The sequence below is a fragment of the Coptis chinensis genome, chromosome 3, assembly GCF_015680905.1.
Source record: "Coptis chinensis isolate HL-2020 chromosome 3, ASM1568090v1, whole genome shotgun sequence".
NCBI classification, from domain to species: Eukaryota; Viridiplantae; Streptophyta; class Magnoliopsida; order Ranunculales; family Ranunculaceae; genus Coptis; species Coptis chinensis.
Window position 1 is genome coordinate 94244503 of NC_141458.1, and position 144179 is coordinate 94388681.

At 36.5% G+C, this 144179-nt stretch overlaps 4 protein-coding genes, 6 long non-coding RNA genes and 1 pseudogene across 14 annotated transcripts in view; 3 read left to right on the plus strand and 8 right to left on the minus strand.

The window, feature by feature from the left end:
- Positions 1-14982: 14982 nt before the first annotated feature.
- On the minus strand, positions 14983-18784 carry LOC147511768 (uncharacterized). Its single transcript, XR_015219494.1, has 5 exons — positions 18086-18784; positions 17643-17791; positions 16346-16641; positions 15892-16232; positions 14983-15716 (listed from the first exon to the last, which is right to left on the minus strand). It is a non-coding gene; the product is annotated as an uncharacterized LOC147511768 (long non-coding RNA).
- A 9528-nt stretch (positions 18785-28312) lies between these two features.
- On the plus strand, positions 28313-28649 carry LOC147511769 (uncharacterized). The gene is made up of 2 exons (XR_015217068.1): positions 28313-28343; positions 28429-28649. It is a non-coding gene; the product is annotated as an uncharacterized LOC147511769 (long non-coding RNA).
- A 2143-nt stretch (positions 28650-30792) lies between these two features.
- On the minus strand, positions 30793-31538 carry LOC147511770 (uncharacterized). Its single transcript, XR_015217069.1, has 3 exons — positions 31351-31538; positions 30916-30973; positions 30793-30808 (listed from the first exon to the last, which is right to left on the minus strand). It is a non-coding gene; the product is annotated as an uncharacterized LOC147511770 (long non-coding RNA).
- Positions 31539-42232: 10694 nt separating this feature from the next.
- On the minus strand, positions 42233-50822 carry LOC147511771 (Pectin lyase-like superfamily protein). The gene is made up of 5 exons (XM_086603428.1): positions 50198-50822; positions 49226-49415; positions 48586-48792; positions 46376-46611; positions 42233-42519 (listed from the first exon to the last, which is right to left on the minus strand). The coding sequence occupies exons 1-5, from the start codon at positions 50566-50568 to the stop codon at positions 42372-42374; spliced, it is 1152 nt and encodes a 383-aa protein (XP_086459554.1). The 5' UTR covers positions 50569-50822; the 3' UTR covers positions 42233-42371.
- A 22614-nt stretch (positions 50823-73436) lies between these two features.
- On the minus strand, positions 73437-74719 carry LOC147511772 (uncharacterized). The gene is made up of 2 exons (XR_015217070.1): positions 74115-74719; positions 73437-73698 (listed from the first exon to the last, which is right to left on the minus strand). It is a non-coding gene; the product is annotated as an uncharacterized LOC147511772 (long non-coding RNA).
- A 2761-nt stretch (positions 74720-77480) lies between these two features.
- LOC147511773 (uncharacterized) lies at positions 77481-80186 on the minus strand. Its single transcript, XR_015217071.1, has 3 exons — positions 79853-80186; positions 78324-78391; positions 77481-78084 (listed from the first exon to the last, which is right to left on the minus strand). It is a non-coding gene; the product is annotated as an uncharacterized LOC147511773 (long non-coding RNA).
- A 6151-nt stretch (positions 80187-86337) lies between these two features.
- LOC147511774 (uncharacterized) lies at positions 86338-88189 on the minus strand (annotated as a pseudogene).
- LOC147511775 (Peptidase M28 family protein) lies at positions 87900-96542 on the plus strand. 2 transcript variants are annotated; one of them, XM_086603430.1, is made up of 12 exons: positions 87900-89085; positions 91151-91218; positions 91985-92066; positions 92185-92277; positions 92395-92547; positions 92892-92960; positions 93126-93213; positions 93784-93867; positions 94338-94426; positions 95628-95744; positions 95819-95962; positions 96266-96542. In XM_086603430.1, the coding sequence occupies exons 1-12, from the start codon at positions 88639-88641 to the stop codon at positions 96446-96448; spliced, it is 1617 nt and encodes a 538-aa protein (XP_086459556.1). In that variant the 5' UTR covers positions 87900-88638; the 3' UTR covers positions 96449-96542. The 2 variants fall into 2 exon arrangements, with proteins under 2 accessions (XP_086459556.1, XP_086459555.1); XM_086603429.1 differs by having other exon boundaries at positions 87906-89085; positions 95819-95949.
- A 4016-nt stretch (positions 96543-100558) lies between these two features.
- LOC147511776 (arginine--tRNA ligase, cytoplasmic-like) lies at positions 100559-113314 on the plus strand. 3 transcript variants are annotated; one of them, XM_086603432.1, is made up of 18 exons: positions 100559-100788; positions 100871-100936; positions 101013-101146; positions 101229-101304; positions 101390-101491; positions 101584-101799; positions 102147-102227; positions 103981-104064; positions 104285-104389; positions 105883-106061; positions 107774-107858; positions 108231-108423; positions 108604-108673; positions 109660-109729; positions 110838-110927; positions 111011-111079; positions 111234-111332; positions 112996-113314. In XM_086603432.1, the coding sequence occupies exons 2-18, from the start codon at positions 100934-100936 to the stop codon at positions 113104-113106; spliced, it is 1767 nt and encodes a 588-aa protein (XP_086459558.1). In that variant the 5' UTR covers positions 100559-100788; positions 100871-100933; the 3' UTR covers positions 113107-113314. The 3 variants fall into 3 exon arrangements, with proteins under 3 accessions (XP_086459558.1, XP_086459557.1, XP_086459560.1); XM_086603431.1 differs by having other exon boundaries at positions 100564-100788; positions 100875-100936; XM_086603434.1 differs by lacking the exon at positions 101013-101146 and having other exon boundaries at positions 100643-100788.
- Positions 113315-116536: 3222 nt separating this feature from the next.
- LOC147511777 (uncharacterized) lies at positions 116537-117457 on the minus strand. The gene is made up of 2 exons (XM_086599420.1): positions 117032-117457; positions 116537-116940 (listed from the first exon to the last, which is right to left on the minus strand). Exons 1-2 carry the CDS (start codon positions 117340-117342, stop codon positions 116649-116651), a joined length of 603 nt encoding a protein of 200 aa, XP_086455546.1. The 5' UTR covers positions 117343-117457; the 3' UTR covers positions 116537-116648.
- A 23655-nt stretch (positions 117458-141112) lies between these two features.
- LOC147511778 (uncharacterized) overlaps positions 141113-144179 on the minus strand; it is a 4467-nt gene continuing 1400 nt past the window's right edge. The window contains exons 1-3 of one of the 2 annotated variants that reach the window (XR_015219496.1): positions 143754-144179; positions 142873-142998; positions 141113-141710 (exon numbers count right to left, since the gene is read on the minus strand). The exon at positions 143754-144179 is cut by the window's right edge and continues 1400 nt beyond it. This is a non-coding gene — a long non-coding RNA (uncharacterized LOC147511778). Of the gene's footprint in view, positions 142108-142872; positions 142999-143753 lie in introns of both variants that reach the window. The other variant, XR_015219495.1, reaches the window with a different exon arrangement.

The window sequence follows — 144179 nt, forward strand, 5'->3', positions numbered from 1 at the left end:
ACAAAAACAAACAAGTACAAACTGCACGCTACAAGATCAAACGAGTACTAATTAACTGAAATACTATGAAACTGATATTTCATTCTAAGCTCAAAGTTGGACAGATGATAAAAATAAGATCGATGAACATACATAAAGACAATAGATGTTAACAACATCAAAGTCACAAAAACAAGAATAAAACATTTTTCAATCTTTCATCTCTTATAAATCCAATCAACTGAACCAGCTACAACTCCCCACTTAATAATTCACCCCCAACAGAAACAAACCCTTAGCAAAACAAATAGATTTCATAAGAAAGATGCATCACCCAATATACTAATTAAATAAATAAAAAATAATAATGAAGAAACAAACCTGTTAAATTGAAGCTAGTTCTGGCCAATGATAACCTTAACTCAACGGCGGTATAAAACATTAAAGAATAATAGAAACAACAGAATGCTTAGTTAATTGTTTTTAGAGAGAGAGAATTACAACGTCGAAACCCTAGAACTGTTAATAGAGAATTTGAGGGAAATAATTTGAATGAAATAGAGAGTACCTGACACATGCAACGTAGATCGCTTTCGCTCAGATAATTCCTTTAAAGATCGTTCTTTTTCTCCAGATCTTCCTAAATTTTTCTCTTTTCCTCTCAACTAAGGTGGTGGATTTCTGAGATTTAAACTAATATAATCGAAAATCTCCAGTTAATTGGGAGAGAGACAGAGAATGAAATGGGGTTAGTGGGAAAGAGAGAGAATGAGAAACCATTGTTTACCTTTGTCTGGGGAGAGCGAAAGAATAAAAATGGTGGAGCAGAAAAAAGAGACTCGAGAGAAGAACGAGATGCGTATGTGACCAAAAAGCGGTCGCTTCAATTTTTCTTTTTTCATTTTTTGTTTTTTGGATATATTTCTATTGTTTTGAAATATTACTCACGGTTATAAACGTTAGACAATGCCAAACTAACCGTGACCAGGTTATTTAATTTTAATTCTCGATATTTCCTAACGATTTCTTCCATAAGTAACAAATATAGCCGTGACACACTATATAACGGATATATCCGTTACTAACTGAAATTTTGGTCTGTTAGAAAATGACTGTTCTGGTGTAGTGCTTAAGTGGCGATTCATTGAATGATTTCCTAATTAGGAAGAACTCCTTGATATTGCTCTCGGTAATACATTGAATGACTACCCAAACTTACATAAAAAGAAAGAAGATATTAATAGTATAAACATATAACCAACCTTAAGTAGAAATAAGTGTTAATGATGTTTCATCCAAGAGGGCATTAACACTCACTTGATTGCCTAATTGTAATCTACTTGTGAGAACAACCATAAAGCTGAAGGTCGTGGATCAAAGGTATCGGTGGATTCAAATCTCTTGAATTCCCTTTTATATAATAAATAACTAGTTTAGTTAAGTTAAGTTTATCTTAGCATTAGTAATTCACAATCTCTACAACCATTGTTTTTAATCCCTCAAACCCTCTTTCCAATCCTATCCTTATTCACAATACAATTTAAAAGTGGAACGATATCTTACTCATCCTTTTCTCATTGAGGGATAATTAGGTTTTGATCTTGCGTAGTTTGGTCAACGACATCCATCATCCATCATCATCCATAATCTCATCCCACATACCATTCTCGACCATAAAAACAACGCTTGTCATTCAACGGAGGAGAAGTGAAAGTATCATTTAGTTGGTTGGGGAACAATTTGCTTACCCAAGGGGAACAGAGGGTTGGAGTTTCGCGATTTGGTACTAATGAATTAGGCACTACTAGGGCGTTGTATTTGGAGGTATATATGAATGAGGAAACTTTCCTATGGAGGCAAGTGATAGTGGCAAAATATGGGAATGATGAACATTCTTGGTGGTCGGGACCGACTGTTCAAACTCATGGATGTAGCTTATGGAAAGGTGTGTTGAACACACTCTCCGACTTCAAATGCATGATCAAATTCAAAGTTGGAAATGGATGCAAATGTTTCTTTTGGACCGATACGTTGGGCTGGCAATAAACCGTTGTTAGAATAATTTCCTCTTATTTATCAAGCCACAACCAACACGAGAGGGAAAATTTTGCTCACATAAAGAACAATCAAGTGGTCTGGATCGGAATTTATTTCTAAGAAGAGGTTGCAATGATTGGGATGTCCAAGAGTATGTAGACATGGTGACTTTTCTTGATTCGGTGAGGCTCTCAAACCAAGCAGGCAAATGTATATGGTGTCACGAGAAAGAAAGTTTGTTTACAGTGAAGTCTTTTTATAAGGTACTATCAACACATCATTAAAATTTGAATGGCATGTCATAGACTCTCTTATTGGGTTAGTGTGGAAGATTACTATCTCCTTAAAAGTAAATTTCTTCTTTTGGGAGGCTATTCATGGGCATTCATTAATTGTCGATGCACTCATCCATAGGGGTACTTATGTTTCTCCTATATGCTCAATGTGTAATATGCTTGAGGAGAATATAGTGCATCTTTTTCTGCACTACCCTTTTGCATTGGAGGTTTGTACTCTAATGATGAAGCCGATTTAGGAGGCATTTTTGGTGCTGGCTTAGGTGGTCTCTCTACATGACTTGCTCTCAACTTGGAAAAGAATAAGGGGCAACAATTTTGGCACTTGCTTCCATACGTGGTGATTTGGGTGTTATGGAAGACAAGGAATAACCACGTTTTCAAGAGCAAACCTCTTTCCATGTTGAAAAGGATCCTCGAGGTTAAAGGTTTTCCATGGTATTAGATGTCATTCGATATGTGTAGGAGAAACTTGTTAAGTTGTAGACCCTATTGAGTTTTGCTCCAAGTGACCTTCTAACAGTATCCATTGCTAGGTCGGTAGTGTGTTGCCAAACTAAATCTCTCCTCTGGTCATTTGTTTATCAAGATCGATATCCCGTGGGATATGCCGAAGCTCACCGAAACTTATTGAAACCAAACCTAATTTCTCTTGTTTTTCCTCCTCTTTTCTATTGTATACTTATATAAAGGAAATAGAGTTAGGGCTGAGATAACTTTTTGAGAGATTCATTTCAAGGGAATTGTGGGAGCTCTATTGAGCTAGGGTTTTAGTGAGGTTGCTTGTTCTTGATTCTAGTTAACTCTTGTAAACTCTCCAATCTTTATTATAAAGAAAACTCAACTCTTGTGTGACCTTAAATCTTTGTGTCATTTTGCTATTGATACTTTCATACTATCCAATCTTTACTTTCATACTTATTGTTATTGATTGTTTGTGGATAAAATAGTGGTCTTTATTGTTATATTGAGTTTATTGTGATAACTACTAAAATTTTGGGTGGGTGATTTTATTGGTATGATCTCCAAATAAGTCATTTGGGATAGAGAGCAGGGACGGAGTCAGGATTTTAAGTTAGGGGGTGCAAGATTATGTGCACACCCAACCCCAACCCCAAAAAACAAAAGCATACATTTTTTTTTTTTTTTTTTAATTTTTTTTATGAGAAGGTCTAAACAATAAAGATTAACAAAATTATGCATTTATTTCAATTCACAAAACTAGAGTATGTTGACTACTAAGAATTTAATATGGACTGATGAAGTTAACTACTTAAGCACTTAAATCATTAATTGATAATATATATATATATACTCCTACTATCATGTAGAGAAAACTACAAAAAATTAACATTGAAAGTAAAAAATTGTATTGTTTTTTTTTTAAAGTGAAAATTTTATTGATAATGATAACAAATTTTACAAATAATTAGGACAAACATGTAATAAGTTGCGCCACAAGTCCTTTCTGAATTTGTTTTTTGTTTTTTTTTTGTTGAGGTCTAACGCTTGTTTAAGAATTGAGAGGACGCTTGTTTAAGAATTGAGAGTGAAAGAAAGTAGGGAGAGCTTATGAGTTTGTTATAGGTGATTAGAATTATACAAACTGACCGGTTGGGCTTTGGGCCTTTGACTATTTATTTTTGTCTCATTAACCCATCGTTATTCAAAAACACATTTGTCCATTTTTAATGGTTTTGGACTCAAAATAAATGATAAATGATAATTTTGTAAAAGCAGAAAGAGAAGTAAAAAAAAAAATTGGTTTATTAAGATATTTTTTATTAGTCTTTTTTTCATACTATTTTTTTTGTTGATTATATTCTCGAAAATTTTGGGGGTGCAGTAGTGGAAGTTTGCTAAAATAATTGGGAGGTGCGAGTCCTTATAGTTTGCAGTTTTTTCTATGCAATTAGTTATGAGGTAGTAGAACTTTTCTAATCCCAGGGTGTGCGGCCGACCTACACGCACTCCTCTATATATATTCATCTATGATAGAGAGTAACTAGGTTGAGATAATACTTTCTAGTGGATTCTCTCAAAAAAACTATCACTTTAGGCTAAGTCCAGTGGTTTGGTGTAGCAAAACACCAAACCACAATAGCACAGTGGATACCGTTAGTGGGATAGCGAAATCAAACCCAATGGTTTATTTTTTCACTCGCCAGTATCACTGGCGTGAAGCCCAAAATATTTAATATAATATCAACTTTTGTTACCCGCCATCAACAGTGGCAGCCAAGAAAAAAAAAAAAACCAAATTTTTTTGTACGCCACTCCCACAGGCGTGTAGCTAATTATCTCCCCATTTTACCCTTCCAAAAAAAACACCCAAAAAAAAAAAAATCACTCTCACTCTCACTGTTCAACACCACCGCGCAAGAAAAATAGAAGTCCATAAATTGGCGCCGAATTTTGGATTTTTCATCGCCACTTCCCAACAAAATGGCTGGAAAGAAAGAGGGAGGCAAAAAAACTGCAGCAGGTAATTCTACAAGCTTGTTTATAGTACTCTTATACTTTACACTGTTGTAAATGTGAATCAAGAAATCCCTTTGTTTTGATTTATAGTTGTTTTTGTGATTGCACACCAATTGTTTGTTCAATTTCCTTCAAAGCATGTTTTTATAATTAGAATAGACACTAGCATGTTTCCTTCAAAACATGTTACCACTCTGAAAGTAAAACATGTAGAAGAGAATAGACAGTAGCAAAATAAAATGTAAATTTTGCTTATTTAAAATTTAAACTAATTTTCATATCACAAGAATAGTGCAAAAATCTCATGCTATTTAAGGGAGTGCATATACATTCTCTTGCAACATTGTACATATAAATGCGTGAAACTTGGGCCAACTTAAAATGAGTGAGTGAGTGAGTGAGTGCAGCTATGCCAATAATCACACCCCCTAGAGGTCAGAAGTATCAGTTCATTACATTGTTTATGACCTTAGTAAAGGTGGATGTCAACTCCAAACAATCAAATCAGTCATGCATGATCAAGCTAAAGAGAACGCCCGAACACATTATTCTCTTTTATTTCTCTGAAATATGCATATATCTAAGTGTTATAGTATGTACAATCTGTCACACCCCGAATTTCGACAGAATTCGGAAAAAACATTATTTGTCCCCGACTCTTCGATCTCCGAGGTGTGACGCACTCTCAACTCCCAAAAACCCATAAACAGTTTAAATATGCGGATAATAAAACCAATAAAAATTTTAACTTAAACAAAAGTCTTCTTCATGACAAAGATTCACAAATAAGATTAGGTTACAACTCTCCTTTCAATAACTCTTTAATAAAATTTACAAATGAAAATACAAATAACCTTATCTCAAGTGAAAATTTATATCACCTCAAGGGAAAACAAAACTTATCCTGAGATGCAACGCTAACGCAAACCACAAGCAGCAACCGATCTTCTTCAACACTAAACCTGTCAAGACTTATCAACTATGTTCATTTAATGAACACACCCGATAAGCAAACATGCAAATCGGTCAGCATTATAAACAATGCTGGTATGAGTAGCCCTAAAATACAACATATAATTATACATATATATACACAATCCATACGGCAGTTAGTTCCTCCACCGAGGCGCCTTAACTTTCAACGACTAATACAACATCCTTAAGTACAATAATCTAGGCAGGTAGTTCCTCCACTGAGGCGCCTTAAGTTCCCACTAACCCCACCACAAACTATACGCATCATAAATAAGGCATGTAGTTCCTCCATCGAGGCGCCTTAGGTTCTAACTAAACAAATAACCAACCAAGCATATTGCCATCATCTATCTAAAGATACATCATTACCCAACACATTACCATAATTAGATTATTTCAGACTTTCTTTGCGTGTCCCTAAAATCACGTCGTATCTATGTCTTACCTAGTTTCAACCACAATCGCCAACCCAACGCCGAACATGTACATCCACATGCCTCCCTTACATAATGAGCCACTCCGTGCGTAACCACCAAATGCCGCGACACCGTAAATCCTCACACGGAAGCCAAATCTATGTAAGCATCGCCACTATTCGGCATAAAATAAATTTGCGCATCATCGTTCCATTTTGCTTGAACGGAATAATCAAACCACTATTATTCGCTCGCCAGAGGGGGCCATTCAAATTTCTTGAAATGCCGGAAGGGCGCCGAAGGCCATTCAGATTAATCGCCCGGAAACGGGCGGGTCACCAAGGCCATTCAGATTAACCTCAACGCCGGGAAGGGCCAATCACATGAGTTGTGGTAGTCAGGTTCTAGGATTTTCGTTATGTAATTTATTCAGGTGTCATACATTAATGACTCATAAACATTTCTACTATATCACGTGTAGGTCAATTACCTTATTGCACTAAGCCATAATATCTAGAAACATCTCAATTATATCTCATAGTCACTTTCATTCTTTCACGTGCCAATATATTATTGCACTACACCACACTCCCGTGGGCAAATATTCACCAATACTATACTAGCATCTCAAATATAAAATAATGGAGTGTATATACATTTCTCCAAGATATTGCATTAATATAAATATCCCAGCATATTATCTCATGTCACAATGCTTCAACGTATCACATACATTTTTGTTATAACGTATTAGGAATATAATGTCTCCTAACATCTCAATATCGTCACGTGTCAAAAATACACAACATCAAGGTCAAATCTTTCTTAGATAATGACCACCAAATTATACAAGCTTCCACAAAGATTTTATTACTATATGTGTCCATATAATATACACATAAAACGTAGCACAAATAAACAGTCCACAGTCCACAATCAAAGCCCAATATATATATGCTTTACACACTACTCACGTCAAATCTAAATTAGATAATGACAAACCAAGTTATATAATATCGACAACATTTTATTTCTATATTTATCCAAATAGTCCAATATGTGAAAAAAACTAGAAAAGTCAACATTCACAGTCAACGGTCAAAGTCAAACGGTCAAATGTCAAAGTCAACAGTCGACGGTCAAAGTCAAAGTCAACACATCATGGTCAAAGTCAACACATCATGGTCAAAGACAAAGTCAACCCATCATGGTCAAAGTCAAAGTCCAATATCAACAGTCAAAGTCAACCCATCATGGTCAAAATCAAAGTCAACCCATCATGGTCAAAGTCAACACATCATGGTCAAAATCAAAGTCAACCCATCATGGTCAAAGTCAACACATCATGGTCAACGTCAAAATCAACACATCATGGTTGAAGTCAAACTGTCATTGTCAAAGTCAAACCATCGTTTCCGTGTTCGACAGGTTCAGGGTCATAGCCATGGTTCATGGCTAAGGTCAAAGGTGCATGGCTCATGGGCTCATGACCAAGGTAATGGTTCGGACCCAACTGGCCAAGCCCAAACCTTAGAACCCGAAAGTCTAAACATGTAAAGACCCATAAAGATCTATTTTAAGTCCAATGGACTGGTCCCAAGCTATATTAGAAAACTGGCCCAAAACAGTTAAGTGGTTCGGTCCAAAAATCTTTAAATTGAACTGGTCCACAAATAAGAGAAAACCGGCCCAATCAAAACAAAATAGAACTGGTCCAAGCTTTAAATGAACTGGTCCCAAAACTTAATAAAAATCGGGCCCAAACAAAACTAAAAGATTTCGGCCCAAGCTAACAAATGAAATTAGACCGGCCCAAAAACTGAAACCGACCCAGGCCCAAGCCCAAGCCGTCAACAGTGCTTCTCCTTCCCCAATTCTCCTCCACCACCACCAAAATCCGGCCACCACAATTCCAATCGACCACCCAAACCAACCAATCGGTTTTAACCCTTGCAAAAACCCCTACAACATTAGTTAAAGCAAAAACCCCAACTCATACAATCCAAACCTCACCAAACTAGATCTGAAATTCAATCCCGCCGCCATTAATGGCTTCTCCAAGCTTTCACAACCCCTATTCGACCGCCCTCCATCCACATTCCAACATACCAACATACCAACATACATCAACAATTCAAAAACACAATCAAAACAGTTGGAACTACAAGAAAATCGCCCCACCCCAGTGTAGCAGTAATGGCGTTCAGTGCCATTTAAAGCCTTCTCAAGCTTTGGCAGCACCTCTAATCTCCATCTCGACCACAGTATTCCATCCCCCACTAACCTCCAACAATACAAACCCACAACAACATAAAAACGAGTTCAAAACAGCCATAGACAGGACGCCATTGATGCTCTGTCGAAGCTTCGACAATTTTTCCCAATTTTAACCAAGTTCGACAGTTTAAAAACAAATCCGAAATCACTAGAGTTATACCAACTCGACAACACGACGTCGAATCAAAACAAATATAATGAACAGTAAAACATAAATATTAAACAAGATACGATATCAAAAACTATAAATCCGTGAAATAGCCAAATAGCTACTCACTTTGAATTAAAACCCGATTTAATCCTCCAGAAGTCCGAACCGTCAAGGCCCACCTCTCCAAAGAAACCACTCTCTCTCTCTGCCGCCATTTTTAATATATTTTATTCTCCAGGAACCCTATTTTCTAGAAAAATGTGTTTATATACTTGGGTCCGAAACCCAAGCCCAACACAGACTCGGGCCCAGAAAACCAGGCCCACGTATCCCGAGTCCAATCCGACGAATTTTGAAAATAAATAATTTAATAAATTAATTAAATAGAAAAATACGTATTTAAAAAATACGGGCGTTACACAATCAGTCATCTTTATGTGATAGCCGAAATGTTCAACTCTTATATTGTCCGAGGTATTTTTACCTTTGTATTGGATGAAAGACCATATGGTTCAATGGCGACGATCAAATCTTCAAATGTCAATTGTATATTTGTGTGGGGTGACCTATTAAAAATTTCAGTGAATTATGTCTGTGATTATGATTTATGATGTGAGCCTTTTTTTTTTGTTATCTTGTTGTAATGAATATAATTGATTTTGACCCTTTACCAAATTGTTGAAACTAATGAAACCATCAATGCTAACATTACGGTTGCATTATAACACCCCCAATAAAAACGGCACACGTTTTTTGATTAAGAATTTTGGAGTCTTGAGAAATGGTGATCTGGTTTTGCTTTTATTCCTAATTGCGACGTTCAGTTGTTCATCTGTGAACATTTCCATGTGATATGAAATTATGAACCTAGATCTCAACAGTTTTGAACTAGTATTTTGCATATTTGCAAGTGTAGGTGTTTGAGTGTTTCCACCCACTAAAGAAAGGGTGCAAATTTAGCGAACTTCAAATTACCAGGTTTTTGCGTCTCTTTTAAGTAAAATTTCAAGATAACAACACCTTGGAAGTTGGAACATCTGTATCTACACTGAAATCTTTACAGTGTGAACCTGAATGTCGCGTAAGCAAAATGGAAGGGAGAAACAAAATAGTTCTATAGATTATATGCAACTTAGTTACTACTCTACTTTTCTAGTGAAACCTAGGGGGAGGGAGGTTCGACTAAATTACGCTTTCTCAGGTTTCATTTCTCTTGTATTGGTATTGAATTAACTCCCTCTGTTTTTATCATTGTTACGTCGCAACCTTTGGTTAGAGTATCTTCTTCTCTGCAAATACCATTCATACTGTCCTTTAGGCCATATATTGTTCAATTTCGGAGATAGCACATTTTATGGTTAGAATACACTGGGGGGAGTGAATTCTTTAGGCCATATAGTTGCGTGTAGGGTGTTAGCCAATCTAGCCATATTCTAAAGATATGGGCAAAGAGGGTGTTAGGCCTTTATATATTCAAGTTTTCGAACTTGCTACAATCCGCGTCTCTTATTTGAATCTATCTTGAACCAGTTGCTGCATCATAGAAAGAATTCTGGCAATGGTTATTCTAGTGGACAAAAATGAAGGTGATGAGATTGACAAAGTCCTCCTCATTGCTACTCTATACAAGAGAGTGCGTGTTATGATTAGCTATTTTAGGAGAGATATAAGGCCGGCCTTTTAAAATTTGTTGAATTTCAATTGTTATTTATCAATATTTCACTTTGATGTTGTTCTCTCAATTATGCTTTTATAATTTCACTTTCTTATCGTAGACAATTCTGCTTTTATAATTTGGTTAGATTTTCGTTAATTTATAATGATGTGTTATAAAACCATGGCAGGTTTCAATTGATGTGCTATAAGTTTTTGTGGGACAATTTAGTCAATAGTAACTTCCCTGCAAGCCAGTTCTTCAAGCACTTTGACTTGGATTCTCAATACATATTACCCAAAGAAATCCAAGAGCGAGCTGCTCCTTCATTCAAAGCCAAGGTTAGAAACACATTGTCTAAGTCTCAACGCAATACGTCCACTTGATTTGGTAAATGATGTGTTATTATCTTTTGAAGGATAACTGGAGTTTTTCTAGGTTAAGGAGACTACGATTATGTGTTGATATACGTAGAATACTATAGTGTGGTCTAGTTTTGTGTCATACCATCAGTAGAAAGAAAATGCGACACTTAATTTTATTTGTCGTAATGCCATATCATCTAGTTTTGTGCCATATCATAACTCACACTTAATTTTATTTGTCGTAATGCAAGACCAATTTATTTAGTTTCATATTATAAATTATGTTTGATTTTGGTGTTAATTTATTTCTCACCAGTTACAATGTCCGGCATTTTACACAAATTCAGAGGTAAGGGTACAAAGTAAAAAAAGTCAGGGACACCAAATACCCCAAATCTACAAAATGTACGTGTAGGGACTTCTTATTATGAGTTTGATTCTAGTTCTTATCACCGTGTTGTTGTAGAGGAAAGTACACACATATCCTTTACTCTTCGTGAAGGTGGTGAAACGAAGGAAAAAGTTGGTAAGAAAGGGACTTTGGCCCCTGTTATGGAATGGTTGAGCCAAGTGAACTTTGGAGAATTTCAATTGATGCTTCAGAATGTTGGTTTTGACGTCTTTGCTCAAATTGACATTGAAAAGTCCGATAAACAGTTAGTTGAAGCAATTGTAGAGAGATGGTGGGACTTTACCCATACATTTCATTTTCCATGTGGCGAGATAGGCTTTACACCACTTGATTTCTCAATGCTTACGGGGTTGCGTGTTGGAGAAGGAAAGATTGTAGCTTTTGATTCAAAATATGAATTATTTGATGAGGCTGTCAAATATTTACCTTTTTTAACGGAGGATGATATTTATAGTGGCAGCATCAAACTGAGTCATTTAGAGATGTATACAGCTTATGCAGTGCAAGATGGTGTTAATGAAAGAGAAATAGGGTTTCGTGCTTTCATGTTGTATGTTATTGAAAATGTATTGTTAGTAAATTCCCACAGCAAGGTTCACTTGGGATATCTAGCTAGTCTTATTCGCATAGATGAGATCGGTAGTTATGAATGGGGAGGAGCTGCATATACGCATCTGATCACATCTTTGGACTTAGTATGTCGTTTTGGCATTGGCAATGGTAGTAAAGTTGTGGTGGGGATGTGGCAAGTCATTGAGATAATTAAAGCTAATTATTTTTTAAATAGATTTGATTAGTTAGTTATGTGCTAATATATTTGTTTTTGTTCAGTACTGGTATTATTCATATTTTCGAAATGGCATGCATGTTCGGATACTTGAAGTGCCCGACCAATTTCCTGCTATAAATAATTGGGGTCCAACTTACCGTCATAAGGTTGCGGATGAAGCCCATTGTAATCTAAGTCTAGCGCGACAGCAGATTTGTTGTCATGCACAGTGAAAACAAATGATATGATGTTGGTTATCTATCTTTCTTCACTGATTAGAAGTGTGGTTGCTCTCCACAACCTAATCAACAACAAGGTAATGCATGTTTCTTTACTAACTTTAATCATGTGTTCTTTATTATTCATTTTCTATGTAGCTGATAATTGTGATGGTTGGTTCATCATAGATGCTTAACAAAGAACACGAGAAGGCTGAAGATGCGAAACCAAGCATTGTCCAGCTGCCTCAGGGAGTTAAAAAGGGTTCAAATTTGTTGGAAAGTTTTGTGCTATGACTTGAAATCTCAAGTTTCTGATGACAGAGTGAAATGAATGCTTGTCCATGAGTTCTCGCTTTTGAGAATTTTGTATTCTAAGAATGGGATGTAGTAGTCTCTCTAACTGAAATCAAAATGTTTCCATATATATTCTGACATTTAAGAGTGTTAGTTTAGTCCACAGTTAATGCAGTTCAGTTGCTTAACTTATTTGTTGAAATTGCTTCCATTTGGTTGCCTTTGAAAAGTTATTTTATTTGATAATGTATTTGTGCACTCGTGATTCTATTGAAGTAGAAGTTTTAGATCTGTTTGCAATGTGCATTGTTTACAGAACTAGCCATTTGGCCCGGCCTATGGCCGGACTTGCTACATAGATAGCTAATGACTCAAAAGCCTAAAGTCCACTTGAATAAATAATATATGTATATTGATAGCTAATGATTCATTGTATACTTTGTTTGAAGGGTTTATGTTTTTCTATTTTTTTTTAAAGGGATTGCAAGTTCTCTAACTTTGATCTAGTAAGTATAATGCGTACATTTTTTTCTGGCTAATGCATCAGCAGTAGCGAAAGACAAATCGATGTCAATTTCAAATCTAGATGAGAGTCCTACCTTAGCTTTCTTAGCTGCTTGACGAAGTATTTGGACAGATAACTTGCCGATTGTAGCATCAATTAGCACTCCACAAATAAAAATCAATATAATTACACTTCACAGTCAGAGTAGCAATTAAGACGCATTCGAAAACGTCAAGCCAACATTGCACTTGGTGAGGTCTCGATTGGCAGTATCAAAGGAGACATCAATATATACCAAGCACAAAAATAGTAAAAGTGTAAAACCGTTGCCTTCATTCCAAGGCCTAGACTAAGTTACGACAAATTATGGTAGAAACATATTTTTTGACGTACCACAACTAATTTAAGCCGATTAATCATAATCTCTCAGATAGTTCAATCGATGAGAATTTAACTAAGTACTTGACAATACTATACTAAAAACAAACAATGTATATTTTATCATTAGAGTAAACAATTTAGAACCTAACAATGCAAAGATCTAAGTTTTATAACAATACTACTACTTGATTGAGTATTCAAGAAGAATACATGCCTTAAAATCATATGTTTATTTTTTTTAATGATCCCACAAAAGATACGCTTATCAATTGTCACGGGGATGAGATGGGAAGATGAAGTGTTGTTTGGGTTTTGGAAAGAGGTGCGGTGGGTTTTAGATAGTGTTTTGTTTGCTGTGAATTCTCAAAAAATAAAATAAATAAATAAAAAATAAAATGATAATAATAATAATCTCTGTTAGATGTTGTTTCCTGTTTTTTTTTTGCCGATTCATTGTTTCATTTTTTTTATCCTGATTCTCGTGGGTAGTTAAAATTTTATTTCTCCTATTTTCTCGTGACTAATTTTGGGTACTTAAAAGTGCCTCATCTATTTCTTTCGTAAAAAGTCCTTTACCACCTATATCTGCAGGGGGCTGATCTAAGATTTTGTCACCAGTTGTTTTCATTATTACAATATCAATGGTAAAGAGTTTTGAGTGAGAATCCGACCCAAACCCACTCTATTTCCAGCCCTAGTGATCATTGGAGATAATCAAAGTCTGATGCATGGAAGCTCAAGCTCTTGCTGGAAGATCAGATAGCTTGGGCTAGCAACTGGAGAATCACTTAAAAGGAAATTGTTAGTCATTTTCAAAGTTGTATCGCTCTCCGTTTCATGTTTCAAGTTTCAAATTAGTTAAACCATATAAGTAGCGGCCAAAAGTCCCAAAACAGATGTACACATTTCTGATAAGGGTAAGACGGCACTCAACATGTAAACATATAGAATCCTACATTGTCAGAAAGTAATAAATTAATTTCCAACTTGAGAGCTTCTATGACGGTGACAACTGAGGACAAAGGGATATTTAAACCAAATTTGGAGCAGTCTAACACACACATCTATTCCTCTATGACAGTCAGAACGATACATTAGTCATAGCAGCCAAGCCGTATACAGCTTGTTATGAATTATGATTGGGCTGTGCCATGCACCTTAAGATACGCCGAAAGAGTGGTCTTTCTTACCAAGTATTACTGTCTGCAAATTAGATAGTTTGTCAATAACAACAACTAACCAAAAAAGGGAAATAGAAGTAAAGAGATTCAGTATGGGAGCAAGTACTCCCAGACAGGCGAGCTGGGGCATAACAAACATTGCTAGCTATTGAAGATTTTTTTGCCACCAAAAACATCAAATAGTCACTATGTGATTTATTCAAAATAAAAAGCAGAAAATCCCAACATCATACTTAAAAACTTAGAATTCTCCTAGACACTCTATCATGACATGAATGTATCTTATTAGGGAGCACTTTTTGACTGTCTCTTTATATTGTACCTAGGTACTATGAAACCCTGAGTCATGTCAAGTTACAGGCCAAAATAATCACACCTCTGCAAAGTTAAACATCATAGTAAGAGGGATGGGCTGAGCATGAGTAGCTCTATCGTCTACGTCATCCCAAGTGTTCTATCCTAAAACCTTATGCACCACAACACAATCTTGACCATTTGATGCTCTTAGTAGTAAATCTTTAGCGATATTTGCTTCACCTTTATATCATAAAGATCCATGTATCCAGCATAAGATTTTAACAGTCTTGGTACTTCCAATTTGGCGCACCAATACCTTTGATAAAAATGATAGCAAAAAATAAGTTGGATTCTACAATGATCTTACCACTGTAGTCCATCTCTAATAAATGCCCAGACTTCATACAATGAGACTCTGTAGTGCAAAAGGACTTTTAAATTTTGGAATGTAAGGAATTTCTTTTTCCTGCCTCTCCTGTGAACCAAGAATGGCCTGTGAGTTATGACTGTCTGTTTAGGTCATTGACTCTAGCTCTTGGAAGTCGGAATGCAGAGCATAAGTCTCTTCAACAAATCAATACCATATAGCCGCTGATCCCTAAAATTGCCATGTCAATTATGTTGTAGCTTCGGGCGTGTACTTTCGATTTATCGAGCGTGAGCCCTCAACCACATTGCCAACAATCTTCCCTTGGTGTCAATACCAAGATAGTTTGTCAAGACTTTCTTCATTCCAAATCGCATGATGAGGAAGCTTGGAGCTATTGAGGAATGAGCCAAAAGGCGGTCAGGAGTGAAGCTTGGGTTAGTGAAACTTGCTCCACATTGAGTGCCCGAGGCAGAACCGGATATGGAGTTGAAACCCTATTGTGAGCAATCACACCGACGGTAGAAGCCGATACAAATTGATCGTAATGCTTGGTCAAGTCATCCACATAAAGCACATCATCAATCCGGGTAACAATGTTAGAGGCCAGGCTCTCCAAAACTCTAGAGTAGCTCTCGAGAATAGATTTTCCAACATCCTGGAAGAACAACTCAATAAAATCAGTTGAATCGACACTAATGCAGAAATTATCTTGGACGTAATTATTGAACTTTTTGACAGACGCCTTTTTATGCTCAACCCAAGTATAACCAGTTCCATGTTCTAGTGCAAGATGTTGTGATTAAACAGCACATAAAAGAGAGGACATAAACCTTGTTAAATTGGATCTTGCTCGTATCTAAAGCTGTATGTAGGAGACCAGGGAATCGCTGCTTCAAGCAAAGCAAGAGGCTTTCTCGCTCTATCGCCAGCGCCTCCCTCTTATCTACATCGACCATCATTTCCTTGACCATCCCCCGTGATGATTTTGAGCTGGAGCGGTTCATATTCGGTTTGCTCTTTGACGCCATACATACATTGAGGCTTCAACACGGTTAGCAATCTCTAAAACCGGTGTTCGAGGACAAAGCACGGCAATCAAGAAGACATTCAGGGAGAACCGATCGGATGTTATATAGCGGTGCATGACATCACCTAAACTTGCTCTTCCATTCTCAAACCAAATAAGCAAAAAGACATTCCCTTGTCGGTTCCTATTTTTTTCCTCAATAATGTAAAACAAGAAACTCAAGAATCTATTACTATATTTGTGCCACATAGTTATACCTTAGGAAGAGAATCCAAGTAGGATTCAGGCACTTCCATATCACTCAAAACAATGGTGTTGATAGCCATGGCGGCTTTAAGGATTTGATTTGTAGGCAGATCAGCGGAAAATTTTCCTTTGTCCTAACTTACCACAATCTGTCTGGGTGACTCGAAAAACTGTCACCCATGCTTCATTTTAGAGAACTCTCATTTTCCCGAATATTGCAGGTCCCATGTTGCTTGATTGTCTTGCTTTCAATCTCAAACTTACAATCATCCATAGCATGCCTTAATAGAATCCAAATGAGAATATCCTATTATATGCACACAAAGAGAACTAAAGATCATTATATTTATCATCAGATTCTCTTAGCATGCACAAACTTGTGTAATAGTAATTTCATAAGCGTAAATATAGTATCATCGTCCAAATAGATTAAAGCTTCGAACGACCTCACAATGAAATAGAACAGAACCGCCAAAATTCATTATAAAAATATGAAAAAGAAGATTATGAATTTGGACAGGCTTACACCTAAAATAGGTTTTTAATTCAATTTTGAAGTTACACGTATAAGCGGAGACACAGTAAGAGCAAACCACGAAAGTAGGATATGAATAAATCACAATCAACACAATGCCAAAACTACAAAACAAATTGTTCATGGGCATCAATATTTCATAAACAAAAAATCATTAACATTTTTAAAAAAAAAATTAAAAACTAATAAACAAAAAATAAAAATTGAAGCCACTTGGCTGCTACTACGACTGCCATTATCCTTTGGTCTTTGGCACGTCCATATCTTTACGATTCTAGCTCCATTGATGAATCAAAACTTAGACGAACACATTTCTATGCAGAAAATAAGGTAGAACAATACCAAGTCTGTTTGGTTTGTATACTGAACATCGTACGACATATTGATAATCAGCACATCCAAGGCGGTTGACATCTTTGATAGCTTTCATGATGTGTCAATTTCAATTCAGTTTCACAATTTATGAAGTCAACATCTTAATGCCTAACCACACCAAATCATTTAAATTCGATAGGCAACCATATAGTGGCTATAGATGACATCAAACCCTACTCCTTAATGCACATGGCTAAAACAGAAACCTCATTACCAATTTCCTAATACTTGGATTGGAATATCTCTTAATGAATCATGTATAACTCCATCACTAAAATTTAAAATCAAAGTAATCAGTTTTTATGCTTCACGATTTTTCTACAAAATTAAAGTGGTTTCCTATCACACACATTGAACTCAATTATACATGCCACCATAAACTCAATATCAAAACATACCATGAGAAATTGCTTTAAGTTTCCGCCACATGCCACATGCCACGTTCTGTAGATAACCCAAGAAGCGATTAACCTCAACACCAATTGAGACACCTATATTGGCAAATAACTCCTCTGGCAAACGAACGCGAGGCACTTTTGATGGGGTCCTATTTCAACAAAAAAGTATATCTATATAACCACTGGACTTTTCATAATTATTTCATTCCAATAATGGGAAATGTAATCATACATTTACTTGAGTGTTTACTAACCCTGATGCATTTGACCAAGCGAATTGAGCAAGCATACCAATAAGCAATGCAAAGAAAACCATAGTCAAGAGATGGTAATTAAGCCATTCAAATATCACCCAGACGGGCACGTGGTTTCACTATATGGATCAAATCCATCCTTCTTTCGAATAAAAAATAATAACTGTTCGCCAGAGATGGAAATCATACCTTTGATCATGTCAATTTTATCAGAATTGCTTAATGCTTTTGACATCTTGGCGGCATCTTCATCAAATGGTATATTGGTAGTCACCGTCTTGGAAACTGAAGAGCTTCAAATGGCTGTTTAGAAATAGAAATCTTGAAGATGTGGATCCAATTTCTCTGTGCTATCCAGCTCGACATCAATAAGTGCTGAAGACAAATTACTGGCCTTCCCTCCAGGTTGATCCTCATTTCCATCAGTCCTCACTTTAGTGTCAGGTTGCAAAGAGCATGGTGACGTGCTATTATCTGAATCTTGAAGAAAACGACTTCACACTATCTACTTGATGTTAAAACATTTGGTGCCTAAATTGGGATGCAACTGGATCTTAATAAATTCTACTAAAGATTTATGTACACCTGATTAACTTCCAATCTAGCTCCCAATTTCGACAGCAGACTCCAAGTGAATTTTTGTCGGCCAAATTATATATTTAGCAACTAATACATAAATAATCTGTCACCGTTCATGTGTTCTAGTCATGATCATGCGTGATGGGACTTAGACATTTGGTCTCCAGTTTCTTTCTATTAAAGAAAGGCTTCACAATCCATGCAACCGTCCATATGAATTAGAAAAATGTCCGCACTTTCATAATTAATAAAATGTGAGTATCACGTACTTCATCGAGTATCGGTATCATTTCTGATGCAATCGCAATACTATAGAAGTATCAATAATCATAGCTTTGATAAACATATACATAGTGTGAGTTTCATTACATCCCTCCTCGTTCATCAACAATATTCTTGCAGTTCACATCCCTTCATTGTCTTCTATTGTTCCTCGGTGTTAAATTACCTTGGACTCAGATTCATGGCCTATACATGAAATTGAGTTTCTTTTCGATAATAGCCAGCTCTGACTTTTAATCGCAATACTATAGAAGTATCAATAATCATAGCTTTGATAAACATATACATAGTGTGAGTTTCATTACTGTCCCTCCGGGTTCATCAACAATATTCTTGCAGTTCACATCCCTTCGTTGTCTTCTATTGTTCCTCGGTGTTAAATTACCTTGGACTCGATTCATGGCCTATACATGAAATTGAGTTTCTTTTCGTAGTAGCTAAGTTAGTATATACTTGAACCTTCGTGTACATTCAGATCAATAATACCATGCCGGTATCCACAAATATCGGTTAGTAAATCAATCTTTATAATCAAGTAAAGCAAAAGTAGTGCTGAAATGAGTAGATATATAAATCTCTTTCTAGCATGATGAAGGAGAAGTCAAAATCTATGTTATCAAAGACCAAAAATATTTCTGTGATGAGATTGTATTCATCGCCAAAATCTAATACATTGTTTACATCCATTGAATTCAAATGTGAATGAAAATGTGTTGATGGATATTTACATTGTTTGTGGAATCAAGCTCATCGGCTGTGTCGTTGTATTCAAATGTGAATTCAAATGAATTCCAATGTGAAATAAAAAATTTCACTTTTGAAACCAAATTGGTTAATTATTCAACTTCCGAAACCGAATTCTAAACCCAATTTCACTTCCAAAACTGAACTCATTAATTATTCTACTTCCGACAACGAATTCTAAACCCAATTTCTTGGTCATTGTTTTTGATTTCTTCGATTTTGATGTTTTGATTTATGGAGAACTTCTTGTGTTCTTGACATTGGTGGGGCTTGATATCCGATAAGACAAAATCTTCTTTGCAGTAGAGGGCTGCCGAATAAGGAGTACCAGGAATAAGCATCAATTTCCAAAAGTAAGATCCACCATCACCTTGAAAGCTACAAAGATATCAAAGGCTACAACATACTCAAGAAAGAAATAAATATACAACTTTCATTTAGAACTTTCTTTCATAAAGATTGCACTTTCTTCACTCATAACAAAGCGCTTCTGCATCTTCTAAGGAAATTGAGAATGATGATTCCTCGTAGTAAGTTTAGTTAGCATTCCATCAGTTTATGCTTTTTGGCTACACGCTGAATCTCCCCCGTTTTTTTTTCTTTGCCACACTCTGTATTGGTTGCTTCCTCCAGTTGAGAGAAGAACGTAACTAAAGGCTTGGAATATCTTTTAAATCAGCTGAATGTGATGGCATAAGCTAAGTATAAGAGAGAGGGTTTGAAGAGATGATTTTTTTTTTTGAAGAGGTGGTAGTGTTTTGTAGAATTGAAAAAAAAAACATGGAAAGAGGTTTTTATCTATTTTGGGTGACGAACAATTGAAATAGCCAAAAAATGGCGTAGAATTTCTTTTTTTATAAAAAATCTGATGTGTCAGTCTCAGAGAAAAAAGGGGTGCTGACGTGGGTCACTGGGAGCATTCTCAACTACTCAGTATTAATAGTCTTTGATGAGATGCTTGAAGCCTTTAACACGTGATTTTGCCCAATGTATGGTATGTTCAAATCATAGAGGAGATTTCTTTTGCTTGTAACCTGGAAAAAGAAAGGTGGCTTAAAAAGAAGAGATTAATTGCCTTTCCTCTAGAACTTACATATATGATGGGGTAATGTACAACACCCATATGGTTCATACTAACTGCCGAAAATGTTTCAAGAACTGTCATTGTATTCTCCAATAAAGACTAATAAAAGTGCACTTTTTTTATAAAGGAAATGTGCGCTCTGGCTGTATCAATTAAAAAAAGGTTTAATTATTACCCATTTGGCTTCGTCTAGCAATATTGTGTTGTGGTAAAATCAGTAATCAAGCATTAGCTATTATATTCATGTGTTGCAACTAAAATACATGTGGTCTTCTGGCCCCTGTCACAAATCAAAACACCTTGACCTTTTCCAACCCCCAAGGATGTCCCAAAAGCTTTTAAGTTACTTTAATATGGTACGAACAATTTCCTTCTCCTCTAGTAATTCTATTATTAAAACAGGAGCGAAAGCTTCCAGACCACTTCTAGACAAAGTTGGAAAAATCCCAGCTACATATCTAGAGACGCACTAAGTTGGTATAAGCAAGTTATTTATGGGTATCCCAGCATTCTCTGACTTCTTTCCAAGCACTCGTAGTTCGAAGTTTGGAACAGTCCCACTACACTAGGCAAAATATCCTTAATTTCTTAAGCTGCTGCTTGTATTTCTTAAGTACAAACTAGTGTTGTTCATGTTTACTTATTCTTTGTTATAAAAAAAAAAAAAAATATATATATATATATAATCCTTATATATATATATATATATACCGGTTTGTCTAGGGTGCCACTCTTATAGTGACACTCTTATCTCACTCTTCTCTTGAACCGTCCGATCTCGCCCTCAAGATCTGAAGATCTAAACCACTGATAAAACCGATATTTCAATATTTTGCGGTATTTCAAAATAAAAAAAAAATCAAAATCACAAAAATCACGAAATTGGGTTCTCTCTCTCTCTCTCTCGGCTTCTTCTTCTCCAGTTTGAACCAAGCTTCTGGATTAAGGTATTTTAAACAACATTTAATTCGTTTGATTTGTTATTTAATTAGCTTGGATTCGTTTGAAATAAACCTAGTAAACTTTATTCTTGGATGTTGTTTATATTGTTGTTTAAAACGCGAAATTGGGTATGAACTAACCTAGTAAACTTTATTCTTGGATGTTGTTTATATTGTTGTTTAAAATGCGAAATTGGGTATGAACTTAGACAAGTAAACAAGTTTAAAACGCTTGGTTCAACTGTTTATGAACTTAGACAAGTAAACAAGTATGAATTGGGTATGAAATTGTTTATATTGTTGTTTAAAAACGCGAAACTTGGAAGTAAACAAGTTTACGTATTGAAGTAAACTTTGTCGATTTCAATGGAGTTCGGTGAACTCTGTCCGAGCTTTCAACTCTCGCCGTATTCTTCATGCCGTGATTCGTCGAGTTTTGAACTCTGTCGGAGTTCGATGAACTCTATCGAGTTTTGAACTCTGTCGTATTCTTCATGCCGTGATTCGTCAGAGTTTTAAACTCGTCGAAGCTTTCAACTCTGTCGAGTTTTGAACTCGTCATTATTCTTCAAGTCGTGATTCATCCGAGTTTTGAACTCGCCGAGCTTTCAACTCTGTCGAAGTTTTGAACTCTGTCGTATTCTTCATGTCGTGATCGCCGAGTTTTGAACTCTGTCGAGCTTTGAACTCGCCTGCATTTCTTCATGCCATATTCTATCAGAGTTTTGAACTCTGTCGTATTCTTTATGCCGTATTCTGTCAGAGTTTTGAACTCTGTCAGAGTTCGGTGAAGTAGCATATTCGGTGAACTCTGCCAGAGTTCGGTGAAGTAGCATATTCGGTGAACTCTATCAGAATTTTGAACTATGTCAGAGTTCGGTGATAATCTATGATATCAATACTGCTAGTCTTGCTACTAATCTATGATATCAATACTGCTTAGAAATATGTACTCATTCACGCTTTCATTATAAGTTATCATTTTAACCAAAACTTAACTCACTCACTCTCTCTCTCTCTTTCTCTCTGTCCCTACCTGCCTAAGCTTATGGTTTATTCATATTCCTTTTACTCTGATATGTACAAGTTTGGTATGGCAATAGCACCGTTTTGGGTCCTACTCCTAGACTTGATCACATCAGTTAGGATCTCAAATGTTGAGCTGCACATGTTTTCTTTATCGCCTTCCGAATGAAAGAATGATTTTAGTGATGATCCGTGGTTTTATATAATAGATCACCGAGCAACACATGGTTTCCTCCTTCAAAGATGCTATTGCATCCGCTCATTTTATGTGGTGTCGATATAAAACACCGATGGTTTTGTAAACTCACATAGTGTGGGCTATGGAGGGGGTACTAAGGAATTATTATGGGCATGTAATGCCTAGCTTACACAGGTTCTAGAGGAATGATCTCGGTCATTTTCCAAGAACTGAAGGCAATAGAAGCGGTATGAATAAGTTGTGGCATCTAAACGTGGAAGTTGCTTCGATTTCCTATGCAAATTCTCAACTTCTAGTTGAAGTTGAAGCCATTCGACAACTTAGAGGTGTTTATAGCGGAGACAAGTAATGTCATCTCCCTCAATTTGCTTGTTTAAAACTCCAATATGTTCTTCTATACCGTGGGGTGTTTATAGCCAATCTCTAAATGCCATTTCTATTGGTTGTGAATAAAATTATCAATCCCATGCCAATTTTCAACGACACACCCGCTAGGCTAGAAATATAGAAGGTAGTGACTAACTACTACTTGCATGATCTGCTAGAGGTTTTACTCATCGATGATCCATTAAGAGTTTAACACTATTGACAAAATTGCTTTTGTAACATTGAAAACTCGGTGAAGTAGCATATTCGGTGAACTCTGTCAGAGTTTTGAATTCTGTCAGAGTTCGGTGAACTCTGTCAGAGTTCGGTGAATTAGCATATTCGGTAAACTCTGTCAGAGTTCGGTGAACTCTATCAGAGTTTTGAACTCTTTCAGAGTTTTGAACTCTGTCAGAGTTCGGTGACAAACACATATTCGGTGAACTCTGTCAGAGTTCGGTGAAGTAGCATATTCGGTGAACTCTATCAGAGTTTTGATGTTTAAGTTATTAACACTGTTTATGTACATTGTGATTTTTTACTGTTTAAGTTATTTATATTTTTAATTTTTTCGATTTATAGAAATGGAGACAGAGACATCAATGTTATGTTTATCCAAGTTCAAAATAAATAAATTATTAAATCAAGCAATGAAGTTATGAACTTATTGTCTCTCCTATTGATATCACTAGATTTTTATTTGAGGCCATATCGACTGGAGTACTGCTTGCTTGATTCAAAATAAATATATAGCTCTGTTTCAGGTAACTGTTCTATCTTTCTATCTTTTTTTTTTTTTTATATATAATGTTATGTTTGATTCAATTCCTTTGAATTCTAGACACCCATTTTGTACTTTCCCTGTTCATATCACCCATTCTGTTGATATCACCCATTCTTAAAATGAAGTTAAGAATGCATGAAAACCAAAATAAAGCTGAACCTAGCTAGTGGTCATCCATCTAACACAAGTTTCACAAGATTTCAAGTATAACAAAATTTATATTTTCGCAAGTATAGCGGATATATATAGATACGTTCCGTAAGATCCACATTCATCCCCATAATCCCTTTGAGTGCCCATAGTCTCCATTAAGTTATAAGGCTTTCATGTTGCACTTTCCCCTGGGGAACTTTGTTAGTAGTGTTCCAAATACACTTCACAAGAAAGGATGTAATGTGACCGAGGGGTTTGTCACAACCCAAGTAACATCTAATTTCTTATTATTAAGAAAAATATAATAAACAATGATATCGCGGAGCTTCAATTGACTCTTACTTTTGCTCTCACTTATCCTCAAGTTCAACTAGTTATGTTTCTTGGTGGTTGAACTCTATGAAAGTCGTTAATGATTGGAATATGGAAGATGCCAAGATGGTATATTTTATTATAGAATCCATGTCATCCAATCTGTTCTTTTATTACAAGAAAAATATATAATATAAGTACAGATAATTCTTATAGAATTCATGTTAATAGTAATCGACACACCTATCGAGTCAAAACAAGGTAAGTAATAAGTTTTTGCTATGACGATCTCCACGAGACCACGGTGTGTAGATCATCCTCGCCAAAAAGTCATGAGCAACTCTATCTTTGTTGAGCTTCATATAAGTGTTCCTTTGATTTATTAGCTTACACATCCTTTGGAACAACATCAATAGCAAAACAAGACATACTCATGTATATTGATAAAATTTACCCAAAAATAATAAAAATAAAAATAATGTATCTTGATAAATCAATTTAGTTTTTGAGTTAGAGACTTAAGATCGAGTATCGGCGACAGTTGTTCCCTTTGATGTTGGTCTTTCTTCGTTCCTCCACTCGTGAGATTATGGCCCTTTCATTTTCCCCATCGAGCTTCAACTCTTATATTGTCTTTCTCTTATGCCGCGTCGACTATTTTCGTTTTACAAATGTGCTTCTTTTTTCGATGTTCATTATCTCCATGGCGGCTTTAAAGTTTTACATGAGTCGTTCTCGCAAAGTTTTCCTAGTCGATTTCGCATGCTTGAATTAGATTGGGTTTTTTTTGTTAGTGTGTGGAGGGGGGATTTAATAGAGGAGTATAGTTTGCCTAGTTAGCATGCACACCTTAGATATAGATTGGCATGCACACCGCCTTATTTCGTTCTTTGTTTTTTCACGTTGGTATTGCAACAATTTGAATTAGTTGAATGTCTTATTTTTAACTCCTATTTATTTTGTAGCAATGCCTCGAACAAAGAATGTGAATGTGAAGAATGCAGCAAAAAGTGTTTTTACGGGTGCTAAGAAGTTGTTAGGTGGGGGGGGAGTAGTAGTTCGGGTCGCGATGAGGAGCCTGAGAAAAAGAGAGGAAGGAGAACAACCACTTCGACATCAGTTCATAGAGGGGATCGGAAAGCGGATGATCCCAGTAATGTTGTAAGTGGTGTAGAGTTAGGAAATCAAAAGAGAAGAAAGGGAACAGTTCTAAGTGATGTAGATGTAGATGTAGATGTAGATGTAGATTTAGATTTAGATTTAGATGTAGATGTAGATGATGATGACGTAAATATGGATCATGGGAAGAGTGTAGTTCTAAGTCATGCTAATAGTGAAGAAGAGGGTGTTGATGATGCAGAAGAGGAGAGGAGGACGAGGAGGAAGAGGGACGGAGGAGGAGGAGGAGGAGGATGACGAGGAAGTCCATGTACACATACCTCCGAGTGAATATTGTGAGAAAGTCTAACAATGACTTGGAGTTCAAGAGAGGTGTTTATGGAGGTGGCCCTTGTGTGTCACATCTGTTGTATGACTATCAAAGATTACCATGTGGCTCGCGATGTTTGGGAGGGGTAGGTAATATTATCATATAGTGTCTATTAGTATTTAAATTTTTATATTACGAAACTTGTGCATACATTAATACTAAGTTTTTGTTGTTTTAGGCGGAGCGAGGGGTGTTGAAGTGCCATGGGCACCTAAACAAGTTGGTACAATGGGATATCATCGGAGAGTGTTCAGACTGTTCTACTTTTCACGTGGAGCTTCAAAGGACCGGCTTATGTGCTCTGGTCTTAGGTGTATACAGGCATCAGGATCCTGTGTTGGTCTCTGCGTTTGTGGAGAGGTGGCATCCAGAGACCAACACGTTTCATATGCCGTGGGGCGAGATGACAATCACGTTGGACGATGTTTCCCAACTCTTAGGAGTTCCGATCAGAGGCAAAGCAGTGACTGGGGACACTGATTTGACCTTGGAACAGACAAAAAGACTCCTCCACAAAAATCTTGGCATACCCATGGATAAGATAGATCTTGGAGATGAAATCCAATAAGTTCACTTCCAAAGTTAGGATGGATTTCTTGATGAAGCGATTTCTTTGGGAAGGTAACAGATGAAGATTTACGTGATGAAAATGGGGTTGTTGTGAAGAAGGCGTCAACCCAAAAAGAGGTGCAGTTTGCTGTGAGAGCTTATCTGTTATTTTTCTTTGGATGTACCGCCTTCACCGACACGCATGGAACTGCAGTTCCCGTTTGTTATCTGAGACTGCTTTCGAAATTTGTCGAGATCAGAGACTACGCGTGGGGTGCAGCCTTACTGGCTTACTTGTACAGGGGTCTTGGGACTGCCATAAGTGCCAAGGTGAAGGGTGTTTCAGGCTATTTCACTCTCCTACAGGTATTAGTTTTTTTGTTTTTCTTTTTAATGTCAATTTTATCTATCTATTACGATATTAACTCGGTGTCTATATTAATGTAGCCATGGATTTATGAGTACTTCCCAGTGTTCAGGCCATACCCAAATGAGGACTATCATTTGAGCATGTCCCGTGCTCATAGGTACTCAGTTACAGTCTTTTTATGCTAGCACAATAGCTGCATTGAAGCATACCCGAGCCACCATTGATAATATGACTTGTACCGATGTAAGCATTTTTGTATGTAAATAGTTTTATTTATTAATTGATATTATTAGTATGTGGTTAATGATTAATTTCCTCGATCATATGCTATTTGACAAGTTGAATGGTATCCCTATGTTGAAGTCCGAGCTACACGGCCGGTGGATGAAATAGCATTTTTCGAGGGATTTATATGCTTTCTTGATAATGTCGAAGCGATTACAATGTTCTTGAGGGTTGTCGTCGGTTAGGTCATATGCGGTTTGTACCCTCGGATCCCCCAAAAACCAAAGACCTCGACGAAACTACTTCGGGACGGTATGATATGAAATTTAATATTGCGTCTTCCCTTTCGAGTAATTAGCGTAATCACTTGATTCAACTTGAACAACGAGGACCCATTCCGTCTTATCCATGGGAGTGTGTTAGTAGATACATGAGTTGGTACGAAAACAATAGTCATATTCGAATGATAAACCCGATCATCTTAGTCACTACTCCCTACGAGTCTTCCATATCATAATCGGTGAGTTAATATCTTACAACGTTAATTTTGTTTTTGTTTTGTTTTGGTATTTTATAAATGTAAATGTATATACTAATGTGGTTTTTCGTTTTAATTTTGACAAAGACCACGTCGTCGATGAAATTTCTCGCTTGCTCAATCAAGACCTACAATTGGGTGGGGCTGTGATTCCGCATTTATGCAATGCAGAATGAGTTCATGGAGGCATACAATTTGACCCGGTGCAAGTTCATTGGCGGACGATATCGTGAAGGAGCATAGGATTTAGGTATGTTGAGTTTGGTTAGTTTAGGGTTTAGTGGTTAGTTTGGTTAGTTTACCTCCTTTTATCTTGTGTTGGGACGAGTATTGGAAATGGAAATGGTTTGTTTGTGTTAGTTGAGATGATGCGGGGAGTGTTTATTGGCATTTGAGATGATGCGGGTTTTGCTTTACTTTTCAATTTGTGTTAGTTGAGATGATGCGGGGAGTGTTTATTGGCATTTGAGATGATGCGGCTTTTGCTTTACTTTTCAGTTTGTGTTAGTTGAGATGATGCGGGGAGTGTTTATTGGCATTTGAGATGATGCGGGTTTTCCTTTACTTTTCAGTTTGTGTTAGTTGAGATGATGCGGGGAGTGTTTATTGGCATTTGTCTTTCTTTGTTCTTTTGAGAGTTGATCATGACTTAAGTTCAAGAGTTTTCCAATCAATGAGGTTTCTAGATTTGGTGTTGGATTTGACATATGTGGTAGTATTTATACTGATTTATGTGTTTTTATTGGGGGGTAATTAGGCAAATGGTGGTGGCAGAAGATGGTGAACATGAGGAAGCAAGTGGAGAGGTTAGTTTTTCTGTCAGACCTTAATAAAGCAGTTTGATTTAACTTTATTTGACTGATCTGTTTATTCAATTTTTTTGTTTTGCAGGAAGGAGATAAAGAACAAAGAGTTAGATATACAACTAAAGTCAGAAAGTTAGATTGGAAATCTCTTTGTAGTCAAAAAATGTTATGTTAGGACTCTTTTGTAAGTGCAAGTTGTTGATATGTAGCAACTTAGCTTTATGTTCAGTAATTCAGACAATGTATTTCACATGGTGTCACATTGTTGAAATATGAAATGATAGTGATCTTGCTTTGGACTTGTCATTCTTTTCATGTTCACCTAAGATCCTAGGGTTTTTTGGTGCAAGATCTAGTAAAACGGCATACCAAAGAATGGCCTTTGGTTATGTTTCTGCTATTAGCAGGCATTGATTTTAATAGGACGTCTGCTGTCAGTGGAGTAAACAGTTATACTACTTACCAGGGCTGTGCGTATGTGCTTTGCTTAGATCTCAGTTTATATCCATTCAATGGCTCTTCTTGTGCTCTCCGACAACTTGCATTTTAATTTGTCACGCGAAAGTATCTCTATTAATAATCTAATGCAGAACACAAAAATCCCAATGTTATCAACAAAATGCCAATGTTATTTGCCAAAACACAAAAATCTAATGCGATGCGCAATGTTTTTGCCAAAACACAAAAGATTTGTTTTTTGCCTCTTGAGCGGTGTGGTCACACCGCTTTTAGGACTAAGTCCAACGGTGTGGCCATATCGTTTGGATTTGAACTTGCAAAAAATGGCGTTCTGTTTGGACTTTGTCCCAAACGGCATGGCCATGCCGTTTGGGACTAAGTCCAAACGGTGTGCCATGCCGTTTGGGACAAAGTCAAACGGACATGCGCCATTTTTTTTGCAAGTTCAAAGTCAAACGATATGGCCATACCGTTTGGACTTAGTCCCAAAACGGTAATGGGCCATGCCGTTTGGAACTAAGTCCAAACGGTGTGGCCATATCCTTTGGATTTGAACTTGGATAAAAAAAATGGTGTGTCTATTTGGACTTTGTCCCAAAACGGCATGGCCACACCGTTTGGCCTTAGTCCCAAACGGCATGGCCACACCGTTTGGTACTAAAGCCAAACGGTGGCCATGCCGTTTGGGACAAAGTCCAAACAGACACACCGCTTTTTATCCAAGTTCAAATCCAAAGGATATGGCCACACCATTTGGACTTAGTTCCAAATGGCATGGCCACATCGTTTGGGACTAAGTCCAAACGGTGTGGTCATATTGTTTGGACTTTGAACTTGCAAAAAAAATGGCGTGTCTGTTTGGACTTAGTCCCAAACGGCATGGCCATACCGTTTGGCCTTAGTACCAAACGGTGTGTCCATGCCGTTTGGAACTAAGTCCAAACGGTGTGGCCATATCCTTTGGATTTGAACTTGGATAAAAAAAATGGTGTGTCTGTTTGGCCTTAGTCCCAAACGGCATGGCCACTTACCCAGCCAAACGGTGTGGCCATGCCGTTTGGGGACAAAGTCCAAACAGACACACCGTTTTTTTATCCAAGTTCAAATCAAAGGATATGGCCACACCGTTTGACTTTAGTTCCAAACGGCATGGCCACACCGTTTGGGACTAAGTCCAAAATGGTGTGGCCATATCGTTTGGACTTTGAACTTGCAAAAAATGGCGTGTCTGTTTGGACTTAGTCCCAAACGGCATGGCCATACCGCTTGGCCTTAGTACCAAATGGTGTGGCCACACCGTTTGGGACTAAGTCCAAAACAGACGCCATTTTTTTATCCAAGTTCAAATCCAAACGATATGGCGCATACCGTTGGACTTAGTCCCAAAACGCATGGCCACACCGTTTGGGACTAAGTCCAAACGGTGCGCCATATCGTTTGGATTTGAACTTGCATAAAAATGGCGTGTCTTTTTTTGCCCTTGCCACACCCGGTCAAGAGGCAAATAAAAGTTTTTGATGTTTTTGGCAATTTATCAATTTTGTTTGTTTGTGTTGATGTTGATTGATGATCATATGAGTTGAGGTAAATTTGTTGTTGACAAACGCGTTGGCATTATCTTGGTGGTATAGTATGCGCATCAATACATCATATCAACTTACGGAACAAAATTGCAAGTGGCGCTAACAACAACAATAACATTTATAATAAGCACATCAAAATGCTTTATGCAATCCCAAATATTATTGTTAGATATTAAACATTTAAGCACATCGAAATGAATTAGCAACAAGTATAGCCTGCCTGCACCTAGCTTTGGCTTGTTCAAGCCTTTCACTCCAAGTTTCAGCTCTTTTCAACTTCTCCACCTTCTTTCAACACTTCTGCTTCTTCTCTCGCTCTTTCCACGACAATTTCTCCCGTTGTAGCTAATAACTCAATTTTGTCGCACTTTCTTCGAATGGTGGATAGTCAAGGTAGCAGTGATATTGTGGCATCTTGTGGAACTGTAGCAGTCAGAAACATAACCGCAGAGAATGATGAAAAGACTGAATATCGACTGATGCAAAGTCGAGGGGCTAGAAACGAAAAGATGAGTAGGTAGTATTTTTACCTAAAGCAAAGCTTTGCCTCCAGATTCTCCATTTCTCCTTGAGCCATACTTCTCTTTTCTACAACATCAATGAGATTAGAACTCAGTCTAATTAAACTCCCCAAATGTAACCTAAACCAAAGAATATTGAACTTTGAAAATAAAAAGGAGAAAAGAAGTTATCAAAAAGCACCGGTCTATCATTATGATGTTTTTCCTATCTAGAGCCTAGCGAGGACAACATTAGATACTATCTAATGGACATAATGATGCAATAGAACACAACCCTCGACACAGTTCAACTTAACAACACTTGATAAAACTCTAACAAGGCTGCCATATCTAAACCACTCTTAACAAGTCCAGACATCAATGAAGTCCATGACGCGCAGATAAAATATCATTAGAACTAGTGAACATTTAGAATCAAAGAGTTTTGAATAAAGCTATACTTACAATCGACAGATTACGTATTATTTTTCTCCGGACAATTTCTCGAGTCATGGTTAGCAATCTGTCCACATCTGTGACACTTTCTTCCTGAATTGTTTAGGGCTATCTCTTTGGGGGATTTCCATCTATCCGCTTTCTTCTTCCCCCTCCCTTTTGTTTGAGAAATGTTGGGATTCAAAATCAATAGCTGAAATAAAAACCGAATTAAAATAAATATTTATATCAAATCAAACACCGAATTAAACACTAAATTTATATCAAATTAAACATTTAAATAAAAAAAAACGTGATGTATTAACCGAATGTATCGAAGGCTCTCGAATCGAGGCTCTGCAAACTCGTCTCCTTTGTAGGAAGTCTCATTAAACTTTGAAATTTCAATAGCCATTTCACCAATCTTTTCAATAAAATATGAATAACCCTCAAAAGTATCGGACGATCGTAGTAAGCCACTTGAGAAGCAACCTTGATAGAATGAGCCACTCTCAAAGGTTCATTTGAAACATTCCCACCACAAATCCAATTATCAAACTCCGCTCTATAAGTGTTAGCCTTTTGCATCCACCGTCAATCTAAAATGGTTTGGAATCTCTTCAATCTCAGTAAGCGCAAAACCTTTAAGATATGACCACAAAGCAAACCCATAAACTGAAAGTACTTGCATTCGCGATCTCCCTCTAAGGTTCCTCTATCGAAACTCACTCTCCAAACATAATTCTTCAAATGGGTCTCTCCATTTCACCATGTAGCTTCGGTTCCATACACATCAATCTGTTCCCCATCAATTTTGTACTCCATCTTTGCCTTTTCTAGTTGCTCTTTAAATTTATTGAATATTGAGATCGTTATAGACCTTCGCGGCATGCATAAGGAGGAAAGCATCGTTAGGCACAATCAAGTGAACTATGCTTTCGGTCGCGGTAATCAGAATCTCTTTCTTTCCTAGCAAGCAAAGCCAAAGAATTCTCATTACCATGTACAAACTGCATAAAGCGTGAGTCGTCCGATTGACAAACCGGTCATAATGAGCATTCATCGATTCACTTCGACCCGGTCGTGTGCATACCAAAAAAAAGGTGCCAATTGAAATAACAAGGAACTCATTTCTCCCGCATTGAATATATCTCTGTCAACCAAGGATTTTTGGACAACTCATACTTCTCAATGATTTTACACCATCTTCTCTCAAAATCAACAATCCTATCTTAAAAAGAAATAGTGTTCTTCAACTCGATTTACCAATGTCTCAAATTTGGTAAATGACATCTTCTCTTGAAATTTCTGCATAATATGTCAAAGAGCGATGCGATGGCGAGTACTAGGAAACACTTTGGCAATGGCTGCGATCATCGCTCTATCCGGTCGATGATGATTGCGGTTGGCGCCGACCACCCATGGCTGCAAGCCGCCTTAAATAGCCATATGAATGTATCTTCAGTATCATCAAGCAACAATGCGCACCAAACTGAATCGGTGATAATGATGGTTGACTCTAGTAAAAGGGGCAAAAGGCATGGAATATGCATTGGTGCGATATGTGGTATCAAAAGACACAACATTCGAAATAGTCATCGCGGCATCGAGACCTCCCATGAACCGAGAAAAAGTTCACCGCGCATCCCATTTTCATCTAAATCAATAGCGTAGTAGAACTGGGGATCCTCGGCACTCTTCTGCATAAAATATTGCAGCACGGCAGTTGCATCACCTTCTTTAGGCATCTTTCTGGTCAAACCATAATAATGGTTCCAACAATCTTTTTGTGTAAACCCAACTTCCTCTCCATGGCAAACAGATGCCACTTTCCCAACAAATAAACTGTTATCACTAAATATCTCGGTCAAGCACTTCGCTGCTTTAGGCATATGTTTGTTAGTTTTCATGCAAATTCTCTTCGATGGGGTCACCAGACCGTGACTATGGTCATTATGAGAAACGCTGACCTCATATATCTCTTCATGCATTCTTTTTTTAATAATGAATTCTAGCTTGGCAACCACACGGATAGTTGATGTATTTCTTGATCGGACTTCATCTCTCTTGTTAACCCCTTCACGTGAGCAAACCAAGAAACAACCACTAACCAAATCCACCTGATTTTGTTGCTTGGAAGTCGTCCGAACACGAGTCTCAAATCCCTCTTGTTGACCATACTCTTTGTAATAAGTCTTTGCCTCGTCAACACTTGTAAAAGTCATTCCTATATAAGGAGCAGCTAATGTTTGCGTGCCTTGAGCGAGGGGGCTTTAGTAGACGAAGACCCAACTACGTCTTCTTCGATATTGATTGATGTCTCTGTCTCCATTTCTATAAATCGAAAAAATTAAAAATATAAATAACTTAAACAGTCAAAAATCCCAATGTACATAAACAGTGTAAATAACTTAAACATCAAAACTCTGATAGAGTTCACCGAACTCTGACAGAGTTCAAAACTCTGATAGAGTTCACCGAACTCTGACAGAGTTAACCGAATATGCTACTTCACCGAACTCTGATAGAGTTCAAAACTCTGACAGAGTTCACCGAATATGCTAGTTCACCGAACTCTGAAAGAGTTCAAAACTCTGATCGAGTTCACCGAACTCTGATAGAGTTCACCGAATATGCTACTTCACCGAACTCTGAAAGAGTTCAAAACTCTGATAGAGTTCACCGAACTCTGACAGAGTTAACTGAATATGCTACTTCACCGAACTCTGACAAAGTTCAAAACTCTGAAAGAGTTCAAAACTCTGACAGAGTTCACCGAATACTACTTCACCGAATTCTGACAGAGTTCACCGAATATGCTAGTTCACCAAACTCTGACAGAGTTCAAAACTCGAAAGAGTTCAAAACTCGATAGAGTTCACCGAACTCCTCGACGAGTTAACCGAATATGCTACTTTCACCGAACTTCGGCCAGAGTTCAAAACTCTCGACATAGTTCACGAATATGCTAGTTCACCAACTCGGCTGAGTTCACCAAATATGCTAGTTCACGAACTCGACAGAGTTCAAAACTCGAAAGAGTTCACCGAACTTCGACAATGAGTTCAAAACTCGAAAGAGTTCACCGAACTCCGACAGAGTTAACCAATATGCTACTTCACCCGAACTTCGACGAGTTCACCGAATATGCTAGTTCACGAACTCGACGAGTTCACCTAACTCTCGGCAAATTCACCGAATATGCTAGTTCACCAACTCGGACGAGTTCAAAACTCGGCGAATCACGGCATGAAGAATCTGACGAGTTCAAAACTTTGACGTAATCACGGCATGAAGAAAACGACAAAGTTCACGAACTCGAAAGAGTTCAAAACTCGATAGAGTTCACCGACCTCGGCGAGTTCATCGAATATGCTAGTTCACGAACTCGACGAGTTCACGAAATTGTCGCCGCCTTTTAAGCGAGGGTATCAATCATAACTATAATCATATCAACCTAAATTAAATAAAAATTCAAGTTTTTATGGTATAATGACAATCCAAGTGTCAATTAAAACGTTCAAATAGGCAAACACCATAACTAAAAGTGCACTATAGTAATTACATATCTATCAATTCTATCCACAAAGATAGTCAAAAGAAGTTTAAATTTGAATTGATGCAACCGGTAGTTGAATTACCTTAAGATTTGAAGAGAAGAAGAAGTTTGAAAAGTAAACCCCTATAGAGAGAGAGAAGAGAGAGAGAGGAGAGAGAGAGAGAGAGAGAGAGAGAGAGAGAGAGAGAGAGAGAGAGAGAGAGAGAGAGAGAGAGAGAGAGAGAGAGAGAGAGAGAGAGAGAGAGAGAGAGAGAGAGAGAGAGCCCACCTTGATTTTTGTTTTTTTTTGAAATACCGCAAAAATATTGAAATATCGGTTTTATCGATGGTTTAGATCTTCAGATCTTGAGGGCTTAGATCAGACGGTTCAAGAGAAGAGTGAGATAAGAGTGGCACCCTAGACAAACCATATATATATATATATATATATATATATATATATATATATATATATATATATATATATATATATATATATATATATATATATATATATTCTTTTCAAAAACTAGCACAAAGGAAAACAACATATTACTTGAATGGAGCAGGCACTTGAAATGCACGACATAAAAATACTACCATTCCCATAAACGCACTAGTAAACGTACACAAGTAAACGCACGAGTAAACGTATACTGGAAACATATAAGAAATGCACGACATAAAAACATCTTAATTCTGATCACGCCATTCCCATAAATGGTTAATCAGACGCTGCTCTAATTCCACATGCTCATGCGTATTATGCACATATGCCACGCGTTGCAAGACTCTACGAAATTCAGCAGAATTGGGGTTTCGGTCGGGAACAATTTCTGCTATATTAGGATTTTCAAAGTAATCATGGTTAATAATAGGTTCAGAGTCTCCATAAACGTAAGCGTTCAAATAGTTATGTCGTTCTTCCTCAACAATCATGTTATGCAAAATAATGCACGCCGACATAACATCATGGAGCACATCTTTGTCCCACAAGCGAGCTTTGCCTCTAACAATTGCAAAACGAGATTGAATAACCCCAAATACTCGTTCAACGTCTTTTCAATAAGATTCTTGCATCAGCGTAAAAAATTTATCTCTTCTTGATTTAGGATTCCTTTTCGCCTTCACTAGTGTAGACAATTGAGGATATATATCGTCAGTTAAGTAATAACCGACAGTATAGTCCTTACCCATGAGAGAATAGTTTGCCGGAGGGGTTAAACCTAATGTTAGTTTGTGAAATAGATTAGAGCGCCACAAAACATTAACTTCATTATTAGTACCTGGTAAACCGAAGTAAGCATGCCATATCCACATGTCGAAAGAAGCAACTGCCTCGAGTACAAGAGTTGCTGATCCATGTTGTCCAGTATACTGTCATACCCATTCTATTGGACATACTTGCCACGTCCAATGCATACAGTCTAGACTGCCAAACATGCCAAGAAAACCTCTTAACTCAGCAACATGAAGCAATCTGGCAATGTCTTCTTCATTTGGAGATCTCAGATATTGTGCACCAAATCTCTCCACCACATGTTTGCAAAACATTTTAACAAAGGAGAGTGTTGTTGACTGCGCAATACGAAAATACTAGATCTATTGAATCAGCTGGGCTTCCGTTTGCTAGTATTTGCAACACACACATTATTTTGCCACGTGACGACAAACCGGGTTTATTGGCTGCATCATATTTCTTCATCCAGAAATCACTATGTTCCTTAAGACCACTCCTAATCCTCGAGAATAGGTGACTGCTCATTCTGTTGCGCTTCCGAAATAAAACTTCATCATATGTGGGATTGACACCGAAATAATCGGCCTTTAAGAGAGCATTTCCCGTTGCCCTATTACAGTTCCTATAAGCGCGTCTTGGGACATACCCAATACGGAGAGTTGGTTGATTAGAGTTTTCAATGATATGAGCTGCTGTAACAAGATTCATTTGAATTATGAAAGTGCATTTCTTTGTCACACTTGTTGTTCATGCATGAAATGTCTTTCAATACGTCGTCTTCTCTGGGAATCATAATCATAATCATTATCACTATCAGAATTCATTTTGCTAGTAAATAAATTATGGAATAAAAATTGAAAATATTAAAAATTGTGTGAGATATCAAATTGGTTTAATTTCTTACGGAGAGTTATGTTATATATGCTGGTGGAGGGCTAGGAGAGTACACATGCAGCATGCGTACTCTAGATAGATTCTATGCATTTCTTACACAATTCTTTATCTTGCACACACCCCAATAAATAGATTCCATGCATGCATGATTTATTTCAATCTTGCCCACAATTCTTTATCTTGCACACACCCCAATAATTTCTTACATAATTCATTAATTACAATCTTGCCCACAACCCAATGACCCTAATCAATAGTGTACAGACCACAAGAAAGTAAAATCCAATAATTCAATCTGACCCTATAAAAAGACTGTCTTTTCCTCTCTCAAAGGCACATTCCCGCCAACATCAGTAATATTTTATTTTTGTATTATCAATAATACTGTCTTCATCTCTCTCTCTTTCAGTAACAATGTCAAGCAGGGGATCATCATTTAGCATTGATGAAGACACAGTATTATGCCAAGCATGGTTGGATAATTCAATTGATCCAATTACCGGAACAAATCAATCATGCAACATATTGTGGGATAAAATTAAAGAACAATTTGAGAATCGAGGATGATACGGGGGTTTCAAGGCACGAACTATGAGAAGTGTTACAAGTCGTTGGCAACTTATAAATAAAGCAATTACTTTATTTCGTGGATGTTTGAATCAAGCCGAGGATATGAACAGATCAGGAACTAACGAAATGGACATTGTAAGATATATATATATATATATATATATATATATCAGGGGATCATCATTTAGCATTGATGAAGACACAGTATTATGCCAAGCATGGTTGGATAATTCAATTGATCCAATTACCGGAACAAATCAATCATGCAACATATTGTGGGATAAAATTAAAGAACAATTTGAGAATCAGAGGATGATACGGGGTTTTACAGAGGCACGAACTATGAGAAGTGTTACAAGTCGTTGGCAACTTATAAATAAAGCAATTACTTTATTTCGTGGATGTTTGAATCAAGCCGAGGATATGAACAGATCAGGAACTAACGAAATGGACATTGTAAGATATATATATATAATTGATATTATATATATATATATATATCAATTATTTAGCTAGAATATAATTGATTAAACTCAAACTAATATTTTTTTTTTCTTTTACAGATGGAGCAAGCAAAGAAGTTGTATGTCACCAGGTCTTCAGATAATAAACCCTTCAAATTTGATCATGCGTGGTTTATTTTGAAAGACTACGAAAAATGGACGCGCCATTCAATTCCAACTACACCTGGTTTCTCTAAAACTAATTTTCATAACGAGTCTCCAGCTCCATTAAACGAACAAGATGGCATGGGGGGGAACACCGATTCTGAAATGCAAAGACACGGTTCATCAAAAGACCGGATTGTAGAAGAGACAAATCAAAACAAAAAAAAAGTTGGCAAATCAAAACGAAACTTCTCTCAAAGAATTAACGCAACAATCTCAACGGGCGATGGAGGCCATTGAGGCAAAAGAATCGCCGTGGGAAAAAATTCTATGAAACTGAAGCGTCTAATTCTTCAAGGATAAAAAAAAAAAAAAAAAAAATCGTGAGACATTGGCATGGGAAAAGGAGATCATGAGCACAAATACATTGACTATGACACCTCAAGGAAAAGAATGGTACAAAAACGCAAAGAAACAAATTTTGAAAGATCAAACTCTTCGCAATGTACAGATTACTTCAAGAAATTTGCACTTTGAAGAATACGGAGAAAGCGATTGATTAATTTGATTAAGAATTTTAAATGTTTCGTACGTATTTGATGCATTTTTAATGTATTTCCTTTTAATTTGTTGTTTATTTTTTATTTTCAATAAATCAATAAATGTTTTATTGAAATAATTAATTAAGTTGTTGCAAATCGGAATAAATTTAATCTTAAAATTGAAATTATAACAAAAAAATACAACTAAATAAAAAAAAATGGTAGGATAGAATGGTAATTGCATAAATTAAATTATTAAAAAAAACAAAAAAATAGGAATCAATTCTAACCGCTATTGGGAGTGGCGGGTGAAAATAATAATTGAATTCTAACCACCATTGGGAGTGGCGTGTAGGTTATTAATTGAATTAAATCAAATTTCTAACCGCCACTGGCTATGGCGTGCAGAGTTATTTGGATTTTTTTTGCTGGCCGCCACTGGCTATGGTGTACAGAGCATATACTATAGCGTTAAAATTGACTGCATAAATGTAAAAATTTATAAAAATAGCGTTGGCGGTATACGTTTTAACGTATCATTGGATTACATTTTCTGTGAAATTTGGTGTTTTGCCGCAACATTTGACTTAGCATTAGGGACTTGTGTTGAAGCGGTTGAATGTGTCGGGGATTAGTATTTTAAGGCTCTCAATGACATTACATGTCATGTGGGGTTTTGTTTCTTTGTGTGTGTCTATAAGTCCTTTGGTGAGGATCTTGCTGACCTTTGTATTCATTTGATTTACACTTGTACCTTTTATGTGCTGTTGCACATTTTCATTAATAAATATTACTTATCAAAAAAAAAAAAAAAAACAACTACCATCCAAACATTTTACCAAGAAGTATAACATTTTTATTATGATGGGATTAATAAGTGGCTTACTCGTACGTTCTGTTTACATCAATTTTATGTGCTGTTACTGGCTTAGGGAACTGAAATCTCCTGTTTGTTGTATGATTGGTGTTATGGAATTGTTTGAGGAAACTTAGGGTGGAAGCCATTGTTGTTCACTTTTAAGTTTTAATAATAGAGTTTCATGACAATGTTCGTGTGTCTCATAGAAAGTCCAAAATGTCGGTGTCCTTCCCATTTCTTGAGAGATGGCTTACAAGCCCCGCACTTTTATAACGGTATTGGTATCACCTCGAGCCAAAAATGTCTGTACAAAGTATAAACCAAACCAATTCAAGTGCACAAATATATTAATATCGGTATTTTTAGTACCTATTAGCACTTGGACAGAGCGAAACGTAGGCCGTGTAGCCTTTCTCTTTTATAATCATCACCAAAGCTTTTTCATGAGTCCATTTTTGCTGCAATTTCGGTAATGGTTAGTTTGCTTCCCGCCCAATAGAGGCATGACACGTGTCCAAGCTAACTAAACAAAAAGTGTTTAAAAACAAATGCAAATTCCGTCCCTAAAACCCCAAAGTTTCAATTTTAATTACCCGTGTAAAACATACACGTGGCAGAGTCGATGACCCAAAACAAGGAACCGGTCTAAGTGGTTTTCAATTACCGTCTGTACAAGAAACCAATTAGCTTTGAAATGTAGGCAGGCATGAAAGAAGAAAACATTGTTGTTGTTGGAGATTGTTGTCTTTTTTTAAATTTTCTTTAAAAAGAATGATAATGAAGGGAGAAGACTATCTAGAAGAGAAGAAAACGTGGTGGTAAGCTTTTCTTTTGGTTTCTATCACATGACAGGTTGGCTAGATGAAGCAAGTGGGAGTTTTATAAAAGTTTTCCCTACAGTGTTTTATTTTGTACGGGACAGGGGAAGGAGAAGGAGAGGGCATAATAGGAAGAAAACAAACTCAGAACGGTTCCAATTTTTTAAACACTTTTTGTTTAGTTAGCTTGGACACGTGTCATTTCTCTATTGGGCGGGAAGCAAACTAACCATTACCGAAATTGCAGCAAAAATGGACTCCTTTTTCATGCTCGATTGATCTGTGTGCTGACAACTGGTTGCAGTGTATAAACATGGTACCCGTGAGGAAATTAGCTTAATGCAGATTCGCAATATGAAATCGAATGCGGTAGTAGAAGTAACAAAGTCGGATGGAGCTTACATATGTTGCTGTCCACCATAAGCGAAATAGATCTTAGGTTGAGATTTAACCCACAGTTGTTAATTAATAACACATTCAAAGCTCAAGGTTCCAGAGAATGGGACTTTATGTATCTTTATAAGGTTTGCAATCGTCATCATAGATTAAAAAAGGACTTGCCATAAAATTATGTTATTTTTCGAAACCTTAAGTAAGTTTAGTATCACTTTGAATAAGGTTACCGAGGGTTTGTTTAAGAGGTGCATTGGTTTGAATTTTGAAATGAGTGTTTTAGTTGAGAGAAGTACTCGAGTGTAGGATTCAACGTTATTAAGGTCAGATTCGCATTAATTTCTTCACAAATGAAGCTTCTTTAATCCAATTTTCGATGGTTATTTGGATCAAAGATTCAAACCTAGTCTTCTGCTTGACCATCTTGGAATATGCCTTTTGGTGTTTGGTGTTGAGACTTGAGACTATAGTACAAAATATCAGTATATGAATATTTATCAATTTCTGATTTATGGATATGTATCGTGGATATATCTCTCTATTTGGGGATATTTGACATTGTTTCACATACAAATATCGTGGATATATTCAAAATATCGACAAATATCATAGATATTATGGATATTTCTTAATATATCATGATACATTATTTATATTTATTTGAAATATGATAGTAAATATTAAATAAAATTATTACATATACAAAATATCGTCAAATATATCTAAATATCACAAATATCAAAAATATCGTTGAAATATCACCGATATTTACAATCGTATATATCTCTAAACATATCGAGATATTTATATATCTTTTTCTAAAATCTGAATAAATATCGACAAATATCATGATATATCGAGATATTTTGTACTTATGCTTGAGAAAACTAACTACGTAAAAGCTGAAGATAACATAACATTTTAGAAGCCCAATACATGGAAAGTTAACAAAGACTCCTTTGCATGAAGCCAAGAGGGCGGGTGTGTTTGGTGATTATGAATGAATGATTAGCTCAAGATACCTTTTCAAGTCTTTGTATGCCCCCACCTAGCTATTTCTAAAATGCCTCCCTAGCGATTTCTAAAAGAAAGAGAATAAGTCTTTGTATGCACCGTATCTCTTTCAAAGTTTAAATTTCAAATTCTTGACTGGGTTTAGGACTTCAGGCTTTGGTGCTTAATTTTGTTTCAAAGATTTTTGAATTGGTTGAAAATCCTAAATGCTGAATAATCAATATTTCACTCGAAATAACACTATTTATTCAAAAAATATACATTGAAATTCTAGAAAAGATTGCTCAAAATTTTACAGAACTATTTTGCCAAATTTCAAAAAATATATCCTATAGTCTCTAAAAGAAAATATAATGTGCTTGAATGTTTGACTACCGAGCAATAAAAAATAAAAAGGTAAAACGCATTTTGAAGAAAGAGAAAGTGCACTGAAATCTGTTTGCTAAAGTTTATAACTTTCTTGAAACAAATAGGAAAAAAGAAGAATTCGGATGACCTTTCATTACCACGACTTTACATGATTCATAAATTAATGTGATGAGAGCCCTTGTAACCTGATGAGAACTCTTATAACCCTATAATTTTATCCATTCTAACCCATCTATAAAATTTAATGAGATAAAAGGCTTGGCCTCTTCATCAGTTAATTCTCTCGACCACGAAACTCTCCCAGCAAAATTTGCTCCTGGTCCAGTGCATTTGTATTGTCCGTAAAATACAGTCCTACAATGTAAAGAACAATAATTAGCAAAAGTTATTTACAGTACTGCATTTAATTTGCACTGAAGATGAGAAACGAAATATTACCATAGCAAACACTTTCAAAATCCCAAAGCAAAGTAATACACCCCCATATCGTTGGGAATCACAAAGACTATCCAACAATCTTCAAGTGAATTTAGGGTGAGTTTGTTAAATTTTAACTCATAGAATGAAAATAAAATAAAATGGGTGGTCTACTATGGAATGAAATGTAATAGAAAGGAAATAATTTTAAATGGTATATGTTTGATAAACTGGAGAAAGAAAAATAAAAATTGGAAAAAAAAAAAAAATCATGTTTGTTTGCAAAAGCTATGGAAAGGAATAATTGTATTATTGGGTGTCCTATGGAAAGAAATTTAAGTCCCTAACTATCTATTTCCTTTCTTTTCAACAAAATTTTTAGAAATTAGTTAAGGACACAAAACTTTTTCCATTTTCATGATTTTGTTTCCATATGAAAAAACCTATTTTCTTTTTATGGATAAACAAACGCCTTCAAAATTATAGAGAAAGTGGACCACTCTTATTTTCCTTCCCTTTCTATAGTGTTTCCATCATAACAAACACACTCTTAATTAATTTATCTCATTCGAAATCTCGTGTTCCAAATCAGAGATCCATATGTTGTTGATGCACTCCCACGATAATGACGCCAGGGAGTTGTTAAATGTAATCCCGTTTAAATGTGCTATTGCCCCGAAGATATATTTAGATAACGTGGTTTCTAACAGGGCCAAAATATCCATATCCGATATATCTCACCGATATATCTCGTAAATTGGTACACCGACGATATGGTTTTTCCGGTTTTTTCGATATATGGGGATTTCGATATCCACCCCCTTTTTTCCTCCATATATCGAATTTCGATATGAAAGTTTATATCGTTAATCGATAATAATCGATATATATCAGAAATTGTTAATAATTTAATATTGAAATTTCCGTTATAAATATATCGTGCTATCTGAGATATATATATCGGGTGAGATATCCGATATTTTAGTTTTAGACCCCGGAAGATATCCGATTTAGATAACGTGGGCCTTGGTTTCTAACACAGTGCCACTATTGTGCTAAACTTGTTTCCAAGGAAATGATTTCCATGAGTGGTGATGACTGATGTGGACATGTGGCCATCCATCGGATGCAACTTGGGCATGGCTTAACAGAACAAAATTGCAGAAACTTGGGCCTATTTAGGTTTGTCGGATCAGCTACTCAGCTGCTTTTAAATTTGGGTCAAGGCTTTTTGGTAATATTTAGGTTGAACCAATGGATTTGAGCTCTTTTCGGGTTTTCCCTATGTGAGCGTCCCTCTTTTCGTTTTTTTTTTTTTTTAATGATTTGATGATTTGCTTTTGTAGCCTACTTTAAAATTTCTCTTAGGAATTCAAGTCTTTCATTTGGAATTAACCATAAAACTTATTAAAAAAACAAAGAAAAAATAAAGAGAAAATTTGTCCAAACCTCCCACTTTTGTCACCATTTTTTAAATAAACCTCCCATATTTGTGGGTATTTAATCACATCTTTTTCAAGTGTAAATATAAAAAGCTCGTACCCACCAATTAATGGTCATACCATTATTGTCCACCCTAGATGCACCGTAGCAACCCATCTTTCTTCTCCAATTCATTCTTGGGAACAGAGCCATATCTCTCTCAAATTCCGGCCAATGAAATAGAACCAACCAATTAAACAAAATCAAAGCCCACAACACCATCTATCATTCCTATTCCCGCACCACTGATCACCATTGATCACCCCTCATATTTCTCAATTCCAATTCTTGATTTATTTAAATTTAGTGAAGGCTTCAAAGACCCATTCTAACACCGAGTTACTGAATCAAGGGCTTTAAGCTGAACGTCAATTCCTCTTACTTTCCCCATTTACTGTTTTCCTATCGTGTGGATATTTTATCCTTTGTCATGCATGTTTAGTATATTACTTTTGAGAGTGTTTAATCTGTTGAAGCCTATATGGTTTTAGTGAAATAGTGAATGCACGCATTTTCCTTGTCATGTATGTTTTATGCGGATGATAATTTTATCATCGTGAATAGAGATATAAGAGGCCGGTCTGAGAAAGGCAGCTGAGGTGCTCCAAAAATACCAATTGTCATCAGAGTCGTGTACCAGCAAAGGCTAAAGCAAATATTCATTGGTGGAAGTAGTGTTACTAGGCATAGTGGTATACAACCAGAACTTTGAATTCCTATTGGTTCCTTGCTTAAAAAATATACTAGGTTCTTTTAAGTCGAGGTATATTTATGAGTTGGTATTGGTAGAAATTGCATTCTTGATATGATCAAGGCCATTGTCAACTCGTCTCAAAAAAGGGGAAAAAAACCCATAGAAGTCGAGAGGAAAAATATGACAGTAATGGCGGCTGGTTTGGTTTGAGTTGAAAGGAAAAATAAAAAAGAATTGATTTTGACTTGCCACGTGGCTAATTCGTAATCATTGATTTTAAACCCATCTTAGGGTCAGCAACTTAAGTGTCACATATATATGTCTCTTGAGGAATAATTTTGGTATTAGGTGAAATACTAACGGAATTTTGATGGAAATCAGAAAAATGGGAGTAAATTGTGAAATTTACAAATGTGGAGAGTTTATTAAAAAATGGTGACAAAAGTGGGGGTTTGGACAAATTTCCCCAAAAACAAAAGAACAATCTTGGGTAGATTCAAGCTGGAATAGATAATGATCCAATGTTAATTTCGGATGGGCTATGTCTTACTAACTTGGGCTGAAGCTGGCCTATAGTGGCCCAGTAACTCCTTGGGGATGGGTTGTGTCCGAGTGGACGATGGTTATAGAAATTGCAGTCCTCATGTTAGTATGTTACTGAAAGTTTTGAAACTGAAATGACGGAATTTTAAAATTCTGAACGAAAGTTTTGTGTTCAATTACTCTGAATTTAAACATTAACAAATAGCAACCCGACGGCGCGACCACTTCATTTTGGTAATTCTCAAAATAAGTCGCACCAAATTGACGTGTTGCCCAAGACATCTTAAGCCTTGAAATCCTTGATTTAATACTTAAGCTTTTTATTTAAGCAAACTCGGGGATTTCATAGGACCTTGGACGCTATATAATTAGTTGGGGTGTCGAGGCACCAAATTGCACATCATCTTACAATCTGCATACATTTTAAAGGTAATGCGCAGGTATTTCCAGAACCATCACTGATCCAAGGTTTGGGCTATGATACGTGATGTTATTTCATAGTGTCAACCTCACCGAAAATGAACTTGAATAACAAAATTATTAAAGATGAAATGGCATGGACAGATTTGCTAGATGTCCGAAATCCACCACCGGAAAGTTTGAACTAGTGAGGCTCTCAGAGTCTCAGACAATATGTACCAAGTTACCATTCCATGCTTTAGATTAAAGACTTCTGTACCGTCGTGCACGAATGACAGCTTAAGTACATATGCACTTACTCCTCTTAGACGGTACTTCATGCACGTACTGTTTCTCCCTTCTGATGGCACACGCATGAGTAACCAAAATGTTTTTATAAAAGTTTGAGGACCAAAATGGTCCAGATTTTGGTGGGCAAACACAAACTGGCTTTCCAGTTTTGACGCTGTGGGCCGAATAGGCCTCCTTTTGTAAAGCTTAAGCCAGCCTACTTCTTTTTGTAAAGCGTATTTTTGGACAATACCCAGTTAGCCAAAAAAACAAGTATTTTTGGGCAACATAGAAACGGTAGAACTTTTACTGATGGGTTGGGTTTCACTGAGAAAGAAACGTAAAAATAAATCAATGTCAAAGAATGGGATGAAGAAAACTTACATTTCCCTGTTAGGATCTCCCCAATTGTACCAGCCAGTGGGAAGTATGATATTATCCATGTAAGTATATGCAAAGACAACCCTGGAAAAGGTTCCCCAAGCTCTACCAAGGTAAAGAGCTCCTGAACCTGTGACTTTACAGTACACAAATGAGAACCCTGTATCGTCTAGAAGGGTTGCTCTCCCTTGGGCCGTGAGGGCCCCAAGATTTTGGGCTATTGCGTGCACATGACATCCCTGTATACAAAGACATGGAGCAATGTTTCATCAGTGCAATTTCTATGATATCATTTCTGGTTGATATGAACCAGATTTTGATTTCGGTCAACTAGTATTACCCTCCACTAGATGAGCCAATTAGAATTTCCCTCCTAATAGATGGGAAATTAGAGTCTTTCCCCCCTAAAAACACTGAAAAAAACACACGGTCAATTTGATTTTTTTTTTTTATTTGTATTGGGGGAGACCCTAATTTCCCAAGGGGGAATTGACAATGTTGTTTGTAATTTATTCGACCTAGTGTTTGGTTCACAGAACAAGATTCCTGGAAAATAGATTTTGTTCACCATGGCGCATGGCGAGCTAGATCTTCCTAATATTGACTCTCTCCCTCCTAAATAGTAAATAAATATACGGAACACTGACTCTATTTCTTTATTTGGTATAATCTTCTGGGCCATGAACCAAACACACAAATATGTTAAAGGGTTAACTAGTATTACCCTAATAGATGAGCCAATTAGGATTTTCCCAACTAGATGGAAAAGTTAGGGTCTCTCCCCTGAATACACACAAAACAAAAGTCAATTTGGGTTGACCGTGTTTTTTTTTTGTGTGTACTCAGGGGGGAAATCCTAATTGGCTCATCTAATAAGGGGATAATACTAGTTAACTCTATGTTAAATCTTTCTCCAATCTTCCTTGAACCAAACACGCCAGCTATGTTGAATTGTACATTGCAAAGACTTCGCTGATATTCTTATAAGAGAACTATATATGACAATGTCGATCGATTATTTCTATATATTCCCGAGTTTGTAAAGACGACATCATTAGCTGCATTTGGTTATTGAACAAGTGTACACAAAACTTTGCCCCTTAGGAGTGTCCTGCAAGTAAGGATCATGGCTGTGCTTAATCCTGAAAGGTATCGATCGAAATTCTATCATAGTAACTTCAAATGCCATTCATAATCTGTTGTTCATTTTAGATCACAAAAGCTTTAAGGTATTTGTAGCTAATTTGATAGACAGTTACCAAAAAACAGCTAATTTGATAGAAATTTTAGGGGAAACGGGGAACTGAACATACTCGTAAACCACCCTAGTTTTGGTACAAATCCTATAGCACATTATTTTTGAAACCATTAGCCATGCTAATAACAAGCATGTTGCTGAGGATGGTTTGTTGTTATGACTTAGGATTTGGAAATGAAACATCAGTTCCAAAATGTTGCGCTTGTTTACTACTTTACTGTTAATTGCTATAGACTATAGTTATAGACTTATAGTTAATTAAGGGCTTGTCAGTTGTGGTTTGCCAAGAGTCCAAGACCCCACTCAATGGACAGCTGAACAACTTTCAGCTGGCAGAGCTAGATCACGAACTCATCCTATTTTGAACAATATAAAATTGCTAATCAAAAAGAATGTTAGGTACTAAGCTAGTAACTACTAATTTTTTAAGTGTTTTTCATAAGGGGTGGCTAGATTGAATAATACTAAAAGAAGGTTCAAACGATTAAAGCCAAATGTATTGCATAAAGTAGAAGAGATTAAGAGAATATGTAACGCTTAAGTGAGTGTTGCAATCATTGGCTGTTCTTGTGTTTTTTAAGAATCTAATTATTCATTTACTATCGACCAATCAGATTAATACCAGTTTTAATCCATTCGTCATTCGCAGCAAGAAGGATATGGACGCTCGAAGTAATCTTTTACTCTTTTATGATCTGTCTGACCATTTGGTTTTATAGGGATTAGTGATTATTCCGAATCACCTCGCCAATGCCAAAAGCATGTAATGGTCATAATATTAAACCTCACAAGGTAGATTACAAGCCATAGCTTATGGAATCCTGATGCCCAGTTTTTTACTTAAAAAAGGGGAGCATGAAACATATGAAGAAAGAAGCGATCTCAACTTGCCAATAAAACAAACAATTCTGCCCATATGGAAACAAAGATAAAGTTCACAAGATGGGAATGTTACCTCATAAAGTGAGAGTGCGTTCCCAAAGATGAAGTCCACTGAGCCTTCAATATAGCATTCTTTATAATAATGCCTACCTAAATGATCGTATAGTGTATCCTGTGCACCCAAGAACCTACAACCCAAAAAGGCTGCCGTATCTCCTGATATTCTAAATGCCACTGCTTGTACTCCAACTTCCCCCCGTTTTGGTAGAGGTGTTGTGTTCTGCAAAATATGAAGTTGCAATCACAACACACACGCACACATATATATATTCAACTGGAGTAAATGACAGAACTAAGTACATTTTTTTTTATGCCCGAGCGATTTCTTAGTTTACAGCCTTGCAACACTATGAAGGGACATGAACCCCGGTTCAGGATACATGGCTCATAGTTTAGAGGGTAAGCGCCACACCCGTCAAAGGAGACTCGAATTTGGAACTTTCTCTAGAGTGTGGCGTAATCTAAACTAGTTGAATTAGGCGTTGGTTCATTCTACTTCCTAGAGACAATTCAACTGAATTATTTGGTATCTATAGTTTTGTGCAATTATATATGGACTCTAAAAAGATCATAGGATGAGGCAAAGACAAAAAGGGTAGTGTAGGTAGAGATAGCAAGAAACGAATGAGAATAGGATTTTGTTCAATTATTACCTTGAAAGTGATGTTCTTGGCTATGAAAAAAAGGGAATTCACAGCAAATGTTGCTGAATTAAAGGTGCCAATATGCTGCCCTCTAGCGCCAATAGTCTTTGCAGTATCTCCCCACTGTACTATGGTTTTATCAGCACCAGCTCCTTCTATGGTTATAAATGATTTTAAAGGTGGGATATTCACCTTTTCTCTGCGAAAAAAAGTACACAAAAAGGATCTATAAACTGGGTTCAATTCCAACTAAATACAAGACAAAAGAATAAGCTCAACTAGGAAAAAAGATAGGACACTGCGTGTATTAAGTCCAAATTTAGCTCTCATGGCAATATTTGATCAGAAACAATAGACAGTATGTCAGACAAAAATGATTTCATTTTTCAATAGAAACTCACTGTTTCATAATAACAAAATTACCTAAATTTTTTGCAACATGCAGCGTACTTTGTCGTTTTTACAATTAATGTTGCAACCTATTTTGAATTTATTCTAAAAATGAACGAATTTTCGATTTTGTTACTTTTCGTCAAAATCAAGTGTAAAATTGACGTTACCGTTTAACATCACCTAATTCTTTGAGGGCAATAATGACTTTCTGCTCACACATGCTTAGTTGGGTAAGGGAATGCCACACATCACCCAACTGATTGTTTTTCCAATTTTGCACTTGATTTGCGGAAATCGAACAGGTTGCATCAACTGTCAAAAAATCGAAAGTTCGTTCATTTTTAGTATGAATCCAAAGTAGGTCGCATTAATTGTAAAAAACAAAAAAGTACGTTGCATGTTGCATGTTGCATTTTAAAGTAATTTTGCCTTTGGGAATTATTAGAATAAGACCAAACAGGAAAACTTGTTTGTAGCCAGGACTATGATCAGAAGTTTATGAGGCCCATGTGACAGAACCAGAAAACAAAGAAAAAACAAGCAAAATTCAATAAAACTATTGCCTCCCTTGTGTATATACGTACTTACGTGTAAACTCCTGCTTTCACTTTGATTACAACTCTCACAAGATTAAGGAATGGAAGAGAATCAATAGCAGATTGAATTGTTGTAAAATCTCCAGCAGCAGAGTTCTTAGCGACAATAAGAGTATATGAAGGGAAGAGCTTATTAATAACTACAGAAAAAAGGGAATGTCTAAGACTACCAACAAAATCGACCCACTTCATAAAATGTTGCTCTGATAATTGGGCATGTGTCACATTGATCGATAAACGCTTCCCTGACGACGACGACGACAACTTCTTTGGTCGGATTCCTTTAGTGTGGCATAGAATTTGGCCTGAATTTAAAAGTAAAAGAAGGAATATAAGACACAGAGTATGTCTTAAATTTGACATAGTTTAGGTGAAAGAATGAGTGAAATGGAAAGAGAGAATTTTGAAGTGGTCTGTAAATAGACCTTTTATTTATAAGTTCGTTGTCGAGTAGGAAAGACAGAGAAAGTGGTCACGGGGTGTTCTACTGATTTTAAAGAAGAGAGAGGGATCACAAGCAAACAATATAAACCACATACAGTTCTTATGGTCTTGCACCTTTTTCATTTTGAAAAGTTTGTAGTTTGTAGTTTGCAGTTTTTGTTCTTGTTGGTGCCCGTGAACGTGGCTCTATGTTGGTGCGTGAAACTGAACGTGTTCTTAAAGAGTGTGGATAACGTAGTTAAGGAGCTGGGTAGCTACTAGCTAGTTGATTCCAGCTCCCATTTGCAACACGCCAACACATGCATAGTGTCGAGCGTAACAATCTTTTGTAGATATCAAAATTTGGCCCAAAGTCAAAAACTGACTGAAGCCCAATGTGCTTTTCCATGGCAACCAAATTCCTACCTGTAGCCCAAAAGAATGAAGCTCGGGCCTGATGAGGCCTTCCCCGACCCAGTTAGCAACCCTTCTGTACTTTGATAGTTTGATGGACATTCCATTGCTGGTAGACACACTGAAACCTCATGTGCGATTCATCTCTAGTGTCACGTCCCGATGGCTGATACAAACCGTGGACCGAATTAGGTGTTCTAAGAGTATCATCAACGCAATACATTGCAGATTTCTAATGTGACAGATATAAACACAAATTTGGCAAATTCGGTCTCTGACGTGTTTCTGAAAATTTAACAATGATAATGAATTAATTGGGACGAGACAAGTTTCACAAAAAAAAATATTTTTTTACAGTGTAAGATATCATTTTAAACATGCAAAAAAATAGAACGGCATAATTTTTCCTGTCCATAAAAATAGAAATTTGAAAAAGTGTGTTGAAACTTTAGATAAGAGCATTCTCAATGTAAGTAACTTTTTTTTACCTCCACGTAGGACTATGAGCATTCTTTGCTACCTTTGTGGTGAAAAATAGTGAAAAACAAGAAAAAGTTGTCTAATGCAGAGGTGATTTTAAATCTTGGACAGAATATTTGATTTCGTCTGAATATAAAAATCAAAAAAATACACCGGACGGAATGAAACATCCTGTCTGAAGGTAAAAAAAAAACCCAAAAAGGTCGAAAAAACAAGCAAGACGGAATGAAACATTCCGTCCGAAAATTTTAAAAAAAAACACACGGGACGGAATAAAACATTCCGTACGAAACTCACAACTCAGTGAAAATCTCAGTAGCAAGTGCTACCCTTGTTGTGACTTAGTTACAAGTCACCAACTTTGTCACTCTTGTATTGGGCAAGGATTTTTTGGTATTCAAAGTGAAAACTCTCAATTTCCTCTCATAGTGACTTGTATTGGAGCATTCCCAATGCAAGCGAGAGTTTTTCACCTCCACGTAGGCTTAATTTCCCTTGTTTCCTACCATTTTGGTGAAAAGCAAGGTGAGGCTGTCTAATGCAAATGTGAGTTTGAATTTCGGATGGAATGTTTGATTCCGTCTGAATGTAAAAATCGGAAAAATACGCCGGACGGAATGAAACATCCCGTCTAAAGTTTAAAAAAAAAACCGAAAAAACACGCGAGATTAGGAAAAAAAAAACCAAAAAAAAAAAAAAAAAAAACACACGAGACGGAATAAAACATCCCGTCCGAAGTTCACAACTCAGCTATTTTCTCGGTAGCAACTATTACTCTCGTTTTCACTTAGTCACAACTGACCGACTTTGTCACCATTACATTGGGCAATGGTTTTTTTCCCAAAATACGGTGAAAATTGTCAATTTCCCTCCATAGTGACTGTGATTGGGAATGCTCTAACATTAACACTTTTTCACCTCTTCAAATGCGGATGCGTCCACATTTTGTTTTAACGGACATCATTTAGGTCACGGTTTGTGAGTAGCCCGAAAGCTTGAAGGCCTAGCTTGATGAGGCCTTCCTGGCCCAATTACTAATTTCCAACTAGCTTTTAAGCCCGGCCTATGGCCGGGCTTGCTACATTGATAGTTAAGGATTCAAATGTCCAAACTCCACTTGAATAAATAATATGTGTACATTGATAGTTAATGATTTAATAACCCAAAGTCTTCTTGAATAAATAATTATTTATATTGGATTTTGAATTAAAAGCCCAAATCCCATTAGATCGAGTTATTAATTTTGATTTGGGCATTCTTCTTTTGTTCATTTGTTTTTGTCTGCTTGAGCCCAATTAAACTATAATTATCTCTTATATATCGACATAAAAAATGAACTTACATGTTTGTTTGTTTGTTTATTCCACGTGTAACTGACACTCACTAAGCTCTAAATATTGAGTACATCTTTGATAACTTCATTGTCCTCAGTTTTTAAGTGTTCCAACTCCTCCAATGAGTATTTGCATGACGACACAAACTTAAAATCGTAGCTTGGACTTAAGCTTCCTTCTTGAAGAACCTCAGGATTAGATGTAGAGTGAGAAATGTGAGCACAACCGTTGTTAGGAAATCTCTCTCTAAATGAGTCATCTTGAACTATCTTTTTCTACCTTTTTTTTCTAACAAAGTCACCCTGTATACGCAGTCAAAAGTCAAAATTAGTATTTTCTCCTTCGTAGCTCTTGCAACCAAACAAATAAATGCTTAGTTCACTTGTTGTTGCCAAAACAATATCCAAAATTGATTTTGTTGCATACTTGCACTATTCACAAAATTAAATTAAAGTCATTTCTGATGGGGTTGTTCATCCCTAGAAAATAGCATAGAAGAAGAATTTGATTCAGGCTGTGTTTTGAAATATGGTGTGTCCATGTTACATTGATTAAAAGAATTAAAGTAATACATCCAAAACGAAAATCAACAAATTATTTTCCCAAACTCAAACCAATAGGCATTAACTATAAGTCTAATTAAAATTGACTGCATGTAAGTTCTATCCAATTTATAGGTTATAGGTTCGATTCATTGAACGGGTGCTGTTTTTATGCACCTTGTGAATAATTTTTAAAAATAAAGCAGAAAATAATTAGTATATAACTTTATTTATAGAAAATGTGAATTGGGTAGCAGGTTCCACTATTAATTAAAATGAAAATTAGAAAAATAAAATAAAATAAATGGGTTGTTGTCAAATATTCTAAGAAAATAGTTTCAACATTTAAAAATTGAGTTTAATGACTTTTCCAATTTGTGTGTGTGTGTGTGTGTGTGTGTGTGTGTGTGGAAAAGATAGAGACATAGATCTATGAAAAATCCTGTGCAAAAAACTCGTATATACAAACAAAGCACATTTTTAATTTGTTTGTGGATGCATGAGTAAAGTATTTTGATTATGGATGCATTTATAGTTATTACTATTTCTTTAATCTCAAATTGCCTGTGTTCTGCTTAAATTGGTGTCATCTTGGTTGAGAATAGTGTTCTATATTGAAAATTTAATAGTGTCATACTTGATTAAATTCATGATTGATTAATCTTTGACAGTGCGTCTCAGTAGCAAGAGGAAAAATCAGTATAATTGATTCGTTACAGTTTTACTTGGGAAAAGCATACACATTATATTACATTTGAGATATATTTCTACAAACAACAAATGATCTATGTACAATGACCAAAATGGATAATACATGTACATAATATTATTCAGTTCAACCAAATTTCTACAATCCCAATGTACTGAAACACTTCTTTGCAAAATACTTCCCTACAAACTGTTCAAGCATGGATTAAGATGGCTCATTCCTCATTTTTAAAATTTCCTTGAACATGATGCCCGCATACCTTTCCTTACCGACAACGACTCCAATGATCTATGCTTCTCAAGTATCATAGTATTAGTATTCCTTTCAAACTATTTGGTCACCATTGTTGCGCACGCCTATATACAATCAAACTTGCTAGCATTTCTTTTATCCCTGTTATAATCAAACTACAATATATATTCACAATTAGAATAAACACAATAAGCAATGAGATGAATGCGTGAAAGAAAAATGTAAAAAGAAATATCATGTTGGAATAAATCAAAATAACAATCAGATTGTTTAAAGATCGTGCAACTATGCGTCTGACAACGGGATTATTTACATTAGTTCTCAAACACATGTTGGTTTCAAACAAACTTGAGAAAATATTAAAACACGATGGTTTGTGTCTCAAAGAGCCTCACCAATATATAGTTTGTGGTAACTTCTCGGCATTCTCACTATTTGATATAATGCACTCAAGTTTCTTGTTGTGCTTAGTGTTTGTCTCCACCATAACCATGAACTACACTTTCAAATAGAAATGAAACTTCGCAATATTTATTCATCTCCACAGCAATACAATGAAACGTACAAATTTAGAACACCAAGTCACCGAAGTCGCGTGTCAAAATACAAAAGTTAAAGCAATCAAGTTATGAATGTGAAACTTTAATAGTAAAAAAGCACTCTGAGTTTGACTTTTTCTTTAACTATCTATCTATCTATAAGATGAGTTGATCTTCATATACTATTATCAAGAAATCAAGTTCTACATAAGAATAGACATGTTATATAGCATCGTCCATTGGTCTTCATCTATTATCGCCCTTTACATGAGTCAAGATTAGTGTGCACGTTCATATACATTCATTCCGCTTAGACTAAGACAACCCAACCATTCACATATTAAATTTCAAGTAACATATAGCAGCAAGGCAGTAACAATGTAGTAATTTGAAAAAAAAATTATAATAATCCGCAATGCATAACGAAAGCAGGAATGCATACAGTTCAACCATCTCAAGCTTATATATATATATATATATATATATATATAATATATATATATATATATATATATATATATATATAAACAACTTCGGAACCTAACATTGCAAAGATCAAATTTTTACAAAAACATTATATGTAATGGATTGAGTACTCGTGGAGAAAAAAAAATAGTCATGAAGAAGAAGGCAAAAAAAGGCATAACATTATAGGTTGATGAAGAAGAGCTGAGGTTTGGTTACACAGCTTGCCAGAAAAATCAGACCACAAATAAATATACACCTCTTGAACTTTTGAGAATTTTAATTTTCGTAAGAGAGTTTGAACAAACAAAGACTTTATGTTTGAATTTTGTAGACAACCAAATTTTTGGTATAAAAATGAGTTGTTGGAAAGTTATAGACCCATAAGAATGGAGCCCTAACGAAAATGGGCACTTGTCGAACGTTGCATTGCAACGCTTCAACTAGAAGGTGCACATAGTTTTGTGCAATGAGTTGTATTGTGATAGTAGTTATTGTAGTTCATAAAGAAAAACAAACGTACTAAACTCTAAGATAGTATAAAAAGAAATATCTAAAGGCAGCCCTATATATCTTCAACTATGGTTGTTGAATTCATTGCCCTAAACATCAATATGCAACCTTGCTCCACACTTCTCAATCTTCCCCTTGAAGTGAATTGAATCTTCCTACATCACCAAAATGTTATACACAATATGCTATCGATTCTCCATAAAACCAAAATGCTATACACAATATGCTATCGATTCATATTAGTAAGGGATTCATACCATGCAACTATTAGAAACTACGAATATACAATTATATACCTAAAGTACGTGACTTTTCTGAAAAATTTCGACAGTCTCCTCTATATTTTCGACATTTCATAAATATAAAACCTGTCATAACCTAAAATTTTTAAAAAATATAGCTACTTAACCGTCTCGACAAATGCCAAAGCAGTTAAATAACTGGTTTAAAAAATGAGATCACTGCAACATTAGGACTTAGTACATCAAATAACTTGAATGTCTCGACTAATGCTAGATCATCCAAGCACCTCATACAAATATACTTCTCATTGATTAACCCAGCTACTTAATCGTCTCGACGAATGCCAGAGCAGTTAAATAACTGGTTTAAAAAATAAGATCACTGCAACATTATAACTTAGTACAACAAAGAACTTGAATGTCTCGATTAATGCTAGACCATCCAAACACCTCATACAAAGCCATTATCGAAAAGACAAATTAAATATATACTTTCGAGTCCCACAGCTATCAAAAGGTTTACATCATTAACAAATTCGAATGAAGACATACCTCTTTCGACTCAAATTTTTCCAAAAAACTTGAACCGTACCAAACTTTTAATCAAATAACCCCATCTCCATGAGCCACAAAGTCAAAAGTTAAAACTAACCTGACACGGCTAACAAAATATACTATGGCAAACAGTAAAATTCAAATGTACGAAAAAAATGATGTTAACCTATAGTTCAGGTTAGTTCTTCGAGATTTGATAAACATGCTACTCATTGAACTCACTGTTTCGCGACAATACCATCCCTGTATATAAACAAAATCTGAATAGCTTATTGAATCTTACAAAAACAATATTAGCATTCATCATGTACAAATCTCAGATTAATTAAAAGGCTACTCAAAAAAATATCAAGTCATGTCTATTTCGTGTAAACAACACATAGGTGGTTTCCATGTAGTTCATATACACTTCAATAAGTTTTAAAAAAAAACCCCTTTGAATGGGTGTTGAAAGCCTAGAAAGACTTCTCTATCAAGAACCTAACTTTTTAGAATTCATCACATGGTTTTCGTCCAGTAATGACAGAATGTGTGACTTCATTTAGAAAAGTTGTGCGACTCCCCAAAGGTAATTAGCTTGGGGATCCTTTTAAGAGGAACTTCAGTTGGGCCTTTTATTCACTATGGTATATGTAGAAGGGTCATTAATAGAACTAAAAGTCTTAATGCTGCAACTTTGATTAGTTCCATGTAGAACAATGTTAGCATGTGGGTCTTGCACTCTAGATATGAGACTCAGTGTGTTAATGATGACCCAATTTGGCATTTGTGTGTTTCAATTTTCAGATTCAGGTCTTGATTTATCTCAAACCCCAATTTTTTATGCCTTGCCCAATTAGACAGCATAAAACAAGAGTACTCCGGGTATAAGAATTTTTGAACAACTAAAAGAACCTTGGGATTAAGAGTTCTATAAACCTCAACAGTGTAATCCAAGTAATTATTTCACATGCCTAGACAGTCCCAAAAAACGTCCCACCAACAATTCACATATGCTCACAAAAACTGAAATACTCGCACGAAAGTAATCCAATGTAATTTTTATCATGGACTAAGTTTGTTTTATCAATACTTTATCTAATCATATAATTATAATGTTTTTCAATTTCAATCCATCAGTTATTTCCATAACCACAGGGGTCCACTTTCATGAACTTAGATTCTTAAATTCTGAAAAAATAAATAAAATAAATGAATAAAAGTAAAAAGTAAAAAACAACGTAGCATACATGTTGGTATGTAGAAAAAAGAAGTTGGGAAACAAAAAAAGCAGTTTCCTCTCTTCAGTAGTTTTAATGCACAGATTTAAGTTGGAAAAATACTCCAAATAGGTCATGTTTAGATATAGAATTCCATATTAGTGGTGATGCTAGGAGAGTTGTGACATTGTTCTAATGAGAGAAAACCCAAGAAGAAGAAAAATTTAGAAGATAGTAGGCTAGAATAATAGGGTTAGAGTCATTGTATTGAGATTGTTCTCTACCCAGAATTACATACTTATACTAAATTAAAATATGATAATAGAAACTACTAGATATGAATGTCTACACTTATAGAAACGTGGGGCTTTCCATATTAGACATATTCTAATACTCCCCCTCAAGCTGTAATGCCGCAAACTTGTAAATTGCAGCTTGAATGGCAGAAAGAAAAGATAAGAATACAGCTCCCCCTTTCACATAGAACTGTCTTTAGTTGAAGAACTCAAACAACTGTTGAAACGTTCTGGAAGTGAAACTATCGGTTTAGGCAATGACAAACAATAACACTGATTTGATGTGAGCTTCTTGGCTGCTACTACCAATATCACTATTGAAGTCTTGCACAACATAAATTGCAAACAATAACAATGATTTAATGTGAGCTTCTTAGCTGCTACTACCAATATCACTGTTGAAGTCTTGCACAACATAAATTGCAAACAATAACAGTGATTTGATGTTAGCTTCTTGGCTGCTACTATCAATATCATTGTTAAAGTCTTGCACAATACTGTTCTGGGTACTCCTGAATACTGAAACATGAGTGTAGTTTAGGATTGACTGCTACCTGCAAAGAAGTGAGTTCGCCAAGACATGATGGAATATGGAGAAAAATGGAGACATGAGTACTTTTCCACATACGTCTCCATATTCTCCTTGGCTTATATACTACTCAATGTCCTCATATCTCCATATTCTCCCCCTCAAGTTGGAATATACAAGACGGAGTTGGAACATACAAAAGCTTGTCTATTCCGACTTGAACTGAGCACCGAGCACTGCTGCGGCATAAAAGGAATAAAAAAAAATGATAAGCCCATACATGATGAGGATAACAATAAAACACGAACTGGATAACCCTAAATATGATGAGGATAACAAAAAAAAAATGCGGACAGAATAACCCCAAACATGATGAGGATTACAAAACCAGATCACAACACCCAACAAACCTATAATCAAACTTCATATAAAAACAAGCTGATAATATGTAACTGTCAGCAAGAATAATTCCTCGTGAGATAGAGGTCATGTGCCCCTATAATACTTCAAACAAACAACTTGATCATGTTCTAGAAACTGAGACAGAAGACGACATCAGTATCAACTGCGCGGAAGCTAGAAACCCAAACATCCATAACGGCATACAAATGATACTACCCCTCCAATCCTAGATGAGAGTGTAAACTACCTTCCAAAGGCTTGATACTTCAAAAAATCTCGGAACCTGATGTGTGGAGGCTAGAGCACGTGCGCGCCTTCATCAAGGCATATTGGAGCACGCGGGCGCCCTTTACTCTTCCAACTTCCATTACTTAGGGCGCGTGCTCCCCTTGGGCCTGCCTATACTTGAGCGTGCGTGCACCCTCTTCTCTGAATAAAAAACGACGAATAGTATTGAAACCAACCTTTGGCGTGCGCGCCTAGCAAAAGGCTTAGACTAAGCGCGTCCGTGCCTCATCCAATACTAACTTCAGAGACTCCGGGATACAAAGAGGTTGTGCCCCTCTTATCAATACTAAGACAGAGAGATTGCGAAAGTGAAACAATACTAAAAAAACCAATACTGAGAAACTTCGATTGGATCTCTCTCCTAACATTCTTCAAACAAACTTTAAACACCATCAGAATCTTGAAAACTTACGGTGAACAATGTGGTGAATAGTACCGCCAGTGAACAGTGAAAGATTGAAACTTCAATTGAGATATAAGACCTTCTTCTTGTGAGAAAGCTTGAAACTTAACTTGAATACTAAAAAATTGAAAAAGAATTGATTTTTTTCTTCTTCTTGTATACTAATTTTAGGAGATACCTATCCTAGCATTCCACTAAACTTATATTTTGAACCTAATGCTCCGATACCATATAGAATTCTATATTAGTGGTGATGCTAGGAGAGTTGTGATATTGTTCTAATGAGAGAAAAACCAAGAAGAAGAAGAATTTAGAAGAGAGTAGGCTATAATAATAGGATTAGAGTCATTGTATTGAGATTGTTCTCTACCCAGAGTTACATATTTATACTAAACTAAAACATGATAATAGAAACTATTAGATATGAATGTCCACACTTATAGAAATGTGGGACTTTCCATATTGGACATATTCTAATACTGACATATTCTAATATTAGACATTTGCTAAAAAGTAATAGTTGAAATGGCAGTTAGTTATGGCATGAGAATTCATGATAAAACTTTCACTCAATATGAAACAATAACTGCATTACCTGAAGCTTTTCACTGGTGAAGTCAGCTTCCTCCAAAGGTTGATTTGCATCTGTGCATTAGGTACTTACATGTTGCTGTGCAAATAAAGCAGCCCTAAAAATCCAAGTATTCCATCAGTTTGTTGCTATCAATTTGATCCTTTTCACTGAGCATCAACAGTAGTAGTCTAGTGGAGGTGAACATACCCATTAAAGCATCTTTGTGGTAGCAAGGACTTCTATTTGCTGGGGAAGACACCATAATGCCTCGAACTTAATTTATTGGAAGTCTACTGGTTAGAACCCAATATCTCAGAGTTGTAATGGGTTGAACACAATGCCCAAGTTTATTGTGTTTGGAGTGAATGCTTAACAAATATAAGTTTAATTAATTGATATAAATTTAGAATTTAGTTGTTTGTATCCATAGTTTCGTTAATATCGATCAATTCTTCTAATTTAGTGACCTTATCAAACCAAAAGGAAAAAAAAAAACAATGAATCAAAAAGAAGAAGGAAAAGAAGTAATACAACACCTATAGAGAAGATAAAACTATAGCATTCATTACCATGAGATATCAAGAGAGACATAAAACTACAACATAAAATTGATAATTAAAACAAAAAATATGATAGATTAGAAAGAAAACCAAAATTTTATTTAATGAAGTACCTGAAAATTGAAGATATCAATAGATGTTTGCTTCAAAAGCCTCTGTTAGTCGTCCTCTGCTTCAATTTTTCTCAACCATTTTGGCACTCATTCATTATTCATACCAGATAGAACTGGCACTTGCGGATGTCACTCCCATTGGCACTAATGTAATCATTGAATGCCCTGTAGTGCAAGCTGCAAGCATCAATCCAGAAGTTGTTAATGCAATCCAGATTCTAGAAGCACTTCCCATGGTGGGTGCAGTAGTGGCAGCATCCACAATCATAGTCTCAGTTTGAATGGTGTGAGGACCTATTATATCATAGACAAATTGATTGTTCAATACCTAGTGAGTTTTATGCTAAAAAGAGTACAAATGTCAACAAGAAGCAAGAAAGAAAGCATGTATAGATAGGATAAATAGACTATTGCTTACCGCGGTACAACAATACAAATATGCTTTATTTATCGCAGTATCAGGTAATATGTTTATGTGTAGATTCTTATTTGTACACGTGATCTTATATTCTCCCATTATACATAAAGGAAGCAAACAAATTGGCCACTTATATTTTTTGTAGAATGAAGGAGATAAATTTGGTGTCAGCTTATACTAAGAACCCACATCATATACCAACATTACATTACTAGGTATATGAGAATACCTATTGCATATCAAACTTTATAAGATATCATCCACTATTAATGTATTTAGATTCACTCTGAATCATTATCTATGTATAACATGTGCTCAACAGAGTTGTAATGTGCTGATATGCAACTCTGGTTGCATCAGCTAACACTGGATAATGATGGTATTCAACTACAATGGATATGGAAACCTATACTGTGACATTAGTTTCTCACTTTCAGCGCTCTTTTAACAACCAATTCTATTTAATTATAAGGCTATTAACATTACATTACATATATTGAGGCTAAGCTATGTTGTAATCACTCGTTCACCCGTCTAAAGAACGATAAATACATACAGATTAACTCTTTTAGAATGACTATATAAAAAATTGATGTATCTATATCAAAGTTTTGAGTACTCCTTTGGACGTGCAATGTTCAAGCCAGCTTTTCAAGCTCAACCTGCCATACTTAAATAGAACAACCTATCTAATTATCAACAATTATCAAATTACCAAATAGGACAATTTTATGCTATTCCCTTAAGTTTATGGATTTACATCATGGAATACCATAGGTACACATACACAACATTATTTTCAGAAAATCAGAAAATTGCCTTTCAATTTTTTTACATTGATCATGAGTGAAAAGGTTTCAAGTCATAGTTTCCCTCGCCATCAACGTGCATGTAAATGTAATTGACCATCTGCTGAAAGATTTAATCAAGTAGTGAACAGAAGGAATGAAACAACTTCATGCATTCAACTAATAGCTTAGGCTCGGTATTATTTTAACATATGAAATTTAAAAATTATAAAAGAACCAAAATATATATTCTCCACTAAAAACTGCATAGTTCAAAAAGGCACCCTAACCTAGATACAAAAATTTCATTATTGTCGTCCAAATATGTAACAGAGAAGCTAATCTTGTCCAAAGTCTGAAGAATGTCTTCGTATTCAATTAAGAGCATTATCTATAGTTCTAGCTAGCTATGCAATATATGAATTATTGTTCACTCACATCAGAAGCATTGGAGATTCGCACCTTCAATGCGTTCCATTCGAGAAACTTCGGCTTGGAATTCAAACTTCTTTGCGCTTCCTCGAAATTGACTCTGCTCACCATCAATATATAGTTTAGGTGGTTTCGAAGGTCTCATTATCACGTACTCCAATGACCGACCCTGAAAAGCTAACTTTATTCTTCTAAAGGATTAAAATAGTAATAGTAGACAACAGTTAACAATAAACCCTTGACTTCCATGTACTAATAGTCATAGTTTTCTAGTGTGTTGTCCTTTACTGCAAAAGTTTCTATTGGGGTTAATTAAGGTTTCTTATGATAACACCACACTAAGTAGCTTAAGAAAAAGAATAATAATAATAATATAAGAATTACAAAAGTTTGCATACCCTACCATTTGGAGTAACCATAGGATTAGTGCTAAACTTTTTAAACTGTAAGTGTAAGCACTCCATTATATTTGGCGCTAGACATACTTACTACAACCAAACCCACACTTGGTTTAACGAAATGGATGAAAAGAGGCATGTGTAGTGGTAGGATCTAGGAGGGGACAGATCAGTGGTGAGGTGAACCGGGGGCAACATATACCGCGAAGGAGGGGTGCACAGAATCGGTTTGCAAACCTTAAGCTAGGGTACGGATACCCTACACGTGGAAGATAGAGGGCCGCGAGATGGGGAGACAGGTGGATGGTTAAGATGATAGAGGATAATAGTATAAAGTGAAAGAGGAGGAGAGAGAGTAGGAGGACTTTTCATTATTCGAAGAGGCTATACCTAGAGTTATAGGAGAGGGCGAGTAGAGTAGTAAGTGAGATCTAACATTTGGCGCCGTCTATGGGGAAAGATACAAGCAACATAGAAATGGCACCAAAGAAAGTAGCGGGTAAACCGAAGAAGGTGAGGGTTCAGGAGCCGATGTCGGAAGCAGTGATAGAGGAAGGGGAAGAACGGGAAGAGGGGCGAGCAGCAACAGAGGAAGTGCGACTGATGAGAGAAGAGATTGAGAGGCTGAGAGAGGAGAACGAGGGGCTGAGAAGAGAAAAAGAGAGGGCGGAGGAAGAGGTTGGGGGAGAACTAAATGAAGGGTCTGAGGATGAGAGATCTGAGGACGAGGAGGGGCCCGAACCGAATCTTATGGAAAACCCAGTGGTTGGATTAACAATGAAGCAAGTCCAAGAGATGATAAACAACGACCGGGCGGCGAATCTTCAACAAACGAAGAACCAGACCAGCGCGGCCAGTCAGGTGGTGGCTGGGTTGAACCGCAATCCGCTGGTTGATGCGATATGGACTTCGGAGGTGCCTAAACGGTTTAATCAACCAAGGTTTGAGAGATATGATGGAACAGGAGTCCCAGCATATCACATCCATCATTTTAGGCAACAGATGCCACTCTGGCAAGAGCTGCGGTATGACGGGTTGCAGTGTATGATGTTCCCGGCCAGCTTGAAAGGGGGAGCGTCGGACTGGTATTATCGATTGCCTTCGAAGAGTATCACCAATTTTCAGGAGTTGGAGTAGGCATTTATAGATCATTTTATACATCAGAAGAGGAGGGTTGTGGACATCGCGACCTTATTCAATGCGAGGCAAAGGTTTGCCGAATCAGTCAGGGAATACCTGTGCCGCTTCAAGGCCGAAACCTTGAAGGTGGAAGAATTTGGATGAAAGGACGGCAGTGATAGCATTTGAAAGAGGTCTGCGGCCTGGGACAGGGGTCCATCAATCTATCACGAAGAATGAGATTGCGACCTTGCATGAGTTATATCCGCGGGAAGAGAAGTATATTATATACGAAGACACGATGCAGAAGGATTCTAAGAGGGTAGCAAAAACAGTGTCATCGGTAGAAAAAGAGGGGGATCTCAGAAAGACAGAGTCGGTGGACATAGGTAATGAACGATATCGCGGACAGCCGTCGCGTCCGGAAAGGGGTAGAGAGATAGCGCGAAGAGAACAGAGGGAAAGGAAGCCATACCGCGAGCTAGAGCATACACCTTTAAACAGGTCTTTGAGCGAGATATTGCCGTTGATCAAGAACATGCAGGGGTACGAGGGACCACAAACAGTACCTACAGAGATGCCAGCCAAGCCATACTGTGCGTACCACCAGGTACGCAATCATGAGACTAATGATTGTTATGCATTAAAGTGGTTGGTCCAGAGGTTGATTGAAAAGGGAATGATGAGAGAATTTATAGCGGAGGCCCCGAATGTGGAGTAGGTGCCAGCTCCAGGGAGGATATTGGGGACAATTAATGTTATTTTTAGTGGAGAAGTTCTAAGCCATAACGCCCACAGAGATAAGGTCAGAAGGACAGCGAGTATACAGTAGGTTAATGAGGCGGCCAGAGGACCGCGGTATAGTGCAGGGACAATAGACGGTGAAGATAGGATCATATTTTCTAGTGCAGACCTCCAAGCCGTCGACACTCCCCACGAAGATGCATTGGTCATTACTGTAGCGATGGGCAATTACATGGTCAAAAGGGTACTGATTGATTGTGGCAATGCAGTGGACCTAGCTGTTCAAGGGAGCTCTAGAAGAAATGAGGATTAACCCGGGGCAACTGAGGCCGCCGCGGTCCAGTTTGTATGGGTTTAATGGGAGTGTCACGGAGCCTATGGGAGAGCTTTTATTACCAGTGACAACAGGGCATGTAACTATGTTCTCAAGGTTTATGGTGGTCGATTCCAACTCCCAATACAACACTATCTTAGGGAGGAGGTGGATCCACGAAATAAAAGTGGTGTCTTCGACCTATTACCAAGTTATTCGATTCTCCACCTCAATGGGAATGTATGAAGTCCACGGAGATCAGGTGGCCTCGAAGAACAGTCATCAGGATATAGTTAAAAGAATGGTATGCGGACCCGGAGGAGAATCATTGAACCCCAGGAAACGGCAGGCATAGCAATTACAGTGCGGGGCCGTGGAGGGGGAGGAGGAGGTTGTTATGGGGCCAAAGACTTTGGATGAGATCGAGGTAGTGAATCTGGGGGTAGGCGAAGAGGAGAAATTTACGTCAATAGGGTCAAACTTGACGGATGAGTGGAAGAGTAAGCTGATACAGTGTCTGTCGGAGAATAGGGATGTGTTCGCATGGGGGATAGAAGATATCACTGGGCTAGACCCCGATTTCGCGTGTCACCGGCTGTACATGAGGGAGGTTGCGAAACCAGTTAGACAAAAGATGAGGGGTGTGAGACCCAAGTACGCGGAAGGAACCGGCAGGAGGTTGCAGGTTTGAAGGGCGGAGCGGAATCATAAGGGAGGTGGAATTCACAGACTGGCTCTCTAATATAGTCGCGGTCCCAAAGAAAAATGGCAAGGTTCGTATGTGTATTGACTTTACGGATGTAAACTTGGAGTGTCCGAAAGATAGTTATCCTATGCCGCGTGTAGATGAGTTGGTGGACAGAACTGCGGGGTTCAAAATGTTTTCTTTCATGGATGCAACCATGGGATACAATCAGGTTGCGATGTATGGATCGGATCAGGAAAAGACGTCTTTCATGGTGGAAGGGGGAACCTACTGCTATACGAGAATGCCATTTGGGTTGAAAAATGCAGGAGCCACTTTCCAACGGTTAGGGGAGAAAATGTTCGTGAACAAAATTCGAAAGGGAATTAAGATATACATAGACAATATGGTGGAGAAAAGTATGACAGAGGAAAAGCACTTAGAAGGGTTGAGGGAGACATTCAGGATACTGCGGGGGCACAATTTGAAACTCAATCCAAAGAAATGCACATTCGGAGTCACCACTGGAAAATTTCTCGGGTATATTGTGACGCAGCGGGGAATAGAGGCTAATCCCGAGCAGATAAGGTCATTGGTGGAGATGTCGTCACCTCAAACGGTGAAAGAAGTGCAGCGATTGGCAGGAAGAGTCGCGACCCTAAACAGATTCATATCAAAATCATCCGATAAATGCAGGCCGCTGTATAGGTTGCTGAGAAACACCACAGACTTTGCATGGACAACAGAGTGCGAAACAGCGTTTCAAGAGCTAAAAAGATACCTCGGAGAAGCACCTCTGTTGTTGCGGCCCGAGATAAGAGAAAAACTGTATTTGTACTTGGGGGTCACGGAGTATGCAATCAGCTCAGTCCTCGTTCGAGTAGTAGAGAAAGCAGAAAGGCCGGTGTACTTCCAGAGTAAAACCTTGTTAGATGCGGAGACTAGATACAGCTGGGTGGAGAAGTATGTGATGGCTTTAATATTCTCAGCCTTGAAGTTTAAACCATATTTTGAAGCTCATGCAATGATCATGGTGACGAATTTGCCCCTCAAACAAGCTCTGAAAGCTGAAAAATCAAGGAGAATGTTGAACTAGGCCGTGATGTTGAGTTCATATGAGATCCAATATCAAGTCAAGACGGCAGAGAAAGCTCAGGCAGTGGCGGAGTTCTTGGCAGAATTTCCAACGGAGGATCCTACGTAGGGGGAGGAGATAGTTGTGGAACCTGAACGAGAAGAGGAACAGGAACAGGACCGCTTGAACCCGTGGGACGAGAGGAATGGTTGGAGGGTATTAGCGGATGGATCGGCGACAGATGCAGGCAGCGGAATGGGTGTTGTGCTGGTTACTCCGGAAAACAATAGGATAGAACAAACGATGAAGTTGGGATTCGCGGCTTCCAATAATGAGTCAGAACATGAAGCGGTGATTGCGAGCCTGCGGATGGCTGAGGATCTGGGAGTGAAAGAGCTCACCGTATACTCAGACTCGAATCTGGTGGTGTGTCAGGCTAACGGTGGGTTTGCAGCAAGATGCCCTCGGATGGCGAAATATTTGGAAGTCTTACGTAGATGGGCGATGAAGTTCACATATATCAGATTCGTACATTTGAACCGCGGAGAGAACCGCCACGCAGATGTTCTTGCCAGGGTCGGAGGAGAGGATTATCAAAGTGAAAAAATTAGAAAGACCGAGTATCGAGGAAACTCCAGAAATACTGAATGCCGCAGAAGAGGATGAAGGATGGATGGAGCCTATCAAACAATTCTTGTCTGGGTATGAGGTGATTGACAAGAAAGAGAGGAGGAGACTGGAGCAGGCGACTCAAAGGTATACATTGATAGGAGGGGAATTGTACAGGAAGAATTTCAACGGCCTTTGCTGAAGTGTCTAGGGCCGAGGTTGGCGCAAGAGGTGCTAGCTGAGTTACACGGGGGAGATTGCGGAAGCCATTCGGCAGGTAGAACAACGGCCTATCGGCTATTGATGCAAGGATACTTTTGGCCTCACATGAAGAGGGATGCAGTAGAGTTTGCCAAAAAATGTGATAAATGCCAGAGGTTTTCTCAGTTGATTTTTGCCCCAGCTGAGCCGCTGTACAATATGTCCAGTCCATGGTCGTTCGCGATGTGGGCCCTCGATATAGTGGGACCACTGCCCATGGCCAGGGGTAAAAAGAGATTCATGTTGGTCGCTACCGACTATTTTACAAAATGGATTGAGGTCGTGCCGCTGCAGCAGGTAAAAGAGACGCAAGTGGTCAAATTCTTGTGGGAGAACATAATATGTCGGTTCGGGCTGCCCTATGCTATTATCGTGGACAACGGAACCCAATTCACAGGCTCAAAAGTGAGGGAGTTTTTACAAGCATATCAAATGAAGCAGGGGTTCGCGGCCCCATACAACCCCAAGGGCAATGGACAGGCTGAGTTTTCCAACAAAACCATACTTAACAACCTCAAGAGGAAGTTGGAGGATAAAAAGGGGGCGTGGGCCGACGAATTAAACCATGTATTGTGGGCTTATCGAACGACACCACGGACAACCACTAGGGAGACTCCCTTTTCTTTGGCCTATGGCATAGAGGCTGTGATACCATCAGAAATGGTGGCGGCTACCACACGAACCCGAGCTGTGGAGGATGGGTCAAACTAGGGCATTCTGGCTAGGGATATGAATTTGGCCGAAGAAAGAAGGGGTACCATGCACATAAGGCTAGAGGAGTATCATCGCCGCATCCAAAGGCAATACAACAAGAGGGTGAAAGTGAGAAGATTCAAAGTAGGAGACCTGGTGCTTCGCAGAGTGACCCCCAGCACCAGGAAAGCAAGTGAGGGGAAATTGGGTCGGAGTTTGGAAGGACCCTATGCCGTGGTAGACGTGGGAGGAGCAGGCACATACAAGTTACAAACCCTGGAGGGAAGATTAGTGGAGAGACCATGGAACGTGAGATTGTTGAAAAAGTTTCACCAGTGAATGTAATATGAAGCTATCATCAACTACATGAGCTATTTGTAAATATATAATACCATAGCACTTTTAAGTGGACAGTGTTGCTTTATGTTTTGATCAAGTAAGTTAGGATCGCGAAAGGGGTGAGCCCTTCGCTGACGTATGGTCCAAAATGAGATGAGGGCAAGTTGAGTTGCCTCTTTGCGAGAGAGAGTTTCAAATCTCCATAAAAAGCAAGATGAGTTGCCCCTCCTCAGACATGAGGTTTGCGGCGAACTAAGGGCAAGACGGGTTGCCCCCTTTTCGTGGACAGAGGGTTTAAGGTGAGCAGAGAGGGCGGTGGGCAAGAGTAGTTGCCCGGAAGGAAAAATAATCATGTGACCTAGATAAAAAAGTGCTAGTCAAGGGAGAAAGACGAGTCATCAACTAAGAGTAAAAGAGGCCGGACTTGGCAAAACATGCCATTGGAAACAGAGAATACAATGTAGCAAAACGAAAACAAATTACAAGAGTCATAAAAGTCAAACATCTTCAAAAATTACAGGATCATAAAAGTTAAACGCCTTTAGCAATTACAAAGATCCGCAACATCATTAATTGCGCGATCCGCTGCCGCATCAATGACCCTCGCCACTAGGACAGGAAGACTGTTGGATTCCAGAGCATCAGTAGGGGGTTCGGGAACCAAGGCAGCATTCGCAGACTTCGTCCATGGGGCGGGGTGTTCGTGAAGAAGTCCGCCCCTTTTGATAAAGGCGGTCATGTTCCTCCTTGATCTTTTTGACCACCCTTTTGTCCGCCTGGGACTTGAAGCACTCTTGAAGGTTATCCATGTCCAGCTCATGTTGTGTTAAAAGAGCGGCGGTGGCTTCCTTATGCTGATGAGAGAGGGCGGCCAGGGCTTCGGAGTGTTGCTGAAGAAGGGTCTCTCGCTGATTACTTAAGCGGTGTTGACTTTGTCAATGTAAGCTTGATGAGAAGCCTCGGCCCCCCTGAGCTCATCCTGAGCCTTAACCTTATCCAAGGCTGCGGCCTCCAGATCTAGTTTGAGTTGGTCGCAGGTCTCCTTCAGAGCCCCCAGGCAAAGGACTTCGGCCTCTAGGGATTCCACTTTGGACCGGGCGCCGAACAGTCCGCGGATCATATATGAGATGTCCAAGCTCACCTGAGAAAGAGAAAGGGGTTAACACCCCCTGGGTGGATGATAAAAATAGAGAGAGGAACAGAATTAAAGTGCACCTTCTCCCAGCCGGTGTAGAATGAGGTCCGATGCTGGTCAAAGGAACCTCCTCCGCGTATGCCATGTCCTTGGGAAAATGGGACCCATAGAATAAGGAGGAGGTGATAGCTAGATTGTCCAAAGCCGAGTCCTGGATGTTGACAGTGCGGCTGCGGACTTTGAATGTAGGGCAAAATCAGGCGGGGGATCAGTGGCCTCCTTTCCTGGCCGCTGTGTATGGTGAGTCGGAGCAACGGGAGGGGGAGCTGTGACTCTGTGACTGTTGAGATAGGTGCATCAATAGCTGTGGTCTGTGGACGCTTGAGAAGCAGCCCGGGAGGAGGAGCTGCGGGGGCAAAAGTAGCGACTTCCATCACTACGTCATCATCTGAGTCACTGTCAAACAGCTTTCTCTTAGAGGCATTCATATCGGAGCAGGGGGAGGCCGCAGTGGGGGAGTGGTATTGATCTTCCCAAGTGGCTAGAGACTGGTAAGAACGAGAGGATTGGCGGATAGATGGCAAGTGAACAGAGTGATGCGGGCGGGGGCAAGGCTTTTGAGTGGGGGCCTTTGGGCTGGAGGGGAAGCTCGAGGTTTGCGTTCCTTTGGAGGGGGAGGTCGATAAAAGGGGTCGTTATAGGCACCGATGGTTTGCAACTGAGGGTCAGACAGTAGAGGGGTGCAAGTGTTCGGGTCAACTCCCAGGATCGTAGCTGAGAAGTGCCTAGGTCGCAGAGCCTCTGAAATATGGTGGAGTACACACTGGCATAATGGCTAGACTTCGAGTCTGGATTCCAACCTACACAGAGAAAGGGGATCAAAGTGTTAGAGTCTTATAGTGAGCAACACATGCAAAGGGAAAGGGGCTAGGGGAACTCACCACTGGGCAGAAAGGCGAGATGAGCGAGAGTCAAGGCAAGGGGTAGATCCGCGGACAGAAAGTTTCCGGAGACATACAACGGGTAGTGGTGCCACATCTTGTCCGAAGAAGTGACGTGTAGGACAAATGACAGTTTCTTGGGGCGGACACAGAAAGAATGGTAACCGACGCTAACATACTTGGTGCTTCTTTTTATATAGTAATGAGCAACCATGTCGTGGCAAGTTATTTTGGGCACCCAGACTTGTTATAATGGTTCGCGGCACACATAATGCGCCAAAAATTACCAATACCCTGGCAGGGAGGGATGTTAAAATGGTTGCATATTGTGACATCCAAAAGAGTTAGGGGAAGACGGAGGCCGGCGACAATCTGCCCTACCGTGACTACTAGACACCCCGGCTTATGGGGGACTAAGTGTGGAAAATGGGTGAGGTCAGGCACGTGCTCTAGGACAACATCCGCGGGGATGCCGTAGGCCGCCTTGATCGCCTCTAAATTAGGTCTACGACTGCGAGGCGACGGTGGGGGGAGAGCTAATTGTTGTCCTGAAGTGGATGGGGCCTCTGAAGGTCTGAGGGAAGGGGAGAGCCCACCGTGTTGGAGGTAGAGGAAGAAGAATTGTCGGAATCGGCGTCCGACATTGGAAAAAGAATCCAAGCTAGAGAAGAAGACGAACAGTTTACGAAAGGGGGAGTGGAATGATAACCACTCTATAGAAGAAAACAACGTATGAGAGTGAGAGTGGGAGAAAGAAACAAGCCTGAGAATGCTAAGAGGAGTAATCTAGTGTTAGGAGGCGAGCGGTAAAGCAAACACCAGGATCACAACTACCAACCAGTGAAGCGAAAATACGAGAGGATGTAGAAGAAGAGCAAAATGCGAGAAGAAGAGTCTGAATGGGAGAGAGAGGAATTTAAGTGGGCTTTTATAAGGGGAAAGGTAAAACCGTAATTGGAAGGGTAAAACTGTAATCGAGGAGGCACCCACAAGGACCATCCAAAAAGTGACACGTGGGTGCACGGAACTCGAAGAGACACTGACACATTGCGCGTGCTGAACACGCAAGACTCAAGGGCACAGTGACGGGGATAGATCGCGGCTGTCGAAGAGAGGGAGTGCAAGGACTCTCGACCCCCCGACCTATGGCGGATCGCGGCCTCGAGAGGGGGCATCTATAGTGGTAGGATCTGGGAGGTGACAGATCAGTGGTGAGGTGAACCCGGGGCAACATATACCGCGAAGGAGGGGTGCACATAATCGGTCCGCAAACCCTAAGCTAGGGTACGGATACCCTACACGTGGAAGATAGAGGGCCGCGAGATGGGGAGACAGGTGGATGGTTAAGATGATAGAGGATAATAGTATAAAGTAAAAGAGGAGGAGAGAGAGTAGGATGACTTTTCATTATTCGAGAGGTGGATGGGGAGACAGATCAGTTGTAGGAGAGGGCGAGTAGAGTAGTAAGTGAGATCTAACAGCATGCATGAACTCGATGAGTACCCAAAACAAAGTATTTAACACTAAATCGAGTGCACTAAATAAAGAAACTTTAAAGGTTCTCTTGGTAAGAATTACATGAACTACTTGATCGCCAATGGTTACCTTATTAACTACGTACCAATGCTATATCAAGGCAATATAGAAAGATTCAGAAGAAGTGACTCTTGAGTTTGACGAATGGTCACACTTAGGATTCTTTCAATGTATGTATCTATATAATTTAGTTATATATGAGCTAGTTAATCAATTGAAACCAAAGGTCAAAACAGAAAATATGCTTCATGAATCGTATATTGGTTTAATGTAGCACATGACTTTTCTTATGCGTATATCGATTAAACCAATCAATCTGGTCTTATATATGTTTCATTTTGTGCAAAGTAATGACTTGTTAACACCAACAAATATTGCAATATACAAATATTTAGACCAAAATAGAACCAAAAGGATATTTAAGAATTATTATACCAACAATTTTTGTGATGTTTAGACCAAAAGCGAAAATGGATGTTATAACTTTATGTTTAAAATAACACTACACCATAACAGCTTTTTTGTGACGCCTATTTGGCGTCACAAATAATTTTTGTGACGCCTATTTGGCGTCAGAAATTTGGCGTCTCAATTGGTGTCACAAAAATTTGTGACGGTATTTTGGCGCCAAGTAATTTTGTGATCAGATTTTGGCATCACAAATTTGTGACAACATTTTCACATTTGTGATGGCATTTTGGCGTCACTTTTTTTGTGACGGCGTTTTGGCGTTACAAATTTGTGACAGCATTTTAGATTTGTGACAGCGTTTTGGTGTCAGTAAATGTGTTTTAGTTTTAAAAAAAATAATTATTATTATTTTGCTATATGATCAATCATTTTGCACTGTAGTACTGTCCAAGAGACAACTTATTTTAAAAACAATCCAATTAATCCACAAAATACACAAGTATACCTTCAACAATTAAAATTTTACTATAACTCAAAATTGCCAAATAATCCATTTCACATTTCAGAAATAGTCTACAAAGTACATAAAGATGAACAGTCACGATTTACTCTATATCTCTCAAAATTATTATCAGATAATTTTCACACTTCTGCAATATACAACTACAAGGTACATCTTCTTCGAAAGTATCCAAGGTCTAGCATAAATGAAGCTGCACCTTCAAAGCTCCCATCAAATGAAAAGAACTAACTCTTAACTTGCCCTTCAAAAAGAAAGAAGAAAACGAAGAAAACTTTATTAATGAACTAATAAAAACAAGAAAATATATATCTCACCTAAGTATATATATTGAATATGACAATTGCTAACCAAGGACAAGACATAAGATATGCTGAAAACTTAATAAACTCTTGCGGCCAGTAAAATGATGTTTAGAGAAGCAAATGCACTTTTACATTTAGTGTTACCAATATACAAAACTTTATTTACACACTTCCCTTCTTTTGACATCTATGGATCACTCATTCGAATGACATGAATCCATATAGTCAAAATCTATTAGCAGTAATAGAAAGGATACACACAGAACAAATAAACAATAGAGAAAAAAGAATAGCATAAACCTAAACTAGCAAAACACAAAGAAACCTAAACTAGCGGAGACACAAAGAAACTTACAGTTTCTTGATGTTTAGCATTCTTTCTCCAATGTATGAAGGGATTGGGCCAGTAATTGAGCAGCTTCTTAGAACCATGCGCAAAAAGGTAAAGCTTAGTCCTTTACGAGACTAATAGTAAGATTACACAAGAAGTATATATCCACAACTCAACTTACAGTGCAGATCGATTTTCCCATTCCTTGGAATAAAATCTAATTAAACAAATGCCTAAATGCGTTTCTGAAAATGGAATATGTCCTTAGGATGTCTAACTGGGAACTAATTCTAAACGGAATGCAATAGTATGTAATGAAACTTATGAGGACAATTGAAATTCACAACCGATTGAGCTGTACACATTGAACTCCATCAACCGATTGACCTGTACACATTGAACTCCATCAACCCTCAAATTTGTAGTTTTCATGTCTTGAGATAGTCACTTCACTCTACACCAGACCAAAGCCACTCTACATAACATTGGTCTTAACACATACAATTGATACAAGTTCATCAACCCATTGCTACTTCGACTCTCTCGAAAGTCGAAACCCACAAACACAAAGACAAAAACAGCCCATCAACCTTGCATTGAAGAAATAAACAAAATCCAAAATGCATACTTGTTTTTAAACGGACAATTTGTAGTTAAAAAATCTCTTTAAAAACAATACCGACACAAATCTCTTAAAGATAACGAACCGTGGACGAGAGAGAGAGAGAGAGAGAGAGAGAGAGAGTTACTTGTTGTTTGAGGCTAGGGCTGGTGATTGCGTTGGTATTCTCAGGTATTGAGAGAGAAGAAGTCGATAAAGCTTGGAACTAATTTAGGAGAGAGATTTAACACTTGATGCACAACCTAGCACGTGCATCTTTTAAAACGCCTAGATGTCGTCACAAAGCTTTTCAGTATATACCAAAAAAAAAAAAGTAACTGTTTGATTTTTTCTAACGGTTTTTATCAATTGGTGACGCTAAACAGCTGTCAAAACGTTCCTGACGCCCATCTGCCATCACAAATGAAAAAAAGTTTGCGTCACAAATATGTTGTTATGGTGTAGTGTAAAATCATGGTAAGCATCTCGTAAAGATGGTACAAGAACCACTCGAGTAGCATAACCCATATATTCAACTCAAAATTATAGAATGCAAAACGTCTTCCATATGAGAGTCTAAAAAATTGTAAGACTTTGTACCCTTCTTAGAATATCTGAGTGAAAAATGTCATCAAAGCTTCTTTCAATCGTTCCTTTCTTAATCTTAGGATGTTCGAATCAACGGGGCCCCAAATGCCAAAAAGTATGAGAGCCTAAGAGCTGAAATATCTATAAATCCCACAGGAAGACTCAAATTTTAGCAAATTGGAAAGAGTTTGTTTCTTAGCCTAAGAGTTGAAACACTAAAAAGAAGTGAATTTGTATTTGGTTGAGTGTGAGAGTGAGTAAGGCAAGCGCTTCAGGCACACTAAAGTAAAAAAGAGGTAACTAGAACAAAAAATGAAGGTAGGCAGTGTTTCGGTGTGTGTGTGTGTGTGTGTGTGTGTGTTGGGAGAGAGAAAGGTGAGAGAAATAAAGAATACACACCAGTAATAAGTGTCACCGTGCGCATAACGTAGTTGCTTCGTTTGTAAGGTTTGAGCTTCATATTCCAATTCTAAGATATATACCTTATCTTTCGCTCCTTGAATGAAGCCGTTGATTGCCGATTAGCCAAAATCCCGACAATCGGTTTAAGAATAGTGTTAACATCATCATAACTTAGCATTCCCTTTAGTCTATACCAAATGCTACATAACTAAAAATTGGAAGAAAGACTACCTTTTGGCATCATTTGTGCATTTGTCGACAAAAAATGCACCATGAAAGCCGAATGGGTAATGGGTCAAGCCAAAAGTATTAGATTATGGCAAGATGAGTGGGCGTGGAGTAGCTCTAGCCGATGCAATTCAAGGCATAACCGGAAGGTTTTAATGTGAAGCTCTCGATCTTAATGAATCAAAAACTTGCACCCCATAATAGCAGGCCTTAATCGCCCGAAAACTTATCCGTAATGTAGTGCCAAAGGATGATAGGGTCGTCGAACAAAGGATCAAAAACTTCCTACTACTAAGTTGCACTAAAAATGACTCTTAATACATATATTTTCATGAATTACTAACCTTTCTATTTCAATCAACCAACGCCATACAGTTTTAGTAGTTTACACACAAAATCCAAAGAAAAACTTGTTTCAAATCATGTCTCGCTTTGGTCCGATTCATAGAACATTAATAAAAATCACATTATGGAAAAAGTGCCTCTTTTCACGTAACATCAATGAAAATCACATTATGGTACAAGTGCCTGGTTCTTGTGGTACCCGGCCCTTCCATTCATTGGTACATGTTCGATTCGGGACGGTTTTGTATGTGAAGTCGATGTATCAAAGCCCATATTGCTTATGCAAATGAGAGAACACGAGATTAGAGAAGGGTTTCAGAGTAAGAATTGCAAGAAATTGACTATAATAATGAAATTCAATGTAGACCAAAATCCACTAAGAAGAACACACGAAAAATGACTCCCTACATATTTGCCTCAAGTGTAAATAGAAATACAAGGAATTTACTGAAGTAAAGCATACCCCTTTTCCTCATCCGTGCGCTCCAAGCATTATTTCTATTTGAGCGATCAAGGGTGCCAACTGCATGTTTGCACATGCAGAATAAATGAGCTCCTCAAGTGTTTATGAGTGGTCGTGGAACTTATAATTCACAAGGACAAGTAGTAAAACCTACATATTGTTTCAAGCAGAAAAACAAGGCAGCAATTCACAAGAACAAGTAGAACAAATGTATAAGACTACCCTCTTAACTGTTCTAACTAAAAAAAAAAAAGCTTTTACATGAGGATATATATGACTAAGACAAGGAAATAACTTACAGAGTTGTTTTGTTTCTTCTTCTACAAAATTCAGGTATAAAGTTTTTGCTAGAATGTGGGAGTATATATATATAATCAAAGAATAAATTCAGTAGGAATCATGACTTTGCCATTTTCAGCATGAACTTAGGTAAGTTAAAGCTATTTTGCAACAAAGAAATGGAAGGGATGGAACTATCTAGGAAATTATGCATCCCGATCCTTGATACTTTCGGATTCGATATCGAAAGCTACCTTACTAAACATATGAAGAACAAAGCTACTTGGCTAGGCTAGTCAGAATGAATTACAAAGTCTGATTTTTACAACAAAAACCCAAAAATGACTCACTCGGGTTCTTAAGTAACTAATTAAAGAGAATGGAGTGGTGGACTTATAAACAACTCGTGGGTTTGCATGGACTACTCGTCCACTAGCAAAAGTTAACACATGCATGCGGTTCAATTTGCATTGAACAAGTAAGCATAACCCAATATATTGAGATCGACAAACTTATCTAACTTGGTATAAAATGAAGATGAATGTACTAAATCCAAAAATGGAGGGAAAGAAGGTACTAATCCATGTTGTCTTTGAAATTCATTGTTGAATCAATATAATTACACTGTGTGTGTTGTTCCATACCAACTTACCCTTGACTAGATACCTGGTGGAAATCAGAACTTAAAACAAGTAATTGACGTAAACATGAAAACAAAAGAATCAAAACCATATATTGAAAGATACTTATCTTGTTGATGGTTGCTCTATAGGAAATAGCTAGGAAAATGAATGTCCCATAACATAAGAGGAGAGAAAAGATTACCTGATTGAGGCGTAAGCTATAAGAGAAATTCTCTTATTTTGTCATTTAGTTCTAGTTCTAACTTTCTTTTTCAAAACTAACATGATAAGTCCTCAACTTATCATTATCTGTTTCTAAAAGGATAGAGATCAAAAGACTTAAGCTGCTATTCACCAGGCCTAGTATCTAGTTGGTCATGGCCCATAACATATCAAGGTACGTACACACCCTCCACACAGTTGTAACAAACTAGAAGAAACATGAGTCGCAGTATCAAAGAAGCACTGCAAGATTCAAAATCTAAATCATCAGTTCTTTCAACATTGGTTCACTACTTGAGACAAATTGAAATCTTAATGTCTAACGCGACGGTAATTAGTAACAATCAATAAAATCCAATGAACAAAAGCAAAAAACCAAACTTAAACTTGACCACCCTAGTTGCAAGTACATAACTTTGTGCAAGCATGTATTTGTAAAAATAAAATAAATAAAATAAAAAGGAAGCAAGAGTAAAACCAACCTTGCAGCAGCTTTAGTTGAGATCAGCAGGCCGGTCATCTACTAGATGAAACGTCATGTCCCTTTAACCTGGAGCCCCACATTACAAGAGGATTCTCATTAGCAACTCAACCAACCTCCACTCCAGACTGCCAACAAGACAACAATAGCAGACCTGCCATGCCTAGCTACTTGATAAGATATATTGGCACAACATAAACTCAACCCAAAAAAAATAAAAAGAAAGGTCATGAAATATACTCAACAAGGGACATTATGGTTCTCAGTTCTCAATATATCCTTTTTTCACAAACTTTTCCTTACAAAAAAATGTGGGTTTCACATTAACTCATTGGACTTTACAATTTGTCAATTATAAACACCTACAAAATAGTACTTACCAACCAAAACACACACACACTCACTTAAAATACTAATGTCACATCAAATACTAGCTACACTTCTATTTTAACTCAATTTTATTACTAGCCCTTCAACTAAAATTGAGTTTGGGCCTAAACCATCCAACCAGCCGGGTTTAGTTATAGGGCTAATGGGTTTAGTTAAAATATAATTGAACCGTCTACCGTGTCCTATTTTCCATTGAGTGCACAACCTGTTTCCAACTCCAAGAGCAGGTACATGGCCGACCTAGGGCCCACTTACTAAGGAAGTAGACAAAATACTGTGCATAAACGATCCCCACCAAATTATATCGCTCTAGGAAGTGGCACAAAGTGTGCAATGAGTTCTACTACAAAAATTTAGTCTAAACTTGGAATCCAACTATAGTAGAACTCCCTGTTTTGATGCATAAACAAGAACGTGTGTGCTTAATTTAACTTCCATTATTAGATCATGTCAAACCTTGCTGGAAGGGAAATCATGTAAAATAGTAGCATATTCACTGTTTCATTCAAAGAGGGGTTATGTTCATGCTACAAGATTCAGAAGTAAGTACAACAACATACTTAAACTTTGTAGATTAGAAGGCGCAACACCTCCTTGAGGGAACAATTTAAATGCGTATCATTTCGTTTAAAGATTTATCTGGCAGTACTCTAGTAAGAAAAATTATATATACACTAACTGATACATATAAAGCTGATCTTACTAAAATGAATCAGATCACCAATCAAACAAAAAAGAGGAATATACATATGGACCCAATATGAACCCAAGTGTCCGAAGGTAAATTATCGGTGGCTGAACCTATGAAGTATGTATGGTGCATAGTGATTCTCTACATTTACATTTGACAAGTGCTAAAATACTTACTAAAGGAACAGAGCAGCTGCAATTCTATAGTAGTGCAAAAAACTGACAAGTCTAACTTTCAATAATAGTAGTGCAGTAAGTCTAACTTGGAGACCAACTATTATAAACAAACTCATTCAAGAAAATTATAAACCCTAGAAAACGTAATCAAGAATTTCAAACCCAAAACCCAAAATTGCGGAAAAAAAAATGAATCTTTATAGAAACTAACCCTAAAAGATCGGAAAGATGGTACCTTTGTTTAAGATGAAGAATTTGAGATGAACAACCTACCTCATTTAATTCACTTTCATCGAAATTTGGGGAAGATGAACGAAAAGGGAGTGGAATTCGAATAGATTGAGAAAAGTGGAGAAGAGATTTATGCAGGAAGGGGTTTCTCTCTGCTATGTTGAGAAGAAAAAGAGTTGAGGTCGAAAAGAAATCGCAAAGATCGGAAGTTGACTCCTCATCCTGTGGCACATGCCAAACACGTGCCTCTGGATCTTAATAAGTGATCCCTCTTTGCCGCCACTATGTTTTCAATAAATTTTATAAATAAAATAAAACTAATTTTTCGACTTATTGTGACACCAAACAACAATACTGACGGCAATTTGACGTCACAAATTTTCTGACGCCTATTTGGCGTCACAAATTGGGAAAAGCCCCTGTCACAAAAAAACTTTTATGTTGTAGTGTAAGGAGATTAGAGAGGGAGAGAATTTTACCTATGAACCAATGTTTTTTGTTTCTTAGATCAGCAAAGAACCTTCCTTTAAACCTTATTCCAAAATATAACGATAACACCGCTAGCTATATAGCAATTTCCTTACAACACATGTGCTATTCGAGATCGCAAGATACAGGTAATGCATCCGATTCGATTTGGATAGAAAAGATTCAGAAGAAGGAGACATGAGAAGGAAAGAAGAATTGTGGTGAAAGGGTTTTTTCTTTCTCGTTTTTCTCTTAGCTAACAGTGGCTAGTAACCATTTCTATTTTGTTGGTGAATTGACAAAAGGTTATTTTGTTAAAATTTCCACCTTTTTATTGTTTATCAAACTTTTTTTTTTTTTTTTTTTTGGTAAAGGTCGGGGTGGGGTTTTGAGTTTTGATGAAAGGTTTATTTCTCTTTTTATTTTATTTCGGATTGTTACGCGAACAGTTCTCAAAACTGGGCGTGAGTTTGTTTTTTTTTTGTCAAATCATTGTAAAAGTTGAGATGTCCATATAAGAGAAAAAAGGGGGCTGACAACCTAAATAGGAAGATTACAACTCCGAGACATTCCCATAGGAAAAAAAAATTATAGTCATTTATGCGGCTATCAATGGATGATGGAAAAACCAGCTAGCTCGGATGCTAAGAAACATCGTAAGAGAAGCAGACCTGACGAACGGTTATATCAGACCCAGAAAAAGAGATCGGGGATTGTTGTGAAGCCATGTCCAACAAACATCTATGACCAATTTTCATAACAGGTAGGGAGAGAACTAACATATATGAATTGCCAGTAAGCATTGAGGGAGTCAAAATCTTTACCAAGGTATGCCCATAAGCTTTCGAACACTTCATTGCCAGGCAATATTTTATGAAATCAATTTTTTGTTTAGATACATAGGATTCTTATTTTCCTCAATACTTAAAGTACAGTATCTATGAGACATATCCCCAAATACATAACAATATTCCAACTTCCTGAGCTTATTGAGTTTCATAGAAGAGCAATTAGGCAGACTTGACGAATTTTTTTAATTATATTCTTTAACAAACTATAAATTCTATATAATATATAGCGTGATAGAGAAAAAAAAACTACTATAGTACAATATTTGAAGTTGGAATTAGATAGATCAAAACATAAACGAACATAAAAACTTTCAAACCTAAAATCCTACGCTCATTCTAGATAAATCTCTTCAAAAAGATAGTTTATTTTTTTAATAATAAAGTAAGCACCGATATAGAAAACAGCGAAAAAGAGTTATCAAGAATTACCCAAGTCATATTCTCAAAATCCCATGTCCTTAATTGCTTTCATAGTTAGTTCAGATTAACTAACTAAATTTCCCCCTTCTCCAACCAAGTCCATTACTTCCCCCCCTGAAAACAAATGATGTGCAATTGATGAATTCTGAAATTGAATTCAATCAGAGATTTAAAAATATGAAATTCATAGAAGAGTGTACCTAGTGGGAATGGATGATTGAAATCGAGATTGAACTGAGAACCAATAGTTGAAGCGATAGAGAAATAACATATCCACATATCTCCCTTAAGAAATCTGAGTTTTTTTTATGTAGGAGTAGCCATAGGTTATTTGAACTCATTAATCTCTTCAAGCGAAAGGAACAACCCTGAATTTCAGAAAAGGAATTTATTAAATTTGAAGAAAAATGAGAAGTGCACGAATGGTGTTTTGTTTTTTTTTGTTTTGTTTTTTTTTCCTGGTTCAAGCTAGTTGGTTTTGGAGAAAAAAGGTCAAGAGAGGGTTGGGTGAGTTGACTGATTATCAATCTGTGTGGATAGCTTTTTAGCTTATGTTGGGGGTGTTTTGTTTTTATATTTTTCTATAGCCGAACAATTGAAAAGAGAGAATGGAGCTAGGTTTTTCTTTTCTTTTTTGGTATAGGTTGGGGTGGGGTTTTGAGTTTTGATGAAAGTTTTTTATATTTTTGTCTTTTATTTGATTGTTACACGAACAGTTCTCAAAACTGGGCATGAATTTATTTTTTATCTGCCGAATCATTCTAAAAGATGAGGTGTCCACCTTAGAGAAAAAAAGGGGCTGAGGTGGCTTCATGGGAGCATTGGGGGAGAGAGTGTGAAAGCAAAGTACCTTTGACATATACAGATCTCGGCTTTCTTGTATGGCCCTTAAACTTCTTAGTTCAAAGCTACATTAAACAATCTTGGTTAATACTCAGAATTATAACACCCCACTAACACAATATATACACCAAGTGATCACAACCATCTGTTCATAGTTTCTACCAAAGGTTTAAATATAACAAATTTACTTATCAAGTGATGCTGCGAATCTACTTCGTTAAGTACATAGATAAGAAGTTAAGAACATGTATTTGAGATAGTATACGTTAAATCTCATCGCTCCAGGACAAACCTTACTTCCCTATATGATCACCATATGATCCGTTTATTTGAAGAATGACAGACTTAAAAATTCGGGTAAGAGTATGTATTGCAAGAAATCAAATAACAGACATTACCCACAAAACAAACTAACCAAAAAGAAACATGCAAGACTTTAAAGAAATGAAGAACAACATCGAGTTGTTAGTACTTGTGACAAGAGGGAAAAAGAAAAACGAATGAAAATCAAATATAGGAACGACATATATTAGTCTAATAAACCAAGCAATGAAGCACAAAAGTGTTCAAAGGCGCCAACGCAGTAAGAAGTCAAATTAAAATGCAAAATGAACATACAATAAAGCAATTTATCAATATAACTCTATGTGTACCTGAGAACTATGGTTATTTCTTGCATAGCTTCATCTACTTGGGTGTCTTTTCCACTGAATATCATCAGGTCAATCTTCAAGCATGCATCACATTCTCAAATGGTTGGTCTTGAGTAAATGAAGGTGCTATTGTCTGATGATCATGCCTAAGCTGTCGAGTCTTCAAATTAATGCCTTCTCAGGGCATGGGAGGACCTATCATACACATGGACCACCAGAGTTTGAATAAGAACTCTGGGACAAAGCAAGAGCCTATGAGGCCCCACACAATTGTGACTTCCTACGGTTCCTCCATGGCTACAAATGAATCCAAGGACTGGTTCAATATTATCTCGATTAATAAGGATTTCAGATTAATTAGCAACAATAAAAATGATAAGAAACAAACAATTTGCATGGGTTCACGGGAAAATTTATTCAAGATGCTCTACTACTTGAGTATCCCCTATATTCTCGATGAAGATTACTCCTTCAGAGAGCAGGATGATTATCTTTACCCAACTCATAATAGAAATACTTAAAGAAACTCCTTGTATGTTTGGTACGCGAAATACTTATGGAATAATTTAAACAAAAAATATATAAGATCAAATATGTTGAAACCAAGAAATCTGTCAGAGGATGGTTTCTTGATTTCAAAAAGAGGATAACACTTTAACTCTACCAAATTTCCAATATCTCTATATTTCATAGCTCGTATGATAAAAACAACATGTTGCAGACCAAAGAGACAAACCAATTATTTTAGAATTCTTATCTTTGTGGCAAACTGGAACATACCCAAGGCTAAAGTCAGCAGAGGACTGAAAAATTTACCCTCTATCTAAAATCTTGACATGTTCATGAGGTTAGCAAGAGTTAAATGTCTCTACATACTTAGAAATAAGGATTTTGGACTTGTCATTGGCTTTACCAAGACAAATGATGGTGGTAAAAACAGCCCTTCTTGAGCATTTATAAATATAAGTAAACAATAGGCAGAATGACATCCACAAAATATCAAAAAAAAAAATACACAAAATTCATGCACAAATTAAAAATGACACACAAACATAATACCTAACGGCGTTACGTTGACCACAAAGTTTAGGAGGGAGTTTACAATCATTAACAACGTCAATAATAGATGACAAACGATCAGCAAGCTTCTTTTTAGACTCGTTAATTTCTTGCCTTTGTATGTAATAATTTATTTGTGTTTTAATGACAAAGAAAAATTGAGAGGGTTTAAAAAAAATAGAATTGATTGGGTGGGATTTTGACGAAGAGTCTTTTGCTTTTTTTTTTTGGGTTGGTAGGTTTAAGGAAGGGTTTTGTTTGAGAATGGAAGTGAACTTGGGAGGTTTTGCTCAGAGAGATTTTTTTTAGTAAAAGGTCGGGGTGGGGTTTTGAGTTTTGACGAAGATTTTTTCTTTTCTATTAAAGTTGTTACGCGAACAGTTCCCAAAATTGGGCGTGAGTCTATCTTTTTTATGCCGAACTTTTATAAAAAACTGAGGTGTTCACCTCAAAAAAAAAGAGGGCTGACGTGGGTTACTGGGAGCATTCAAAGAACTCCCATTTGTTCCTAATATAATAATCTGTTGTAGATTGGAAAAACATTTATGGTTTTTGGAGGTGGACTCCGTAATCTTTATGACTGGTATATCCTAAAACAGGCATATTGTAGAGCATCTACACATATTAACCACTCTTATTTAATTTTCGATAAAATCGATTATCTTAAACTTAAACATTATACCAAGATTATTATTGTATTTCAGGAGATACTTCTTCTACACCCTCATCTAACAATATTACAACCATTGCTTATACTGGGGGAGTAATTAAGACACCGTAAGTGGATTATCTACTGAATATGTCGTTTGAGCTCGTTTAATTTAGAATTGCCAATGTCAGAATCATGTTTTCTTATGATTTTCCAATTGCCTTTCTTTTTCATAATTGAAGCAAATTGTATCTATTGATATGGGTAAAGTTCTAATGCTCGATCGATATCCAATAACGATGATGTATGCAATAGTAGTTAGGGTATCAATTACTGAGAAATCTCACTTCCTGAAATCTTGGAGATGATAGAAGAGGATGTGAATAAGTATAAAGGACCAAAAACATTATCAAAATTCAGACATATGACAATAATCACAATATCTTTCAACTAATTGATGCTAAAGGTAGAGACAACTAAAGAAACTAATTAATGTTAGAAAGAGACAACTAAAGGAAGACTAACCAAATAAATAATGCATATATATTATATATCCTACCTCTTACTGGAAGCAAGTGAGAACTATTTGTAGGCCGCTTCAAACTACCTAGTCACTTAGTTCTCTTTTCATCGTCTTTCTCCACACGTATGGAAGCTACCTTCTTCTCCATAGCAGCTACTTCCATTCTCATCTTCTTAGTTTTAACGTCCATTGCTTTTGTTAATGTACTCTATACCTTCTTGGCTAACATCTGTAACACCATGAGTTGCAAGATATAGTTAGGACGTACAGTGAAGTTATAACTTAAAATGAGTAGGGTGAATGATAATATTGTCTTTAAGGCTTTGGTCTTTTTTGTGCTCGGATCGGATTTTCTCAAAGCAATCACCTCTTTTTGCAGCATGTTATACAACAATCAGGCACCTGACTACCTTATCCTCACTTTGAAGACCTTATAAAATCAATTGTCTTTGTGTCATTTAATCAGTAGGCGTCAACATCAACTTAATAATGTCATATAAGAGCACACAACATAACAAACAACTTGTTCATAAGAAGGTTTCTTCAAAGCTAAGAACTCACCTATCAGTGACTCTTCATGAGCTATTTAAAGTCTAACTTATTTAGATATACACAATTCTTCAAATCCATCTAATCTAGATTGTGTATGTGATTTCCTATCAGGCTTCTAGGTAATCATACCATATCACAAACTTGCATTTCTTTTAGTTACACTACATCCTCAACTTAACCTTCCTGTAATCTTTTTGTAAGTCTGGGGGTTCCCATGTAAGAGAAAACTGAAGCATTTCCCTTACTAGTTGACACCTAGTTTTTCCTTTTCCCTAACATTAGTTATTCATGTGGGTCTCACTTTCGCATTATAGAGCGTTGCAACTTAAAATTCTCTTGCTAATGCTAATATTATAAAAGAAAACATCGCAATTCAACAACCAAAACCATAATAGCTTGGCTTGTTATCAATCCTAATTACCCTCTTTAGCACTAAGTTTATCACTAAATAGATATGGAAGCAATGCTATAAAACTCAATCTATACTCTACAATGAAGCAAGTATGATACTAAAAGACTTACCTGGCCATACGACATTCGAGATATATCTTTGAAAACCTTCGACATTTTTCTGCATTATGCCCTAACGTTTTAAGACAACTTACATGCTCTTTCTTCTCCTAAACACCAAATTAAACAAAAACAAACATGAGTTTTAAGCAATACAAATTTCAAAGACAGAAACACAATAAGGGGAATATTAACCAAGTCACATTCATGCATGTGGTCTAATGGGAATACTCCTTTTTCAGGTGGAACTGGTCTAAAAACTCTGTTCCCACCAAATGCACCACCTATATATCATTCCAACAAATATGAAAACTTGAAAATATGAAAAATGAATGAATAAAAGAGTGGGGAGTTTTTTTTTTTTTTAGTACTCATTTTTTGTAGAATTTGTAAGTGAGGATGAAAGGATGAAGAGCCAAATGGGTAAAATAAACGGGTCGAGGCCAAAGTTCATAGTACTATACTTCATGCAGTATTTTTACCCTTTCTCTAATTTTCTCTAGTTGCATACTTGCATCACACACCATTGGACATTAATCCATGAAAAATATTGCAATTGGAAAATTATGTCTTGCCTTCTTCTTTCTACAAAAAAAAAAAATCAAAGTTTTTTGTTCTTCTCACCCTTTTTTGCAAATACCCAACAATAAAAAGAATCGCCCATTAATCTTTGATTGAATCGATTCCAAAACCACCAAAACACAAAATGAACAAATAAATTACTGGAAAAAAAAAAAAAAAGACTCGCAATGTTGAAGCAGAAGCGATGGCGAGTTGAATTGATGATTCTCAACAAATTGCTTTATCTTTACTGAATTTGAATTGTTGATAAAATTGTGTAAATAAATCAAATATAGAGCAAGGGTTGCTTGGCGGATAGAAATATGACGATAAAACTTCTTATTTTTCTCTTTGATGAGATTTTGTCAATTTCAATAATAGAGTTTTGGGTTGAAAGCAGTATTGTGGTTTTTTAAATCGTGGGATTATTTCTATTTTTGTCAATTTCAAATGAGGGGTTTTGTTTCTATTTTTGAGTTATTATTTTGAAAGGATCTTTGGCAAATAAATCGAAGTAGCATCTCTAAGATAAGATATAGGGAAAGTTTTTGGTTTTCTGTTCCTATTGTCGAGAGTTTATTTTTTTTTTTTTTCTCTGGTAACAATCGAACAATTGAATAGAGGAGAAAATGGCATAGATTTACTTTTTTTTCCAGCCGAACTTTTGTGAAATCCAACATGTCCAGTTTAGAGTAAAAAGGGGGCTGACGTGAGCATTCACCATTACTCAGTATTAATGGTCTTTGATGAGCCGGTGTACTGTGTACATCCACTGCTAGCGTACCATGCCTGAGCCTGAGCCTGAGTGCCTGACCTATATAGTATATACTATGTATTGCACTAGTGTATGCATGTGCTATACGGCACTGTTTCAAAACACAGCCCATCCAACCCAATTTAAATTCCAGCCCAGACCGCCAACAAAAGCCCAACCCATACACTGTTGTTGCTTCTTGATCCACTACTGTTGTTGCCACTCCCCCTACTATTTTTGGGATTTGGGGTGGGGGTGGGGCATAAAAATTGTTAAATCATCAGTGCCTATCTATCTTCTTTGTACAAAATACAATAGTTTATGAACTTGAAATGAGGTGAGCTATAATAAATATTGCAACGCTTCGTTGATATTAGCACCATGATGAGCTCATCCATCAGTCACCCCCTCCTAAAACCTCCCCAAATTATCACTCTCAGACCCTCAAAAACACTTTTAACAACACCCAAGAATTCATCCACGTTCAAACCCATCAGCATCACTACAACTATACTCATAGCCACCTTTCTTCCCATCTTCCTCCTCATAATCACCACTTCCTCACCTTCACCCACCACTTTCCACTCTCTCTTTATATCACCCTCATTCACAAGCAACTCAACAATCTCTCACCACCTTTACACCCTCACACGCAAACCACACGTGGCAGGCACCCAAGCTAACGCTGATGTAGCTTCGTACGTTCTCAACACCCTCACCTCGTACTCCTTCCAAGCACGAATCACATCTTACCACGTGTTACTCACGTACCCAATCTCACGTTCCTTAAAATTAACACGTCCACACCCGGACCCACCAAACAATCTTTGATCTTCGCCAAGAGATTTATTCAGGTGATCCTTATGCAGACGTGGCCGACCAAGTCCTTCCTACTTTCCATGCTTACGCTAAATCCGGAACAGCAGTAGGACACGTGGTGTACGTAAACTACGGACGCGTGGAAGATTACAATACGTTGAAAACAATGGGAGTCAACGTGTCGGGTACTATAGCATTAGCTCGGTACGGTCAGATATACCGTGGTGACATAGTACGTAATGCGTATGAAGCGGGTGCGGTTGGTGCAGTAGTGTATACTGATAAAAAAGATTTTGGTGGTAATAAGGAGTTTCCTAATGACAAGTGGATGCCATCTAGTGGTGTACAAGTGGGCTCTGTTTTTTGTGGGGCCGGTGATCCGACGACTCCTGGTTGGGCAAGTAGTGGTGACTGTGAAAGGTTGTCATATGATGATGTGGAAAAAAGTGGGGATGTTCCTTTGATACCGTCTTTGCCTATATCAGGTGGTGATGGTGATGTTATATTGAGGTCACTTGGTGGACAAGTGGCAAATGATGATTGGCAAGACTGTGATGATTCTCCTGTTTATAGAGTTGGCCCTGGTCCTGGGATTTTGAATCTCACTTATTTGGTAAGGGACAATTTTTGCTGCTTAGTTTCTTGCATTGTCCATTTCGTACTTTGCTGCTGCTTATAAATTTGTATGCTGTATTTGTTCATTTTGTTGGGAGTTTATTTTATATAAGAGTGATTGGTAGAACTTAGAAGTGTGTCTTTTAGATGTTTGTTGTGATGGTTGCTATCTTAAGACAATTATACTTGCTTAACCATGATTGAAGGTTGCTTACTTTGGCATATGATTTATACTCCCATTAAAATGTACATTATATAACAATGCCAATGTGCAGTGATTTTGATTGTAACGTTTAAAATCCGGTCTCAAAGTCTCATACTTGGTAGTATTGGTGCTATCAGATAATGCTAGAAATGTCAATGCTTGGCAAAGCAACTGGTATGAGACATTGCCACAATTTGATTTTGATTAGAACTACTTGACACACACGTCCAATATCCCCAAGAGTTTTGTGTGGAGCAACTACTGCCCATAAACCTCAAGGGTTTGTTTGATGATGTGGGTGTAGTATATGGCATTTAACTTGTTGTGCACTTTCCACTAACTGAAAACCGCAAAGCGGTGGAAACCGACGTTAGATTGACCAAAGAAGAAGTTGCAAAACGGAGAAGAAAAGAAAGAAGAGAAGAAGAAGGATATAATATTGTGGGATGTAGAATAAAGGGAGAAGAAGATGAGGATGAAATAGGGGATTGAGAAGAAAGGAAGAAGAAGAGGACAAGATTGTGGGATGGAGAATAAAATGAAGAAGAAGATTAAGAGGTTTATTGTGAAAATTGGTGGAAAAAACAGCAGCAGAAGAAATATTGAAGTTGTGATAGTGGACACCCAAATGTTTTTTACAACCCCCAAGTCAATGTTTTCCACACCGAGTAATCACCTAACATCTTTGTCAGCTGTTATGCAATGAATGTAATGTGTCTTTGGCTGTGAAGTTTGTATGATGAATCCTAAGTTTGGAGATTCTATTCCCTAGCTTAGTGGTTACATCTTCACATATGGCAATTTTATTGCTTAACTGCTTTGGTCTAGTAATTTGACTGCGTCCATGAAATTCTTTATTATAATGATGTATTGTACGACTATTTGTAAGTTACATTGACACAGATACGTGTGTCTGTTTCCTATTAGAGTTCTAAGAGGAAATCTCCCTTGGGGATTTAATTTGACCGCCATGTCCCACAATGCTACTTTCGTTGTGTGCAGGTGGTCCATTTGGGGGTTCAGTGGCAGCGTTTCCAACCCGTGTATTTTAGGAAGTTTCTATTATTGTAATCTCTTATTTTTCAGGTATATATATAATTATATATATGAAACTAATAAGGCCATATGCCCGTATCCTTCTTTTCTCTTTCCTCTCCAAACTTCCTCTCCATTAACAACAATACAATTTCACTTATCCGACACGGCGAAATGTTTGTTTTTTTTTGGCTCCTCCCCGGCAGACAACCTTTTCTACTTCTCAGACCCTTCTATTAAAGTTGTGGGTCTAAATTTGAAGTGGACTGTGTGTGTCAGCATATGCCAGCGTTTTCTGGAGTACCGCAGAGGCTTGGTTCTCCATGTGCTTTTCAAATGTACTTGGTGCCCTTACATATGTGATACATTGGCCGCACTTGCTGCCAGACTGCCAGTGATATGAGATGTTGGCACCTGGATTATCTCAAACTAATCCTCCTTACTATCCCCATGACGTCTTGGTGTCTTTGCCTTTTTGCTATGTGGTGTACCATGTGTGCTTGTTGAATTATTTGCATCTACATGGTCTCATTGTCGTGAAAGTTGATTTTGGATTAAAATCTATCACATGTATCTCTTTTTGCTTGGGTTTTGATATTAACATTTCGTTTTTAGCGTAGTACTAGTCAGTTCTTTTTTGTTGAGGTATATTGCCATGTTGTAAATTGGAAAATTATTGCCCTTTCAAAACACCATTTTAATAATGAAAACAAGTCATAAATTACATCAATAAACGAAATCGTATAAGCTAAAAGATGAATATTGTTTACAGAGGTACTCGCTTTTCCTTCCATTTCTGAGTTTGTTTTTATGTCTTCTTCAGGGTAGTGAAGTCATTAATACAATTCAAAATGTTATAGCTGTCATTGAAGGAGTGGATGAGCCTGATAGGTATCTTTTAAACATTTATATTGGCAGTATCTAAGCTGCCTTGTATAATAGTTTGTTTCCGAAATGTTAAGGTCTTTGAAAGGTTAAGCTATGCAGATGACTGGATACCTATAAACTTGGGGCATAATGAACTGCTAAGAAGATTTTTAATGTCAAGGCTGCGGTGTCGACTTACAAATTCAGGTCACTTAGATGTTCCTAACAATAGTATTAGAAATATGATATCTGATCTACAATGTTAGGATGCTACTGAAAAACAATGTTTTTGAAATATCAAACACCAAGTTTGGTTGAAAACCATCAGATTGAGGATTCAGAATTGAATAGTGCCGATTTATTATTATTATTTTTTTACTGTCTATATGATGATTTGTCATTGTTCGTACTATGATCTTAATTGTCTGGTGGTCTTGAAAGGGGCAATAACGTACTTGACATCACTAGCTCTGACAGTTAACAACTACAAGAGCCCGGGTAAATAATACATGATACTGGGAAGTAGTGTTACTGAGTTGTCTGTGCAGTCGAAGAATGAGGTTCAGTCCATGTATTTTGTTCAATATGTAAATTATATTAGTCATGCCTGTGACTACTAGAGAAAGAGTAGCAAAAATTTCCCTGGATACTCGTCTTGGATTTCTTTTTTCAGTTAATACTTAATAACGAGCATTGAGTTCAAGAGGCAAACTCCGATTAAATTGTCAAATCCGAAAGAAAGTTTTTGTAGTTCATTAAAACTTGGCCACTTTGTCGTAACTACTGACAGATTTGTCATTCTGGGGAACCATCGTGATGCATGGACATTTGGGGCAGTTGATCCTAACAGTGGAACTGCATCTCTACTAGAGGTACTTTTTTGGTCAGAAATTTCTTGCAATTCTCAAAACTGGGCTACTATATCGCGATACGTAATATGCCCAATATATCATCTAGTTCTCTTTGGCTTGTGTTCTCTGGCTAGTTTAGGTAGCTCAAAGGCTTGGGAAGCTGCAAAAGAAAGGGTGGAGACCGAGAAGGACCATTATCTTGTGCAATTGGGATGCTGAGGAGTATGGCCTGGTCTCTTCTTTCACACGTTACATCATCTTTATCATCCACAAACACCATATAAATGAGAAAATGAAATGGAAAATGTGGTCTACTTGTAAATATGTAACTATTGTATCTTTTGTGCAGATTGGTTCAACTGAATGGGTGGAAGAGAATAGGGAAATGCTAGCTTCCAAGGTTGTTGCTTATTTGAATGTGGATTGTGGAGTCTCTGGAGCAGGATTCCATGCCTCTGCTACTCCTCAACTCGATGAACTACTCATACCAGCTTCCCAGCTGGTATTTCCCAATAACAATGAATAATAGTAGTATTAGTTTGATACTATAACAATATGGTTGAAATGCTGGTGGATTGATGGTTCTAACATCAACAACAGTAGTAATATATATAACATCACCAACATAGACGATAACCATAGCACTTCTTCATTGTTACTCTTATTCTTGCATGTCCACGACAAGTGATAGCAAAGAGGCCGCCAGAACAATATTAACTGTGAAATTTTTATTAATAAATAGACAGTAAGAAAATTATATTTGGTTGTGAGAAGTTTCTTTTGATGGTATTCTTTCTTCCAAGTTATTTTTACTAATTTAATCACGTTTGTATTATTTTTCGGAAGGTTCAAGACCCAGATAATAGCTCACAGACCATTTATGAATCTTGGATCAGTTCTAGTGGGTCCCCCTCAGTAAGTTACCGCATAATGTATTTAACTTTCATCGTGTATGTGATAAATTCATCATAACTAGTAAGCATCTAGGATACGAATGAACTCGGTTGCTGTAATTTCTGTAACAAAAATCATATGAAAGATACATCAAGCTCACATCTTACTTTATTTTTTGTTATGAAGATCGGAAGGTTAGGAGGAGGGGGGTCTGATTATGCACCTTTTATTCAACACGTTGGAATTCCATCAGCTGACATGCATTTTGGAGGAGGTACCTTGCACAGCCCTTGCCTTCTGATTTGTTAATAGGCAACAGGACTATCATGTCATGATGAAGTTTAAATTTCAGCTCAATACTATTGCAAAGCTAATACGGTCTAAACTCTTGCTTTAGTTTAATGTGAATTTAGTTTATGGCTTTATGCGAGAAGAAAGAGAGCCAGTAAATATATAGATAATAGAGGACAGAGAAATAATAAGAGAAATATGCACTACATAGTTAAACAAGAATCATAATTTACTACAAGTTATTAATTCACTTCTAGTGCCCCATAAGCAACAATGCGTTTTATATTCTAACAGAAATCTCAAAAGAAAATTGTTAACTTGATGGTTCAATATTCTGTTCCTGTTAAATTCAAGGCACCTGGTTTTTTTACTATTCACAACAGCTTTAACTTGTCAAGTTTATATGGTTTTCTTGAAGAAGCATTACCATTGCTATCTAATGAATATACCCGGCACTTTTAATATTCTACTTACTTGCGAGAAGAGTCCATGCACAAAATTTTGCTCTGTTGTTTACATATTTCTTAGATTAGATTAATTCTTTCCAATGCAGGGTATCCAGTCTACCATTCAATGTATGACGACTTCATTTGGATGAAGAATTTTGGCGATCCAATGTTTCATAGGCACATTGCAGGTATTTCTCGTATTATAAAAATAATTCATTTAGGCACATTGCAGGTATTTCTCGTATTATAAAAATAATTCATTGAACTGTTATCTCTTCTCGTCTTGGTTTACACAAAACTGGAACTTGAAGCACTTTTTGATCGCGAGAAGTAGCAGTACATTATGTAGCCATGTCTGTTATGAGGTTGATCCTCTTGATTTCCATTTAACCTGCAATTAATCAGCTACTAGACATGATGGAATGAACCTACTGTTTTAGTATAATATGGTAGTCAAAGCTATACAGTTTCCCTTACTTTTTTTTGTTGCTTGCTATTTGTTATTGGAACTTACCCTGATCAAACTATTATTTATAGTCCTCGCTTAAGACTTGTGGATAAATAGAAAAGCCATATCCTGATTGTGTTAACAAACTTTTAAGTGGAATATTTTCCCTGTTGCAGTAAAATTGATTCCACAAACATTTTCTTGTAACAGCTGCAAGCATTTGGGGACTAGTAGCTCTTCAACTTGCTGATAGCGAGGTCTTACCATTTAACTATCTCACTTATGCATACGAACTCCAGGTATGTACAAGCAACCCTATAGATGTCTATTTTCTGCATAAATTTCAGGTAGGGTGATCTCCTCAGACATGTCGTGTATATAACTATGTACTGTGTGCCAACTGCCAAGTAATCTTTTTCAAATCAAGGCAATCTACATTCATCAAACATGAACTTTTAATTTTATATATATATATATATATATATATATATATATATATATATATATATTTTTTTTTTTTTTTTTTTTGCTAAAGGGTAATTTTGTATTAAAGGTAAAAAGTTACAGGAAAATAAATTTAACGTTACATCATATGTGGCCATGGATGGTGTTCCATGCCAGATTTCTTCTATGTAAACCTGTTAGTAGGTTGCATTGGGGTTCTCTAGTGCTTGTATGCAGTCTGGTCTATGCGTCTACCATCTCTGGTCTCCACATGCAAGAGTACATCCTTCATTAGCTCAAGAATCAGCTCCAAAGTTGGTTTCCCTCCATGTGCCTGTGATGTTCACCCAATTTAGTTGCGCTTTTAGTTTCTGCCATGTATTTCTAAACTTCCAGTCCACCTTGTTCGACTGAAAGGCATAAACAACAGCTTGTGAGTCTGATTCTATCCATATGTCCTTCCATCCTTGCTCAACTGCTCTCCTTGTACCTTCTATAATGCCGTGACATTCTGCCATGTAACTAGTCTCCACACCTAAACCCCCAATGCCAGCAGCACAAACAACATCCAGATGGTTCCTTGCCACAACTCTCCAACCAGCAATGCCTGGATTCCCTCTTGATGCGCCATCCGTGCTAATTTTCATAATGCCCATGGGTGGTAGAAACCAGTAGCATTCTAATATCTGGGGGGCTCTTGATTATCTGGGTTCTAAGTTTAGTTTCAATAACAAAATAGTGTCAGAATTAGACATTGTACCTTTTGTCCACTTGTGTGCCCTTCTCAAGGCAGTGCACTTTTAATTATTATATAAAAAGGTTAGTCATTGGAATATGGACGTAAGTATATAGACATTGTTGTGTTATTTTCACCATCCCGCCCCATACGTTTAATTATCTAAGCTACATTGGAAATGCTTACATACACGAATTGATAGGTTGACTATGTGCACAAAAGATGCTCAAGTATGACTGACTTTCTATGCATATGTACACAAAAGGCATGCGCAATCAACTTTTAATTTCAATGACATGTGATTCATGAAGTGAATCCAGATAAGCACAAAGATATTAGACAATGAGGTTTTGGAGAAGGGCATTGACTTCACTCCTATGTACAAATCTATAGAGGAGCTCACAAAATCAGCCGGAAAAGTTAATAGCCAGATGAAGGTAAGCATATGAAATTTCAGAACATATTATGTGTATATCTAGTTTGCAGTAAGTAATGAAATGTCGGACTCCAGGCATTAAAAGAAACAACTGGTTGGGTGTTGATGAGGAGAAAGGATCCCTTGAAAGTAAGAGAGCTGAATGACAGACTAATGATGGCAGAGCGAGCATTTACAGATCGGGATGGACTCCCTGGAAGGCCATGGTACAAACATTTGGTGTGTCTTCATATGTCGCCACGTTATAATCTCTAATTTCATTTTTGATTTTCATCTATATTTTAAATTCGTAGTATTTTTTTTCTTCTGATGCCGACATCTTGTTGGTCGACCTGGTTAGAAGAATAATTGTGACCTCAATGCTCAAGATTAACAAAGAAGTATTGTTATCTACTATCCATGTCTCATTTTTCATCTAATATATCTATGCTCGTGATTGGTACCATGTCACCATACCTCAAACTTCATCAGCTGAATGAAAACAAACGAAAGTTTAATCGCAAAACATGTAACTTTTAACAGGTTTATGCACCAGCAAAACATGATGATTATGGATCAAAATCTTTTCCTGGGATTGATGATGCCATTGAGGTGGCTAAGAGCTTGAACACCAAAGACGCATGGGTTCTTGTACAACATGAAGTTTGGAGGGCCTCCAGAGCTATCAGACATGCATCTCTAGTCCTCAATGGTCAATTGACATGAGGGCGTTTGATGTATTTATCTTCCATGTGGGTCATGTACTCTCGGCAGCTATAAGGAAAAAAAAATTGATTTAAGGGCTTGATCTTTTCTCTAACAGCTTGTTTAATCTGGTAAGGTATGAGATAATTTGTCCAATCAAAGTGTGGTATTTCATTGGATCATCTTGAAGGATGCTTTTGCTCACACTACAGTGGACAGCAATCTGACAAGGTAGTATGAACTAAGCCCCATTCCAGAGAGCTTATCGGCAAGGAGAACTTCATAACAAAACCATTTCTACAACACTCGGCTAGTCGGCTTGCTGAAAAAATATAGGTATGACTAGGGGTGTTTCTTTTTTTCGAAAAACCAATTTTTCCGAATTCCAATTCGATATTTTTCTGAATTTGGCAATGATATTTGTGTTCCGATATCCGAAATTTCAATATCTGATTTTTCTGAAAAATAATTGGATCGGAGTTGGATATTGGATGTGTTTTCAAAATCCGATCCGATTTTCGATTAATTTCTGAATTTTTAAAATATAGCGGTCTTACTAAATTAAAACTACATATGGTCAAATTACGAGTTTGAGATGGTTGGTTTTCAAACCAAATAAAACCCTTTTAGAGGTTTGCACCTTTGTATTGAAACTTAACTTTGTCAAACCAACAGAAAAAATCAAAAAGTATCCAAATTTGAATTTTTATCAATTGTTTACAACAAATTTTAAACAATCAAATCAATATTATCAATTAGGACATGTCTCAATTTATCCTATATTCTTATTTACTGAATTAATGCATTAACGTGTTAAAATGTTTAAATTGTTTACTGAATTAATACATTTCAAAATGATTGCTAAATGAATGTATTAACTCGATAAAACATGATTATTCTAAAAGAGAATCCGATTATATAATTCAAATTTCCGATTTATTTCAATATTTTGCGGATTTCAAATTTTTTAAAAATTTTCTGATTTTTCAAATTTTATAAATTCGGAAAAAAAAAATTGCCATTCCAATTGGATCGGATTTGAAAAGAATATTTTCGTCAGAAAAAAAAAATTATAAATTTTTCCGAAAACCATTTATCGGATCGAATACAAAGTGGCCTATTATATAATTCAATGGATTTATTTCGATTTCAAATTTTTTAAAATTTTCTGATTTTTCAAATTTTATAAATTCGAAAAAAAAATTGATTTTAAAAAGTTTTTTCATCGAGGGCGATTTATCGGATCGAATACAAAGTGGCCTATATGAATGGATTTATCGGCCTTTAATATTTGAAGGATTTTAAATGTTTAGGGCCGGGCTAGCCCAACCCGGCCCATTGCCCACCCCTACCCCTAGGTATGACAGATATTGCAAAGCCGGGTAGACCGAAAATGATCTTTTAGTTACATAGCTAAAGCATTGAAGCTGATATGTTCTTCCGTCTATAGCCAAGCATGGTTACCACCTGAAAATAAAGAAACGAAAAGGGAGCTTTTATTCGTGCTCTGCAATAATCCATTCATATAGGCCACTGGTTTCTTAACTGAAGCTATTGCCTTGGTAATTGAGTTTTATCTTCTTTTTATACCATTTTTAGACTAAGGCTCAAAATTTCGATATTGGTTCATATATCGGTATACTCAAAAACCGATATATATTATATATATATCTATTTTTTTTGTGACCAGTCCAAATTATTTAAAATATCGAAAATATAATATCGGAAATATCGGAAACATATCAAAAATATATTGGAAATATTGGATTTATATTAAAAAATAGTCAAAAAATCAATCGATATATATCAATTATATCAATTATATCGAAAATATTGATTATATCGGCAATATAAAATTTTATTTCCGATATATATCGAAAAAAATGAATTTAAAATTCGGTGGATATATATCGAAAATATCAATATCGGTGTATTCATTTATCAAAATATATCGGCGATATATCGGATATATCGGCGATATTTTGGGCCTTGTTTCAGACTGCTGACATGAGATGATGAGAAGCAAACAAACGTACAATAATATTTCTTAGAGCATATCTTTCTTTTTATAGTTGTAAAGATTTCTTGATACATCAATGGAGTTCAATGGTAAAATCGAGTTTCCATGTGTTGGGGACTAGATGTCTAGATAGATCGATACCGAATCTCAACTGCATTTGATGTGATTTGCTCTGAAGTCTGATCAACCAAATGAATATTGTGGTGAACTGTGTCCACGATGCTGAAATAGACATACCTCCATGAGTGCTTTCCGGTGACTATTTTGATTAATATGAATAGAAGTTTCTGTTGGCGATTTGGAGCTAAACATAATCATAGTACTCGTAAAAAAAAATCTTATCTTCGACAGGAAGGTCAGGATTCAAATTTCAAATCCATCTAAATTAATTAGTTGCTACTATTGAACCTAAATTGGATCATGGTTAATGAGACTGGAGAACAAGTCATAGAAACAAGAAGAAAATTGCAGGTTTATTAATTAAAAATATATAGACATGCAGCCCAATATGTACAAATCTCTAATAAAAAAGGCACACAAGTACATCACATTTCTTCTTCCTCCTCATCTTCAAAATTAGGATCCTTTTTATCCAAAATATATTTTTTCTCCATACCAATTTCAACATGAGAGAAACCAATCCCAGCCCATGTGAATTTGCCTCCATGACCACCTTTCTTTGGTGATCCACTCAGTCCACTTGCCGATCTTCGATCTTTCCTACCATCTTGTTGCCCATACTTGCCATTCACTTTCCCACTCTTTCCACTGTCCTTCATTCTTGAAATCTTTTTGTTACACTATTTCACTTCACTCACTCCGATGCACTATATATACAAGGATATCACTTGAGTACCGGGTAGCATGGGAATATGGATAAGAACAAATACGTGTAATTTCATGTAAATATAACTTTGACGAGCAACCTTGGTTGAGTTACGGATGCAACTACCATGCTCTGTTACTAGTCCTGACCCACTAAAGTACTGGATCAGTTTATCAACTCCTAATGTTCAATCTCTACACTATACTAGCAAACTGACGCCACGTGAGCGGGCAGTTTTTTTGGGCAGTGGTAATGCTGTAATTGTTCAAAAAATGAACAATGTTTCATTTCGAAATATCTCATTTTTGGACAGTGATTTTAAATATTTGCAAAACTGATTTAATTATTCTAATCAAGGGGAAACGTCTAAATTTTAAACAAAATACCAAAAAATTATACCCTTATTGAAATATCTTATTAACGTATTTTATTTTTAAAATAATTTAATAACCAAATATGTTCGGGGTATAAGAAAAATATATTCAACAGTTTTTCTTTAAAGTTTTATATTATTTTTTAGATTATAATTAAATTCAAAAAATCATACTATTTTATGATTTTAGAACCACCGTTTTAATTATTGTCAGATTTTTTTAAGATTTGAAAAAATTATCATCGACTTTATTGAAATTAGAATTAGGCAGTATTATTTAAAATAATTTAGAAACCTTCATAAAATACATTCAACCCTTTGTGTTTTATATTATTTTTTGTTGTCCACATGTATGTGTTGATTGGTGGAGAGATGTTAGGAAAAAAATTTAAAAAATACCCGATGCTTGAAAAAATTGTTTATCCGGGGCCCACAAAGTGTTTTGAACCAATGAAAAACTGAGTTTGTAGACAAATCTATCCACAAATTTGCTCTCAATAAACTATTATCAATTGATTTTCTATATGGCGTTGGAACTAACTAAAATTTGCCTTCTACATGTGCATTATTCAATTTTGTAGGTTTAAATCAAAGAGTTTATATTCTACATTTCATCTATATACTTGAATAACTTCTTTTTCAATTTAATAGTTAAGAATCAATCATTAAAAAAGTGAGAAAGTATAAATTCTATATGTACCTTAAAATTTGTTCTCAAATAGCATAGTACATCCTGCTGCATTGTGCAACTCGGTACAGAATTGCACGTTAGCTCCTGTCCGCTCGTGAACACAAAGTCACAAACAGACACCAAAACCCATAGGCTCTCGCTGAGTGCTTTACCTGGTAGCCCGGTCCATGTCCTGTACAACGATTCACTTACAAAGGGACAAAGACCCGCGAATCAATTCCACCCTTGTCGAGTCTTTCCAAAAGCCTAACCTCATTGGGCGCACTACTTTCAACTGTTTCAAGTTTCAACACAACGAATAATAGAAAGCCAAAAAAGAGACGCATACTGAACCGGGTGGGTGTATATAACATGTCCGCTGGCATTCTCTTCAACCCATTTTCTCCCCCACAACAACACTCTCTCTCAATTGCTTCCCTCGTTTGCTCTCCGCCTCTCTTCCTTAAAACCCGTAAGCACTCCCTATCTCAGTAAAATATTATATTTTGTTTACTAAAAAGTAACTAATAGGCAATAGCTGTTGGAATTATTAGACAGGTTTTTTCAGAACAACAACATCTCTTATTAATAATTTTTCATCCACCGCGCAGTCCATAATGGTAATTTCATCTCCTTTTTTTTTGCTTGTTTATTTTATTTATTACGTTTAACAATGTCATATTATTATTATTAAAGGAGGAAGATAATGGTGGGAGTCTAAAGAAGCAAATATCCAAACTATTCCAAACATCACTTAAAACCACACTACCTGACACAGACGTCGACTCGTTAGTTGTAGCATGCACTGCTAAATTTGGAGATTACCAATGGTACTTTTATACGTATCCTATTAATCACATTCTACCATTGCTTATTTTACGCATAATCCTAATTTATACGCCTATTGTGTAGTAATAATGCAATGAGTTTGTGGGCATTGGTAAAAGGGAAGTCGACTCAGTTCAAGGGTCCTCCTGCTATTGGACAGGTACCGGAATGAATGTTATTAAGATGCCCATCAGTGTTGGTTTGTACTTTATGATATTGAACTATCGGGTTTTATGTATTTGTAGGCGATTAGAGGAAATCTTCCAGAGACTGAAATGATTGAAGAGTCATCAGTTGCAGGACCTGGATTTGTTAACATTGTCTTGTCTAGCAAGTGGATAGCTAAGGTGGTGTTGTTGTTGTTGTACTGGTGAAGTTTTTGTGTTTATTGTTTTTTGAGGCGATGCTAATGTTGTAGGCATACTTTTTATTGGTGCAGAGTATTGAGAAGATGTTGAAATCTGGTATTGAGATATGGGCACCTAGACTGAATTTGAAAACAGCGGTGGTTGATTTTTCATCGCCAAATATTGCGAAGGAAATGCATGTTGGTCATTTACGGTCTACTATAATTGGAGATGCTCTTGCACGTATGCTGGAATTCTCAAATGTCAATGTTCTTCGTAGAAACCATGTTGGAGATTGGGGCACACAGGTGGACCTTTTGCCAAAATAATGTTGTTGGTTTTTTTCCTATTAATATTTTACATTTTATCACTTCATACCTGGTGGAAGCTGGAAACCACTCTATATTATTTGTGGTGTTATAATTTTTTGTTAATATGTAGATCTTCTAGAACAAGGACTAAAATGCTGCAGTTCATGTCCTCTTTGGTCTTCGTTTTACCCCTTTATAGCAGTCATCCTATACGTTCGGTTCATTGGCTTTTTTTAGTGTACTCCACTGGTGCCCATATTAGTGTACATCTTTTAGTTCTTCAAAGTATTTTCTCTGCATATCCTTAATATGTACGTTTACAAAATGTTTCAATTTTTTTGCAGTTTGGTATGTTGATTGAGTTCTTATTCGATCAGTTCCCAAATTGGGAGGAAGCTGGAGAACAGGCCATTGGAGATCTGCAGGTGAGCTATGAAAGCCTCTCATTTTTTTTTGTTTGGTTTTAGAAAAAAGCTACATTGTCTTGTATTATGAACCACTACTTGAGAGTACCCGTGAGGATGTGGTTGCGATTCTCTATCTATTTTAGGTTTACTCCTGACTAGTAAGAATATTATTAGATCTGAAACTCATTTAGTGTTCATAACTAGCGGACATGTAATATGTTGTTTTAGGCTGCAACACTATTTGAATGCCATAAATTGTATCAACAGGAGGGAGGCTTGAACTTCGTATTGTCTGAACTTGGTCATGTTCATACAGGGTATTTATGATCAATTGATGTAACTGATTTTATCCATGCATTTAGGGAGACAAATGGTGTTGCAGACCATTTAGCAACGTTATGAAGAACTTTTGAGGATAATGTTGTGTAGTTTGTAGTTTGTATCTCCTCAAGAGCTGGAATCAGTTAGAACTGTAAAATAGGAGATAATTAATCGGTTGCACACTAGGAAGGTTCATTAGTACAGGTGAGAGTTCACCTTTTTTGTTGGAGTTCTCTTTTAAGATTAGTATTTTCAAGTTGGAAGTGTCAATCTCATCATTGATTGCTTTCTTTGGTGAAAGGAGTTTATCTCCGTCAGGCAAAGGGTTTGGAATTTTACCCACATTACTTATCAGAAACAAACATATGGTTATCTCTTTCCTCACTTCTGATGAAACTTGAGGTGCTGGTTCATTAGTACAGGTGAGAGTTCACCTTTTTTGTTGGAGTTCTCTTTTAAGATTAGTATTTTCAAGTTGGAAGTGTCAATCTCATCATTGATTGCTTTCTTTGGTGAAAGGAGTTTATCTCCGTCAGGCAAAGGGTTTGGAATTTTACCCACATTACTTATCAGAAACAAACATATGGTTATCTCTTTCCTCACTTCTGATGAAACTTGAGGTGCTGGTTTTAGAACCTTTTCCATGTCTTATCCAGCTGTTGGCCTGTAGTGAACGTTCCAGCATTTTGACTTGTACTTTATATTTCATAAATTGACTCTTGGATCGGTGCATTGCTTCCTACTGGGACATGATCCTCTCTCACTCGTTTGTGTTAGCATTTCATCCTGTGGTAAGTATGTGAACAATCACTCTTTTAAGTACCAAGCATCAACCTGATAGGTGGATCATGGTGTTTTTTTTTTATTATTATTGTTGTTAAACTTGTTATAATAATAATTATTATTATTTAAGCCCTTGAATTCTCAGCTGAGATGGCTAGGAATAACATATCAAGGTAAATATTGGAAATATATTCATCAACTGGTTGGTGCATAATCTTTTCTCTTTTACCAATCTAAAAGGGGAAAAATTGAAAAAATATCCTCTCTTTCCTCTTTTTTTCTCGTCCCCGTGAATACGGTGCAACACTTCTAAGGTGCATCACTTCTAAGATCAGGAAGTTATCTTTCCTTTATTTGTGAGGGTTTACTTTGTAAGAACTCTGAACATGCTTCTAAAAAATAATTGAATGTCGTGTGTACAGATGGGGACTTATGGTGTGAGCTTTGTGATTGATGTATAAAGGCTTTTGACGAATTTGACAATGTTGTCATGTGTAATATATTTTACATTCGTCTATGTAGAGGAGGCTGATATATATATCTTAGCCAAAATTTTATGAATTCATAAAACAATGGAATTAGCTTGAAAGCCTTGAAGTAAAATTCCCACATTAATCTTTCAAAATCAAAGGTGTTCATGATTATTCTATTTGACTGGTATTTTCAGGTGTTTTACAAGAAGTCAAAGGAGAGGTTTGATAAAGATCCTGATTTTAAGGAGCGCGCACAGATGGCAGTGGTTCAACTCCAGGTGAAAGACTTTAACATTAATTTGAGATTGATCTTTGAGGTCCTAACCATATCACTACTAGATACTCTATTCATGTGTTCATGTCAAGGCACTTGAAATGCTATTTTAAACATAAATCAATGATTTTAGTGTTGACTTTTTCATTGAAGTGTACAAATTTTCATGGGCATTAATAAGTAGCATTATTGATATTCTTGTTATGGTCCAATGAGTATAACAGGGTGGCGAAGAGAACTATCGCAGAGCATGGGCTCAGATCTGTGAGATTAGCCGCAGGGAGTTTGATATGGTCTATCAACGTCTTGGAGTCAAATTAGAAGAAAAGGTATTTTTTTCATTATTGCAGTATATGTATTGGTACAATGTGTTCCTCTTATTATTTATGCTCTGAGTTGTGAGTCACTGTTGTTGCTCTTTTAATCTTTGTCCTTTATGAAATGTTAGTGCTAACCCCGTACCTTTTTTTGTTGTTTACCTACACAATAGAAGTGTAGGTAAACGCCAATCTCCTCAGTAGAAACATCTTTTTGGGTGGTGGGTCTTGAAGGTTTGGTGTTCTTCCGTTGTATTAAAACATCTAAGTAACATGGACACCATATTCTTAAAAAAGTCCGTGTCGGACACATACCCAAGGACATTCATGTCAGACACATGGTCACGTTGTGCATACGATTTCAAACTAGGGTTTCTTCTATACCCTAAAACCTTGAAAGACTAAGAACATAATCTTTTAACATAGTTGCAAACTTACAACTCCATGATATGCCACTTTCACAGTAATTTATTTGTAAGGATGCGCTTTATTGGGTATTGAGCTGAAGAATTAGTTGGGTAACTAAAGAATAGTAATATTTAGCTGTGCCCCCATCTCCTACTTCATATAGGTGCCGTGTCAGACACCGACACACATATCCATGTCAATGTGACTTAGATAATAATCTGCTAAAAGTGCAAGTTTATGCTAACATTTGATTGCGAGACTGGTTCTATGGTATTGTGTTTGAAACTTTTGAATAAGCATTCCAACATGAAATTGTTAGTTTGCAATAGTGATCATCTTTTGTATGTGTGTGTGTGTGTCTGATCTCCATGATAGGGAGATCATCTCCACAAAAGAGTCAGCCATTAACTCATGTTCTATGTCCCATTTGGAGTGGAGTGGTTCTAAAGTAGTGGCTCTATCCCTCCCCATATATTAAGCACAGTGGCGTACTTAGAAAATTTCCCAAGGGTATTAAACATTTCAAAGACCAACTTGAACAAGAAATTTAATAATTTATAGGCTTCACTATTTAAAAAATCACAATAAGTTAGAAAGTTCAATGAAGTAATGAAATTTTTATTATTGAAAAACATGACAAACCGATTTAGGATAGTATGAATTTGTAGTCTAAAGGTAATAATTTATAGCAAGAGATAACATAAACTATATGTAATAATTTAGGCTTATAGATTTCTTGCCCAGGATAACATAAACTATATGTAACATTTTGAAATAAGTGAAGGTATTCAACTGAATACCCTCACCCCCTGGGTCCGTCCTTGATTAAATAAATATGTGACATGCATAATATATGTATGTATTTGTTTTTGAATTAGGACTGCAGAGGTTGCAGTTTATGTTTATTTGACTTATTTATTCCCCCCTTTGGAGTGGAATGTCTCTAAGGGAGTGGTTCCAAGGTATTTGTTCTATCCCTCCCCATATCTACACTCACATACACGTGTTGTTTATATCTGTTTGTAAGGACTGCTAGGTTTCAGGTTTATGTTAATTTGCTCTATAAACCCCTCTGTTAACGCCTTGTTTTTTGTCAGGGTGAAAGCTTTTATAACCCATATATTCCTGGTGTCTTGGAGGGTCTTAGTGAAAAAGGGTTGATCGAGGAAAGTGAGGGTGCCCGGGTTATCTTTTTCAAAGGAAAAAAAGTACCTTTAATTGTGGTAAAGAGTGATGGTGGTTATAACTACGCGTCGACTGATCTAGCAGCCCTTTGGTTAGTTATTAGTCATTATGTTTACATTTTTGAGTTCTACTTAGGTTTGAGCCTTTTAAGTGCCTTCTTGCTCCACTTTAGTAACTCTGTTTTTAATATGGTTATCTGACTTTGATAAGTGCATTAAGTGATGGTTATTCTTCTATTTATCTACAATCCTAAGACTAAAAATTGAAACAAATTTATTGTCAGAAAAAAGTCCCGAAATATCAGTAATTTTTGTTGTCTATTGCTTTGACTGCCTTAAATTCTAAAATCCGGATCATTGTTTTTTAAATCTCGCACATCCTTCCTTAGTTCATAGACCGAATAAATTCACAGTTGTTGATATGTTTCTTGCCAGTCATGACTGTATTTAGTTAAATGAGGTTATAAGGTTAGTGTCAGAGCGGGTTAGCAAAATCTGAGGCCTGTATGCCGTATCACAGTGTCGCCTTTTGGTGCCCAACATTCATTTTCACCTTCCCTTTTTTTTTTTTGAAAATGGTGGTTTTGGCTAATTGCAACTGATAATGGAGGGTCCTCTTTACCCAACCCTAATATGAATTTTTAATACTAGCAGTGGACTCTTATTAATTCAAATGTCTACGTTAGGCTTTTTGTGGACATTAATTTATCAAAATTTCTTCTTTATCTAGAAAGAGGAATTTTATGATTTAATCCAAGAAACTATGTTCTGCTTTAGGCGAAGTATACTTGTATCTCTGTCTCACAACTTAAGGGTATTACTGTCCACGATGTCTGGTGATTTGTGTAATGACCTGTGATTGACAAACACTTGTCTTAAACTTGTAATTTGTGTGACATTGCAGATCACGGTGTTGGGTTCCTATGCATCTATCTTACTTCTATAATAAATCTTCGACGACCTATAGTGGTTCTTCCACTCCATGGACATTTTTTTTTCCAGTTTTAATCTTATTAATATTTTGATATTTGATATTACATGCCAAAGCCAAGATTAAAGCAGTGAATAACATGTTAAAGAAGGGTAAAAATGTAATTGTACTTTTACTTTCTGATTTTAACCTCATTGTTGACTTCAAATTATGTTATATCAAAATAGTAAATTATACATTAAAAAAAGGGCAACAATGTACGTCCACCCACTCCCCTTCAAAAATACAACATATCATCTCCTTCAAACCAGCACAGACACTTTCTCTGTCGATCTCATCGCAGCTACATTTCGTAATTTGCTCTCTTCCAACATATAAACCATTCCTGTACTGCCTAGATTGAACTCATCTTCCCCAATTCTTTTATGTATTGTCTGTAAACTTCTTTGGTTAATCTGACTTGAGAATAGGGTTTTGGTTTCCATCTTTTTAATGGTTTTGGTTATCTATTTGGATTGTGAAGTCACTTCTAAGCAATTAAATAGGGTTCATATTTGCTAAAATAAGGTCATTTGAATTATTGGAAATCCAATAACTTTATTGCGGTGCAATTTGAATGAGTTCTAATTACCTCATTATCCATTTGCTTTTATTTCAATGAAGAGAATCAAATCTCTTGCTCTTCTGCCAGAACAAGAAGCTTGGGTACTGATCCTATACTCAAATTCATATCATGCTCACTTACTCCCTACACTCCTTTGTGATACACGTGCCCCATGGACTAGTAATTATTTAATCTTCATAAAAGCATACATTTGGTTAGTTTGTTTGAATAATCCCACTATTTTTGGTAATGTTGCTTCCTATTTACAGGTACCGTCTTAATGACGAAAAAGCTGAGTGGATCATTTACCTTACTGACGTGGGTCAGCAAGGGCACTTCGAAATGGTATTCAGTGTACGTATCTATGCATCTTCAGTAATGTAATATCATTTGCAGCTCCCGTGCTTTAGTTTTCCCTTGTTGCACTTTTCCTGGCAATCTATGAGATTCAAGATATAACTGGGTAGATCTGTGACAAAAAACGTAGTTCAATTGAGCTTTGCTTTTAAGCATTCCATTGCAGTTTGCAATAGTATTTGTGATAGTGATCCTTGGCGGGTTCCTCATTAGGGCTTTTAATAACTTTACTGCCTGGAGCCAGAGGTACAGTGTAGACAATAATGAACTTGAAATTGTCACTTCCACAGTTCCACGAAACCTTCCTGTTTTTTATGTTTGCTGCATCAAGGGACTAGAAGTGAGCTTAACTGTACAAAATTATTTCAGGCTGCTAGACGAGCAGGTTGGCTTCCACAAGATGAGAAATTGCATCCTTATCCTAAAACAAGCCATGTGGGATTTGGTCTTGTTCTCGGAGATGATGGAAAGCGTTTCCGAACTCGTAGCAGTGAAGTAGTGAGATTGGTTGATTTACTTGATGAAGCCAAGAACCGCAGTAAAGCTGCACTTGTTGGACGTGGTATTGTTCTGTTGACTGTCCCCTTTGTTTTTTTGTTGGCTCTTTCCATTTGATCCTCTGTTTCTCATACATTTCTAGTCCACATTTTCTGTAGTGAGATTTAGAGCATATTGGTGCCACACTGCCACTCAGCCTGTTTTTAACCCGATTTAACGAAATGTTTTCTCTAAATTTGATTAGGCAAGGCTGAAGAGTGGACTGATGAAGAGCTCGAGCAAACTGCTGAGGCAGTTGGCTATGGAGCGGTCAAGTAAGTTCCGTGTTCTTATGCTTAAGTAGGCATTTTATATCTTATTCAAGAATTCATTGCCTTTCCGTGTATATGAATCATCTCTTGCTGTCTACCATTGCATATAGTCAAAGTCATTCCTTTTTGGGTATGGACATGTCTTGCCTCTGCACATGCTCTGGCTTCCCGCCCTATTTAACACCATCTCCTTTTTTTGTGGTTCCATTTTAATTGACAAGTGGAAAGTTGTAATTGCTAATAAATTTAAAGACTTGCAGTGATAGAAGGCTAACTTGAGATATTGATTGTTCAAAAGAATCTTTTTCTAAAGATGATAATGTCCCATCTAAGATTCCCTGGTAATCACACCCCCATTAACTAACAGTTCTGTAATACACCTGTAAAATTTAAATACACAAGCACCCCATTTTAAAGTGTCTCGTGGTAGAAGACTACCGCAAATATGTAGATTTCACGGTAGGGGTTGGCATCAAGGTTTCAGCTCTCGCGGGATATGGCTTCTGTGGGTATGTAAAACAATTACAAAAATCTCAAAATTTCTCGTGGCACCGAGTTACCGTGAAAGTGTGGTTCTCACGGTAGAGAGTTATTGTGAGAATTTGGTTCTCGCAGCACTTGGTTGCCGTAACTCTCTTTGCACAGGGTGCTTAGGCTGGGACATACTTGGAATAACCACTATTCTTCTACCCTTTTGCCAAAGGGGAGCTGATCCCATTAAGTGGGGTGTAAATACCGCGCCCCTAAATGGAACTCAACCTCGTGAGAAACAGGAGATGCTGTAAGACGAGGTGTGCTTGACCAATATAATAATGGACGGGCATGAAAGAGAGAATCTTAGACGGCCTTTGTTTTGGCAGTCACTCATTTTGCTCATAGAGTGTTGCCCCCCCACCCACCCACCCATCACCACCACCACCACCACCACATACACAGTTTTTCTGGTTTCCTTTTGCTGGACTCTAACTTTTGTTTGCTGTATTTAATAGATATGCAGACCTGAAAAACAACAGGATAACGAACTACACCTTCAATTACGACCAGATGCTTAATGATAAGGTGGGTAACTGGTCTCATATTCTGTGTACATTTTTAAGACCCTGTTGTACAGGATTTCACTTTAAATATGCTTAATTAGGTCTTTTACGAAAATGCAGAGAATGTCTATGTATATATAAAATGCCCTTGACAGTTCAATAATTAACTTCAGTGCTTGTGCCATTTCTAGAAAATCCTGGATTTTCTAATATTTATTCAATAGTTACAATTTAACATCTCTAGTAAATCCAATTGAAACTTGTTAGTTTTCAGGAATTGATATTTGCAGTATGAATTATGATCCCAGTTGAAATTATTCTCTTATACTACAGAAATATTTATTCCATGGTTGCTATTTACAGTCTCTAGTAAATCCAATTGGAACTTGTTAGTTTTTACTTTTTAGGAATTGATATTTTCAATATATGAATTTGATGATCCCAGTTGAAATGATTCTCCTATACAATAGAAATTACAAAAATGCCTTAACATGTGTCTTATCTCTTGTTAGTGAAATTAAATGTTGACTATGACATCCACTAGTCATCGTAAAACCACCTGTTGGGAATGTCTATATTCTAATGACTTTTGCCATTGAAGAATTATTTCTTGTCATTTTAGTTGAACCACCTAATAAGTCCGTTCCATTTTCTTTCTCTTTTTGCTGTTAATATCTTTTAGTTCTTTACACTAACAGGGATCTATAGTTTATATACTTTGTCAATCATCTTGTTCGTATATATTTGTATTAGTCTAAAACTCATTTGAGAATTCCCAGATTTTTCCAGAAAAAGTTCAACAGGTTTTTTACCAGGTATAGGAATGTGACCTTGGTCAAGGAATATTAGCATTCTAGGTGTCTGCGACTTTGTCATAAATTCTGTACTCTTTCTTTCACCTCATTGAAAAACATTCCCATTATTACCTGTTTTTTCCTTCATAAAATACTCGTGCCTTCAGTGAATTTCGTTTTATCCTGTACTTTGTCCTTCCCGTTGTAAGAGTTGTTCCAATGCTTCTTGTGGAACTGTGCGAGGGGTGGACCAGTTGGCAAGCTTACATTATTCTGAGCCTCTGTTATTCCGTGGTTGTCTCATTTTTAACGATATCGTCTCAAATATACTGGCAGGGAAACACTGCTGTTTACCTACTCTATGCACATGCTCGTATATGTTCAATTATCAGGAAATCTGGTAAAGTTGTAGAAGATCTAAAGGAGGTAAGTTCTTTATAAAATGATCATGAGGTGCTTCAACAGGGATTATCTATCATGCCTGGTTTCTGATACCCTTTTTTGGACAGACGGGAACCATCGTGCTAGCTCATCCGGCTGAGCGTGCCTTGGGACTTCATTTGCTTCAGTTTGCAGAGGTAGCAACTTGGTTCCTTGTTTGTAGCTCTAGTTTGCATGGTTTTTTTTGTACCCTAAGGAATTGTTAATTGCATTTGGCATATATACACGATACTACTCTGTATAGAATCTTTCTTGTTTTGATGTCCATTGATGATATACCTTCATATGCAGATTGTTGAGGAGGCGTGCAGCAATCTCTTACCAAATGTTCTGTGCGAGTACCTTTATAACTTATCAGAGAACTTCACAACATTTTATACCAACTGTCAGGTATGATCTTCTTTATCTGCTGGTCCATTTTACCATTTAGCAGACCGTACTTTACCAGATGAGCAGAAAGTTGGTTCTAGGTTGACTAAAAATAGTAAATAAATAGCGGCTTAGTAACTGTTGCACTGACCTAATAACATACGGGATGTTTATAATAAATAATATATGCCAATGCCTGACTTATCAAGTATGTTGCAACACACTGATGAGTCGGTTTCTACTCTGAAGTTTTTCACTATTACTTTTTTAAAAATCAAAAGTACTTGGGTACATCTAAAAAAGCATGGATTGAGTGGCCTCTTCCTTTGAATCACATATGTACTATTTCGATGCATAAAACTCAACCCTCTAGTGCGAGAGGACCATATATCTTGGAAGATACATTATTATCGTGAAAAATAAACTTGTCTGGATTCTATTTATTACTACTACTATTATTATTATTATTATTATTATTATTATTATGACGATGGATTATTATTATTTGTTACCAACAACAAACCCTTTGCACCTCTTCTTATTCTCTCCCCTTTTTTTTGCTGGCCCCCCACTAATCTAAATCAATCAAACCAAGAGTAACAATATAAGTGTCTAAAATTAACGTGGCATTGCCACGTGCTAAAAGCTAGTTATTATAATGCTTTGATGCTTTGGACGAGTATGCAGAAACGAGTTCAAACTCTTTCGATACCTCTTTCTTATTTTTTTAATTATTATTATTATTATTTTAATTAAAAAAATTTACTGGGTTATTAGACATAAAAATCTATTTACACCCTCCTCAGTAGTTTGATCATTAGACGGAGGTACAACATTTCAACCTTCTACATAAACTATGGATACTCTCAAAACAGCCTACTATGGGTCTATGTCAACTTAAACAATAATTAAATATAGCATTCTACCTTTCTCTGGTTCCATAGCTTTCTACATTAGTTAGAGCTCCCTTCATCTTCATTTCTAGCAGCTGGAATTTATTTTTCCGAAGAGAGCCTGGAACAAACTGATGTCATTCTCAGGTTGGGATCAAACTGATGTCACATCCACCCCAACATCTACTCATTCGGTATTATCATGACTTCCTTGAATGAGTTCTTCTCCATTGCTTTTGCTAAGTGCTAACCAGCTGTTCAACAATAGATTGCATAATAGTTTGACCTCTTACTGCTCCACCTTTGTTTGTTTCGGATCCTAAGTTGTTTCCCTAGCCTTCTTCATCTTCTGGCACTTTGGGACGACTTTCCATTCTGTGGTAAGATCTTGTGATTTTTTGTTATGTTGTCTTTAATCTTGCTTTGTCTGTTGCATCTTTCTACACCTCTATTCAGTGTGGCTAAATGTCTTTATTGCTTGCCCCACTATGTGCTTCCAACAAGGTGAATTAAGCACGCATATTCGTGGAAATGATCTCACCATAAAACGACCAACTCAAGATTGCCATTCCAACATCCTTTCGTACAAGGGCATATTCACTTAATAAATTAAGAAAAATGATGTACATTAATATGATGTTATGGAGATGATCTTCAAAGATGTGCCTTTATTGGACACTAGGGCCTTCATTTGTGCCCTACACAGTTCACTGCCATCTGCTCCAGCTGTGCAACTAGTACAACAGCTTATTTATAAAACTTTTTTTGCTGGTTTGTTCGATTCTTTTTAGGTTGTTGGATCGCCGGAGGAAACAAGCAGATTGTTGTTATGTGAAGCAACTGCAGTTGTAATGAGAAAATGCTTCCATCTCCTTGGAATTGAGCCGGTCTACAAACTGTAGTTTAGCTCTACAGTTTCCACCCCACATTTACATTTCAGATATTCAATCAGAATTTCACCATACAGTGTATACAGAAGTTTGTAGTTTGATAGGCAAGTGATTACAGTGTATAAATTTCGGCCCAAAAATATCTTTGATTTATGGTCCCTTGAACTCAAGACTTCATTTTTTGTTGTCTCAACTTTCAAAAGTTTTGTTCTCTTTACTATGTCTCAGCTCTCAACTCTCAATGTATCAATTTTCTTTTTATTTGGTCGGGGAATAGGAGGTGCCAAGCAATCAGCAAAAGTAATAATCAAAATGAGATGAAGTTGCAACTTATAAGGCGAGCAAGTAGAAATTGAGAGAGCAGCCGAGATAAGGTTAAACTATCTGTACACTGCTAATAGGCCGGTTAGGTTCCAGAGTCTGCTGCTTCAGACATGTATCTAAGTAGTGAGCACTGGCTTAGAGGTTCGAAGCCACCAGAGAACATGATGTCAGGTCTTTCGGGAAGTCTTAACTGATCACCCAGCTTGAAGACTGACCAAAAAATCTTTCTACCTAATGATTAAAGGAGTTTCCCATAAAAAGTAGTACTATAGTAGTTCCTAATTCCTAACAATTGGTGGCCCTGCCTGTCCTACCGTAGGCCTTCACTGTTAGCATCTACTGTTTTTTCCAAAGAGAACTATCCTCAATGAATATGTCAAAAACCTGTTTCTAATGCGGGTGTAAATTTCAGATGATAAGCTAATAGTTAATAGAGGAAGTGGGGAATTTTCATCCGGCTATTAGTTAATAAACATCACGCACGTAAACTCACGTTTGTTTTATTTTATTTTTGAGAATCGTAATGTTTGCGACGGGCAAAGACCATCACTTATTAGTTGTGTCAGTTTTAGTTAACCATGGACGTTACTCGAAGTGACGTGCAGTTTATTTCTTTTTTAGTTAAACCAATTTGCTTTGTTAGTTGTTTTTTCTCAGTTTTTTTATTTTACAAACTTATAAGTTTTGTTGCCATTGGATACCATTTTGAGGGTGGAAACTATTATTGTGCAAGATTATAAAATCCTAGTGGCACCTATGTGGCACTTAAATGGAGGTGTACACTCCATTGGATATGCCCTTAGATGTGCTGAAGACGAGTGTCTGGGAACAAATAAATAAAAAAATGTATGGCAAGAAAACCGAAAGTCTAAAAATAAAACCAGGAAACATGACCAAATCGAATTGTACAGTCAAAGTAATGCCGATATAGACAAATACAGTGTAAAGGTACTAAGTTATTTACCAAAAAAAATGTAGGATTTGTCACTCTAGAATTTAGCAACTATGAGAACAACGATTGGCATTTCTGTACTACAGAACAATTGGAGGTGTGATTATATATCAATATATAGGCAGCAATAAGTAGAATGGCAACAGAAGTAGATGATTGACCATTTGACCTAATGACCACTGTTACGAACACCATCTATAGAATCCCATGTATTGTGCATATCAATTGGATAAAAGAATTAATAAAGAATTAATACTAATTGGTACTGGATTGAACAAAGTACCCCATTTTCCTGGCTCGAAAATCATGCGTTAAAATCAATATACTAGTGTTAGATATTTAGTGGGTGTTTGGATCTCATTTTTTTCAAAAAATTAGTTTTTTTTCAATAAATATTTTTTTTGAAAAAAATATTCAGTTTTTAGTTTTATCCTCCCAAAATTTAGGCCAATTACTTTATAAAATCTAGACCCAAGTCAACCATGCTTGATTGTTATCTTTTTGTCAATACATGAAAAAAAAACCCTTTTGCCCTTTTAATAATTTTCTAGCTTTACCACCAGAACTTAGGCCAATTAGCTTTATCCCCTTAGTTCTTTCATCTATAAGTGTATCCTCCATAACTTAGGCTAATTAGCTTTACCTCTCTAGTTCTTTCATCTAGAGGTTTACCCCCCAAGACTACAACACATCCAAGTCAACTGAGTTTGACCGGTGATGTTTTTTATCAAGACAAATGAAAAAACTATAATGTCTTTTTCTAGGTATAATTACATAAATACCCTATGACTTTGGCAAATACAAAATTAGAATTCAAATCATCTAGAACACATGTCATGATCTTGTAAACTCTATCCGACGGCTACCACCAATCCTTATCAAATGACATCCACACCCTTAACATTATGAAATTACATAATTAACCTCACAGTTGTTAGAAGCTACATGTATGCTAGGAGAAAACCAACCGTGAAAGGACAATGAAGTCTTTTTATGTGGTAGTGGTGTATGGCTTGGAGAAGATAATGCTACAATAATGGTAGTGGTGTAATTTTATAATGTTAAGGGTGTAGATGTCATTTGATAAGAATTGGTGGTCGCCGTCGGATAGAGTTCACAAGATCATGACATGTGTCATAGATGATTTGAATTTGAATTTTATATTTGCCAAAGTCACATGATATTTATGTAATTATACCTAGAAAAGGGCATTATAGTATTTTCATTTGTCTTGACAAAACATCACGGTAAAACTCAATTGACTTGGATGTGTTATGGTTTGGAGAGGTAAACTTGTAGATGAAAGAACTAGGGGGTAAAGCTAATTGGTCTAAGTTTTAGGGGGTAAACCTCTAGATGAAAGAACTGGAGGGATAAAGCTAATTGGCCTAAGTTCTGGAGGTAAAGCTAGAAAACTATTAAAATAACAAAGGACAATAAAGTCTTTTTACATGCATTGGCCAAAAAAATAACAGTCCAGTATGGTTGACTTAGATGTGGTGTGATCTTGGAGGGGAGGAGAGTAAACCTCTAGATAAAAAAACAGCTAATTGGCCTAAATTCTAGGAGGGGGGGGTGTTAAAGCTAGAAAACTGAAAAATATTTATTCTAAAAACAATTTTTTAATAAGCATGTTTGGTTGAGATTTTTTCCTTAAAAGCTATTTTTATCAAGTTAGTAAATTTCGTGTACTAATAAATGTTTATGGGCAATAAATAAATATGATCCAAACACTCCCTTAGGTTTATGTTTAATGGCAAATTCAACAATTCACTTGACGTCACAGGTAGATAGAAGATGATTTGAGAAAAACAATATAATCATCCTTTAAGAGGCCGGAAACGAGGTGTTGGTGTAATGAATAACGTCCCACGCTCCGGATGATGTTCTGGTTGTAGGTACAGTCTACTACTACATTTTGTTTCGTCGTTTGAGGCCATCTCAACAGTAAGTCTTCATATTTGCAATGTTGGTTGGTGTATTTCTGTATCTATTCTACAGTGGAGGAGCCACATCCCATGCTAAAAGACTAAAGAGGGATTGCCTTGCCCCTCTTCCGTTTTCTTTATTGGGTTGAGATCCCCATTCTACCACACGGTTCAACGAGATAAAGTGATGCGAATGTTACGCGATATTTGTAATCAAAATTGCAGAAACAATCTCAACTATAAGCAAGTGACAAAAAATTGTATTTATTGAAATTCCTCTGTACATAGTCGTATGCTCTCCTATCAAACTACAAGGTAGATCCCATACAAAGCTTTGAAATGGTTTAAGCTCAAAAGTCCTTTTGTAAAGAAAATGGTGATCTTGGACTATTATTGAGACTACTTCTTTTGCCTTGAGAGGACAAAAAAGAACCCCTTGAAACTTTTTTTGATATGATCTTTGAACAAGCTTTAGGAGCATATGATTTGTTGGTAGTAGCATCTAATCCACCATAACTCTTACATGACTTCATTCTCTTTCTATAAGGATTCTCTTTTTTTGCAAGATCTTCTATGCAGTTCACATTAGATAGCGATGTAAACGATTGAGATTTTCCTTGGAAATGGTTAGATAGTCCTCTCCTGCATATATTAAAATTCAGAGAATTAGTACAAGTAAGAAGGTTTGATACTTCCATTAGTATCAATGAACTCAGATAAATATTGTACTTACTTGATAGGAAGTTGGGCCATGAGCTCAGATAATTCATATAGAGGTCCTCTATTACATAGTTGTGGCGACAATACAAACGACGATGAATTTGATGTTGAAGAGGAAGCATCCTCGTCCAAGTCTAAGGATGATGATGATGCATCGGAGTTTGTTGAGTTCTCAAACGACGAAGACATTGTAGATGTTGAATCACAAATATCGTCGTCATCAACTTCTATGGAAGGCCATGTGTTGTGCATATCAATTGGAGTAAAAGAGTTGATACCGATTGGCATTTGATCAAAGAAAATACCACATTTGCTTGCAGCCATTGTACCAGAAGATGAACTAATTTTTTCACAGGAGACTCTTGCAATACATATACTGTTTGTTGTTCATACACATGGGGTCGGTCTATCTTGGTGAGTATATTTATATGTCCGTGTTGCAGGGTTTCATAAAAAAAGGAAAATGTTTAATTTGAATAATATGTGGTGGAAACAAGCGCTATGGGGAACAAAACTAGTTTAATTATTTCTTATAGTATATGAGAATAATTATTTTCTTAATGAGTTATATTACTTTATCATCAGATTCGACATTATCATGTTTATGGTTTGAATCCATACCATTCCCATTGTACTAGGAAGAAAAGGATAAGGCCTAAATCTCTTAAGACACATCCATATCTGAGTCAGAGTCTTCGGCCAATGAATGACTCACCCTTTTGTTTACTTTATTTTCCAATTTCAACGTATCAATTTTGCTAGATGGCGTCAAGGGGATCTTCTATATTTAGCTGAGCTTTTTGCCATAAATTTGGATGTAGTTTTGGTAGATGTGGATATGTTCTACACTTCTACCCATAGTTCGGGGTGACTTTGGATCGGATAAAGGAGTTCCGGATTTTTTATTTTTTATTTTATTTTATTTATTTATTTATTTTTTTTTTTTTCCGGATGGTAATATCATCTTCAAATCCGATCCAATTATTTTTCCGATGACAATTTTTTTTTTGGAAAGTTCGGAAAATCGAAAAATTTCGGAATCCGCAAAATATGGAAGTAAATTAGAAATTTAAATTATATAATCGAATTCTCTTTTAGAATAACCATTTTTTTTTATCCAGTTAATACATTCATTTATCAATTATTTAGAAATGTATTAATTAAACAAACAACTTAGACATTTTAACATGTTCATTCAGCAAAAAATTTCTTCATGTTAATTGTATTAATTCAGTAAATAGGAATATGGGATAAATTAAGATATATACTAGAATGACAATATTAATTTCTTGAAGTTGTGAGAGACAATGTTCTACTTCTCTAAGGTTTTTATTTGATTTGTAAACTATATATATGTAGTTTTAATTTAATAACTATATGAAATAGACCGCTTAAAAATTTAGAAATTAATCGAAAATCGGATCGGATTGGATTTTGAAAACACATTTAATTCTGAGCCAATTATTTTTCGGAAAAATCGGATATCGAAATTTCGGATATTGGAACACAAATATTATTGTCAAATTCAAAAAAATATTGGATCAGAATTGAAAAATTGGCTTTTCAGAAAAAAGATACACCCCTACCCATAGTTCATGATTTTGAACGGAATCTAACTAGAGATATTTTGGTTTCTAAATATATCAAAATAAAAATATTAGGATGGAAAAATCTAAATTCCGAATTTTAATCGGAATATATATTGGAATTCTGGTTTTTAGAACTTTTGGAATTCCTGAAATTCTGAAACATGAACTATGGTTCTACACTTCTACCAACCAATTTTTCATTCATGCTAAACTTTATATTTGTCTTTATATTTTTATATTTCCAAATTAAAGAGGTGTCCATATCAGTATATGTATATTCCATAATTCTGTAGAAAAAGATTTCTTGACTTGTAACATTAGTCTAGTTTAAGATGTAACTTCATTGCCAGTAGTTACAAGAAATTGGTCCCAAGGCCCATTTTCGAGTGAAAATCACTTTCAAAACCAGCTGATTTTTTTAATCACTCTCAATGACAAATTTCGAGAAAAAATAACCCGGAAAACCAATTTTCGGGTGAAAATAACTCTCAAGGACAAATGACCCGGATTTGAAATAAATATTTTCCGATTTTACCATTTCTGTCGTTTTGCTATGAACATACATAATGCTGATGTATGAACAATGATTGTTCATACCCAAATAAGTGAACGTACCTCTTACAATATATTGATGTATGAACAATGATTGTTCATAACTCATGTTAAGGTATAAACAATGATTGCTATTCATACTCCAATAGGAGTTCTTACTGATCATTGTGGTATGAACAATGATTTTTCATAGCCAATATAAGTATGAACAATGATTGTTCATAATTCATGTTGATGTATGAACAGTTATTGTTCATACCCCAAATTAATAGATATGAACAATTATTGTTCATACTTCAATAGGTGTTTTTACTGATCATACATTATGTTGAGGTATGAACAGTGATTGTTCATACCCCAAATAGGTATGAACAATTAATAATGATATGAACAATGATTGTTCATAGCTCATGTTAAAGTATGAACAGTGATTGTTAATAGTCCAAATATGTATGAACAATTATTGTTCACACTATATACACCGGGTCGTTTCAGTTGGGCCGGGCTGTTTATTATTTCGTACCAAGAGTATATTTGACTTTTCATCTACCTAAATAATTTTTAATTTTGCGTCAAGGGTATACTTGACCTTTCATTTACCCCGTTATTCTTGTGAGTGATAAAAAAAAAGTGTCCTCTACAGTTACTTTTTTCCCCGATTTGTATTTTCTTGCGGCAGTTAACCAGCAGTAAAAGTATAAGATCATGACCGATGAATCAATTGATAATATTTCATTGGGGCTGAATGTCAACATTATTAACCTAATCTAATGTTTTATTCAAGCTCATGGTAAGGATAATACAAAATCAAGTATCAACAATATAAACCTGTTATAAAACATAATCTATCCATGACAGTTGCACATTAGCACATATATCATATACCTAACCTCCTTTACATGCATAGTTTGGAATTTCGGAATTTTAGAATTCTCGAAATTCCGACAAATCTAAAATCCGAAATTCATTAAATTTCGACCCCTATCACATTCGGAATTTTGGATATTTCGACTCTTTATTCGGAATTCCGTTTTTTTGAAAAACCGAAATTCCGGGCGGAATTCCGAAATTTCGTTCGGAATCACAAACTATGTTTACATGATATCTTAAGCCTAACTTTTCTCGTGCACACATAATTGTTTACTAATAAAATTGGTACTCTTGTGACTCTAAACTAATATCTCTACTACTTATAAGAGGCTTGGGTGAGTTAGCCAATTGAGCTGTCTCTCGATCTGTTCTAACAAGTGCTCATTTCTTGACTGATGTCGCATGTAAATCTAAGCCGGTCAAACAAAGGAATCCGTTCTATTTTTTTTTTCTATTTTTTTTTCTGGGACAAAACTATTTTTTCTAAGTCTGTCTTTGTGACTTTTGTCTGTTTTTTCACTGTTTGCTTTTTGTTGGGCCCTACCACAAAAAAATTAATCAAAATAATAATAATTAAGCAAATATAATTCACGTGCAAAGCACGTGCTAATTGGTAGTCAGGTTTAATTTGTTATTCTTCTCCTATGTAACTATGTTAATCCTTGACAGCTGTGAGTGATAGGTATTATCACTTTATCAGTAAAATAATTCTCACAAAAATCTTACCAAATACATAGTTCAAGAGAGAAGGTTATGATTGGCAAAAGTCCCTTGGCGGGAAATTCGCTGACCATAACTTAATGATATGCATTATCTTGTTGTATTTTACAACAAGAAAGTGCATTATCAGGCTACTATTTGATTCCTTTAGCCACAAAATTGACAAAATGCACCAAATCCTAACTCCCATTTGATACGGTCAAAATAAATAATAATGTTATTTTCATAGTAAATATATAAAAATATATATGAAATAACGATGAATTGAGGGTTGATTTTTGGTGAAGATAATCTTCTCATAATAGAGAATTTTCCTACAAAAAATCAGCCCAAATGAAAATATTTAACCTTGTCAAAAGTTGTTTTAAAATTAGAAAAATTTGAACCGTTGGATAATTTTATAACATTGTAAGCAAATCTTGATATGCTTAGACATTTTCAAATGTACTCATTTTTTTAAGGAGAATCTATATTGTGGAGATAACATTTACACAAAAAATCAACTTCTAATTCATTGTTTTTTATAGAGGAGTTTTTTTAGAGTTCGTATAAGTAAAATTCATATAACGAACACGATGAAAATCTTATACTATATATATTTTAAAAGATCAAAATTATATTTTTACCCCTCAAAAAGTCAAAAAAATATATTAAAAATTATAAAATGACAATTTTGCTTCGGTGACATACACCAAAACACTATATATATATATATAAGCAAAATTGTCATTTTATAATTTTTAATATATTTTTTTGACTTTTTGAGGGGTAAAAATATAATTTTGATCTTTTAAATATAGTTTTTAGTCAATTGTGTGTCATAGGTGGTCTTCAATGGTAAGGCAAAAGTCTACATAAAAGGGGGCAAAATGGTAATTTCACGTTTATAAGTTTTTAAAAAATTTATAAAAAAATCTGTGGAGCCCACGTAGACATTGGCTAGTAAGACATGAAAGCGTCAAGTAAGTCCCTTTGGAAGCAGAGGAAGAGGTCTCGCCGTCTCGGTCTAAAAGCGGATAAGAGTTCACATGCAGTCATGGTATTGATGGGCACTGAACCGTCCTCCACTCTTTTTTTTTCCCGTTCATAACGAATTCTTTCACAAAGCCCACAGATTAGTTCTTTATGGACTCACTCAAGGGGGACCCATTCAACTTCAATGATGATATCGTGTAGTATCGTAATCTTCAATTCTTCATTACCTCATTTCCCTCTCTATCCCTTTTATACCCGACATGAAATTGTGCACTCACTCTCATTCAACAGGATATTGTCACCGTTTTAGATAGATCATATATGCTGTGTTGTTTCTAATTTTAAAAATATAACAGTTTTCTAGCTTTACCCCCCCCCCAGAACTTAGGCCAATTAGCTTTAGCTCCCGAGTTCTTTCATCTAGAGGTTTATCCCTCTCCCCTCAAGATCACACCACATCCAAATCAACTGTTATCTCTTTGGTCAATACATGTAAAAAGACTTCATTGCCCTTTACCCTTTTAATAGTTTTCTAGTTTTACTCCCCCATAATTTAGGCCAATTAGTTTTATCTCCCCAGTTCTTTTATCTAGAGGTTTACCGCCCAGAACTTAGGCCAATTAGCTTTACCCCCATAGTTATTTCATTTAGAGGTTTACCCCCCAAGACCACAACAAATCTAAGTCAATTGAGTTTGACCGTAATGTTTTTGGTCAAGACAAATAAAAAGACTCTAATGCCCTTTTCTAGGTATAATTACATAAATACTCTGTGACTTTGGCAAATACAAAATTGGAATTCAAATAATCTAGGACACATGTCATGGTCTTGTGAACTATATCTGACGGCTATACACCATCACTACCATCTAGGGTGCAAACGGATAGGTTCGGATTTAGATATGGCTGTATCCGAATCCGACGAATATTAAAAAAATTATCCGAATCCGATTTCGGATATCCGAATTGGATATCGGAAAATATCCGATCCGAAAATTAAAATTAATTAAAATTTTATTTGCTTTGAATAATTCATTTTACCACTATAAAAACTAGTGTATATATATATATATATATATATCATTTATTATTATTATTTTGTTATTACAATTTTATATTATTAGTTTATATAATATTTTATACAATAAAATAAATAAATAAATTATATATTTTATATATTTTGTTATATACCAATCCTTATCAAATGACATCCACACCCTTAGAGTGATGTATGGCTGTCGGATAGAGTTCACAAGATCATGACATGTGTTATAGATGATTTGAATTCCAATTTTGTATTTGCTAAAGTCACAGGATATTTATGTAATTATATCTAGAAAAGGGCATTAGAGTCTTTTCATTTGTCTTGACAAAAACATTACTGGTCCAAACTCAATCGATTGACTTGGATGTGTTGTGGTCTTGGAGGAGTAAATCTCTAAATGAAAAGAACTAGGGGTAAACCTCTGTATGAAAAGAACTGGGATAAAACTAATCTAATTGGCCTAAGTTTTGGGGGATAAATTTAAAAACTATTAAAAGGGCAAAGAACAATGAAGTCTTTTACACGTATCACCAAAAAGATAACAAATTGACTTGGATGTGGTGTGATCTTGGAGGTAAACCTCCTGGATGAAAAAAAAAATAAAGATAATTGGCCTAAGTTCTGAAAGGGTAAAACTAGAAAATTGTAAATATAAAACCGAAAACGATAAGAATATAACAAGGTCAATTCCAAAATAATTACCAAATGGAAATGTCCTTTTCTTTTAGGGGCCATTTGGCATTGCTTAAAAGTAGTTTTGTGGTGTTTTAAAAGCCGACATACATTTTACTGCAATATTGTTTGGCAATATGAAAAAGCAGATAAAAAATGCAAAAGGTATATTAGAAAGCACATAACTAAAAGCACCATTTTGATTTTTTTTTTTTTCTATTCACATTTTTAAAATTGTAGAAAAAATGTTTTTTTGAGCTATTGCATCCAAAGTTCCAAACGAACGAAAATACGTTTTTTAAAGCAGTTTTTCTAATCTTTTTTATTTTAAAATTAAGAAATGCCAAATGGGGACTTAGGAAGGTTAGCAGGCAACAGATTAGAGTTGCACAAAGGCAACTGCTAAAAGATAAGCCTATATGTCTTGATATTTAGAAGACGATGTTGAGATCGTAAAAACTAAAAAAAGTTCAAAATCTCAAGAAGAAAAATGTCACCGGAGAGTAACTTCTATGCATCTCTCATTCTCTAAAGGTGTACGCACTGACATTTCTCTTTTGTTTTTGTTTTTGTTTTCAAATTATTTTGTCTACATCAAAGAATCATGCATTTTTTTTTGCTAGGTGAGAATGAATATATATAAATAAAAAAGGTTACATGGTGGAGGGAAGAGACCTTCCCTGATTCAAGCTCTCATGCACTCTCTGTTTCCCACAAAAGGAACCAGTACAGTCACTTATTAGAATCTAAAAAACACCCCATACGGCATTTCCTATTTCTTAACCCAGTCGGGCTTACCATCGAACACTTAGCATTTGTATTTGTAAGTCTAGCTCCAGCTTTAGAAAGCGCATCTGCTGTAGTGTTTCCTTCTCTCCATATGTGAGTGATTTTGAAATGCTGAAGTTGTCGTAGACAATTTGTCCATCTTGGTGTTATGTCCCATGGTAGAAAGTTAGATCCAAAGGCCCTGACGGCAGTCGCCGAATCCGATTCTACCCAGACTAACAGCCATCCTCGAGTGATAGAAAGCTCTACTCCTTCAAGAATGGCTAGACATTCAGCTCTATAATTGTTATCTACTCCAATGGATCTCCAATATGTGAGCTTGAACCTACCTTCATGATCTCTGTAACTTACTCCTAATCCAGCTGAACCTGGGTTGCCCAAAGTAGCTCCATCAGTGCTAATCTTGACCGTGCAGTGTCTGGTTCAGGAGGTAGCCAAATGCCTTGTTTGATAATAGGTGCTAGGTAAGGTCTCAAAGAAACATTCTAAGCATCACCCACAAATTTATCTCTTTCATTGTTAAAGGAAAATGCTTTTGACAAGAATGCAGTAGTATAGACTTGATATCTGATCGAGGCTTTACACATGTTCATGTCCCTTGGCTTTCCTTCAAAATGGATACTGATAAGCATAGCTAGTAAATTCGTGGACGGCAAAAGTTCGATACGTCAATTATTCGTCTAAGATTCGAAATTTTCAACAATAATACTTTTAAATATTCGGTCCAATAAAACGCTAACGGTAAAAATACGATATAATGTGTTTTATCTGGGTATAATACTGAATATATTTCTTTAAAATTGCTATATATTTTACATTTAAAATTTTGATATATAAGTATATAACATTTTTATTTTTATTTTTACAATTTTATTCATGAAAAAATAATACAAATATTATTTTATTAAGCCAAACCTTATAATTAAGTGAATAATTCGCGAATAGTTCGCAATTATAAGCCCAACCCAACCAATTCGCTAATTAAACCAGATCATTCAAAAATTATTTAATTATTCGCTTTTATTCGCCAAACCTTATAATTCAAGAATAATTAAGTGAATAATTCGCTAATTACTATATCTTGATAAGTGCCTAAAATTGTATATTTCATATAATATATATTTTTTTAGGCACTTTATAATATTATTTAGGCTTAATTGAGTATTTTTATGTCAAACCGTGCATTTTCTTTGGTTTAGTGTATTAGGTATTTTTTGTAGTTATAATGGTATATTTATTACATGTGGGTGTCATTGGAAATTTCGTATTCAAATGGTTCTATTTTCTTGTAGGAAGCTTGCATGGGTAGCACACTTGAAAAAGTCCAAGCCCAAATATATGGATTGGCCCCATTTATTGGATTGAGAAATTTGAGTTTAAATACTAAAATCCAAGAGGTAAGGCCCAATTAAATGTGATGATCTACTCGACCCATTTATGTGATACTGATATTTGGTGTGGGGTATAAGTTTTTGCTAGCTTGGAAATAAGATATAAAGAATATACTGGATGAATGAGTTGTTAATTACAATATGGTGTTACACATGCATGGTTGGAAGAAAAGTCAACAAAGGAATGAAGCATCGCATGGATCTCTTTAAGCTAAGTATGGAAATGGCGTGGGTCACACCCACACATTATTTACCACTCACCATATATACCGTTTAGTGTACTTACCATATTATTCTCTCAACATATCATCATGTGGCCATGGCATCACCTCACCTTGGAAATAAAGAAATTTCGCCACCTCACCCCATTCACATGTTATCTTTCTTGTCATATATTCCTTTCATTATATGAACAGAATACACAACCCATATGCCAATTTCTATAGTCGTTTCCTTACCACTTCTCAACCCATATGCCAATTTCTATAGACACCAGTATCGTTCTTTGTATTCATTTTGGATCTTCTATATTGGGGCAGCAGGTATTAAACGGAAAGATCTCCACTGATGGCTATAAAAGGGAGGTTTGGTCAAGTCATTAGCATCGAAGTTAGGAGAAGAAAAATACGTCATAGTGTTAGGCTAGTTTTATCTTTTGTTTTTTTTGTTACATTGTGAGGAAGAGAGATAAGAGTGTGTAATTTTTCGAAGATCAACATCAAAACAATAAAGGCGGTTTCAATGTTCACTCTATCTCTTGCCTTTAATTATTCTTTCATGTTAATTAATAGCATGGAGGGCTAAGCTTCTAACCCATGGTGGGAAGTGAAAGTTCTCCATGAAATTCTTGTTATTTTGTTTTTGTCTTTTTTGTTAGAATATCCACTATATGTGTTTTGATGAAATCCAATGATATCTCTTTTTAATTGATTTTTGCACTAAGGTTAAATGTGTATGGTTTCTATCACCGTGAAAAATACAGGGCATTTTTCATTGTTAATTTATTCTTTTTGTTTAAAATCTTTTAGACTAAACTTTATTAGTTATTAAGGGATTTTTGGGATTTTTTGTACTTCTTATTGTGGACATTGAATGCCTAAAAATTTCTCATTTGGAGTCAAAGAGAATAGATGATTGAATTTAATATTGGGATGTTTTATTATGTTCTTCAAGTTATATTTTCCACTAATTCTAGAACTAGCGTTTAAGATTTAGTGAAGTTTTGGAGAAATTTAACAAGAGGTATAAAATTGAAATACAAGAATTGTTGGTGAGTTAGTAACTTTCTACTAAGGGTTTTGATAAATTGATCGTTGAAAAAGAATTGTTTTAGTTAGTCATTATTTTCTTACAAGTTACTTTTATTTTTAGTTTAGATAAGAAATTAGAAATCCTCAACAATTGTTTTAATATTAATCACCAAATTAGCTATTGGTTTATGAAATCTTTTCTCCCTCATTTATTCACTTCAAGATGTGGATCGATACCTCACTTACCGCTATTCTAATAATATTTTATTGATTATTTTGCAGTTTTTGAGATTTTTGTTGATTGACAAGTTCTAGACGATGGAATTAAATATTCAAAGAATTTGTACAATTTAGATACTATTTCTCAATTTCCACAAAGATACTAAAGTACTAGCAACTGTCGAGTGCCGAGTGCCAAAGATGTTTCAATCTTGGACTCCAAAGTCTTGCAACTCTAATAGCTTCAATAAAGTTATTGAAGTTCATAGAAATCTGAAATCTGCTTGTAGTCCAATGCCATAAAGCTCTGGAGAATGAACATTCCCAGAGTATATGTTGAAGGTTTTCCACTTCAGACTTACATAATCTGCACGAAGAAGCAAGATGAACACCCTTTTTTTGAACCATACTATTAGTTGCCGCACAATTTTGAATGAGCTTCCAAGCATTTGTCGCTAGTCTCAGGTGAATATGGGAGTTCCAGATACTCTTTGCCCAGCCAATTGTGGGTTGGCTTTCCTTCTTATGGAGTCGAAGGCAGATTTACAAGTGAATCTACCTTGAGTGTCTGGAGACCAGACCATATAATCTTCTTGTTTAGAGGCTCCTCTATGAACATTATCAATACTCAGACCAGCTACATCCAACATATTTTGTAAAATAAGAGGAATGGACCAATTGTTGTTAACTAGGATAGAGTTAACCTTTGCATTAAAGCCCTTCAGTTGCGGGAGAGTGAGTTCAAGAGATGATTGAAGTGAGGTTGAACTGAGCCAGTTATCTCTGATGAGATCAGCTTTAGCGCCATTACCAATCACCCATTGGCTCCTAGATTTTACTTCTAGGAGGGCTTCACGAACACCAGGCCAGATTGAGGATGCTTTGTAGTATTGACAAGTATCTCCATCTCTAGAGAAGTATTTTAGCTTCATGAATGTTGCAAAATCATCCACTTCAATTAGAATTCTCCATGCAAGTTTCATTAGCATAGAAGAATTAATATCTCGTAATCTTCTAATGCCAAGGCCTCCTTCGTTGAGTGGTTTGCACACTTTCTCCCAACTGATTGTTGTAGCCCTTGACCTTGACGGATCACCAGTCCATAGGAAGTTCCTCATAGTTCTCTCTGCTTCTATAATGATAGAAGATAGCCATTTGTAAATGGACATATTGTACACAAAGATACTATTAAGGTCAACGGTCAAAGGTCAACACATCATGGTCAAGGTCAAACTCAACATGTCATAGTCAAAGTCAAAGTCAATGTCAAAGTCAACGGTCGATTGTCAAAGTCAAATTGTCATCGTCAAAGTCAACATATCATGGTCAAAGTCAACATGTCATGGTCAAAGTCAAAGTCAACCGTCAAAGTCAACGGTCGATTGTCAAAGTCAAACTGTCATCGTCAAAGTCAACATATCATGGTCAAAAGTCAACATGTCATGGTCAAAGTCAAACCGCCCCACAAAGTCAAACCGCCGCTTTAGGTGTTCGACAGTCCAGGGTCATAGCCATGGTTCATGGCTAAGGTCAAAGATGCATGGCTCATGGGCTCATGACCAAGGTAATGGTTCGGACCCAACTGGTCGAGCCCAAACCTTAGACTCCGAAAGTCTAAACATTGAAAGACACCAATAGATCTATTTTAAGTCCAATGGACTGGTCCCAAGCAATATTAAAAACTGGCCCAAAACAGTTAAGTGGTTCGGTCCAAAAATACAAATGAAACGGGCCCATAGACTAATATTAGAACCGGGTCCCAAAACTTACTTAAACCGGGCCCAAACTAAACTTAATTAAACCTGGTCCAAAAAATAACTTAAAATCGGGCCCAACCAAATAAATAGAACCGCCCACATAAAATAGATTTTTTCCCAACCGATTTGGCCCAAGCCCAAATCGGTTCGCTTCATCTTCTTCCCCAAACTTCTCTCCTCCACCACCACCAAATCGACCACCACTCATCTCCTCCTCAGGTCGGTTTTGATCCCCACACCAAAACAAACAACATTAATAAAATCGAAAACCCCAAATCAATCAATATATATCTTCTTCAAAAAACTAGATCTACAAAAATCGACCTCCATTAAAGCTTGTTTTCAAGCTTCCAACCGCCACCATTTTCAGCCATCACACACTCCAACACACTCAATCAAACAACCACCACCAACGATTCCTCAAACCAACAAAAACCAACCAAACAAAATTACAAAAGTTACAACCACAGTATGACAGTAATGACGTTTTTTGTTACAGGGAGGAGGTTTGGGCTCAGCCTCCCCTCCCCACCCCACCACACACACCCACCCCATTTCAAACTCGATTCTCCGACCGGTTCAAACCATACACTTCCCCATCCACCGAATCGCGACGACGCGCGCATGGACACCGTCGAGGCCGGAATGACTCCTCACAACCGATTTTAAACCCACCTCATCCAAGCAACCAATCCACAACAAGAAGAAAGTTCACACAAGCCAAATATGATTTCGTTCAAACTGTTGGCGACACCATTGATGCTCTCATTCCGCTTCCGACGGTTTACCCAACTCACAAAGTTTGGACGGTTTAATACAAATCCGAATTTAATAAAATTTAATAACACAAATAGCACGAATTCCAATACAAATGGGATAATGAATGATATAAAAACGAAACAATATATGCCCGATGTGTGTAAACTACAAATCCGGTGAAATAGCAAAATAGCTACTCACTGTATGAACATTTCGGCCGAATCCTCCTAGCCTCGATTCGTCAAGGCTCCCACCCTCCAAAGAAACCAAACTCTCTCTCATTTTCATTTTTCATTATTTTATTATTTTTAAAACCCTATTCTCTAGAAAAATGTGTTTATATACTTGGGTCCGAAACCCAAGCCCAACACCGACTCGGGCCCAAAACCAGGCCCACGTATCCCGAGTCCGATCCGACGAATTTTGAAAATAAAATAATTTAATTAATTAATAAATAGAAAAAATACGTATTTAAAAATACGGGCATTACTGCTATACACATCTCAAAAGAATCTCGTCCCGAGATTCGGAAGTAAAGCTATACGAACAAAAACGTTGGTTATTAACTTAGAACCTATACAAGAATGCACGTTGATTAAACTTAAACAAGATAACATTGGTATTACTTATTTTTAAATAATTACAGAATATATGTCCTCATGCCATTACAAAACCTACTACAGTTTAACTGTATATATTAAAACAAATTATTATTGTCACTTAAACGCAAGATAAATATATCCTATCTCATGAGCATGTAGTTTCTTAACACGTAGCAAACTCTAAGAAAATTAATATTCTACTTGACTAATCAATAATATAGGGTAAGTTCATCCCTGCCTAAAATATTATGGAGTCTTTCATTATCATGCATAAAAGAAAATTAGTGTCCTAACACACTTAAAACAAAAGGTTACTCATGTCATTGATACTACAATAAAACTTTATATTTACTTTAGTCATGCTCTCAGAAATATTAAATTTAAAACAACCTTTGAATCCTAATTCATGCTTGCAACTGGATCAAATATAGCACGTATCCAAAAATAATTTTTCATATTCATCTATCAAAATCATTTAGACTGAAACAAAACAATTAAGAATGAATACTCGACGCTCATTGCTATTATTATTATTACTAATTATTTTAAACGGTGAAAAGATTCAAAAATTAATCTCCATATACAATGACAATTAACATAAGGCTTGTTACCATATAACACGAATTTTAAAAATATTAGAATCATATAAACTCACTTCTAATATATCACCCATAACAAGTTATATTCTCACGGTAATATTTATGAACCATAAATCAAGGTATATATGTAAGAATACTCGAATATGCAAAATCAATGTGAAACTAATTTAACCCTATTAATCAATCCTGTCATAATTTATAAGCACGGCACATACTTATAAAAATCCGTTTGTTGTTGAAATACGATCATCATTATATTAAGACATCCTCTACATAAATTCCAACATATTTTAAAAATAACAATTATCACCATTATTTTAATTAATCATTAATAACGGGACCTTAAGAAAACAACCTACACATGCATGTTTTCTTGGTAAAACAATATTAATCATCACATACGCATGGTAATAGTTTCTCTATATATAATAATATAAAAACGTGTATACGCAAGTATACACATCTCAAAAAGAATACACGTGTATACGCAAGTATACATATCTCAATAAGAATACACGTGTATACGCAAGTATACACATCTCAAAAAGAATACACGTATATTTTATTTATTATTCAGTCTATTTCTAACTAATCACCTCTAACAGATTAACCTCTTATACTTTAAAATACTATTCATCCATTAACGTGTACGAGTGAGGCGAGATAGTTCCTCCAACACCAAGGCGATTAGTTCCTTACTCAGTACATCACAAAACCACCAGATAATACAGCTCATTCAATATATATTAAAATATCTCATAGTTTATTGAATAATAACATAATTCTCAAATACAAAGTTCACAGACAGGTTGTCATACTTAATCCATACTCCTCGTGAAAATGAACACCAACAAGAAAACAATATTATAGCAACACACATAATTTTGATCAAATCCATTAATAATTAACATATTACACATATAACCACTCCTCATATGATAAGGAAAAATAAAAATCATTTCATATCCACTTCACAAGTAACTAATATAAATATACACATTACACGTACAAACAAATCAAGAAAAATATTGACTCTCTTTATTTCCATATCTCTTTCATTTTCTTTGTAAAAATAAACCAACTAGCGGAAATAGTTTTGAAAATAATACTCCTTAAACACTACCCATAAACTACGATCCGAGAATCACCTAGACTCACCTAAGTCTAAGCTAACCAAATGCTCGATACCAAATCATGTCACACCCTAATTTCGACAACTGAAAAACATTATTTGTCCCGACTCTTCGATTTCCGAGGTGTGGCGACTCTCCACTCCCAAAACCCATAAACAGTTTTTAAAATATCGGGATAATTAAAACCAATAAAAATTTTAACTTAAACAACAGTCATCTTCATTACCAAAAACAATTTACAAATGAAAATGCAAATAACCTTATCTCAACTGAAAATCTATATCACCTCAAGGGAAAACAAAATACATCCTGAAATGCAATGCTAACGCAAACCACAAGCAGCAGCCCACCTTCTTCAACACTAAACCTGTCAAAACTTATCAACTATGTTCATTGAATGAACACACCCGATAAGCAAACATGCAAATCGGTTGAAGATTATAAAAATGCCGGTGTGAGTAGCTCTAAAACAACATATACTTATACAAATATATCCATAATCCATAATGCAGGTTAGTTCCTCCACCGAGGCTTTTTAACTTTCAACGACTAATACAACATCTTTAAGTATAATAATCTAGGCGGTAGTTCCTTCACTCGGCCTTAACTTCCCACTAACCACACAACAAACTATATAATGCATCATAAATAAGGCATTTAGTTCCTCCAATTTATAGCAGGTTATAACTAAACTACTAACCATCCAAACATATACAATCATCTATTTAGAGATATATTATTTACCAACATATTACCATAATTATATTAGTTTAGACTTTCTTTGTGTGTCCCTAAAATCACGTCAGATCTATGTCTTTACCTAGTTTTCCCGGCTACCACAATCGCTACCCAACGAACATGTACATCCACATGCCTCCCCTTACATAATGAACCACTCCGTGCGTAACTACCACCCTGGAAATGGATGCCGCGCACACCGTAAATCCTCACACGGAAGCAATTATGTAAATCGCCACTATTCTATAAAAAATATTAGCGATCATCATCGTTCTATTTTTGAACGGAATAATCCAGCCACTATTCGGGTTACGCCCGGAGGGCCATTCAAATTTTTGAAACGCCGAAGGTCATTCAGGCCATTCAGATTAACCGAAACGCCGGAGAGGGCCATCACATGAGTTGTGGTAGTCGGGTTCTAGGATTTTCGTTCGTAATTTATTCAGGTGTCATACATTAATGACTCATAAACATTTCTACTATATCATCGAAGCGTGTCAATTACCTTATTGCACTAAGCCATAATATCTAGAAACATCTCAATTATATCTCATAGTCACTTTCGTTCTTTCACGTGCCAATATATTATTGCACTACACCACACTCAGGTGGCAAATATTCACCAATACTATATTAGCATCTCACATATAAAATAATGGAGTGTATATACATTTCTCAAGATATTGCATTAATATAAATATCCCAAAGATATTATCTCATGTCACAATGCTTCAACGTATCACATACATTTTATTATAACGTTATTAGGAATATAATATCTCCTAATATCTCAATATCGTCACGTGTCAAAATATGTAAACATCAAGGTCAAATCTTTCTTAGATAATGACCACCAAATTATCTGAAACTTCCACAAAGATTTTATTACTATATGTGTCCATATAATATACACATAAAACGTAGCACAAATAAACAAATCACGGTCACAATCAAAGCCCAATATATATATATGCTTTTACACACTACTTCGCGTCAAATCTAAATTAGATAATGACCAACCAAGTTATATAATATCGACAATATTTTATATAATCAAATATGTGAAAAATTAGAAAAGTCAACATTCCATAGTCAAAGGTCAACGGTCAAAGGTCAACACATCATGGTCAAGGTCAAACTCAACATGTCATGGTCAAAGTCAAAGTCAACCATCAAAGTCAACGGTCGATTGTCAAAGTCAAACTGTCATCGTCAAAGTCAACATATCATGGTCAAAGTCAACATGTCATGGTCAAAGTCAAAGTCAACCGTCAAAGTCAACGGTCGATTGTCAAAGTCAAACGGTCATCGTCAAAGTCAACATATCATGGTCAAAGTCAACATGTCATGGTCAAAGTCAAACTGTCCTGGTCAAAGTCAAACTGTCGTTTCCGTGTTCGACAGGTCCAGGGTCATAGCCATGGTTCATGGCTAAGGTCAAAGATGCATGGCTCATGGGCTCATGACCAAGGTAATGGTTCGGACCTAACTCGAGAGCCCAAACTTTAGACCAAAAGTCTAAACATTGAAAGACACCAATAGATCTATTTTAAGTCCAATGGACTTGGTCCCAAAGATATTAAAAGCGGCCCAAAAGCAGGTTAAGTGGTTCGGTCCAAAAATACAAAATGAAACGGGCCCATAGACTAATATTAGAACCGGGTCCCAAAACTTACTTAAACCGGGCCCAAACTAAACTTAATTAAACTGGTCCAAAAATAACTTAAAATCGGGCCCAACCAAATAAATAGAACCGACCCACATAAAATAGATTTTTGGCCCAAGCCCAAATCGGTTACTGTTCATCTTCTTCCCCAAACTTCTCTCCTCCACCACCACCAAATCGACCACCACTCATCTCCTCCTCAGGTCGGTTTTGATCCCCACACCAAAACAAACAACATTAATAAAATCGAAAACCCCAAATCAATCAATATATATCTTCTTCAAAAAACTAGATCTACAAAAATCGACCTCCATTAAAGCTTGTTTTCAAGCTTCCAACCGCCACCATTTTCAGCCCTCACACACTCCAACACACTCAATCAAACAACCACCACCAAACGATTCCTCAAACCAACAAAACCAACCAAACAAAATTACAAAAGTTACAACCACGATTATGGCAAGAATGACGTTTTTGTTACTGAGGGAGGAGGTTTGGGCTCAGCCCACCCCACCCCACACCACACACGACCCCCATTTCAAACTCGGCCCTCAAACCAGTTCAAACCATACACTTCCCCATCCACCGAATTGCGGCGACGCCATGGACGCCACCGCCGAGCCGGAACGACTCCTCACAACCGATTTTAAACCCACCTCATCCAAGCAACCAATCCACAACAAGAAGAAAGTTCACACAAGCCAAATATGATTTCGTTCAACTGTTGTTGGGCGACGCCATTGATGCTCAGCCGAAGCTTCGACGGTTTTACCCAACTCACAAAGTTTGGACGGTTTTAATACAAATCCAAATTTAATAAAATTTAATAACACAAATAGCACGAATTCCAATACAAATGGGATAATGAACGATATAAAAACGAAACAATATAATGCGCGATGTGTGTAAACTACAAATCGGTGAAATAGCAAAATAGCTACTCACCGTATGAACAAATTTCGACGAATCCTCCTAGCCCGATTAAATTCGCTCCACCCTCCACAAACCAAACCGACTCTCTCTCTGCCTCCATTTTCATTATTTTATTATTTTTAAAATCCTATTCTCTAGAAAAATGTGTTTATATACTTGGGTCCGAAACCCAAGCCCAACACCGACTCGGGCCCAAAACCAGGCCCACGTATCCCGAGTCCGATCCTACGAATTTTGAAAATAAAATAATTTAATTAATTAATAAATAGAAAAAATACGTATTTAAAAATACGGGCATTACATTTACTGGCTGAGCTTTTTTGCACCTTTTTCTTTAGGAATAAGGGTTATAAAGTTGGCATTAAGACCCCCTAGAATAGCAACATGAATGAAGAAGGACTGTATGGCAATACACACATCTTGCTTAATAGTACTCCAGCAGTTGTGAAAAAACTGACCCTGAAAGCCATAAGGTCTGGGAGCTATTGGAGTCCATACTGAATATAACATGTTGTATTTCCATGTAGTCCGGAATTTTACACAAATTGTAGTTCTCATCCTCAGAAATTAGCTTTGGAATCAAATCCATGAGTTGAGGATCTTGATGAGTAAGGACATGTCTGAACTTGGCTTCATAGAATTGCACAATGTGATCCTTGATTTGTGCTTGATCAATCATTGTAAAACCCTCTTCATCTTGAAGTTCAGTGATAAAGGATGCCCCTTGTCTAATCTTGTATAGATTGTGAAGGTATTTAGAGTTTCTATTACCCTCAACATCATTTTATATTCTACTTTTCTGCTTCCACAAAGTAGCTCTATTGTTTCTTGCATCATCAACCAACCATTCTTTATGTACAACTTGAGAAATCATGTCTTCATCTTCATTATCCACATTTGCTTCAGCAAAAATCTGAGCATTCAAAAGTTCATGTTGAGCCTTTCGAATACTCACATCCAGATGACCGAAAATATCAATGTTCCATGTCTTTAGAACACCCTTCAGTCTTTGTAGCTTCTCAATAACTCGTAGAAGTGGTGGGGCAATCATTTCTTGAGACCAGCTTTCTCTAACTACCTCCATAAAAGTAGGGTGAGAGATTCATGCCTTTTGAAATCTGAATGGAATATTTGGAGGTTTAGGGACATGGTCATGTAGCCCCAGCAAGGGAGAATGATCTGACGCCTGCTTAGCACATGCTTTATATCTCCAACCAGCAAATTTAAGATTCCATAGATCATTATAAAAAATTATGTCCAATTTCACTAAAACTCTACTTGTCCCTCCTATTGTTGCACCAAGTAAAAGTTAATCCTTCACAGTTGCTCTCAATCAGGTTACAAGAGTTGACAAAATTCTAGAATTCTGTCATAGAAGTTCTATTCGGAAGAAGACTTCATTTCTTTTCCTCATATCTTAGAACTGCATTGAAGTCCCCAACAATGAGCCACGGGGCTATGCCATTGAAAAGCTTTAACTCGCCCCATAGAATTCTTCTCTGAACCAAAGAACAATTTGCATGTACAAAGGCGATAAAGCAGTTCTCAACAAAAACAGTAATATGTTGATCAGAAGTATAAAGTAAAGAAACATTAACTCCTTTTTTGCATAAGATCTATAAGTTACTAGTTCTGCTAGTTCTAGCATTGTGTATAATAGAATTCTCATAATAATCTATACCACAACTAGATAACTAACCCTGTTGAGGTGAGATCAGCGGTTCAGCAGTACACAATAAATCTGGGCCATGAGACCTGGTGAGGTCTCTCAATCTATCAATAGCATTAAGTTTTCTAAGCCCTCTAATATTCCAATAAATTATCTTCATTTAGATGTTGAGGGGGTAGAGTGCACCTGATTTTGTGATCTAGTCTGGAGGGGAGGACCCGGAGGATTCTTATGCCCCTTTGACTTTTGCTTCTTCTTTCCCTTGGAATTCTGGCCAGTGTTAGGATTCATAGTATGGTCATTCCAAGCAGCTTGAAGAAACTCTTGAGATTGTGAACTCTCACTGTCCTCATCGACCATAGCAATAGCCTCAAAGTTGTTTCCAACCTCCAGCGGAGCAGTAGGTATTATGATCATGTTTGCATCCACTATGGACACAATATCTGGTTCTTAACTTCTTTTAGCGTATGGACACCAACATCAGCATTTGGTTCAACCCCCTGAACCCCTGTACACTTAGTAGGCCATGTTGGCTCAGAGTTTACATTCTCTTGTACTTGGCTAATCTCGACTTGAGCGGCCTCAGTAGGCCCATGCAGTACAATTTCAAGTATACCTTCAGGAGATATCTCACATGCACCTTGTTCACTTCCATGCCCTATGACTTCAACCATTTCAATACAGGGAAGAATCTCAGCACTTGTTTCGACAACCAATTCCTTACTAGGCAAAACATTGTTCTGCACATCCATTATTTGTTCAGTTACTATAGCTTCTGCAACCACCACGCTATTACCACCTTCAGTTTCGACTAGAATGACATTTTCCTCGAAATCACCATGCTTGTCAGCTTGATTTTCACTAGGAACTACCTCCAAATTTTCCGTGTTTTCAGTTGAAATACACAGAGCAACTCCATTCTCTTTACTACCAAAAGAACTTGCACCATTTGTGTTTTTCCTTCTCCACCTCTTCCTCTGGTTCTTACTCATGATAGACAAATCGACATCTACTACCACATTGGACGTTAATGCTTCCTTGTCAACATACTGAACCACAAGTGACTTCTTTTTATTAGCGTTTGCTGCCTTATCTCTCTCCAAATCACTCTTCAGGAATTTGCATCGAGCCACTGAATGCCCAACCCCTTTGCAATGGTTGCAATATTCAGGAGTTTTTCCCAGTTTAACAATTTTCAAGAAGCCTACTCCATGCTTCTTAGATTCTACCCATATTTTGTCGGGAACTGACTTTGACAAATCTAAATCAACATATACACTAGCATAGTAGCCTAGTTCTCGTTTAGCAGTAGTTTTATCTATATGAATTGACCTGCCAATAGCCTTTCCAAAAGTCAACAAGTTTCTCACTTCCCAGTACTCCAGACTAAGACCTGGAAATCTAACCCACACTGCAGCATGCATGGGATTGAGTTTCCTTCTCTGTGGAGAAGTTTGGTGTCCATTTAACTAACCTCAAGATTTGTTTGTCAAAGATCCAGGAGCCTTGATCCCAAATCTTCTGAAAATCTTCAACTTTGTTAAACCTGAACATGATATGACCTCTTCCCAGTGGTGTTACTTAAACAAAACCAACTGGTTTCCAATGAAGGCGAACCAAAGTCCTTATACGATCCAAATCAACTTTGTTCATATCTAATCTGCCAACAAGGGACTGAGAACAAAACTCTATCCCTTTGTCAACTTCCTCTTCTATAAGTGAAATAGTAGGAAACTAACATTGCCTTCCTGGAATCGACAACAAAGAAATGTCTATATTCCTTCCATATTTTGGTTTTAGCACCGCTGCATAGGATTTGGAAGGTCTCACATCAATTACCACCTCATTTTCTGGAACAGTGACAATCAACAATTGAATTTGTGGTTCCTCGAGGTTCAAGAAACCCCATAGACAAAAAGGTGTGGCTTTCTCCATAAGGACTTGTTTAAAGGAACGGATCTCCAGTAGAGGAGCCCCGGAGGCCTCAGTCAACGGCTAAAAGAGCCAATCAACCCATTTAAAATGGAAAGTTTTCCCTTCAAAAATAGGGAAGGGGGAAACTTATCCACAATTAGAGCTAAAAACGGAAATAACAAAGCTAAAAATTGAAATGCCCCTAGACACTTAAGGAATTACCATAAATGCAGAGCCCCTACTTTTTACCATCCCACCTAGAATCAGGCATTAATTTATCCACTAATCCCAATTGGTTCCTTTGACGAGGCTCTTTGTGCCACTCAACACTAATTTCTAGTCCTCTCACACACTAATTTCTAGTTATTTTCTGAAAAAATAGGAAAAATTCGATTGGGGTAACATATATTTTTTTTCCAACGAACTTAGTAAATTGGTCAATCGGGATAATCCGTTAACCTGCCGGTTTAAAATCACCTTTAAGTATAATTTTTAATTCATCAGTAAATGTTTTAATTGAATTATTATTTGACTCATCAGTAAATATTTCGCCACCTCAGACAACCATTGACAGCTCATTTAAATGTAGACACCGAATTAAGATAACCAATTGAAGAATGGCACGTGAGTTCGTCTTCAATGTTATAAAACCAGTACGTAACCTTCTCAAAAAAAAAAAAAAAAAAAAAACTCGAAATTAAAGCTCTTTGATCGGCAAATATTAGAAAGGGTTTGTATCTAATGATAAGTAACTAATGTAAAGTAAAGTCGACACTTAGTAAACTTAAATTTGAGTTTGAATATTGAATTTTTTTATTTTCTTTTTCAGTTATGAGTTCAAGCTGTCAATTCTTCTTACCATTTTTGTTATTGTGATGGCCCGATTGCACGAACCCCACCAAAATTTGACATAATATAGTGGAAAAGGGTTTTTTCGGCTGATCTGGGAAGAGATGGGGTGTTTACATGAAATAAAAAATTGACGTTAATGGGTTCATTACTTCATTGTATCGAGTAAACAACTTTTTGTTCTCCCATGGGTAGACTGTTTAAGATTGAGATGAGAGAGGGAGAAAAAAGTAAGAGAGTCAACATCATACAATATCAGTAATTCAGTAGCACCAACAAAGAGAAAAAGCAACTCCTTCAATGTTTTCTTCTTGTCCACTGATCATCAATTTACCATATTCACATTGTCTTCTTTCCTAATTCTTATATCACTTCTCTTCCCCAAAACAAGTTCTGTTACGACCTCAAATTTATTAGTCTCTCTCTCTCCCCTTCCTTAGGGCCTCAAATTTGTTAGTCTCTCTCTCCTCTTCTCTAGGGTTATTTTCCTCCCTTTAGTTAACTTACCTTGTTCCTTTTTATACTTTCCAGGAAACTCCTCTCAGCCCTCAATCTCCCTTTCCATCCTCCGGTCTCTCCTTGCCAATTCAACTGGCACACCTAGACCATTAGGCCCAATGGGCCTAATAGACTTAAATAAGGCTATAACAGTTGCCCCTTATTGGTACCGCAGACCATTCGTTTGGTATGTGATGCCAAGAAGCGAGAGTTTCCATTCCACTATTGTAGCTTCCGCAAATAAGTTTCTCAACATCTCCTATTTTCATGTATGCGGTATATACATACTAATGGCTAGTTGCCACGAAAATACTAACATTAACCAACAACTGGTTAGCTTTCATTTATATATACTTCTTCTTAGGTGTAAAACTCAACTATATATTCCATCATTCTATATTAGTCGACGCAATAATACTTTCGACATCTGAATTCATAATACTTTACATACTCTTAATTCTTAGCTTTTTGCATTGCAACTATCATTTGGAACATCCAAGACATTTATTTTATGTATTTGGGTACAACACAAGCACCTGTACCGTCATAATTTTTCATCAAAAAGTGTGCAAGTATCGGCCACCCATCGAATTCGAAAGTAGGTCCAACACCACGATCGTGAGTAAAAAGACTCACGTCCGCCTCTCAATATGGGCAATCAAGCACCAAAACTAGCTTTCATCTCCACATTTCATTATCATTTTTCAAACTAACCCCTCATGTAAGTATGTCAACCCCAAAATATAAATAACCAACTAAAACGAAGGTTGATTAAGCCAACCCTGATGAAGACTGGCAGAAAATAATTATAAATATTCTTCACCATATTGTCAACTAACAAATTATAAAAATGCATTGTCAAGTACCTTTTAAGTTCTAACACATGACCAACTCTTACGCAGCACAGTTTCTAATTTTCAATATACGGGGTTTAAATCGAAAAAGAACACACTTCTGCTTTTGTGTCCACAGCCACACGCTTCAATCTAATATCATTTCCCAGCTTTTCAGAACAACCGAATTAGGCCAGTGGAAAGAATCTACTGAAGAAATGAGTAAAACCCACAGATGAAGATAAGCAAGGTCAGAGGAGTAGGAGCTCTTTAAGGATTCCACATAGGTGTTTATACCAAGGCCAGGCCAGGCCAGCCCAAGAACCAGACATAAACTTATCTAAACTAACTCAATACCAGGAAAAAATAAGAAAGGAGAGGTAAGAAACAATGAAAAGTGGCTATGGTTGTGCTTATTATACACAAAAACAACTTGGTATAGTTCATTCCCAAGGAATCCGTACAATACCCATTCCTCTTCAATATTGATTCAGTTGCCGCCCATTGTAATTCTTGCATAATGTCACAATCACATTCATACATACATCGCCAGTCGAATCAAATAAACAAAAAATATTTTAGGAACAACCAGTAAATAAACCAAATAAAGGGGAGAGAGAGACCGTACTGATGAATGGTGCTTTAGCTGTACAAGCAACAAAGGTCATATCCTAAGCTCCATCATATATCATATCAAAATAACAAACACTTAGAGGATGATAAATCATATGCCTCAGAGTTCAGAAATACACTTTCTGCTTGTGAAATCTACAACTTCAGTAACGGATTAAAATGCAACAGTTACAGATACTAAATTATGTATGAATTTCTCTGCAGTTTATCAGTTATTGACGATATGAGTAACAACTTTTATAAATATTGCTGCTACAGACAAGAGATCTGACACATATACTACAACTACGCCCTCCATATCTTTAATAGTCGCATCATTTGCAGTGATTGTTGCTTCATCTAGAGGAACGCATCAAGAGAATCTCCAGTAGTAGACAATTTTCAAACCTTCAACACATTAGGTGTTAAAAGGGTCTCGTTTCCACAAATACCATACTGATAAAAAACTGGTATAAGGATCAACAAAAGATTTTTCTCCAGTTAAACAAGTGCATTATGACAAGTTTTACTAGTATAGAAACACCTCTCACAGAGAATAACCCCTTTTGTTTTTCCTTCCATTTTTGAAAGTCAGTCACCAATTTCTTCATAATTCCTTCTTTCCTTTTGACCAAGTACTTGAGTATCTGTATATGCCTATTTGTTATATTCGCATGCCCCCAAGTTGATGCCGGCTGGTTTGGTAAAACCAACCAGGGATCAACTAACAAATGTGACTATTGGATCCGAATATCATCTTTCCCCCAAGTGTTTGATTTGAACCGACATACCATGCCAAGTCTAGGAACAACTATTATCTGCCCCTGAGTCTTTGATTCAGACTGGCGTACCATGTCGCGTCTAGGGACCTCCGCCCCCAAGTGTTTGATTCGGACTGGCATACCATGCCAAGTCCAGGGACAACTATTATTTGCCCCCCCATTCATTGATTCAGACAGGCGTACCATGCCGTGTCCAGGAATTGTGACCTTTTCATGTTTCGGAGGGCCCAAACGCCGCGTCCAGGACTTGCGACCTTTTCATGTTTCGGATGGCGTATCATGTCTCATCTAGGACATCTATTTGTGTCCTTTCTATGATTCTATTCCCATCAAAGATCATATTATAAACAAAGTACCATTCCATTAATTGAATTCATAATAAGAGATGTAAGTAATAACTCACTGACATAAAACAAGGTCAAAAATTGAAATAACATACGTAAAGGCCGAGTCCCAGCAACAATAAACATGGGAGAGAGTCATAAAGCCCCATGTCAAGCATTAAGGTGTGGTCAAGCCATCCATTCCCATAACATGTAGCACCAGCAACACTCTACAAAATAGCCTAAGCCAGCCTCGAAAATCATATATATATATAATAATAATAATAATAATAATAATAATAATAAATTTAATGAAGCAATGATAGTATAAACCCACAATTATTCCTGCACTGTCATCATATTATTGATTTAGAACCGATCTTAGAGTAGACCAATTGTAATTACTAGCAACAACAATAGCAACAATCCCATTAATGCCAAACTTAACCTTTCACAAAAATCCGAAACAGGCTCCTTAAACTCAACGAACTCATTAAAAACAAGAATCAAGTGTGTACTAAACTATTGCCAAAATCCAAAACAAAATCTATTTATGTGCAAGTGTGTACTAGACACGTGAATTCAGAGTTACAATAATGCCACGTAAAAGAAGAAAATACAACCAATGTAGGTCTATTCCACTCTATCCTATAAATACGTGAGGGAACACCATTTATAACTATTCAAGCTATTTAGTATGTATTATCATGGACATATGTAATATGCAAAACACCATGTAATATTAGAAAAACTAGTTTAGCGGAATGTCGAGGTACTAACCATGTTCCTACAACAACAAGATTCATATTATCTCATCTACTTCTTCATAGAATCTTATTCTTAAGTTATGTATTGTATACAAAAGATTTTTCCAGTAAAGCCATATCACACAATAGAAAGAATATATAAAGGGAAATGTGCTACCGATCAAACACAATGGGAAGGTTTTACAAGTTAGAAACAGAAAATATAAAGAGCAGAATTGAAAAAGTTGTACCTAGCCATCACTGGGGTAGTATGAGACTATGAGTAGAGGAAGTTGTACCTAGCCATCACGTGGGCTTTGGACCTGAGGGTCCGCGGTTCCCACCCCACTTAAGATGCTGAACAGCATGAGACATGACGAAAGACTATTCAGCTTGCCCCCATGTGTTGTCACAGTGTAGCACATATATATACACTATTGAATATGCTGACAAAATTTTCAAGGCATCCAATCTTGTTGCCTTTATTTATGATAGTATCATATGCAGAGGCCACTAAGAAGATTCCTTTTGCATCAGGACTCCATACTCGGTGGTATTCATCATCACAGTAGTATTGGCATTAACCTGTTCTAACATTAGTATAAGACTCTGGTGGTCATCACTGCGTCAGATTCCAACGTAAAGAACTTTAACTTCGGCTCTCATTAAAGACCACG

What these genes read in the sequence shown, in the direction of transcription:
- LOC147511777 (XM_086599420.1), bottom strand. Translation starts at nt 117,342, where the DNA reads ATGGCTGCAAGCAAATGTGGTATTTTCTTTGATCAAATGCCAATCGGT. An exon ending in ATGGCCCAACTTCCTATCAA is followed by an intron (nt 116,941 to 117,031) that starts GTAAGTACAATA and finishes TAATATATGCAG; the next exon opens with GAGAGGACTATCTAACCATT.
- LOC147511776 (XM_086603431.1), top strand. Translation starts at nt 100,689, where the DNA reads ATGTCCGCTGGCATTCTCTTCAACCCATTTTCTCCCCCACAACAACAC. An exon ending in GTTGGCTATGGAGCGGTCAA is followed by an intron (nt 108,674 to 109,659) that starts GTAAGTTCCGTG and finishes TGTATTTAATAG; the next exon opens with ATATGCAGACCTGAAAAACA. An exon ending in ATTTGCTTCAGTTTGCAGAG is followed by an intron (nt 111,080 to 111,233) that starts GTAGCAACTTGG and finishes CTTCATATGCAG; the next exon opens with ATTGTTGAGGAGGCGTGCAG.
- LOC147511775 (XM_086603430.1), top strand. Translation starts at nt 88,639, where the DNA reads ATGGGAGTCAACGTGTCGGGTACTATAGCATTAGCTCGGTACGGTCAG. An exon ending in GAACTGCATCTCTACTAGAG is followed by an intron (nt 92,067 to 92,184) that starts GTACTTTTTTGG and finishes TGGCTAGTTTAG; the next exon opens with GTAGCTCAAAGGCTTGGGAA. An exon ending in ATGCTGAGGAGTATGGCCTG is followed by an intron (nt 92,278 to 92,394) that starts GTCTCTTCTTTC and finishes TCTTTTGTGCAG; the next exon opens with ATTGGTTCAACTGAATGGGT.
- LOC147511771 (XM_086603428.1), bottom strand. Translation starts at nt 50,568, where the DNA reads ATGTCAAATTTAAGACATACTCTGTGTCTTATATTCCTTCTTTTACTT. An exon ending in GTGAAAGCAGGAGTTTACAC is followed by an intron (nt 49,416 to 50,197) that starts GTAAGTACGTAT and finishes TTTTTTTCGCAG; the next exon opens with AGAAAAGGTGAATATCCCAC. An exon ending in CCAAGAACATCACTTTCAAG is followed by an intron (nt 48,793 to 49,225) that starts GTAATAATTGAA and finishes CATATTTTGCAG; the next exon opens with AACACAACACCTCTACCAAA.